General features: G+C 31.7%; 10 protein-coding genes, 1 long non-coding RNA gene and 1 other non-coding gene across 24 annotated transcripts; 5 read left to right on the forward strand and 7 right to left on the reverse strand.

Moving 5' to 3' along the window:
• The first annotated feature begins 11615 nt into the window (after window positions 1-11615).
• LOC7456265 (DNA-directed RNA polymerase II subunit 4) lies at window positions 11616-14269 on the forward strand. Its single transcript, XM_002310568.4, has 7 exons — window positions 11616-11832; window positions 12033-12082; window positions 12168-12276; window positions 12927-13004; window positions 13319-13352; window positions 13438-13506; window positions 13945-14269. Exons 2-7 carry the CDS (start codon window positions 12034-12036, stop codon window positions 14020-14022), a joined length of 417 nt encoding a protein of 138 aa, XP_002310604.1. The 5' UTR covers window positions 11616-11832; window position 12033; the 3' UTR covers window positions 14023-14269.
• A 553-nt stretch (window positions 14270-14822) lies between these two features.
• LOC7456264 (uncharacterized) lies at window positions 14823-19577 on the reverse strand. The gene is made up of 7 exons (XM_002309996.4): window positions 19304-19577; window positions 19110-19193; window positions 18922-19019; window positions 18527-18807; window positions 17944-18181; window positions 16958-17162; window positions 14823-15236 (listed from the first exon to the last, which is right to left on the reverse strand). Exons 1-7 carry the CDS (start codon window positions 19403-19405, stop codon window positions 15111-15113), a joined length of 1134 nt encoding a protein of 377 aa, XP_002310032.1. The 5' UTR covers window positions 19406-19577; the 3' UTR covers window positions 14823-15110.
• A 7786-nt stretch (window positions 19578-27363) lies between these two features.
• Window positions 27364-34046, reverse strand: LOC7457132 (ABC transporter F family member 5). The gene is made up of 9 exons (XM_002309995.4): window positions 33035-34046; window positions 32198-32539; window positions 31354-31494; window positions 31070-31249; window positions 30797-30952; window positions 28420-28521; window positions 28201-28329; window positions 27725-27829; window positions 27364-27639 (listed from the first exon to the last, which is right to left on the reverse strand). The coding sequence occupies exons 1-9, from the start codon at window positions 33884-33886 to the stop codon at window positions 27544-27546; spliced, it is 2103 nt and encodes a 700-aa protein (XP_002310031.2). The 5' UTR covers window positions 33887-34046; the 3' UTR covers window positions 27364-27543.
• A 3628-nt stretch (window positions 34047-37674) lies between these two features.
• Window positions 37675-40098, forward strand: LOC7456263 (uncharacterized). Its single transcript, XM_002310567.4, has 3 exons — window positions 37675-37919; window positions 38351-38599; window positions 39883-40098. Exons 1-3 carry the CDS (start codon window positions 37899-37901, stop codon window positions 39934-39936), a joined length of 324 nt encoding a protein of 107 aa, XP_002310603.1. The 5' UTR covers window positions 37675-37898; the 3' UTR covers window positions 39937-40098.
• Window positions 40099-44487: 4389 nt separating this feature from the next.
• On the reverse strand, window positions 44488-51497 carry LOC7457131 (developmentally-regulated G-protein 3). Of its 2 annotated transcripts, XR_002983002.2 has the most exons (11): window positions 51199-51475; window positions 51064-51117; window positions 50789-50962; window positions 49646-49717; window positions 49332-49391; window positions 47799-47908; window positions 46640-46939; window positions 45691-45882; window positions 45120-45171; window positions 44835-44975; window positions 44488-44734 (listed from the first exon to the last, which is right to left on the reverse strand). XR_002983002.2 is itself a non-coding variant. In XM_002309994.4 (10 exons), exons 1-10 carry the CDS (start codon window positions 51238-51240, stop codon window positions 44925-44927), a joined length of 1107 nt encoding a protein of 368 aa, XP_002310030.1. In that variant the 5' UTR covers window positions 51241-51497; the 3' UTR covers window positions 44488-44924. The 2 variants fall into 2 exon arrangements, 1 of the variants encoding a protein (XP_002310030.1); XM_002309994.4 differs by having other exon boundaries at window positions 44488-44975; window positions 51199-51497.
• Window positions 51498-62723: 11226 nt separating this feature from the next.
• LOC7474813 (shikimate kinase, chloroplastic) lies at window positions 62724-66868 on the forward strand. Of its 2 annotated transcripts, XR_002982869.2 has the most exons (12): window positions 62724-62905; window positions 63002-63266; window positions 63757-63818; window positions 64039-64093; window positions 64181-64253; window positions 64666-64753; window positions 65055-65137; window positions 65250-65379; window positions 65461-65539; window positions 65684-65748; window positions 65952-66235; window positions 66386-66868. XR_002982869.2 is itself a non-coding variant. In XM_002310566.3 (11 exons), the coding sequence occupies exons 2-11, from the start codon at window positions 63047-63049 to the stop codon at window positions 65979-65981; spliced, it is 885 nt and encodes a 294-aa protein (XP_002310602.1). In that variant the 5' UTR covers window positions 62724-62905; window positions 63002-63046; the 3' UTR covers window positions 65982-66868. The 2 variants fall into 2 exon arrangements, 1 of the variants encoding a protein (XP_002310602.1); XM_002310566.3 differs by having other exon boundaries at window positions 65952-66868.
• A 90-nt stretch (window positions 66869-66958) lies between these two features.
• LOC7457130 (F-box/kelch-repeat protein SKIP6) lies at window positions 66959-70173 on the reverse strand. 9 transcript variants are annotated; one of them, XR_008059676.1, is made up of 5 exons: window positions 68974-70173; window positions 68186-68305; window positions 68011-68100; window positions 67779-67905; window positions 66959-67682 (listed from the first exon to the last, which is right to left on the reverse strand). XR_008059676.1 is itself a non-coding variant. In XM_052454409.1 (2 exons), exon 1 carries the CDS (start codon window positions 70081-70083, stop codon window positions 68995-68997), a length of 1089 nt encoding a protein of 362 aa, XP_052310369.1. In that variant the 5' UTR covers window positions 70084-70173; the 3' UTR covers window positions 66959-67682; window positions 68974-68994. The 9 variants fall into 9 exon arrangements, 2 of the variants coding, with proteins under 2 accessions (XP_052310369.1, XP_052310370.1); XR_008059679.1 differs by lacking the exons at window positions 68011-68100; window positions 68186-68305 and having other exon boundaries at window positions 66959-67529; window positions 67618-67677; XR_008059678.1 differs by lacking the exons at window positions 68011-68100; window positions 68186-68305 and having other exon boundaries at window positions 66959-67529; window positions 67618-67682.
• A 16155-nt stretch (window positions 70174-86328) lies between these two features.
• Window positions 86329-88292, forward strand: LOC7456964 (cytochrome P450 78A7). The gene is made up of 2 exons (XM_002310565.4): window positions 86329-87372; window positions 87459-88292. Exons 1-2 carry the CDS (start codon window positions 86383-86385, stop codon window positions 88071-88073), a joined length of 1605 nt encoding a protein of 534 aa, XP_002310601.2. The 5' UTR covers window positions 86329-86382; the 3' UTR covers window positions 88074-88292.
• An 11012-nt stretch (window positions 88293-99304) lies between these two features.
• LOC18100983 (probable RNA-dependent RNA polymerase 5) lies at window positions 99305-110385 on the reverse strand. Of its 3 annotated transcripts, XM_024605912.2 has the most exons (20): window positions 109922-110381; window positions 109613-109775; window positions 109397-109532; window positions 109137-109211; window positions 108520-108712; window positions 107628-107823; window positions 107444-107531; window positions 107162-107305; window positions 106330-106389; window positions 106160-106231; window positions 104919-105025; window positions 104429-104577; window positions 103822-104044; window positions 103553-103599; window positions 103374-103450; window positions 102128-102273; window positions 101423-101588; window positions 100093-100237; window positions 99777-99937; window positions 99305-99680 (listed from the first exon to the last, which is right to left on the reverse strand). In XM_024605912.2, the coding sequence occupies exons 1-20, from the start codon at window positions 110265-110267 to the stop codon at window positions 99444-99446; spliced, it is 2931 nt and encodes a 976-aa protein (XP_024461680.1). In that variant the 5' UTR covers window positions 110268-110381; the 3' UTR covers window positions 99305-99443. The 3 variants fall into 3 exon arrangements, with proteins under 3 accessions (XP_024461680.1, XP_006380469.2, XP_024461681.1); XM_006380407.3 differs by having other exon boundaries at window positions 103374-103599; window positions 109922-110380; XM_024605913.2 differs by lacking the exons at window positions 99305-99680; window positions 99777-99937 and having other exon boundaries at window positions 101423-101511; window positions 103374-103599; window positions 109922-110385.
• A 13797-nt stretch (window positions 110386-124182) lies between these two features.
• On the forward strand, window positions 124183-124263 carry TRNAL-AAG (transfer RNA leucine (anticodon AAG)). The gene has a single exon. It is a non-coding gene; the product is annotated as a tRNA-Leu (tRNA).
• A 1448-nt stretch (window positions 124264-125711) lies between these two features.
• On the reverse strand, window positions 125712-132453 carry LOC7456959 (4-alpha-glucanotransferase, chloroplastic/amyloplastic). Its single transcript, XM_002309988.4, has 16 exons — window positions 132023-132453; window positions 131875-131937; window positions 131564-131652; window positions 131406-131466; window positions 130786-130864; window positions 129493-129629; window positions 129246-129404; window positions 129069-129145; window positions 128193-128332; window positions 128090-128121; window positions 127930-128004; window positions 127109-127181; window positions 126902-126990; window positions 126588-126632; window positions 126342-126494; window positions 125712-126079 (listed from the first exon to the last, which is right to left on the reverse strand). Exons 1-16 carry the CDS (start codon window positions 132368-132370, stop codon window positions 125975-125977), a joined length of 1725 nt encoding a protein of 574 aa, XP_002310024.1. The 5' UTR covers window positions 132371-132453; the 3' UTR covers window positions 125712-125974.
• Window positions 132454-143297: 10844 nt separating this feature from the next.
• LOC112328145 (uncharacterized) lies at window positions 143298-144007 on the reverse strand. Its single transcript, XR_002982783.2, has 3 exons — window positions 143874-144007; window positions 143732-143772; window positions 143298-143621 (listed from the first exon to the last, which is right to left on the reverse strand). It is a non-coding gene; the product is annotated as an uncharacterized LOC112328145 (long non-coding RNA).
• Window positions 144008-144179: the final 172 nt, after the last annotated feature.

The following is a 144179-nucleotide window of genomic DNA, read 5'->3' on the forward strand; positions in this document are numbered from 1 at the left end:
TCTTTGGCATCCATATGAGTATTCATTGTCGAATTATTATTCAATATTCAATAAAATAATAATATATATATAAATAATAAAATTATAAATATTAAACATATATATGTGTTTTATGTCAATGTTAAGATAATATATATCATATTATATTGAAACAAAATCTAAATGTTATGCAAATATATCTATTTAATATAAATTAATATTTATTTTGAGTCAAATTGGGACTGGTTTCACGTCGAGTTTCGGGTTGGGTATGACAATATTCATATCTTATCAATTATTCATCAATTAAGATAACTATCCAAAAAGTACCAACTCATTCAAAATAGTTAGGTATGGTTTCACGTCGAGTTTCGTGTAGGAATTTGCTTTTGTATTTATTCAAGAAAATTAGAGGTTTTTATTGATATAGTTAAGTGGAGTTTGAGCTCATAATTATATCCAATCTAATTTCTAATATTTTACAAATTCAAAACCCGAATCATTCAACTTTTTTTTATCTAAGCAGATTTGATCTATCAAGTTGCGTTAAAGTTTTTATGGAGATTACAGATATCCATGAGTGAACTTATATAGCTAATTTTCATGGGTTAAGCTTAATTAGAAGATTTTGACTCAATAAATCAACAATCAAATAAAGTCAAACACACACTAAACCAAAGATTTAACCATCATTAACATTAGCATTTGTTAATAAGAAATTGAATGTTGGATAATTTGATTTCTCACTAACAATGAAAGGGCTATGCTAGAGTAACATAAGATGAGTGTGTTGTTTTTTTAGGAGAGAAGAATGTATATTAAATATAATAAGTGTATCGACAGTTGAGATGTATTATGTTTTGCATTAATTCTCTATGAAAATATCATCTTTTTCGTTCGTTGTAGAAAGAGTGGAAAAAGAAAGAAACATTTTGCATTCAATAGAGTAGAAGCTATAGACAAACCTGATCGCAAAAGCTTAAATCCTCTGACTAAGCTACCTTGAATGTGTTGCCCTCCACCTTTGCACTCTCTCGTGCTTGTTTGTCTATAACCTGCAATCATACATTAAAGAAAGTTAAAAAAAAAAAATATAGCAACATTTAGATTTAAAAGAGAAACAAAAAAGGGATCAGGTGTTGTGTTAAAAAGGGATCATACATTAAAGATTGTCGCTTAGGTTTAGGATATATAGGCTGAGAGGCAGATGATAGAATGATGAGAGAGAGAGAGAGAGAGAGAGAGAGAAGATATGTATACAAAGTAGGCTGCGTGCATATGATATATAGGTTAGGTGAGTACAAGATTTCATAATTTTACCGACGGAAATATTCCATCGGTCTGTGATTTAGAGTTCGTCGGTAATTTTTTTACTGACAAAATCACTGACATAAAACGTCCGTCGGCTTTCCTTTTGTTGGTAATACCTAATTCCATCGCTAAGTCAATCGGTACAAAAAAAAATTTCCGATGGTTTTACAAACGAAAATTGTGCGCCAAAAAAAATTCTCGCTTAAAATATACCGACAGATATATTCCGTCGGTGATAGTGGCATATCTAGTAAATATTTTTCAGCTCCCGGTTAAATGTCGACGGACTATATACCTCTTTAAATTTGTCAGTGAGTGGTGAAATGCCGACAGAATTTATCCGTCTGGAAATCCGTCGGTGATTGTGAAAGCTATTGTGACATACCGATGGAAAAAGTCTGTCTGTAAATGCGTTGGTGATATTGGGTCAAATGCCAACGGGTACAGTTCGTCTATAAATCCCTCGATGATAATTTTTAAATATTTTTAAAAAAACTTATTTAGAATAAATAATATAAAATTATATAAATTAATAGTAAAAAAACCAATTATGCAAATAAAATTTTTATTAAACATAAAAAACAAAAAAAAGTTAAATAATATTCATTACAAATTGAATGTGTTTCAAAAAAAATATTAAGTTAACTTTGAAATTAAGCATGCCATTAAAGTAAGAATTTTTCATTCCTTATTCATTATTATTATTTTTTTGCATTATTTTTTCTTTTTTTCTCTATTTTTGTTCAATTATTTTTTCTTTATAATTTTATGAAGTAATAGTTGTGTTGAATTTTAGTTGTTATTGCAATAATTTTTCATTAATTTTTTGAATTTTAGTTTTTTTGTTTTTTTTATTTTTCTTGTTAATATTTAATTAAATGTGTAGGATTAGTTTTAATTATTATATTGTATGTATTCCATTTAAAATAAATTATTGTCAATTTAGGATTAAAAATATTATCACGTAGAAAATGAAAATTTTATACAAAGTTGAATTACTCAAAATTGTTGGTAGAAATATAATAAAATCAACTGGTTTGTAGCATATATGTTGTCTATTTACAGGATTAAAAATTTTGGGTAGGTTACCGTATAGGGGAGGTGTTGCCGAATTTTTATTTAAAAAATCAAAATTGTTTACTTTTTTTTGTAAATTTATATGGATACCTAGGAGAAAATCAATTACACGTCGTGAGCACAGGATGACTGCTAATTCTTCTAACAACAATAATGACAACCACGAGTTGTTAGGTGCCGACCAATAAGAGGCACCTGAAGCACATGCATCAACTCATGACGCTGCCTCTTCGAATGCGATGCCACAATGTAGAGGGGGTATCCATTCATCCGCAAATACAAGACACAATGGAAGGACAACCTTTCAATGTAAGTTTATTTTGCTTTGAGTGGGTTTATGTTTGACAATTTATGAACAAATAATATTTCATTAAATTTATCCAATTTCAGGTTCACAGACATTAAGGCTGCCCAAATAATAACATTGATATTTAAATCATTAATAGAAATTTCATTGTTTCAATAGAGCTAGGTTTCCAAACATCCTAAATAGAAATCGCAGGTCGATGGATGGTTTTCAAGATTTAAGGTTAGTATTAACTTAAAATTTTACTATTTATTATATTAATTCATTTACTTTATTGAGATTATTGAGATTTTTCTTTGTATAAATTTTCATTGCAAGGCTAAATTTGAGCGGGATATAGTAAATGATAATGTTAGAGGGTTTGGAAGAATCACGTTACAACTAGGTAACATCGAAATTAGGATAATTTTTTTTAATTTCATATATTAAAATTTCATTTGTTATTTACTCATAGATAATTTGTTTATACCATAGAGGTTACATGATTTTTTGTACGAGGAGCAAAAAAATCTAAAAAGTATACCAAACAAAGCGCTTTACTAGCCTGGAATGATGTGGCGGTTTGGAAGGATTTTAGGCTGCCATACATCTTGGAGACTATATAGGCATAATACATTCAGCCTGTGGTGTCCGAGCATTTCACAAGACAGTCACAGTCTAGTACGGGGAACTGGAACTAGCAAATTCACAGTTTTGTTACCACGCACACCAACAACTCTGTTTTATTCGTTTCCCATGCGAAGCGGATGATAAGATTTATTTTAATTACATCTATTTTTTTAATTTGTAATTATTTATAAATATATTTAACTAACAATATTTTTATGTTGCGAGCTACGGCTCTTGGACGTGAGCCAAGTCCAATGGAGCTTGTTGTGAAAATGCACGTGCGGAGTGACAACCACCAAAAAGGGATGTAACAGTTCGTTAACAGCCGAGCTCAACACTTTATGGTACATTGGTTTTCAACCATTTTTTTCTTAAGTTATTATTTACTTGAAATTGATGACTTTATTTTTTATTTCTAGGAGACATATAACAACCGGTTGAAGGAGAGATACAAGGATAATTTTTTGACCCACTCAGATTTCAATTCGGATTTGTGGTTGGAGGCAAAATCATTTGATGGACCCGATAGAAATCGGGTATATAGATTATCTAACACTACAGCCGAGAACTTGTGGATGACCCATAGTGTTTCAACTGTTGTGTGCTGACAATCGGTCTTGAGCACTCAGTCTCTAGAGTTCACAACCTTGTTAAATCAAGGAGTACAAGAATGTACAGCCCATCTCAATGAAAAATATGAACGACTCTCTGCAGATTATGAAGAATTTTGCTAAATGGTCATGGATATGAGATCACATATGGGTGGTACATGTGCATCCTTTTATTGTCTTTATGGTCCTATGATGACCAGCCTCCTCCTCCTCCTCCTCTAGCACCGCCTCTGTTCTAGTTTCATTGTATTTGAACGTATAAATTTGTAAAAAATATTTGATTTTTATATTAAGGTAATTAATTTTTAAATACTTGAATTTTATATAAATTTAATTATTTTCTATTTCTATTCAATAGATTTAAAAAATATATTTTTGTTTTTGAAATTATTACTGACGGGGTTACAGATAGAATAATTTTGTCGGTATATTCTAGAAAGTTGGAAAATATTTATAGCAAACGCCCCTACAACTGTTAAATCACCAACGGAATTATTTCGCCGGTATATTCCAGAAAGTTGAAAAAGAATTCATGTGAATGCCATTACAACTCACCGACTGAATTACCTACGGTTATCCTGTCAGTGATATGCTAAATATTACTGAGGGCATTACCAACGAATTGAGGTGGGTAATTATTATTATTATTTTGCGCGCATGGCCTGTTTGTAAAGCCATCGGTAAAATTATTAACAATGGACTTACCGACAAACCAAAAATTACCGATAAGTGTTTTTAGATGGACAGTTTCCATCCGTGATTCCATCTGTAAAATAATCAGAGACGAAATGTTTGTGTAAATCCGACAAAAATTTGTGTCGATAAAACTGTTAAATCTGGTAGTGTTTGTATTAAATACATGTATATTGAAAATTACAAATGAATACATTAAATTACATTTTCTAATTGTATTAAATATTTAAACATATACTAATATATCAATATTTACTCCTGTAAATAAATAAGAGAAAACATTTTCCCCCCAAATCTTAAAAAAAAATCTATTTCCTACCAAAAAATACCACCGAGAAAATCAGTTCCTTCCGAACCCAAAAATAATTACTCTTAAAAAAAATTGTCTTCTCCCAAATCTAAAAATAATTACCTTTTAAAAAATGGTTTCCTCCAAACCCAAAACTAATTGCCCTAAAAATGAGTTTGGGTTTTTTTCTATCATTTGGGAAGAAACAATATTTTCTCTTATTTATTTTTTTTAGAAATAAATACTAATATAATAATAAATACTTAAATATTTAATATATTTTATTGTAATCCATTTTTGGGTCCTCGCACAAAAAAGGAGAAAAGAAAAAAAAATCAATCAAAACATATATCGAAAAAATAATAGCAGTGAAAAGAGGATGCCAAAGCACACAGAAAATAGTAAAAAAATTTGGTTGAGGAGGTTCAAAAATACAAAGATTAAAATTTAACAGTATATCGTTGACTGGTGAAAGTCCTGTTGATGAAGAAAATTTGATTTGAGGAAGAAAAGTCCAAAATCAGATGTTTATGGACTCAATTAAATTTTATTGAAGGTTTAATTGAATTTATGAAGGGTTTGATTGCAAGAAAAATTGATTTTTAAGTCAATTTAAGCTTTAATTAGAAGAAATTGAAGTTCTGAGATCAAATTATAATTTTTTAGAGTTAATTTAGTCAAATCGGGGGCTTAATTGCATAAATATTGAAGTTTGATGGCCAATTAGAGACATGATTGAAGAAATCCAAAACCAAGGACCAAAATGAAAAGGCACGCAAATTGAAAGGCTGATTTGGAATCTGACGCGTTTTGGCGCCAGCTTCTGTTTAAATGAAACGGCGCGTTTTGGAAAAACGGCGTCGTTTCATGCATTTCACTAGAAAAAAAAGAGAGAGAAAGAAGCAAACGGTGTTGTTTTGAACGGCATCATAAGTCTTCTTCTTCCCCTGGACGCACAGAGGATAAGGGAAAAAGAAGCATTTGTTCCCTTGCTTTTCCCCCTCATTCTCTCTCCCAAACCCGAAAACAAACTCGATAGAGCCCCCCCCACTTACATGAAACCTGGCATAGCCCACGCCCCTCATGATGAAGGATGGATAGAGGAGCCCTGTGGGGGGCTGAGGCGACTGCACAGAGGAGCCTCAGCCACCCTACCTTGTCTCCAAGATGGGACAGAGGCAGGGTAGCTCCTCTCTATCCCCTGGCTTCCTATAAATAGGAGGGAAAAAGAAAGTATGAGGGGGGGACGAATAGAGGGAGGATTAAAAAAAACAAAAATAAGGGAAACAGATAAAAAGAAAGGAAAGACATAGTGATATTGTGAGAAGGAAAACAGAGAGGAACATATATATATATATATATATATATATATATATAAAGAAAAAGAAACCGAGAGACAGAAGAGAAAGCAGAGGGAAAAGGAGAAGAAAAAATGATAGAGACAGAGACAAAGAGGGGGGAAAACCAATAGAACACGGGGGAGTTGACGAGAGAATGAAGAAATAAAGAAACCGAAACAGAGGGGGATTAGGAAGAGAAATCAAAAGAAAAACAGAGAAAATAGAAGAGAAAGAGAGAAGGAAGAAGAGTAGAAACAAAGCAGGAAAAAAAAGGCACACTTTCAGGAGGAGAAGAACCATCGACCGGCACAACAGCTCCACACTGCACAACCACCATGTTTGGAAGAAGAATCATCGAGGTTCCCAGCAGCCTCCGCCGCAACCACAAGCCACCGAAGACAGTAACCAGGCTCCCTCATTCTAGGTAACCTTCCCCCCCTCCTCTGTTCATTTTTTGTTCGTCTTCATTTGCATGCAGAACGTGAGCAATTCATATTCTGCAGCAAATGAAATATAATTAGGTGGTTATTATGTAGAGCATAGTAACCATCTAATTATAATTCATTGGTTAATGTGTTCAACACAGTAACCAGCAACTAGTACATTGGTTGTTTCGGGCTGGAACATCAGCCCAGCCCACACCGCTGGGTTGAGTCCAACCACAAGTAGGTTCTCTTTCGGGTCAGTTCTTGCCCGATTTCATTTTGGGCAGATCTCAACCTAGTTTCCTTTTGGGCCGAGTCCGGCCTATCCCAAAAAAATTCAAAAAATCATTTGAAATTTGTGATGTTCTTGCGTAAATGTTTAACGATATTTTGATTAATATTGGTTTGTATTTTTATACTGTAAAGATACAAATTCAGTATTAAAATACCCGATTTTCATCAAAACATTAAAAAAATTAAAAATATATATTTTGTTTTCATGCATACAGCCAATCTCTTAAACAAAAAAAAAAATCACATTGTATTTCCATAAAAAGAAAATTTTGAAAAAAAAAATTATATACTTTAGCATGCATTTTGACTTTAATAACCAGTTTGTTAAAGTCATGAGGATTAGGCCAATATTTCAAAAAAATCTAAAAAATCATTTTGTTTTTTTCTTTTAATATTAAGGATTATGCGCTTATACGTAAGGCGTAGTCTTGATATTAAAAAAAATAGTTTTTTTTATTGATGTTAGAATGGTTAGGTTTTACCCAATGAGACAAAAATCTCCTTACCTATGAGAACTTTTCTTCAACCTTAAACTGACCAATAATTAGAAAGCACAAGACCTTAGTTTTTTATCAGACAATAAAACAATGCAGTTTACCCTAGGTAGAGCGTATTTAGGGTGCTAATACCTTTCTTTTACGCAATCAGTCTCCGTACCTGATTTCTGAGACTAGTTAGGGTTCCTAATGACCAAAATACTAGGTGGCGACTCTCATTCTATTTTTCCACTGATAAAAGATCAAAATTCATTGTCTCTCCACATTTGCTAAACAGATACACAATACATGAGAGGGTGAAATGATCACCGCAACACCACACACGTGCGACATATTTAAAAATTATAATCCAGAGTATTTATTTGAGTTTTCAACAAACCTCTATTGATACTCATCATTCATGTGTCATTAATATCGTCCTCCATGTTTTGATTACTTTATAGATGAGGTTAGAGGGACCACACATGACCAATTAATAAAAGTTTAACATCTATGATATCAAATTTCATAGTAGATGGGCATACTTGATTAAAAACCCAAACCAAAGAAACCAAATGATCAACGACTTGTTTTCTCTGCTCGAGAATATGTGTAAAGTTCACAATAAAGTAAAACGGTTTCAACCCCTTCAATACAAAATTGACATTAATTAATTATTACTAGCTATTGAACATACGCTCCTAATTCATGGGAGAAATGTTTGATATATAAGTTTTTATGATGTGTTTTTTTTTAAATAAATAAATTCTAAATGTAAATTAAAAAACGTATCCAAACATCTAATTAAATAAATCAAGAACCATTTATATAAATAAATAAATAAAAAGTTGTTAATGATAACTAAAAAGGAAACTGAAAAAATCGAGTGATAGATACAAATTAAAATATTTGATCGCACAATATGGGACATTTATCCGGTTGTGTTTACTGAATTTATTTATGAAAATAAATTTTATATTCAATATAATGATAATAGAAATAGACAAACACATGAAATTAATCGAATAAAATAAAAGAAAAAAAATATGCAAACCTGGACCTATTAGAAATATTATCTAAAAATAAAATTTTTCTATTTGAAATTAAATTTTATTTATATAATAAATAAATAAAAATTATAAATGAATCGGAACAATATCTTCAAAAATTAAATGCATAAAAATAATTTAGAAAAACTATATTAAAAAAAGGCTAAACATGCAAAATAAAAAAATCATAGAGGAGAGATATTAATTGAAATATAAATTATAAAATTATATATATAAAATACATGTTAAAAAAGGTATCAATATTAGAATAAGAAAATAAGAAAAAGTTAATGATAGTACAAGTGCTGGAAGCACCTTTCAAAGAAAAAAGAAAAACAAAAATGAGTTGGGTTATATCCTTAATCAGGTTTAATAAGTTGGTTTTATGTTAATTAAACGATAAAAAAAATAGACAATTATAGTAAACAAACAAAATTCTTTTAAGAAAAAAAAATCATGATAGCGTGGCAAAAAAAACCTTTGAAAGTACAAAACTAGATTAAAAAAAAAAGGCTCGAGGTCACTTAGTAGACAAGTAACTTGGGCAATATAGGGTGATCGAACCTAGATCAACCCGCAAAACCCCATGATCCAGGTCATGAGATTGGAATAACTTGATAGAAAAAAAAACCACAAAGTCATTCTTTTAAAAAACATAAAACTAATATCGAATGATGAAATCAAAAAACAAGTAAACCAAAAAAGGATGTCGACATATATTAACCCTTCAAATCGGTGTTTTCGGTCATTAGACCGGAAGCGATATATATGAAAAAATCATAAAGGCCAATCCCAAGAAATCAAACGCTAAGAGATGAAATCGAGAAAAATAAATTACGCAAAAGGATTTAAAATAAAAAAAATAGTAATTAAAAGAATGAGATCTAAATAAAAATAAATTAAAGGGAAACCCAAAATTTTCAATTGGAGGCTTAAATAAAAAGGAAAAACAAAGAAATTAACAAAAGAAAAAAAATCAAAAGAATGAGAACCATATCAGAAAAAATAATGCACCACACACTCGGATTGAAGGATGAAATTTAGAACCAATAAAAGTTTTATAAAAGGGCCAAGGAAAAAAATTAAAAATCAAAAGATTAAGAACCAAATTGAAAAAATAATATATAACAAAATGGAATTGAAGGACAAAATTAAAAATAAATAAAACTTTTATAAAAGGGTTAAGAACAAAAATTAAAAATCAAAAGAATAGGGACTAAAATTTGAATACCAAAAACAAAGAGGGTTTTAACTAGTAATTTGTAGTAGGGGTGATCATTTTCGGTTCGGTTCGGTTTTTACCCATAAAAAACAACCAAACCAAAGAAAAAAAAACAAACAAACCCGAACCAAAACCGGCCCAAACCGACCGATTTCGGTTCGGTTTCGGGTCGGTTTTTGATGCCCAAAACTGAAAAAACCTATATGCAAATTTTTGATGCCCCGTTTCCTCATCAGTTACTTGCATCACGGCTGCTAGTCTTTCGCTTCCTGTTAACTCAATTGCTGTGGTCCATGGATTGTTTAACCCTAACAGATCTCATAGAAGATGTAAAGCAGGATTCTGGCCCTAGAGATTGGAGATAAAACCAAATAATCAGATCTATTTATACCTCAACGAAATAAAGAAGAAGAAAAAGAAAGGTAAAAAGATAATATCAATCAAAAACTCACAACTCAGCTTTGTAATATAACCTAGAATTGCTTCATCAGTAACAAAAACCCATCACCTCATCAACTAAAGCCCATCACCCATAAACAAAAGGAGAGGAGAGGAAATTGATGCCTACCCATTGATGCTTCTGTGATGTACTCATATTGAACGAAAGAACTTGACTAAGTTCTCTCAAGAACTTGTCCAATAGGCTAAAATATTTTGGAGAGGCGAGAGGGAGAGCCTCTAGTACTGGGGCGGGTTAGGGACCCTTTTTTTTTAGCCTCTGGTAGTCTGTTAGGGTTAGGCGAGAGGGGGGAAAAAATTTCTATTTATACCAGTGGTGGTTAGGGATCTTTTTTTTTAACCGGTTCGGTTCAGTCCAGGTTAACCAGTTTCTACATTACAAAACCAAAAACTGAACCGAACCGTGATTTTTTCTAAATATTCTAATCAGTTTCATCGGTTTTTTTTCTCAGTTCGGTTTTTTTGGTTAATTTTTTGTCGGTTTTCTCAGTTTGCTCGGTTTATTAGTTTTTTTTTAACACCCCTAATTTGTAGGGAGGGGGGGAGAGAGAGAGAATAAAAGTATACCTATGACAAACCGTCCCGCCGCCACTAACAAACACTACACTATAAGGAAGAGGAAGCAATGACACTTTCAACGACATGGTAGAGGGGCAGTTTTGAACACCGTGAGGCGCCACATTTGCCACCTAAAGGGTGCGGGCACCTCACACGTGGTGTGTAAACAACATATATCGATAACTTTTTTACATTTAAATATTAATTAATCAGGAAAAAATAATCAAATTACCCTTCATAGTTTTGGAATTAACAAAAACAAAAACCTATGTGGAAAAAAAAAAAACCATGGAAGCATGGCTTATTTTTGTCTTGATTGCAATGGTAAATATGTCATTTTACTAAATTTATTTTTAAAAAAAAAAGTGAAAACACCATGAACCTTATATCTTTTAATAGCCAATGATTAAGATATCTTGTTTGTTTTTATCTTTGAAGGGAAAGAAAAAGTAATCTCACCTTTAATAAATAGTTTTTTTTTTTGTGTTTGGATGCGAGTTATTTTTACTACACGTGTTAGAATTATTATTTTTTGGGTTAATAATCATAGGATTAGTACTTTGGTAAATAAGTTGGCTCCAAATGTTATCATTTAAGGAAAACACATAGACAAGGGGAAATAGGAAAAAGAGTGGATCTGCAAGGTCTCAAATGAATTGATTTATTCAAAAAAAACACCTTGTTCTTTTGGAAGATCTAACGAATCCAAAAAAGACAAGAAAATAGGATTTTGTGTACTTAAAATTCAACCGGTAAGAGATTTGGTAGGTCTAAAAATATATTCATAATTTAAGGGGGGGAAAAGACATTAATCAACTTTGAGGCCTGTTTATGTAGTTGGGCTATATACCAATTTGAATTTGTGGGGTTTGAGCCCTTTTGATTTTAATCCCCATTTACGTCGGATTTGTAAACGACAGAATGTTTAAAATGCAACAGCACGAGAGAGGGGCAGGTTACTCTTGGAAGAGGCAAGAACGCGTTCGCACTTCAAAGGGACCAAGAAGCCATTGACGTGCTCCCCCCTGCCCACAAATACAGAAATATAGATTCACTTTTCAACCCCAAATCGATCATCCCAAACTCAGTCACACAGTCTCTCTAAAGGAAAAACCTGAAAAGAATAGTCTAAGGTAATCTTTGAAAACTATTTTAGTTCATCTAATCTGGATTCGATTCCTTGACATCATCATCAAACAGCTTTCTGTGTCTGAAATCTTAGAAAACCGGTTGTCTTTAGGGTTCTTGATGAAGTTCGAAAAATATTGAGCTTTGAAATAAGAAATCTGTTCCTTTTGTTTATTTGGCTGTGCTTGGTTTATTTGTGTCACAGTATGTCTGGAGAAGAGGAAGAGAATGCGGCCGAGCTCAAAATCGGAGATGGTCATAATCTATCTTTGTGTTTTGATATCAATTTTTTTATTTGCAATTTAACAATTTGTAATGATGGTTTTCTTTTTCTTTTTAGATTTTTTGAAGGCCAAGTGCTTAATGAATTGTGAGGTTGCTTTAATTCTTGAGCATAAGTATGAGCAGCTTCAACAGATGTCTGATGATCCTATGAATCAAGTATCCCAGTAAGTTATATTGCTACTTTCTTGGTATATTACCGCGCTATGCAACGCTTTCAAGTTTTCCTTGTGATAAGGGATTATATTTGCTTGAGTAGCTTTTAACTTGTATTGAGGTGAGCATAAATTTGCAAACTGACTTCCTAAGTTGAATGGCATGAGTTGATTTCAGAGGGAGATGATGCAAGAATCATGGAAAGTTTCTTCTTTCTTTTGTTTGATTAAGCTGAATGAGCAAATATCTTTCCAATCTCTTCCTTTTTTGTTGAGGTTATCTAATTCATCTTAATGACAGCGAGAAGCTTATGTTTATGTAGCTGCTAATCCCAGATTTCCTCTTTCCTCAATTATGATGAGTCGGTTGTTTATTTTGATATACAGGCTTAGTCTAAATTGTGAATGTAGGAACTAGGAGGTCAATGATGCAATGTTTTGTGGTAACCTCATTGTAAAAATTAAATACTACCAGTGCAGTTTGCCCCTGCTGGGAAAAAGAAAGATAAATAAATAAATCCAAGATCTGCCCCCAGTGGTTTCTCAAGCAAGGATGAAAACTGTCAAGATTTTGCATGCTCTAAAACTACCTTTTCTATTAGTAAATGTGTTTATGTATTGTTTGTATACAAGTTTACGTGATGTCTGTGTTTGCATTGCAGAGTATTTGAGAAATCACTGCAGTATGTGAAGCGCTTTAGCCGCTACAAAAATCCCGATGCTGTGAGACAAGTTCGAGAGTATCCTTGAACTTTAAAGAAATGATGATATTAGCATGTTGTATAAGACTTAAATAACATCCAATACTTATGTTTTTTATAAAGTTGAGGGTTTCCTTTTGCTTGTCCTGTTGTGTTTGGTTACCATGGATTTAAGTTTCTATGATTGAACTTGATTTTATTGAGTGGCTGGTCAAAGGAGCATGGCAATTGATTTTCATTAATAAAAGATGGGGTGGATTTGTTAGTTCGAGGATGGTGCCTGTAATTGGTTTATAGTTTGTTCAAATTTCCAGTATCTTGCAGCAGTGTGTGTAAACTTAACCAATTTTCAGAATTCTTAGCCGATACCAGTTGGCTGAATTCGAGGTAAATTGCACAATTACATGTGATTTGAAATTTTCAAGTTTCCTCTTGGTAAAAGAATCATTAGATATTATACTTTTTGGTGCAGCTTTGTGTTCTTGGCAACCTTTGTCCTGAAACAGTGGAGGAAGCTATTGCCATGGTACCTTCTATCAAGGTTAGTTGTCCTTCTATTTAAGAGTACTTCTATATAGATCAACATGCAGTTATAATGATATTAATAGTGGAGACAAACAAAATAAATTGATGCATGTTACCAATCCGGGCTCCCTCCGCCCTCCTCCCATTTACATAATGAACAAAAATCAAACCAAAAACTCATGTTATGTTTAATCATCTTGTCGGGTTTTTATTGGTTTTCAGCCTTTTCTTACAGTATCACAAGGCACTGCTCGAGAAATGAATTGACAAGTGTTGTGTTCATTATAATATGTGATTCTCATCATTCAAAGCATGTTTGTCCTCCAAATGCCTTTGTAATGTGCACAGAAAGGCCAGGCTCCAAATGATGACACGATTGAGAAAATGTTGAATGAACTGTAATTGATTAAGAAAATTGATTTTAATGTTAATTAACCAAATGTCTGTTATGTAGACCAAAGGCCGAGCTCATGATGATGAAGCAATCGAAAAAATGCTGAATGACCTGTCCTTGATCAAGAAATTTGAATAGTGGCCAGTATATCCTCATCCATTTCAAATTTGGATGTCTGTCATCTGAATGTTCAAGATTTTTAATTATTATTAGAAAGAGGATAATTTAAGCTATTGATGGCTATCAATATTGTTCAAAATATTATCGGCATCAAATCCTTATGGCTGCGTGGTGTTGCTCAGGATGTGATACTGCTCTAACATGACAGTACTTGTATTAGATATCAACTTCATGATGCTCAAATATTATAGTTTTGTTTTGATTCTGCCCGTTTATTAATGGTTATATGATGAAAGACGAACTGAACAGTGAACATATAATTCACAAACTGTTGCGTATTTTAAGTTAGCTATTTGGTTTTGATGGAAGAAATCGACATTTTTCCTGCAAAAAAAACAGAAGGGTGTTTAGAGCTTGGAGTTTTCCGGTCTCTTTCAATTTCCTAAACTAAGACTGGAGAAGTTTGGTGAGAGGTTATTCTCTCCGAATTTCGACTCCAGCTAAAAGGAAATTGATTGGAGGCAGCCATGATGCCCGCTACTAGTATGTATAGGAGTGTGTTTATAATTGTTTTTTACTCAGAAATATATTAAAAATATTTTTTTATTTTTTTAAATTATTTTTGATATCAGTGCGTCAAAATGATTTGAAAATATTAAAAAATATTAATTTAAAACAAAAAAAATCAAAAATATTTTTAATACGTAAAAACAAACAAGAAATTGTAATAATAATAGTGATTTAAAATGTTTTTCATTTAAAAATATATTAAAATAATTTTTTAAAAAAAAAATTATTTTTAATATCAACACCTCTAATCAAAATAATCTAAGAATATAAAATTTTTATTTATTTTAAGCAAAAAAAAAATTAAAATTTAAAAAAACACCTTCCAGTTTTCAATCTCTGCATCCAAGCTCTTTCCAGCCTTTCTTTACAAGCACTCCCCTCTTTCTACACATGAACCATTTAATTCTACAGAAACCGAGAACAAAATGCACCAGACAAGGATAAATCACTAATGCTAATCAATCGCACCCAGAAGAGGAAGAAAAAAGAGTGTATCTTGGATTTCTACTCTTTCATTCCAGCAGTATTGTCACACATCATGAGAAATAACCAGGGAGAATTGACTCGTGCAGGGCTTTCTCAAATTGTACCAAAACAGCTTCCTCTGCCACAGTCCAACCACTGGTTGTGGATTTTTCTCGATCAAATGAATTGGAACAGCTCTGAAAAAATAAAAATAGAACGTAAGGATTTAAAACTCAATCAGCCAAAAGACTGCACGGGAATCTCAATGGTATACGAGCAAGTGTTCTATATGACATGTAATTAACGCGTCAATAAGCATGGGTTAATAACCCTACATATTTACAAGTGCGTTATGATGTGTCAATAGACAAGCCCGTTATTACTTATTTCTTTCTAGTTTAAGATTTTTTGAGTTCTACTAGTTTCCAGATCTGCTCTGCGCCTCAAACAAATTTTTTTGCAAGTCAAAAAAAAAAAAATTCAAGATACATGAACTTATAAAACTCTATCATTAAATCAACCTTGAAATCTTCTAACTCAATTCTTTATTCTAACTCAATTCTTTATTAAGCAATTCTTTATTAATCAAATGTTTAAAATTAAACCGTGGAAGTGCATAGCCTAGTAGACTTAGAAAGTTTCAAGATAAACTCGGACGACCAGTAAAAAACATAATTTAGCTTTAAAAAAATATGATACTTTTTTTTAGTGAAATAATAATATATTGCATCAACTCAAACTTCACGGCTTAACACGTCAAATCCATAATCTGAGTTATAATATCCATTGGATTTAAAAACTTTTTTAAAAACAAAAAATAAACGATAACAAAAAAAAGATACTAGTAGAATCTAGCACAATCCAGACACAAATTAAATATCAAAAAGTTTGTTTGAGACTATAATAACTTTATAAAAAGTAAACTGAAATAATTTATAAAAATATTCAAAATAAAACAATTATTGAATGATGAAATTATGAGAAGAATGATGAAAAAAAACTCTTTCACTATTCATGGTGAATGAGGTGAGTTGACACCCAATTCTTTTAGATGCATCAAGTAATAATTACTTAACTATTTAGAATTTTATTATTGGTGTAAAGAATAATTTTATTAGGACTTCTATTTCCACCAACCCTAGTTTAGGTTACAAGTGTTTCTCGGTGATGTTATATGCTTTAAGGGTTGATGTTTAATGTCGAGTTAGGGTTGAGATTTTTCAATTGTTTGGTTCTATATTCCTTAAACCCTCCTCTATAGGATTTACTTTCACAATCCATCCCTCTTCTGTAAGAGTAGGCCTTACATGCGTCTCCTACCTCTCGACTAGCATGCTTACTAAGGCATTGCTTATGAACACATTATAGTATATTTGTTTATTCGTACTTGTCCTAAGACATGCTCATTGACACATGACAAACTTGATACCTGCATGGCTTCTCGCTCATATTGGCGCATATTTTTTTTTACACGCCACATATAGCACACTTACTTGTACAAAGGATGATTGATCATGATTGTTTCGAACTAAATCCTATCTTTACAAACAAGTCTTCCCCTCCTCAACTCTAGCGTACCCTGTTGAACCATATCCTCCAGGATATAGTTCGTCTAATGGCTTATACTTTGGACCATTACAAAGATAATGAAAGCTTTGTTTAGTAGTGCGGTCTATCGATACTTTAAAAAAAAATATTATTTTTTTTAGCTTTAAATTAAAAAATTTAGTATTTTTGTATCGTTTTGATATGCTAATGTCAAAAATAAATTTTAAAAAATAAAAAATATATATATTATTTTGATGCATTTTCAAACGAAAAGCATTTTAAAAAGTTTCTACCAATCTCTCAAACAAGACAAATTAATCTATCTGAGAAAAAAACTATAACCCAGAGTAAAGGAAAGTAAAAAACTCACCTTGGAGCAAGTATAGATGACAAGGGTCATCCAGTTCCAATTCTCTAGTACATTTTTTTGACAATCATCAGCCCCGTCTAGTAGAAAAGATATTAGTTGGGGCATAAGTTGCATCTCAAAGTGCCTGAAACCACCACACAACTTGCAGTTGCCAGGGTCTCCCAGCTCTGCTGTGGCGAGAAGTGGCTTTCCACCATACAAGTGCCTGAGTAAACAACCGAAGAATAATTACAAGGAGATAGGGGAAGATAAGAACTGAGATCTAAAATGTGCTGTGGGATCAAGAAATGGTAATTGATAACCCACAAGGAAAAGATTTATAGGAAAGAAAACAAATTTCTAATATCCATGTAAAACTGTAGAAGGCTTATTTGCTGCCTGTATTTCCAGCTCATTGTGGAAGACTCCAAATCATCAAGTAGAGGCCAAAAATAAGCATGACAAGCTAGAAATTTCTAATATTTTGACCAGATCATGGTGAAAAGGGGATGTCTCCGTCGGCATAACAGGTATAAAGGTGCGCCAAAAGACCCAAATTAATGAAAAATTCATGGGATCTCCATCGGATCAACTCCACCACAGTATTAAGAAATCTTTTAAAGATACAGACAATTGATGCCTCACATGAGAAGGAGCCTGATTCCAGGAGTGATGCTAAAATGGCGATGGCTATCCCTAATATAGGGTAGTGATGAAATAGGAGAAAAGAGAACCTAATATCTGTTCAACATTTTTTTCGATAAAGTAAGAAACCCCTTGTGTATATCTAAAGTGTCTAAACTTCATGTCACAACCTGTTAAAGGCAACATTGTTCGGATGTCTTCCCTGAGTTTTGCTTGTTCAAGAAGCCCAAAGCTCCTTAAGTGATAACAAGCTATAACTTGAGATTAAACAATTGACAATCGTGACAGTGGTACTCAAATATAACTAATGTGGCAAGTTATCACTGTCTGCTAATCAAAATATAACTTCCAAGAATCAATACCTGGAGCATTGATCCGGGTTTGCATCCAACTGTTTCTTGAACTTGAGGTATGTCCTGTCAGCACTTAAAGCTTTATCATATTCATACACTTCCTGTTCCCCTGCATCTCCCATTTCATCATCATTGTAATTGCAAATTTGTTCCTCCTTAACGGAAAGTTCAGAGTAAGTTGAACATATGGAAGAAACAATGTCCTTTGAGGATGGCTCTTGGGTATACATATAAAAGCAAGGAACCACTGCAATTACCAAACAAAAATGAACCAAGGAGAAAGTTAATAATCAAAGTGTCATTACTTAAGGGGGGAAGATAAAAGCAAAAGTTAGACAAGAAGTCGCCAAATATTGAAAAGAAGCAAATGCTTAACAGACTCTAGGCATGAGGAAGAAAGAAAAGATGTAAGTACCCTTAACAACCATGGCAATCACTCTCTTGTCAGACCCATTCCAAACAAAGTTACCTCGGTTAGAATGAATGAGGCTGATGCAAAGTTATGAATCTACAATTAACATATCATAATCACGCAACACGCCTACGGATTTTTGATGACATGTCAAGACTAATCCCGTAAAAAACACTTTACCAGGCGTTTCCATGTCTACTCCTGTCCTTGCCACCAAAGTGGAATTCTTTACAACAGACTCGGATCGTCGGTTCCCATCTTTTTTCTTGGAGTGAGAAGCCAATGTTCCAGCCTCAGAAAGCGCTTTACTCAAAGCTTCAAGATCAATGTCTTCATCACTATCATCACCCAGCCAGTTAGTTTTTGAAACTGACACAGGTGGAGTTGAAGGGACCACTTCTTCTGTACTCACAGATGACTCTCTCTCACTGTCCACTTTCTGAACACGAAGAGCTCGCCAGCTGCAAACAACAGGATTAAACAAATAATACTAATAACTACCACATCAAATCAGACAACATTGTAGATTGGGAAAAAAATTCAAATGATTGACAGAATACTGAAACTGAAAATACCTAAGAGGGGTGTTCCCACAATTTGGTATTATACAACCAAACACTAAAATAGTTCGATCTTCAATGTTTAAAGTTCCACTAGAAATTGGAGCGTAAACCTAGAGAGAAAGTACAAAACTTTTTTAACAAAAATAATTCTCCAGAAAAGACCCATCAATTCACTTTCAAAAAGATATACAAAGACAAACCTGGGCAACAAGACAGAGCTTACTTCCACAAGCACCACAAATAAGCAAATTGGGTGCTAAGTTCTCGGCAGGAAAAGGCCAATCCTGTTTAGTAAGAGAAAGAATGCTTACAATTCATTCAATAAATAAAAAAGTAAGTAGCAAAATAAGATTAAGTGAAGGGGATATTTTGAAGAAAAAGAAAAAAGACTTACAGGGAGTCCACCGATTTTGGAAGTGTATAAATCAGATGGTTCACGATTATCATCAGCCCATGGTCCAGGCATGCCTAGCAGTACTCCACCACCACCACCCATCACTCTCTTTTGCTTTTCTTTAACTCTTCCTCCGTTACTGAAGAAACGACCTAAATATGGCTGCAGAAAACCATGAAACTAGCGAAGTTTACTTCGAGGCTTCTGTCCTTTCTCAAAACGGCGGTTGCTGCTGGTTTTCCGTATCAGAATAACAACATAACACTGCTATGCTATCAACGCACCATTTTATTTTTATACACTGTTTTTTTTTCTTTATGTATTTATTTATTTTTGCTCTTTATTCAGTTCCTATTAAATTAAAAGATTTGATTTTCTTTATGAGTTTTTATGAGTTGTATACTAATTATTAATTAACAAAAACTAAAATAAATAAAATAGCAAGGATCTCCTCACAAATCATAGTTTATTAGAATAGTTTTTTAATTTTTTTAATTTTATTTTTATTATTAAATTTATTAAAGATTGAATTTTATAATTTATTTTTATTTACTTTTTATAAGAATATCTCAATTTTATAACCTGAGTCATAGGTTTAGTTGGTTAACTCGGGTTGACTTGAATCTTTTTTTTTTAGTTTTTTATTTTTTTTAATTTAATCATTTAATATTGGAATAATTAGGAATTGAGTTTCATATTTTCATTTTAATTTTTTTAATAAAAATATGTCGTTTTAAAATTTTATTTTTAATCAAATTATGTTTTTATAGCGTTTAAGTTGACTTTGAACCCACTAAACTGACATGTTCATGTTAGATTATTCTTTATACAGTTTATTTTTTTCACTATAAAAAATATTAACAATATTTAAATATTTTTTAAATTTAAAAATAAAAATTAATCAGCACGGCTCAATGATTCATTCTTTTCTATATTATCTAGAAAAAAAAAAGGAAACTATAATGATACATCTTATATTAATTTAAAAAAAAAATTGTTTTCTTTTTATTTTCAATGGGAAACTCAATATGCAGCTCAAATTTCATTTCATTCATTCTAGGATTCAGACATGAAAATTCGAAGTAAAAACCTTTGTATATACAAGAATTTAAAAAAAAAAACACGTGTCAAGGGGTGAGTGAACTTCTTTTTTTAATTGCAAATCTCACTAACATGCAAGAAAATTAATCTTTTTCATGTCCAATAATTTTTTTTACATTATAATTATAATTATAGATTATGTTATAATCATATTATAAATTATATATAAAAATAAAACATATGGATGTTTCACTGTTGATTTTTAACATTGTGCTCTTTATATATATATATATATATATATATATATATATATATATATAAAGTCTTGACATTTTGAATCCCATTCTTTCATGTTGTATTATCATTGTATTTTTTTTTAACATATTCCTTCCATCTTTCATTATCTCACATTTTACGGAATTTTAAACATCATGAAAGGACATAAATTTGGTAAAATCAATTAAAATAACAATTAAAAAGAATGATTAACTTTCAAAGAGAAAAAGGCTTCATTACTATTTTGTCAATAAAAACCTCAGTTTAATCTTTAAAGTTTTTGTTTTTCTATTATTTGATTCTTGTTATTTTGATAATTAATTTTTCAATCTCTAAATATTAAGAGAGGAGAGAAAAAGTCATTAAAAAATTAAAGAAAGAGAAAAGCTCTTAAATGACCATTTTCATTCCACTAAAAATATTGGTTTTTATTTCAAAAGATTTGTCTTCTCGAAAGGAGTTAAATGGAGGTTATGTTTTCCTATATACGAAAAAGGTAGATTGAGTTTCATTTATTTTTTTATTCAATTAATTTTTATTTTTTAGAGTGCTTTTAGTGTGTTTTGAGGTTGAAAATAAGTTTATCAATGTTATTAGAGTGTTTTAGATATAGTTTTGAAACCCGGCCCGGCAGGTCGACCCGGAACCCAGCTGACCCGGGGCTGGAACCGGAGTTGAAGAAAAAATAGAAAAAGTCATGACCCGGTGTGACTCGGCTGACCCGGTAAAACCCGGTCAAAAACCTAGTTGCGTTGACTTTTGTTTTTTTTTTTTTTACTAAAACGATGTCGTTTTAATTTCTTTTTTTAAATAGGGATTGACCCGGTGACCTAGTCAAAACCCGGAACCCAGGCTTTGGACCGGGCCGGGTTTAAAAACTATGGTTTTAGATGTGTTTTCAAGTGAAAAAACTTGGATCCTGATTTTCAAATCACCTCTTATTGACCAGGCGGTGACAAGTCACTTGCTACTACATGTGACCAGTTGCTTGATTTAAAAAAAAAAATGAACGACATGTCGTTCACTCCTAAAAAAATATCAGTCAGGAGCCTAGCCTGACAGGTCAACATGAATTGACCTCTCTCTCTTTATTTTTCATTGTGTTTACCTACTTATCAATACTATCTTTTTTTTAATTTTTAAACTATTTTGCTTAACTTTTTTAAATGGCGATTAATCTTTAATCTTATAATGCTTTTGAAGAGATTATTATAATATATCTATATTTTTTCCTTTTATATTTCATATAAAAGAGTTGTATTTAAACAAAAATTGTTTGTTATTAGTAATGAAAATTAACCTCTAGCATAAAATAAATGAAAATGGGTAAAATAAAATGGACAATCAGTATAAAACATTTGCATTTATCTTTTAATTTTATTAGGATGATTAGCTTCTCATTTTATTATTTAATTAATGTTACCACCTTTTTTTATTTCATTTTAGTTATGTTTTTAATTTATTTTATTAAATATAAATAATATCTTTTTGTTTCTCAATTAAAAAAAATCATGATACTTTTTTATGTTAAGAATTAACTTGAATCAACAACTCCAAATATATTTCATGGTTCTTACTTTAATATCTTTTTAACTAAGGGCATTTTAAGTAATTTTCACATTAATTTTTCTATACAGCCTTTTGGATGAAGGATATTTGAGGTAAATTACACTTGATTTGCCTATAAATAAACAACAAAGCCATAAAATCAAACACAAGGAGAAGAAGCAGAAGAGAAGGACAACATGCAAAGACTAAAGACCAATCATAAATATTTGGAAGTTCTCTCACAAAAATTCAAGTCCATCAAGGAAGCAAGGATCAAAGTCTTTTCCTTCACCAAATCAAATCAAATAAAAATAAATAAATGATCAAAGTCCTTTCCTTTGTCAAATCAAACCAAGTTAAGATCTCACTCGGTTAAAGCTATCAAGCTCGTGTGAATAATCTTCATCAAAACAAATGAAATCAAGTTAATCCTTTCCTTCATCAAATCAAATCAAAGAGAAAAAGGATCAAAGTCTGTTTCTTTGTCAAATCAAATCAAGTTAAAATCTCACACAATTAAATCTTTCGGGCTCATGTGAATAATTTTCATCAAGTCAAGTTAAATTCTTCATCGGGTTAAATTAAGTTAAGATCTCACACGGTAAAAGCTTTCAGACTCGTATGAATATCTTTCCATCCAAAACAAGATCCATATGTAACCTTTAACCAGAGGATTCATGCACGTGAAGAGCACTTCAAGAGAGTTTTCACCTTTTCTTGTACTCAAATTTAATATTGTAATTTTGACACTATTTTTAGTGTATTTTTAATTCGTGAAATTTTATGTTTACAAGGATGTTAATGTGACACCACCATTTTTAAATAATTAAGAAAAATCTAAGATTTAGGTAATTAAAAGAGACAGCACACGTTGTTAGAACAATGACCCGGAAAGCAAGCAAAACAAAACATCATAAAGTGAGCATCTCATGCTTATATTTAATCAATTAATTTAATCTATTAAAAAATAAAATCCCTTTTAAAAAAAGCTAAATTCAATAAAAACAAAAAAAAAAACATGAGGTAACTCGTGTTATTTTCAAAGCAACTAAAAAATCTCATAAAAAGCAAAAAAAAAAAAAAAAAGGGGGGGGCAAAAAATGTTGGCGGATAAAACAAAAAAAAAAAGCTTAAAAAAACAAAAAAAAAAACCAAGCAAACTTGAGTAAACCTCTTAAACCTAGATTAATCTCTCAAACCTGAAACCATTAAATTCTAGACCCGAGATTAACCAAAAAGCTCAACAGTTGATAAATTTAATGTTGAAGAATGAAATAAATTAAGTTGATTTAATTAAAAAAAGTTCAGTTTAAAAAAGCTAGATATTACAATGATCGGAAAAAAAAACCCCTGATATAATCTATGTTATTTTCAAAACTATTGAGAAATCTCATGGAAAGGGAAAAAATATTGGAGGATAAACTAAACAAAAGATTAAAAAAACAAGCAAACTCGGGCAAACCTCGTAAATCCAAATTAATCTCTCAAACTTGTAATCCATTAAGTTTCAAATCCAAGCTCAAGCAAGAAGCTCAACATCTAACCAATTAAATATTGAAGAATGAATTAATTTCTCAAACCCACAATCCGTTAAATGTTAAACCCGGGCTTAACCCAGAAGCTTAACACTTGACCAATTAAATGTTAGAGGATGCAGACAATTAATTTCATTTTAAAAAAAAATTCCTTTTAAAAAATATAAATTTAAAAAGTATTTTTTTTAAAAAAAAAACTTGAGGCAAACCATGTTGTTTTCAAAATGACTTAAAATATCTCCTAGAAAGAAAATAAAAAAATAAAATGTTGGAAGATGAAACAAAAAAAAAGAGCTTAAAGAAAGGAAAAAAAAAACAAGCATGCCCAGGTGAACCTCGTAAACCAAGGTTAATCTCTCAAACCTATAATCCTTTAAATTATAGACTCGGACTCAACCAAAAAGCTAAATACCCGACCAATTAAATATTGAAGGATGAAGTCATTAAAAAAATCAATTTAAAAAAAAACAAGGCAAAAAAATAGTAATAAAAAAAGAGGAAAATTTTTTATAGGAAAAAAATAAAAAATGATGAAATTGTAAAAAAAAAACAATTTCAAAAACTATCTTTTAAAAAAAAACATATAACAACCAAAATAAGGGGGATCAAATCTGACACATGAAAAAATTCATGGGGGATGAAATTGAAAATAATTTCTAATTTCATAAATTATTCCAATAAAACAAATGTAATCAAAAGAATAAAAATCAAATCTTAAGAAAAATAAAATTAAAAAGTTGCTTCAAAATTTTAGAAGATCACTGTAAAAATCAAGTAGGAGAGACAAATAAGATAAAACAAAAAGTCACACACACCAAACCAAAGACAATTAGACCACACAAGCCACCTAGTTGTGGAGAGGATGATGAGGCACTTCAATTGCCACCCCAAAAGCAGGATTTCAGCCACCGGACAATGCCATGCGCACCGTGAAATTTGTTTTTTAATTTTTTTATTTAGAAAATGACCAAATCACCCCTAATGAAACTCAATAATTACAAAATAATCAAATGTAAAAGATAAAAGCTGCAATATTTTTATATATAATTTTATGGGTAATAAAGTAATTTAATTGTGTTTAAATTAAGTCAAATACCATAAAGCCTCTGTATGTATGCTTTTCTTGATGTTTCCAAGGTTAAATTAGTAATTATATTATTTAAAAAACAAAAAAAAAAATCTCCTAGTTCAAGGCTTAGGAAATTTTGCTTTTAAAGTGATGAAGTAACTAAATAAAACTGTTAAAACCTTAGTGTCATCCAATTCTTAAATGATTTTTTGATAATTTAAAAAGATTATTCTATCCCTCAAAACAAGGTTTGATATTTTTGGAATGAATGACAAAATTAATATTCATTATTAAAATCCACAATAAAAACTTGAGTTCAATGACAAAATTAACATTCACTATTATATATATATATATATATATATATATATTACCTAAAGATTTAATATGATTTGGGGGTATATATATATATATATATATATATATATATATATATATATATATATATATATATATATATATATATATATATACCCCCAAATCATATTAAATCTTTAGGTAATTAAGAGGAAAAAAAAAGTGAGGGTGGTGGCTAAATTTTTTTTTAGTTTATTAGAAAAGTCATAATGTTATTATCGTAAAAGTTCTTTAGTGATTAAATGAAATATAATAATAAACTTGTTAATAATTTAATATTTTTTTTATGTTCGTATCAAATCTCGAGGATATAGAGTGTTATAAAGTTATTAAAATCTAAAATATAAACTATAATTTGTCAAAATAATCAAAAACTATAAGAGAATTGATATAATTTTTCCAATTCTTAATGGATATAACCAAGGGTTTCTTACTCCATTTCATCCATACCAAATTTTTCATTTGTGTTTTGCTTCGTCTGATTCAGCAGCAAATTTATTTTCCGGCAAGGCCCAAATTAATTTTTGAGATGTTATTTGGAAAGGAACAGCTAGGCATTGACATAAACTAAATGATGAGGAGAGTTCAATGTTTCCTCCTCACAAAGCACCGTTCTCTTGAACATTTTTTTTTTCAAGGTTTTTTTTTAAAATATTTTTTTTAATATTGGATTTTTTCATTCTGATTTCAAGACCCGGATTATATATTTGATGAATTAACTTGAGATTTTTTTAATTTTTTTTTCAATCTCATCTTTTAACATTTGGTTGATTTGAAATTAATTTATATAATTTTTATTCTTTCATGAGGTTATCTCGATTCTATTATTTCAGTTACGAGATTGGCAATTTAACCCGGGTTGACTCGTGTTGTTTTTTTCTCTTTTTTTATAAATGTTTTTTTTTCAATTTCATCATTTAACATTGAATTGATTGAGAATTGAGTTTCATAATTTGTTTTGATTTATTTTTTATAGAGTTATCTCAGTCACATAACCTCGGGTTGCAAGTTTGGCAGGTAAACACATGTTGACTTAAGTTGTTTGTTTTTGGGTTTTTTAATTTATTTTTCTTCCAATTTTATCTTTTAATGTTGGGTTAATTGGGAATTGGGTTTCATAATTTGTTTTGATTTGTTTTCTATAGGATTATATCGATTTTATGACCCGAGTCGCGGATTTCACAGGTTAACCCGAGTTGACCTAATTCAATCCAACATGTTTTCGTTTCAATATTTAAAAAGAAAGAAACTAAATTTGGGGAATTTATTGTTTACCTCCTCACAAAGCACTGTTCACTTGAACAATTTTTTTTCTTTTTTTTAGTTTTGCTTTTTTTTATTTTAATTTTATCCTTTAACATTGAATTTTTTTATCCTGATTGTATAACTCAGGTCGCAAACTTGGTAAATTAACTTTATTTTTTTGTTTTTCTACTAATTTGTTTTGCAATCTCATTCTTTAATATTTGATTGATTTGAAGTTAAGCTTCATAATATTTTTTTATTTACTTCCTAGGAGGTTATCCAGGTCTTGTTCCCCGAGTTACGTGTTTGGCGATTTAACTCGGGTTGATTTATGTTTTTTTTTTTTGGCGATTTAACTCGGGTTGATTTATGTTTTTTTTCTCCTATTTATTTTATTTTATTTTCAATTTCATCATTTAACATTGAATTGATTGGAAATTGAGCTTCATAATTATTATGATTTGCTTTCTATAAGTTGTCTCAATCACATAACCCGGGTTACAAGTTTGGCAAGTTAATCTAGATTGTCTCAAATTGTTTGTCTTTGGGTTTTTTTTATTGATTTTTCTTCCAATTTCATCTTTCAATGTTGGGTTAATTGGAAATTAAGTTTCATAATTTATTTTGATATGTTTTCTATGGGGTTATCCCGGTCTTATAATTCAGGTTGCAGATTTAACAAGTTAATTCGGGTTAAACCAAGTTAATCTAATATATTTTGGTTTCAATATTTTAAAAAAAGATATCTTGAAATTATTTTTTAGTCAAACTACATAAACTATGTTTTTAATAATTATTTAAGTTATTTTTAATCCTGTCAAGTCGATCAATTCATATTGAGTTAACCCTCACATGGTTTAAATTCTTTTCTTACTATAAAATACATTATCTAGATTTTTTTTTACATTAAAAAAATTTAATCAGACCGTCACATACATTTATAAAGATCTTGTCCTGCCGTAAACAATTTATAACATGGTCAAACCAGAAGCAGAAACTTGGATCACAAGATTTCCCATTTCAATTTTGAACCAAGACCTGCCTTTCTATTGATCTTATATACAAAGGTCGAGTTCCTGGCACAAAACAGGCCACCTCACTTCCTAGGATCTTTACAAGATAAAATTAGTTTAACGAAGTGTGATGTTCAATCTTTTAGTGTAAAGCTGTCAATTCCATCTCTTAGCATTCTTCGACCCTTTTGACTTTTGTTTGGCAGCTTGAAAGGCCTTCATTTTTTGTTTCTTTCGAGCTTCCTTCTCAGCCTGTAATAAAAGACGACAAAACTATGGCTCAAATCACCGCCATTGTTTACTTTGTAGTTGGAGTGGACAAGAGGATAGAACTCACCTTTGACATCTTGGATTTGGCCTTTACTTTGGGAGCCTTGTCCTCAAGCTCTGCCTCACGTTCAAGCTCTTTCTCCCTTGCGTCCAGATTTTTCTCTAGATAATACTGTGGATCACAAAAATTGAGCCCCAAAACCATTAGCATCCAAAGTTTAAGATTAAAATAAACCCCAGACTTCTACTTGCGCCTTAGTAAGAAACTTTGGTTTCTTAATCTTCAATATATCAAGATCCGAGTAAAAATAAATGAGGCCTGATCACCCAGTTCCATAATAAAAACTTTGAACTCGCTAATCAGACATTCATATGAATATTCATTGTGGTTAAATACAATTTCAACATGAAACAGGCTTGAAAATAAATCGACCCAGTTTTAGATGTCAGTCTTGCGACTTTGCTACCATTACTCTAGGTGAATAGCACGCCCAAAGATGTATAGTTGTGGATGAGGGAAGAGAGAGAGGTAAACGGACTTACATTGTAATCGCCTGCATAATCCTGTAACTTGTCGTCTTTGACTTCCACTACTCTATTAACTATTTGCTTTATGAAGTACCGGTCATGAGAAACTGTAATGACTGTGCCACTGTATTCTGATATGGCCTCCTGATGTCATAATCAGGCATAAATTGACTGCAATATCTAAAGCAAAATAAAATGCAGAAGGAATGGAAAGAAATAAGGAAAAGACCAAACCTCAAGCATCTCTTTTGAAGGTATATCCAAGTGATTAGTTGGTTCGTCCAAAACTAGTAAAGTTGAAGGTTTTACCATGAATTTGCAAAATGCTAAACGTGCCTGAATGAAACAGAAAAACAACACTCTCAAAACTTCAAGCTTCATTAAAAGAAAAAATATTAGAAAATGGACGACAGCAAAATTAAAAGAATTCGTATAGAAAATCATGGCTGGTATAATCCGTGTTCCAGTGATACAAAGTTGTAAAAATGAACCCACTCAACCAATAACAAGAAGCTAGTTGTCATGTCATGTACCAAAAGCCTATTCATCACAAAAAGCATATAATTAATTAAGGTGATGGGTTCCTTACTGAATTTGTCTATGCTATATATAGAAGTGCAAATATTTTTACACCTTAATGAGTTTTATTATTTTTATGTGGATAAAACATCCATGCAAACTATTACGATCAGTGAATATTTAGATGACTGACTTAAAGTACAAATGCTAATAGGAATCATATTCAGTTTAAAATATTTTCAATCTGGGGTATCAACAGCTTGTAATTTTTGTGATTTTATCAGTTGAGTACTCTACTTCTAATGAGTTTAACATTCATAAGTCCATGAGAGAATGAAAAGTTAAATTAAAAGCAAAAGGACCAACTAAATTCTAGGAAGACCAACAGAATTACAAGTTTTGATTACATTTAATCAAGACTAACCTCTAAAATGATATATTGAATGGTTTATTAGCATATCAAAAACTATGATGATTGTATTTGGTCATGAAATTAGACTGATTTCTTACTAATGATACCAACATACTAATAATTTCACTTCTTTTTCATGATAAATAACATTTTCAGGTTTAACACAAGGGCATGTTAGCTAGTTATTAAATAAATATTGAGGTGATGCAGTGCTGCATGCAAGTAATGCAATAATTAACATGAAATCCAAAAAAAATGTGCAAGAAATACTTTGAAAGATCAAACGTGGCTTTCAATACCTAAAGTTATTCATCAAAAGGAAAAGGAAGATCAAACATGACAGGTGAGGATTGGTGACGATGCATAGGGAGCCAGGAGATATCATATTAGGCAGATCCAGTGGATACAATAATATCCAAATTAGGAGTACAGTATTGTAGAAAATGATGTAATTAGGAAGTGTATTTATGTGTATAGAAGAGGTGGCCTTCACCCATAAGAAAGTTCTTGCAGGGAACCAATAGTGTGATAGAAACTAGAGTATGATTTATGTCACAGTGACATGTGATTGAGATTTGAGCATTCATGAGCATGGACAAGAAAAGGTGAACCTTCTTTAGCAAACCCTGATGTAAACCCACCAAGCCAAATCTCAACTCATTCATGAAACCATGATTAATTTAAAATTCTTCTGCAGATCCCTCAACAATCCTAATCATCATGTCCAACAAAAATAACCACTAATGATTGTGAAGAGGAGACCTCCTTGTTTCTCTCATGGTACACTCCTCTTCTCGCCGAGCTTCTTTCTCCTTGGTCCATAATTTTATATGTATCAAGAGCCTCATCCTATGTAGGAGTGGTGTGCAGCTTATGATATGCATTATGGCTAGATGAATATAGCCTAACTTCATCTTGTTATTATGTGAGGAAGGAAATTATATTGTGCTTGCACTGATTTGTTGAACTCAGCAGCGCATAATGATAAGCATCAGCAATGATACATATCATTGAAACAAAGCCAAGTATCCATCTCATTAAAAAGGAATAGAAAAATATATTGACCATGAGACATTGAAGGAAGTATTATTTGTTTTCTCATCCAAATTTTCAGTAGATAATGTATGTTAAACCTGTCTAGTATCATGAGCTCCATGCAAAATAATATGTACTAAAGAATGGAAGCAATTTTCAATAAATGCTTCAAAATGCAAAAGAAATTTCTTTACATGCTATTTAGAATCAATTATATTAATTGAATTCAATTGATAAATAAATTGAATTCACATGTTTGGAAGAAATAGAATTCAATTCATTTTGTTTCTTATATTACGCTCATCACCTTCATCTTATTTCTTCAAAGGTCTCTAAAACAAGAGATGGGCAGATAGGTAATTTGGAAAGCTAGTTTTAACATTAATTTCTTCTTTTTAATGTAGTAAATCAAAGAGGTTGACATCGGATTTACTTTTTTACCATTTTTAGAGATTGGATTCCATTTAGAATTCAATCTTGACACTCAAAAATTTAAAATGATTTCAAACATAAGATTTCATTAAAACCTCTAAAACAAAATTAAATTCAGCGGATTCCAAACACAAGGTAAAAGAAACAATAGTGCATAGAGAGTGCAAATATATGACATTTAAGGTTTAATAGGAGAATCCCAGTTTAGTTTACCTTCTCACCACCACTCAAAAGTGAAACTTTTCTATCAAGCATATCAGCTTTGAAGTTACAACGACCAAGGAGTCCCTTTATATCATCAAGTCTCCAGTCCTCCGCAACTTCTTCCACTGTTTGAATTACTGTTTTATCTAAATCAAGTGCCTCAGCCTACAAAGAGAACAGACTATACTCAGTTGATCTGTCTAACAATTAAAATTAGCAAGAAACCATGAAGGAGTCACTGGATTAAAGGGAAATGACATCTGATTGATTAGGAAAGCACACCTGGTTCTGCTCAAAATAGTTTGGTAGTACATTATGTTCCCCAACCATAATTTGGCCTCCTGTTGGCTTCTCTAAGCCCATGATCAGTTTCAGTAAAGTACTCTTACCACATCCATTTGGACCAATAATAGCAATTTTCTCGCCTCTTTCTATCATAAGATTTGTCTTATTAAAAAGCACCTGGTACAAAAGCAAGCTATAATTATCAATAATATATCTAGAAGATCAAGGTGAAATAGAGAACTCAATATTTCAAACATCAACTTCCCTGTAAAGTAGCTCACCTTATCCTCAAAACCAAATTCCAAATTATTGATGGCAACAACAGATCTTCCACTTCTCCCGCGCTCTGGGAACCTGATCTTCATCTGTTTATGTTGAAATGGCTTCTCTATTTGATCCTCTTCTTGAAGTCTCTCCAGTTTCTGTAATGATGAAAAGTAAATGTTTTGGAAAAGTTAAGTGAACACTAAAGCAACCAGGAAAAAATACAGGAGCCAGGTTGTAGAGGAGGACCTCACTTGGTGGGGGAAAAAACAAACTAGATATGAAGGCAGCAAAAAAGAACTAGGGCAGCATCAATTTTTCTTACTAGGTTACCAGTCAATCTACTACCATAAAATGATCTAATTACATAGAGATAATAGCAAGAAAATAATTAAAAACACAACGAAATTTCATGTTGTGAGTTTGGTAGCATAGAAACTGCCCACCACACATGTAGTGGGCTAACTTAAAAAGGGAAGAAGACATCTCAATCTAAGAAACTAAAGAATCCTGATTACATGTGATTTTCTGAACTCCATTTGTCTTTGATTTCAAACAGGATGCAGATATGAAAGGTTCACATTTTTAGTAAAATTAGAATGGGACCTATCTCTGAATATTTTTCTCCACAATTGCATTGTGATGTTAACAACGTAATTTCAACATTTAGATGAATGTAAGAAATGTATCAGAGTTGTTCTAATAGATGGGAAACATATTAATATACCAAAGCATAGACTGAATCTTTCTATACAGTAGCTCATTAGACAACAAGAAGATGCTTGAATAATAACCAAGAAAAAAATATTTCAAAGTGAAATTCGATCAAAACAAGATGGAGCTATTTAATTCTCACTGTACCTTCTCAGCAGAAGAAGCACGGCCAGAGTTTGCTCCTGCACCTAACCTACTTATTAATTCTCTTGTGTGCTCAATTTCCTTTTGTTGCTTCTCCCAAGCAGCAAGCTGAGCTTCAACCCATTCTGCTTTTGATATGATGTATTGAGAATAATTCCCCTCAAATGTCCTTGACACGCCCATATCAGTCTCCACAATTTTCGTACATAATTGATCAAGAAAGGCTCTGTCATGAGATATGATGACCATTGGCACATCTTGCTTCTGGAGATAGCCTTCAAGCCACTCAATCGTGTCAAGGTCAAGGTGGTTTGTGGGTTCATCCAAAAGCAACAAATCTGGGTCCTGCAAATGTACAATTAAAAATTTAAGTCGACTATAGACTATTTGTTCCAAAGATCGCAAAACATATTTAGATGTAAACGAGCAACCATTGTTTGTCGCTTCAAAACTCAATGTAAGTTACTTTACACCATAAAGTGATGGCAATAAAACAAAAAAAGTAGCCCGGTTTTCAGTTATGACCAAGCTGCATCCACTACTCATCACTTCTTCCAAAAGAATACGCACATATTAAACACTAACAATGATTGAGGTGAAGCAGGAAAAAAAAGCTCTGCAAATTCAGAAATTTTCAAATAAAAAAGAAACAGTTTCACCAACACTAATGCGAATCTATTTTCTGGAAGCAACAATACATCACCACACCATTTTCTTGGCAATAAATCAAATTCAAGCAAAGGTGCCGTACTTGAACCTTCTACACAAAATGAACTCAAACTTATCATTCAAAACTATACACCAACATATTATAAAAGAGAAAACAAAACAACATTATACCTGAAGCAAAATCTTCCCAAGCGACATCCTCATCTGCCACCCACCACTAAAAGAAGCCACCAACCTATCTGAGTCCTCAGGCGAAAACCCGAGCTCAGGCATCAACTTACTAATCTTTGCATCAACTTCATCCAAGTCCACAGCTTGTGCTCTTCTCTGCAACAAATCAAACTCATCCAATAACCTCCCCATTAAGTCCAAATCCTCCACAGCTCCCTCTATAGCCTTTTGCACCTTTTCCAGCCTCTCAGCAATCTCCATTTCCTCTTTAAAAGCACTCATAAACTCCTCCTTCACGGTCCTACTCATAGAAACCTCGAACTCTTGACTTAAAAACGCAATCTTCATATTCGCTTTGGCTTTAATCACATTCCCTGAATCGGGCTCCTCTTGTCCAGTTATAATTCTCAACTGGGTCGTTTTCCCCGCTCCATTTACACCAACTAATCCAACTTTCTCACCTTTTTTCACCTCCCAAGTCACGTCTTTCAAAACAGTAACTCCTTTATAACTCTTGCTTATGTTTTCTAGCTTAATACCTGAAGATATCCCTGAAGCCCCACCGTTTGACTGCTTGTTTGAGCGTTTCCTGTCGAACTCAACATCCGAATTGCTCGAAAACAATGATTCAATGTCAGTTTTGGAGTCAGCACCAGATGTTTCCACCGTGGCAGTTGATAAGCGTGCTTTGGTTTTATAATTCGATCTTCTGGTAGGGAATTTGAAGGGATTAGTGTTGTATTTAGTGGATAAGAGAGATGGGTTCGGTTTAAAAAGAGTGGATTTTTGTCGAGGATTGAAAAAGGTTGAGCCGGTGAAGAAGGTAGAGTGGAGTTTGGTGGACAAGTCCATGACTGGTTAGTGAGAACAGGGAGGGGAAATAATGATGGGTTCGGGCGGGAGAGTGTTTCTCAGGGCAGTGAGAATCTGTGGAGGGGAGGGGAGAGAAACACTCAGCCCATGAAGAAAGAGATACTGTTGTGTGTTGGAGAGGCTTTTCAACTTTTTATTCATTTTAATTGCAAAAGAGATAAATTTTAGAATGTAAGAATTTTCTTTTTTCTTTTTTCTTCTTCTTTTCTAATTCTCTTCGATTATTATTATTATTATTATTATTTAATTTGTGGCAGTGGAGTCTGGAGTTATTACCAGTCTTGTCATTCTGTAGCTTAATGAAACCACATCTTCAACTAGTTATTTGTATTTGAGGTGAAGGTTGAGATTGGGTGTGAACATACTAAAAAAATTAAATTAATTTTTATGGTTGAGTTTTCTGCATAAATAAATTGTACCCTATCACAACTTTAATTATAAAAGCTAAAACAAACACAAAGTTAGTTTGGAAGTGAAGCTATAGTTGTATTTTAAAGTATTTATTATTTAAAAAAATATTAAAATATATTTTTTTATTTTAAAAAATTATTTTTAACATCATCATATTAAAATGATATAAAAACACTAAAAAATATTAATTTCAAATAAAAAAATAAAATAAATTCAATTTTTTTAAAAAACATTTTTAAAACAAAAAAACATACATTAATATTTTTCCTTCAAATTTCACCATAAACTTGGAAAAAAATCAAGATTTACGCTTCTTTTGCACAAAATTAGAAAATAAATGAAAGTGAACAATAATTATTCATATATTATTATTATTATTATTATTATTCAATTTTGTCTCTGACAAATTTAAGCCTTAAAAATGCGTTTCTCTGATATTTTTTTTCTCCAAGGAAACTTTTGTGGCTGTGGAAACAGATAACAAACACTCTTAAGTTCTGTGGCGCTAATTCTCCTGACCCAATATTGAGCATTCTATTTTACCCAGTCAGCTACTGACACCTGTGTGTTTTTCTTATGATTAGGCGCCAACCACGTGCTCGAGTTGCAAACTGCCTGGACAGACAGAATCATTTTTCTTTTTTTTATTTGTCCCTTTTTAATTAAAAAAAAAGCTAGACAAATCTAGCTGGCTGCTTTATATCCTAGCCTTTCTTAGTTCTGGTGGGCTGAGTGTTACCTCCAATGTGGGCTTTTTTTGCTTAATTATATATTCGAGTTTGGAAAAACTTTTATTCGCTAGTTTATTTTAGATTTTTAATTTTGGGTTGTTTTTTTAATTTTAGGTTGTTTTAAGTTATATATAAGTTTCTCAAGATATTAAAAGTGTTTTGTTTTTTTTGATAAAAAATAGTAAATATGAATTTTTTTAGATGTAAAACACCTCTGATTTATTTTCTAATATCTAAAAGTTTCTAGAATTTGGATAGGCATGATCATTTTCGATTCGGTTCAGTTTTTATCAAAATAAAGTAACCAAACTGAAATTTTAAAAAAAAAAAACCGAAACCAGTTCAAACGATCGGTTTCAGTTCGGTGTTTTAGGACAAAAACCGGTTCAAACCGGTTTGGCTTAGTTTTTTTCCAGTTTAGCTCGGTTTTTTTGGTTTGGATTCGGTTCAATTCGGGTTTTTCGGTTTTAGACTTATAAAATAGAAACCGAACCGGTCGGTTTTTTCAAAATTTTAATCTGTTTAATCAGTTTTTTTTTACAGTTCAGTTTTTTCAGTTATTTTTTTTCTAGTTTTCTTGATTTTCTTGATTTTTTTGCTCAAATTTGGTAGCTATTTAATAATAAAAAAATATTCAAAGTGAAAGATAGGTACGTTCGTTCTAAATTTTGTTTTAAATAGGCCCAGGTGAAGGGACTACTCGAAACCCACACACCTGAGCCTTTTGTTTAGAAATCCAAGCACCGCCCACATGCCCAAGTCTTTTTGCCCCTTCTTTTTCGTTTTTTGTTTTTTTATTAGGTTTTTTTTTTATTTTAATCTTTTACAATTGAATTTTTATTGATTTTTCTTGTATATTGAAAATTATAACTTTTTCATCCTATTAAAAAACCTAACAAGGAAAACTTTTATCAAGCATGTGTTGGACCTCCTCGTTACTTTTTTCAAACAATTTGTTTTTTCCCCTCCATTCCCAGATTTGATCTGAATTTTTCAAAATACACAAGTGATAGCGAATAAAGATTTGGGCGCCAAGAAATGAAAATCTAGATGACATTAAATGATTGCAGCTTCTGTGGAACTTATTTGATATCAAGCATTCACAACAATGAAAGAATATGAGACATCAACAATTTCCAAACAAAAATTTACCTCTCCTACAAGAAGGCTTGTTTCTCCCCATTACCCGCGGTGGCCTTGCGGTGTTGCCTTGAACCAGATCCCCTATCTCTTCCACGCCTAGAATTTTTACCTGAGCTCCTCCCTGCTGAACTATCACGATCCAAAGGTGGGGGATGTCAAATAACAGGAACAACCGGAGGTGGCAAGTGGTCCAGTAGATCTTTGCTTGAAAATCTACTCTCTTCAAATCTAAACCCAAGGTAACTAACCAAGTGCCCTTGCACCACCTTGAAAAACCCCATCTATTATTTCTTCACCATTGATTATTCAACCCGTTCATGGCCCTCTCGTTAGGTTGGATACAATTGTTTTTTTCAACTACCATGGAGTAGCAACCACTGGACATGCCCAGTTGTTTGAAAATCAAATATACTATAGTTGTCATGATTTGGTTAGAGAAAGAGTAAATAATTGTGAAGAAGGTTTTAGTTTTTGAATGCATAATAATAACTTTTGTAATGATTGTGGTTTTTGAATCAAAGAACATCTGCTTATCAATGCCTTTTGATTTGGGGGTTTTTTCACTTTTATGGGGAGAATGTTGTGGAGAGAGAGAAACGAGATTGAGAGTGAGTGCTCTGTCGTTCCTTCAAGTTTACAATGTATTATATACACGAGAGTAGTAGCGTCATTTCATATTATTTGAAATTTTAGTTTTACAATGATGCAAAGTGAAATTTTTTAAAATATTAAGGTAAAAAAATATATTAAAATATAGGAGGTCTGATGTAATTTTATTTTATTTTATTTTTTAATATTTTATTAAGTAATATAATTGTTTTGATTTAATATTTATAAATGAATTGAGGCTCAAACAAATATCTTTATATTTAATTAATTTTTAATTTTAAAAATATTTATTTTAAATAAAAAAATCATTTAACGTCATTGAATTCATGAACCAAGTTATTGGTTTTAAGTGTTAATTTTGGTTGATTAAAAATCAAGATTTATAATTTATTTTAGTTGTATAAATAATTCTTTTTATTTAATTAAATATATATATATATGTATAAACTTTTTAACTTATAATTGATATTTTTTTATGTTAAAAAAATAGGTAAAAAATGTTGATATATATTTTTTAATAATCAACCCGCAACAATTATTAAATATTATTTTTCCAAGTGCCACGAGGTCACAGGCTATTACTAGAAACTTGGAAAATAGAATAGTGCTACACAACCCCGAAAAAATTAAAAATAAATAAATAAATAGAGAGAGAGAGAGAGAAATGAAAATGATACGCCATCGCAGGCAAACCTAACCACCAACCGCGTTAAGAAGGATGGGAACTTTTCCTTAGAAAACAGCTAGCAAATGCAGAAGTGCAAAAGCGTGTCCAAACCCAGTGGCGTATCCAGTAATAAAAACAAGAACAGAAACCCATTTTAGTCAAAAAAATAAAAAAAATACGTGTCCTATATATGGGATAAGATGACTAGCTAGCCATTGCATCAAAAAAAGAAAAGTTGCAAAAATCAGGCTGTCATTTTGCTGTCCATCTCCTTCTTTCTTTAGTTTCTTCACTGTTCTTTCTTTGATTCTCTATACAAACTAAGCCCCTCTTCTCTGCTCTAACTTTCAGCACTGAAACCAGCCCCTCTCTCTCTTGTGCTATCATATATCCATTCATTCTTATACTTCATTAATTCTTAGAAGCTTTCATGGAGGATCGTAAGGATCAGGTACTACTACTACAAGTCACTGTTTCTTTTCTTTTCATCAGTCTTATCGTTGGTTTAGTTTTTTTCTGCTGTCAATGAACTAAAAGAACCTTCAAGTTTCATTATTTAGTTTTTAATGTGTAGATATTAGATAGTTTCTCGCATGGTTTAGCAAGTGTAATTACCCCCTTTTTTCCGTTTTCAGATCTGTGTTTATGTCGTTTTTGGTCTCAAATTGAGTTCTTATTTTGTTACCTTTTTGAAACATTCAAACAAGTAATCATTCACTTTTTTCAAAGCTGGGAACCAAGAAACAGTCAAAGATCACTTTATGTTGCTTTTGTTTCCAACGGGTTTTTTTAACGTATTGGAATGCTGGAGTTGTTGTTGTTAACGATTCTTTTTATGTATAATCAAACATAACTCAAACGTGTTTCATATTTTCCATGAAGAAAAATGCTCCATGGTTATCAGTACCACAGTTTGGGGACTGGGACCAGAAGGGTGAATTGCCAGACTACTCCCTTGATTTCTCAAAAATAAGGGAAATGAGGAAGCAGAACAAGAAAGATGTGTCAAGAGCCAGTCTTGGCAATGAAGAAGAGCTAATCAATCCAACAGCAACCGCTGCAAAACCTGCTCAAACTCAAGATCATCACCGCCACCACCATTACCATGAGGGCCACCACCACTCCCCCACAGTAAGATTCTTTCTTTAGCTTTATTTGGAGCAACTTAATTTACTGAACATGATGTAGCAAGTACAGTTATATCGTGGTCGTTATGAAATAGAGAGAGTAACATGATAAATAATATTTGGATGATAGTGGCCTGCATGTGGTGGGATGGTGGAGAAAATTGTTTGGAATTGTTGGTTGTGCTCTTAAACATGGTGGGTCAATATAGCAACTTGGTAATATATAGTCCATTAATAAAAAGCTTACTCCACTTGGCGATGGCATCATCCTCCCATTAGTCCATCTAACATAACAAAAAAAGAAAAGAGAGAGTTAGAGGGAGAAGGATAATCTTGCCTGGTTGGCAACAGTACATGGGACGGCTGACTAGGTTGATTAACTGGATATGAATGTTATATGATTAGAATGTAGAGTGGTTCAAACACATCTTCCTTTGTGGTTTTCAAAGCTATAGTGGGATCGATATACGGATTTTTCAACATAATTTATTTCGAAGTGAATAGGCATGTTGTGTTACCTCTTGATCATCAAAAGAATAATTAACACATTGATTTTCTCACATCTTCTTAGAACTTCGAACAGATCGGTACCTTTCTCGATAAAAACTTAGATCATAAGAAGAGGGAAGAACTCGAAAGAAATCATGTACGTAAAATCAGTCGGCTATTGAGCAGCTGGATTGTTAAATAATTGTTTCATGTGATTCTAGATGCTTAATGTCTGATCGGATGCAGGTTTTAGAATTAAAAGCAAGCATTTAAATAAATTATATTACTTTAAAAAATCTGTGAGGTACTTTTCATCTGTTGCAATTATAGAGATGTGTGCCCACAGACAGAAGTGAGGATAGTCCTGTACATGCCTAGACGGCACGCAATTGCGAGTGGTGCACATGTATTGATAGTTTTGGTTCCGTTCACCTTGTTTTTTTTATAAAAATTGATTTTTTTTTATAATAGATTAATTATTTTTTTATTGTTTTTAGATTGTTTAAAATAAATTTTTAAAAAATAAAAAAAATTATTTTAATACATTTCCAAATAATAATAATTTTCAAAAACATTAAACAAAATTTAATTTTCAAAACAATCGGGAAACATAATGTTTCTGCTTGTTTATCTCTTGCAACATGACAGATGTTGTTATCCAGGAAGTGTTCAGTTGATACATCAATAGAAATACAGTTCTTGGGATGGTTGAAACTGCAACCACTTGAATTAATACTTTGGATTTCCTTATCTTTAATTCGGATTAGGACATATTTTCACTATTGGTTTCCCTTGCAGACAAGGAGGAGCATTTTTAGCTACTTCAACTGTTGTGTGAAGGCCAGAGGCTAGAGGACAAATTATCTGTGCCGAGTCGCATGTGACGATGATGTATTTGGGGGACCATTTCGTGTTTAGCCTTTTTTGTGGTTTTAGTTTTTCTTTTGGTATCGTTTTTGTTCTTCATCCCGTTACCTCCATATTATATAAAAAAACATATGATGCCTTTGTAAATTGGTGGTGATTGATATTTCTTTGCTCCCATGCATCTTCTCTTCTCTCTGATCAATGATTGATTACTAGATTAGCTAGAAAAATACTTCTATTTCCCAGAAAAAGGAAGAACTTGAAGTCTTGCACTGAATGAAATCATGGGGCTTACCCGGTGATTATGGTGCTGATGCATGGACACTTGTGGCCTTGTGGGTTATGGGAGGTGTTCTATCAGGATGGCCTCTGGAAAATGAGAGCCGTGGATGTTTGTGGCAGATCATCAGCTTTATTAAGCCAGCACTGCCTGGAAGTGAACTGCACTGGAGTTCCAGCTCCGGCAGGTTTCGGCTGTGGGGTAAGCTTTAACTCCTTTAGTGATCCGATCTTTGGACATAGCAGGGGTTTTTTTTAGCTCGAAAGCCATACATTTGTGCTATGAAGTGGGTTTGTGGGGAAGCAATTGACAGGCATCATGGACCATGATTCCACAGTGGAGACTGGAGCAATCTTCGCTGTCAGCAATAAAGAAAAGAACTCTTGGATCGAAACCTCTCTTCTTTCTTTTTAACGTGTCCATTTCAAGGAAAATTTAATGGAGTGAACTAACTTGCCCGTCTCTTGACGTGATTAAGACCTCCTAAACGGAAGTTTTATGGACTATATTAATCTACTGGGCGGGTAATTTTAATTTAGACTCGCCTTTTTCTACTCACTGGGTCGATGCCCGTTTTCACGCCTGCTATCATTATTACCAATTACAGAAAAAAAAGATTCACGATGGATTTCCTCAGTATAGTGATTTGTGTTTTTTATTCCTTTAGTCTTTTAGCTTCTTTTTTTTATCAATTGGGTCCTTGTAAATTGAGTTCAATGGGATTTTGAGCTCGTAATTTATTTTGAATAGGTTCCTATCGAGTTCTCTAGGAATCAAAAAGATGTTTCAGTATTGGATTAATGTTTGATTTGTCAAGATAGGATTTGGTTTTGTTGGTTAACAAAAATATAGTTTTTAGGGACCAATTTTGACAATTAAACAAACATGTATCCACTTTTTTTATTATTGCTTTGCCGGCGCCTTTTCTGAAAAAATACCTTCAAGATTTTTTACAATTTATTTTGTGGTCTTTCGAGTTTTTTCATTAAACGTTTTAGTCCAAAACTTTTATATATATATATATATCTGTAGATTTGAGAGAGGAGAGAGAGTTGCTTAAAAAACAGTGAAGGAGAAAAAAAAAGTTTAGTTTGCAACATTATAGCAATAAAAAATCTTTATTGGTATCAATAGGTTTACCTTCTCGAAACGAGTTCAATGACGGTGGTGTTTTTCTATAAACATGCTGGGAAAAAAATTGATCAAGTTCATTTAGTATTTTCAATTCGATTGATTTCCATTTATTAGGGTGATTTTAGGATATTTTGGGATTGTTAATAGGTTTATCAAGGTTCTTAAAGTGTTTTTAAGATGTTTTTAAGGTGAAAACGAGTTGAAATATGGGTTTTAGGATTCAAAAACTTGGACCCTGATTTCCAACCACCTTTACAGTAGTAAAAAACTAGAGTTCAAGACGACGCATCCTTTATTTTTTTTGTATGAAAGGAAGGATCACACAAAAAATAAAATCAAACCAAGCACATAGACCTTAGTTCTTAGGCCGAGGTGTGCCTGGGCTTTGGGTTGCTTGCTAGGCATACGGCTTGGCCTACTAGGCCCAATATCTCTTGGGTTTTTTTAAAAAAAAGTAATAAATATAAAATTTAATTAATATTCTCCCTTATTTTTAAAATAAAAATATTTATCGTTCAATTTCAAAATAGATTTAATATTCTTCCTCATCAAGTAAAAAAAAAAAAAAATTTAAAGACATGTAAGGGTTATGACCCAGGTTATGGATTGAATATGTTAATTACCCGGGTCTATTCAAAATGTTATTGTCGTGATATTTTTTTTATAAAAAATTGTTAGGTCAATGTCATTTTTAATTATTATTTTTTTTGGCAAACAAGGTTTTGGCTATGTCGAATGAGTTAGTTGTGCTACACAAGAGAACTCAAGCTGACCTAGAATGTTATTGTGTAAATATTTGTAAAAAAATTAAAACAACATCTAGAATTCATTTTAATTAGACCAGGTTTTGCCATGGTTTACTAGGTCGCGATTGGACCTATAAAATCAACTAGATTGTATTAAGTGAATTCTCATATAATTTAATTTGAAACATGAACGAAGTAAAAATCCAGGTCGAGAGGCCTCCGGGTAAACCCCACTGGGCCAAGCAAGGTTCAATAACGTTGCCAAAAAATTTCCCAGGACAAAGCGTGAATGGTATATTATTTTTAGATTTTTTAACACATTCACGTCAAAGTTATCAAAATGTTTTTGTTTTAATCAAAACTTGCTTTTATGCTTATGTTAAGATATTGTCCAGAAACAAATATTCTTTAAAAAAAAAGCTGAAAACAAATCATGTTAATAAGATAAAGAGGTTTTAGTATGTCTTTGGGAGTGTAGTAATGGTTACTTTCAAAGTACTTTTTGTATAAAAATACATCAAAATAATATATTTTTTATTTTTTAAAAATTATTTTTAACATCAGTACATCAAAACGATTTGAAAACATAATTTTTTTTTAAATTTAAGCCAATTTTTTTTCAAAATTTCATGGACGCGGTTCATTATTCTTATTTTAAAGTGACCAAGATTTTTTTATGTTTGTTTTTATTACTTTTTTATTTTTATTGAATAAATGATATAAAAAGTCAGAATTTTTTTTTAAGAGATAAAAGATATTAATAAAAAAAATAAGTTATACTATCAATTTAATTTGTTTGAAGTTAGTACTCTTCTTATCTATAAAAAATTGTCGTCATATAAACAAATAAAAAAAAATTATGTACTATCTTTTTTAAACTTTTATTAATATTAAATATATAATAATTATTTTTTTGTGTTATTTTTTTTTATCCAACCCACTTTAAGGCATGGATCAACTAGTTTTACTTTATAAATTGTTTTTTACTTAAAAAATATCAAGTTAATATATTTGTAGATGTTTTTAGATGATTTTAATATAATAATAATAATAATAATAATAATTTTAAAAAACATCATGCATTAAAATTTCAAACACAAACTAAGTTGTCCAGGTTGAAATACCAGTGTAGCTATAATAGAAGATGAAATATTGTCATTTACAGGCTTCGATGGGGATAGGGGCTCGCAGACATAGTTATCAAACCCGGGCTAGGGGTTGACCTGGCCAAGAAATCGGATCCCTGGTTTCATGGATCAACCCGAAAAAATTAAAAAAATATATTTAAAATTTTAATATTTCATATGAAAAAATCCATGTGAATATAAGCTATACATGTTGTAAATAATGAAGTTTAAAATAATATTTTAAAAAAAATTTTATCCCACATTGAAAAAACATAACTTTTTTCTTGTGAACATAAAATATATATACTAAAGGGTTTCAAATCCCACATTGAAAAAATATAACTTTTTTCAAATCTCACATTGAAAAAATAACTTATTTATTGGGAACATGATATATATACTAAAAAGCTTCAAATCTCATATTGAAAAAACATAACTTTTTTCTTGTGAACATAGAATATATATATACAAAAAGACTTCAAATTTTACATTGAAAAAATAACTTTTTTCTTGGAAACATAGAGTATATATACTAAAGGGTTTCAAATTCCACATTGAAAAAACATAACTTTTTCTTATGAACATAGAGCATATATACAAAAAAGTTTCAAATTCCGCATTGAAAAAATAATTTTTTTCTTAGGAATATAGAGTATATATATTAAAGAGCTTCAAATCTCACATTGAAAAGGTATTTATTATCCTTTTAAGTTAAAGTATTTAAACCAAAAAGTTTTTTATCCCACATTGAAAAAACAACATAGTTTTTTTCTTGTAAACATAGAGTATATATACTAAAGGGTTTCAAATCTCACATTAAAAAAACATAACTTTTTCTTGTGAATATAGAGTACATATATGAAAGGATTTCAAATCCAACATTAAAAAAATAAAATATTTTTCTAATATTTATATAATAAACTTTAAAAAGTATTAATAACCAACTAAAAAGATCTGAAAAAAAAAGGGTATAGGAGAAAAACCACATTTAAAAAAAAAAAAAGGTCTCGTCCGAGTTTGCCCGGGTCATGAGTCAACCCGCCGGGTCGATCGGGTTGTTGCTCCAACCAGTCTTTTAACAAACCCGGACCGGTCCAGCCACCGGGCCGGGTTTAATAACAGTTCTTGCAGGTACATAGATCAGAAGATTGCATAGGCAACAAAGCTCAAACCGCGGTGACTGTTTGATTAGTAGGAAGTCTTAAATACATATGCTGCCATGACATTCAACAAGTTTATGCGACCAAGGTTTCCAGAAGGTCCATGAATTCGTCTGATTAGTTCTCTAAAGAAAGTTCACAAGAGAGATAATTCTTTCCCTCAAGATTTCTCCAAATTATCTCAACTAGTTTTCTTTGCTATGTTCAATCTCATTAGAGGTAGCATACAACACCATTATAGACTAAGTCACGAGAAACAACACGAAACCCTCGTCAAAACGGATTAATTACACACATCATGCTGTCTGCAAGCTTTTTTAAACCCAATTACCTTACGTAAAGTATGGAAAAAACCGTCAGCTCAAGTCCTAAGAGATACCCAACTGGGAGCGGAGAAGACCAGAGATGCCAAAAAAGAAAGGAAAGCAAAGCGGAGTAATGCAGAGAATTCGATGCTCTTTCACACAACTGCTTTCATATTGCAGAAAATTCGATGGAGCACTATTGCAAATCTTGGTGTTGATGGTCACACCTTTTTGATAATCTGCACGACATCTTCATCCTCCAGTTCATGTTCCTGAAATGCAAAAAATCATGACGAAATATTAAACAGCACATAAACATTAAGTGAAAAAATCTAACAGAATGGAGATGAATGAGAGGGGAACAAAAGTAAAAATAAGATAAAACCAAGTATGCTTAATCAGGTTTCAGAATAAACCTTGCCAACCCTTTGCGGTTTGTGTTTCGCGCTTGACCCCCATACCAGAGCACTATATCATTCACCAAAAGTAAATTTTCATGAACTGGGGTTAATTGGAAAAAAAATAACAAAAAAAATTAAAGAGAAGATAAGATGGATTCATCGGATATGTGAACCAGTCCTTTTCTGTTATGCATGCAAATGAAAGGTATAAACTAATCAAACCCCATTTATAAATCGATTTTTACCAATAATATCTGCAAAGGATGTAATCGAATGAGGAAAGGGCCACCAGCAACTGACTTTTCTAACGTGTAACTAAACTGGGGGGGGTGTTGACTGGGATAAATGACACTGTGAAGAGCACTATCCATGACACTCAAATGCTTCGATGTAGACATGCCAGCTAGCAGTTTTATTTTTATTTCATGCATGTCCAATACGACTATCATGATTTGATACACAGTAATAAGCCCCAACCATAACAAGGCCATATGAATGAAACTGCTTCTTGTATGCAAAAAGCTGGAACTTTGAATTTTTCACAAACTACAACTTTTGAGATAACAGAAATTCAAGAGACACTCACTACTTGAATTGTTTCAACATGTCCTTGTGAATTCGTTCACAGAAGTCCTCAACTGTCCGCTTCTTCGATGACAATATCACAGGGTCCTCATAGTCTGGATTCATCCCTTTTGGCTTTGTATATATGCGAGTTAAATTTAGATACTCCCACACTTTATCCAGCAAACCATCAAGGTTCCATTCCAGGTGAGCACTATAGTGTATAAAAAAAAACATAAATTATACAAAATTACCAACAAAAGTAACAAACAATATGGACAGGAATTGTTTGACATGCAAAATGTGCAAATGAATAAAATAAGCATAAGGTCACCTAATGTTACCAACATAAATCAGAGATAATGCACACGCAGGATATGAAGTCAAAGACCAGTGTGTAAGCTACATTGCATGCTATACATAATAGTTCAGACCTTGCAGCAATCGCATTCAAGATAACAAGTCATAGGAAAGAAAGAAAATCTTTATCTTCATGAATTTTAGAGCTTACCAGTTTTGAAAATTTTCAATCAAAACAAACTGTATGATGACCAGTTAAAACTAAATGGATTGTAGCCAGATATCCAATAAATTACAAGAACAAAAAAGACACCAGCAGTTTAGATCAGCCTCTATGTACACAAAAAGCGAGAGAGGGAGGGGGGACGAAGTTGCTCAATGAACACATGTAGATGAAGCAATGGCAACAGACTCGACCAATCAACCAAGCCAAGCAACAATGGCTGGAGAAAGTTCATTCTCAGATTACACTTCCCAACACATCTATATTGATGTGCTTGGGATCTCAATAGAAAAATCATGCCAGGGTTGCAAAATCCAGATAATTGAAAACAGATTCATGAGACAGATTTTCTTCACATGTGAAATTAAACAAAAATTGGTACGGTAAGAGTTGGACCATATTTTTAACCATAATTCTAATAAGAAAATTCAAGCCAATAAAAAGTCACCTGACAGGGCAGTAGTGAGGAAGTTTGTCCAAAATCTCCAGCTCTTCAAGTGTAATCTGATCGATTTTGTTCACCACATAGATGCAAGGCATGTATATTCTACTCCCCTCAATGACATCTATGAGGTCATCAGCAGTTGCATCATACCTCAGAGTAATATCAGCATTGTGCATCCTGTATTCACTGCATATTGCCTTCACAGTATCAAGATCAAGGTGTGTGTTGGCAACTGTTGATGTAAAATTAATTCCACCTTTATCTTTCTTTCTGAATGTCAGATTAGGCGGTTCCTTATTTAACCTGTTTCCAGAAAACATAGTGAATGATATATAGAATAACTAAACACTAAGAGTAGAATAAAAGGAGAACGTGTAAGCCATGCCTACAAATATTGTATGTTTGCAATGTTGAAAGATTGAATTTTGTGGAATAAATATGTAAAAAGACAAGTCAAGTCATGAGGTATAAGCATCAAAATAAACACATGGAACAACACAACAAAAGCTTCGAAATATTATATCAAGAAATGTGAGACCCTTCCTCAACACACACACACACACAGAATAAAGTAGAAACTCAAAGAAAGTGTCTATCAAGGAGGTACCACGCATCTCAAAATGCTTTTAGGGCAAACATGCTAGGATATGGAAATATCAAAACATTCTGTTAGTAGGCTGAATGATACAGAGCATATGGAACCTTCTTTTTTTTTTGCTATAAAGCTGCAGTTGTAATCAGATAAAAAATAAAATTTCATCCAGAAACACTTGAGCAATTGTGTCCATGAGGCTTAAAATGCAACAAAGGCCAAACAGAACAGCTACAATTAGATGAACTTAATCAATTTTTATATGCTTCCAATCCATAAGGCTAAAATATTATTCTAATGGTTCTGGGAACATTGTTAGCATTCAAAAAGAAGTTTCGAAAAATTGGTGCTTGATCAATGGTTATTCCTGATACTAAATTAGATCTCCTTGTTCTTTCTTTCCAAATGGTAAATGATTTAAGAGGCATGCACAAGCTCTCCAAATGTTTTCAGGAGAAATATACAAAGAAAAATAAAGAGATCCAAGTAACATTTCATACAGTTGCACCAACAAAACATTGGCAGACAAATTAAATAAGGACCATAAAATTTAAACTACCTAGTCATTACCTTATGCCAAATCCTTCAAGCTCTTTCTCTATCAGACGCTTGTGAGTTATTGGCTTTATTGCATCGAGGACAATTAAGATACAGTTGCATGTCCTAGCAGTACTGATCACCTGAATCAAATTGACAGCACTATTGAATATAAAGATATAAATGGGCAAACATATAAATAATGCATATTGCATCGAGGACAATTAAGATACAGTTGCATGTCCTAGCAGTACTGATCACCTGAATCAAATTGACAGCACTATTGAATATAAAGATATAAATGGGCAAACATATAAATAATGCATGTGAGCCAAATGTGATCGCAATGCTAAAGGAATAATTCACAGAAGGTAACCAAAGAATGACATACTGTGAGCATTCATATCTAACTTCTATATCATCAGTATTTTGATAGCCCTGATTAAGTAAATGTTCACTAAAATGTCACAAGAAGACTTCTATATCATCAGCATTTCAGCACAAAAAAGAAATACCAACATAATTTTCCATGGTGTTTGGGCCAAAGGAAAGTGTTCCAGTACAAGATTCATGAAAATGCACAATGGTCCAAAGAAATGTTTCCCATCTAGGAGAAATTTTTGAAACTTAAACTACTGGCTACCGAGACTGGCCAACCAAATGTAAAAAGCCAATTTGCTGAAAGAATATCAACCACTTAAGAACATCTGTGAGGATCTTGATGCCTTCAGTGGATAAATTTGGTGCCCAAGTCTCTAGATCTCACTTTCCAGGTGAGATTACAGTTGCCAGTGCTTCAACAAATATCCTACAACCATATCCTTTTTTCCAGCATCCAACACATACCACACACTTCTGGTGTCCATTTGAGATATAGCCTAAACCTTCAAAAATAAATTTAATGTCATCTTGGTAGTCTCCAGAATCATGTCACTGAGCACATCCATGCCCATAATGAGTATCGCACAATGGTCTTGTTGCCTAATCCTTCCAAGGAATTTCATTAAAAAACCAAACAGAATTCTCTCCATTCATGAAGCAAGAACTCTCTAAGGTAGAGGTTGTTAGCCCTTCTATGTCCAGGTACACATAACCCCAAAAACTTTAGTATTCATTACTCTGACATTCAAGCATTTACTGGCTACCAAATCCACACCATCAATTCGATAATGAACCATAAATGCACTCCAAGCAAGACAATTTTACAGAAAACCAATAGAAACAATTAGGCAGCGCATGGCCTGAAATTCACCAAACTAACTAGCTGAAGATGTCCTAGTTCCCTCACAGCCTCACTCCATTACAGTTTGGAATCATAGCACTAAAGGATGCATTGAGCTTGTCAAAAATGGTTCCACCTAAAAGAGGCAGTTGGCCAAAAGATAAAGAGTAAAAGCAATAAATGATATCTTAACTTCATATAAATAACAACTGTCATGTATTAACTATATTTTATAGACAAAGATCATTACTCGTTAATGAAGACCCGGACCTTAGACTACTATATCAATATTCAAAAACAGGAAAAAAAATGAAAGCTATGCTAAACAACATGTCATGATCTACCTGCCTTCCTCGACCTTTTCCATCCTTAGCACCCTCGATGATACCAGGGAGATCCAACAACTGCAAATCATAAGAGAAGAAGCATTAAGAGCTAATATATATTTAGAAAAAAAAAAAAAGGAGCTAGTACATCGAAGGCAATTTTAAATTATCATTTCATGCACAAATTGGGACAATGACGTGGTATGTAAAACCATTCTGAAACCTGATGACAAGCATTCAAATCCGGATCATTTAAAAAAAAAACGAAAGAAAAACCATCAATATCTCATAAAGGTAGTGAAAACCTAAAAAGATTTTGCAGCTAATATTACCTGAATTTTAGCTCCTTTATAAACGATCACTCCAGGGATGCAAGTCAGGGTGGTAAACTCATAGGAAGCAACCTATAATCCATAAAGTTTGAAAAAAATCAGCCTTCTGAGCATGTTGTATATGAACTTAATATAAGCTCGCTTTACCAAAAAAGAAGACAGAGAAAGGAACATATTAATGATTCAAGTTATTCAGTTAATTGACAAAGACTGAAACAGTGAAAAATCACCATGTAAATTAGGCAATTAGCAGCTGCAGTGCCTCTAACAAACCCAGACCCTGCCTACACGCCCCCTCTCTAAAACCCTCTAATGCTCTCTTCCATGGAATGCAAATCTATAATGAGTTTTACAGAGATCATAAGTCTTCATACAATATAAAGATTTAACATTCAACTGAAAAGATAAGGAAACCAAAAATCCTCGAAAAGAAATTCTTGAAATCCCAAGTCAGATAAGAACCAAATGGGAGTTTAAATTCAAGACATATCTATGCAAAAACAGAAGGTTTTACTATAAATAAGCAGTGAATCCTCCCCTATTGAATCCCATCCCCAACAAATCAAAAACAAGGGGGGGGGGGGGGCAAAATATGAGAGACGTGTAAAACTGTTAAGCCAATCCTTCATCAAAGAGATATGAATAGCAGATATCCTGCACTGCAGGTCCAATCAACATACATTCATGTCTGCATTTTAAACAAAACAAACACACTGCTTCATCATTGTTGTTACAAGGAGAAAGCACTTGAGGCAACAAGGCTTGATAGTGCTCACTCGAGTTGGTAAAGTGACGATTTAATAGCTAATTGTATATGCATAAAAAATTATATATATAAAAAAACAAGTGTGCTTATATAATACTTAACAGAAAGGAAGCCCATAAACAAATACTCAAGAAAAGTCCCAAGGTGCTATAATCAGTATAAATTATCCATTACCGCCTTACTGAACTGCCTTTTCTGTAGGCAATTAAGGCACTGAAGTGGTACCTTCGTTAGCCTTGATGCCTCAAGGTAACACTACGCTTGACAATGGATAATAGCCATGCTCTAATAAGCATATATCAGGTATTATTTGCACGCTTGCATTTCAAACAAGATGCGAAAGAGCCAGCGTGAACAAAAGAAAAAACAGGGCATACCTCCGAAAATGTCCCTGTTAATTTATTTAGAAGAGTGGATTTCCCAACCGAAGGAAAACCCACAAGACCAACTCTAGCATCTCCACTTTTAGTAACGTCAAAACCTTGACCAGCACCACCACCTCCTTTCGCCGATGGCTCAAGAAGTTCCCTTCGTAGCTTTGCAAGTTTTGCCTATAATTACCATATAGCGAACGCCGCTGAATGAGTTATTTCATACAAGATAATTCATTTAATTATTAGTTAACAATCGTTAAATAAATAAAAGCAGATACCTTGAGCAGGCCGAGATGGTGAGCTGTAGCCTTGTTTTTTTGAGTCCTTGCCATCTGCAGAAGAGAATAAAATTCACGTCAGAAGAAATTGAGAAATGGAGGGGGAAAAAATTATTTTTCCAAATAAAAAACTACCTCATCTTCGATGTCTTTGATTTTCTGCATTACAGTCGACATTTCTTTGAAGCTTAGAGAGAAACGAAAAGCGTTGGCGTCCTTTTCAAATCAGGATGTTCTGACGATTAAGATTTTGGCAGGTGAGTGAGTGTGGTGAATCGGAGAGAGCAGCGGCTTATGCGATAGCGTTTAGTGGAGGAGGAGAAGGTACTCGAGAGAACGGAGGGGTTTTGTTTTGTGGTTTTGCAATGGCTGCTGCGGCCCTTTTTCTTCCTCCGATGCTGGGCTGCTGAAGCCTTGGAGTCCGTTTCTTTAACCGACCCGTTATGCTATGTACCAAATTTGATGGGTTAGCATTTTTACAAAAAATTGCAAATTACCCGGAAAATAGTTTTTCATAAATTACTTTTTAAATTTTTTTTGTATTTGTTTGCTATTAGAAAATTTGGCCAATAAAAAATACTTTTCAATTAAAGGAAAATTTAGCTTGATTTTCAGGAAAGTATTTTCTTTTTATTTTGGGCGGAAAACACTTTCTAGAAGTTATGAAAAATTTAAAAATATCATATTATTTGCTGATTATATCAAATTTAGTCCTCAAAATTTTGATTGAGATATATATTTTATTTGAATCCTTTTTTTTTAATTTCATCCCTTAAAATTTGATTTAATTTAATTTTTATATTAACTTTGATCCTCATTTTTATGATTATTATTTGTTTTTCTCTTATCATTTTTTTAATTAAAATTTTTTATCTATCAAATTTGGTCCTCATTTTTTTGATTGTTATTTATTTTATTTGATATAATTTATGAAATTATATTTTTTTTTCAATTTCACTCTCGTTCAACTTTTTAATTTGTAAGATTTGTTCCTTATTATTTTAATAAACTTGAAAAAAAAATAAAACATTAATAAGCTATTTTCCAGCTCATTTTCCATAACATAACCAAACACTGAAAAATGTTTTCCAACTTATTTTTCATGACACTACCAAACATCAAAAAATAATTCACTTTTCAGGAATTCACTTTTCAGAAAATCACTTTAAAAAAAAAAACTACTTTCCAGCAAACAAACGGGGCCTACAATTACAAATACAGGTGAAATCACCTGCACTATTCATGTCAACATTGCAAGCCGGTCTATTTTTTTCTTTGTTTTGATTTTTTATTAGTTTTTTAAAATTTTATCATTTAACAATTTATTACTAAAATAAATTAAAACAATATCCACTAATATATCAATTACAATGATATCTTGCAATACAATAATATATATATATATATATATATATATATATATATATATATATTAAAACTGAAGTTACTGATTTGACGGGCTAAACCACAAAATCCTAGTCAATCCAATAAATCGTTGTCTCAATATAAGAAAAAAGATATCTTTAATTTTTTTAAAGTCGAACCATATTTTTACTAGTTATTCAGGTTGTCTTTGAATCCATCAAGTTATCTGGGTTATGTCGAAGCAAAAAAATAATTTTAAAAAACATAGTCATTAAACACAAAAGAATCTATGACCCGGATTGCAAGTTTGACAAGTTAAGTCGTGAAGCTCAGATCAATTCAATATGTCATCGTCTTAATATTTTTTTAAAAAAATATATCATCTTGAAATTCTTTTTAAAATCAAATTATAAATTTTACCGATCATTCGAGTTGGACCAATCAAATAGATTAGATCATATTAAAATAATTATCGTATGATTTAATTTAATATGTCATCGTCTTAATATTTTTTTTAAAAAATATATCATCTTGAAATTCTTTTTAAAATCAAATTATAAATTTTACCGATCATTCGAGTTGGACCAATCAAATAGATTAGATCATATTAAAATAATTATCGTATGATTTAATTTAAAACATGTGTTAGATAAAAAAATCATGTCATGAGGTTTTAAGAATAACTTTATGAGCATGATTTAATAATATTATCAAAAAAACATTGTCTCATTTGCTTGTGACACTACTAAGTAAACTAGTGTTTTTTTAAGGAAATTGTTTTTTTCCAAAATGGAGTTGAAACAAATAAAAGTACTCATACTCAATTATTAAAAAAATAATCAAATCTGAGACATTGATTTTATAATTAACTCTTTAATTTATCAATGACTATTTTTGTGTTTAATATAAAGCATGACTCATGTTTTATCTCAATATCAAAACTATCATTGAATTTTCTATAAAAAAAAAGGAAACAAGAAGGAGCATTGTTATAAAATTCAAAAAATATTGTGTAGAGTAATTCATATTATCTACAATGGAAGTCAATTTTTATCGACACCAATATTACTTCGATGTATTTTCAAGTAAAAAATATTTTAAAAAAAAACAGGTTTTATGATACTAAACAAATTTTTAGTAGAATTTTTTTTTTGTTTTTTCTTGTTGAAGTCAAAGGATTTTTCAAACTATGTTTTATTGTGAATAATGCTAACCTTATTAAGTAGCTAAACTAACATTTTTCACCAAAATCACTTGCCCCGCAAAACTAATCTCCTTACGAACACAATAACACCCTCAAATGTATGTCCTGTGAACATACTATAAGATCAAGATCTGACAGGGTGCATGGTTATGGTAGCGTTATGTGCTTTCAATGATAGTATTTGGATAATTTTGAGGGGTGTAGCTTAGTTAGTCAGCCTTGAGTTTGCTCCCCAAAAATCATCGGTCCGAGTGTCACAAATCTCAGAGCTACTGGAGATTTACATAATCGTTAACTTCAGGGCCTCGAAAAATTAGTCGAGAAGCGTGTAAATTGACCCGGACACCCACAATTAACAAATCAAAAGGATTAAGACAGAATTAGAGATGGGGTTGGAATTATAATAGGTCGGTTGGTAGTAATGTACAAGATATAGTAATTATCTTTTTATATTATGTGTGGTTGATGGTGGCAAAAAAAAAATACAAAATGGAAAGACAATATTTTTTATCCTTGTATTATTTTATCTTTATATAAAATATTTTAAACATTAAATAATTTTTTTATTTCACTATTTTATTTATTCTAGGGCTCTTTAATTATTATTTTAAATTCCTCTTGCTAATCTCTCTTCTCATTATCTTTCTTTTTAACATTTTTTCTATTTTTTCTATTTTTATGATTTTTATAAATTTTATTTTTCAAATCCAATGATGAAGATTCACTTGTTTGAAATTAATGGTTAAAATCTAATAAAAAACTAGAGTTGGGAATTATGAGATTTTCAAAAGAGTATTATTGAAATAAACAAATACATGTACTCTTTTTCACCTCTTTTAGTGAAGGTACAAAAATCTGCTTATTTTCTATCTCAAGGTGGGACAAAAATAAATATCTCCATTGTCAAACAAGTTTGTATCTAAACTGTTTGTACAATTTGTACTAGAATAAGAACAACACATTATCTAGTACAAAAAACATTATATTCAATCTCTTGGAAAATTAAACCATTTACATCAATAATGTCATAGTGGAATGTGTTTTTTTTTTCTTATAGGATGTTCAATATCAAGATTTACAAAATTGATGATGTTTAATTTAAAAGATGATAATGTTAATCCACATCATGGAATTACCAAATAAAGTTGACATAAATTATGATATAATTATCTTATTTCACGTGCATATATATGAAAAAAAATGTGCAAGACAAACTCACTTGAAATTAGATATATAATCATTTCATGGGCTTATTTGGTATTCTAGGAATAAAAGCATTTTTCATAACCACTATACTTCTAACTTTGTTTAGGTTTCTAATTAAGCTTCACTCTTTGTTAGAGGATTGCAAGATTACCTTTGATGTTGATATAAAGACTTTTTTATGTCATATGTTGGCCTTGTGTTGTGGAGCATGGTTTCTTTAATTTACTTGAGCTTATTGTCCGAACCATTTGTGAGTGTATTTATATTCTCACTAACATTAGGGTTGGTTGTCTAACATAATTATTATTGTAACATTCTCCCGGTAATAGTAAAATCACTTCAACTCTATGGATATTTGCTAAATGTTAAACTATATAAATTTTTATGTTGTGTGCGCTTGATTTACCTTCCTTCTAATTCTTTTTTTATTTTATCATCATAGCCAAACAACCAGAAATTCTGGTTGGGTTTAAGTGAGAGTGATGGCCAAATAAAAAGTAAATTTGTTTGGAATTGAGAATTTTATGATACATATTTTGGATATTGAAGGATGTGGGTTAATGATTATACTTATGGGAATTCATCTTCCTCTATTAAATAAGAAGCCATATAAGATGGAAGAAACAAAATGGAAACTTCTTGACAGAGAATTTTAAGGTGTTATTTGATTAATCCTATCAAGATCAGTTGCACATATTGTTATCAAAGAAAAGATCATTATAGAGTTGATGGCATCCTTGTTTTGCATGTAATGAGAAGTTGCCAATGAATAACAAGGTATATCTGATGAAAAAGTTGTTTAATGTGAAAATGGTAAAAAAAGATGTTTATTATCCAACACTTTAATAATTTCAATGCTATCATAAACCAATCATAATTTATTAAAATTAAGTTTGTTGATGAGATTAGAGCATTGATTTTGTTGGATTTGTGACCAAATAGTTAGGAGGCTATGAGAATAGGTATTTTGTCAAATAAAAAAAACTAAGTTAAAATATGATAATATTTATGAGCTGATTTTGACTAAAAAAATGCACAAAAAAGAATCTAGTGAGACATTGAGTTTTAATTTTGTCCTTAATGTCGATACTTAAGACAAAGGATAAAATAGAAACTCAAATAAGAACAGATTAAAATATAGAAATAGGAGTAAAAGTAGGTTAAATCCAAGAAGCATGGTGATTATTGAAATTATAGAAAATCTGATCACTTCATAAGGGATTACACAAACCTTAAAAAAAAAACGAAGGGTGGCTATATAAATGTTGATATGAGGAAGTACATGATGCTTTAATTCTTAATGTTTATAATCTAGTTGATGATTCAGTTTTAGATTCAAATGCTTCATTTCATACCACTTTACACCAAGAAATCATCCAAAATTTTATTTCCAATTATTATAGTACAATATAGTGAACTAATAGAGAAGCATTTAATATAGTAGTTTTAAAAGATGTGTAAATCAAGTTGTTGAATGGTTCCATATGAAAATTATAGAAAGTGAGACATATTTTCGAACTAAAAAAGATTTTGATTTTTACATGACAAATTGATGATAATGGTCATTCAAATATAGAAACTTACAAAATAAAATATAATATTAGCTCATGGTAAGAAAATCAATACTTTATTTATGATCTCAAGATCAAATGATAAAATTTCAACTACAAAAGTTGAATGACATATCAGTTGAAGTAGATTTTCTTTTTAGAAATGGTCATATTAGTCAAAAAGGATGAAATTACTTTTTTCTTCAAAGAGAAGCTACTAGAACTAAAATTAGTTGATCTAGATATGTGTGAGTTATATTGTAGGAAAGTATAAAAAAAAACTTGATTTCTTAAAAGGTGGCAAAACTTTAAGATCAAGAAATATAAAACCGATACATACTAATTTATAAAGGCCTTTTCTAGTTACATGTCTAAGATATTCTCAGTATTACCTTCATTGATGAGTAAAATGGGATTGGTTTATTTAAAAAAAAAATATATAAGTTTGATGTGTTTGAGATATTAAAAAAAATGAAAAGGTTATGGTTAATATAGAAATAGACATCAAGATAAAATCTTTCAGGTCTAATAATGGAGAAAAATATATTGACAGGGATGTTAAAAAATATTGTGATGCAAATGGCATTAATATGGAGAAGATCATTCCAATTACACCATAATAGAATAATGTTGTTGAGTGTATACACATGACCACTAATAAACGGGCTAAAAGTATGAGGTTGTATTCTAGGTTACCTTATTTATTTTAGGTTGATGTAGTATCACTTGATCAACTGCAAGCCATGTGTTCCTTTAAAATACAAACTACATGAGGAAGTGTGGAAAGAAAAAAAGGTAAAACTTTCTCATTTAATTTGTTTTTTATTATGTCTCTTATATTCATATTAACTTTGATGCTCACAATAAACTTATTTCTATATTGGTTACAAAGATGAAAAATTTGAATTTCATTTTTAGAATGATCATAATAAAAAAAATAGTCAGAAGTAGAAATATTGATGTATGTTGTTTTGATATGTTCTATTCATATATTTTGTGCATCATTTAATGTGTGATATTTCCAAATTTCATTATTATTTTTATTCATTTTGGTATGAATTTATTTATTGAATGTAGGAAACAATTAAATGATGAGAATTGAAACTTTGGAGATAAAAAGACATGAGACTAATAAGTTAAAGACATTGTGGAGCAATGTGGTAGAAAAGCTTGAATTGGAAAGTCCTAAGCATAAGCTTAAGTGTATTTACTTTTTATTAAAGTAGTTCAAGTTATGCTGGAAAGCTGACTCAATAGGTAATAATTGTTCCTGAAACAAAAAAAAATTGTAATTCACACATTTTCCATTTGAAAATTGTCTTGCAATTTAGAGCTAAAAATTTACAATTGTACATTTTTTTCTTGCCAAGAATTTGACATTATATTTCAAGACTAAGCATATTCAAATCAGATATCACATCATTTGAGATTTGTTTAATGATGGACATTTAATGCTTAAAAATATTTATGGAGGCAAGAATCCAACGTACATGTCGATATAGGTTGTTACACTTAAGAAATTGAAGTTATATGAACTTTAGTTGGTCTTCTAACTTAAAGATTTTACACCATGAGTTACAGAGATGAAGGTTGTTTAAGGCATATGGTATGTTGTCAGTGGTTGCACTAGTATCTAAGTAGGAGAATTGTTAGACTTATTTTAGGAGTTAGGTTTATTTGATTTATTTAGGCGCATTGTCTGTCGTATTTGTAGGTGTATTAATATTCTCACTAGTATTAGAATCGGTGTATGTGTGTGTGGGCATTGTTTGATGGAATTATTCTTGCAATAGTCTCCCAGTAATGGTATAATCTTTGCAACCATATGAACTTATATTAAATTACCAAACCATGTACATTCTTTTATTATATGACATGATTTATCTTCCTTCTCATTCTCTTTTATCTCATCGAACTACAGTAACATCATATCCCTCATTTTGTCTCTTGGTATGCTCCATAACATAATTGCATTAAATACTCATTTGTCATTGTGGTAACTTATGCTTTTTAAAATGCTTTTTTTGTTTGGAAAGACATCAAATTGATGATTTTAAGTGTTTTTTTATGGTTTTGATGTGCTGATGTCAAAAATTATAAAAATATAAAAAAATATTATTTTGATATATTTTCTATTGAAAAGCACGTTGCACCATATTACCAAACACACACTAAGATTGACATTGATGGGAGCTTAGTGGGTAATCAGGAAAGAGCTGAGATAACTTCAGGATCATACATGGAGGTGACCACTTTGTTGTTTCTTTGGTTTTATTAGTTTTGCCAAAATAATGGTTGCATAATTGCAAATTATTAAGCTTGATTTGGAGACTTCTTGATCTCTAGAATACACTTATATCATTCTTGAGTTTGATTTCAAGAAAATTCTATATGTTAGTTGTACATCCTATGTTGAATAGCAAAACTTTCAATTAACAAATAATAAATCAAGAGGAAAATCTTTATGAATAAAGATAAAAATCTCTAGCAAATCAGTTAGAATCCCAAGAAAAAAAATAAATATGAATTTATATAAAGTATACCAATGATTGGAGATTTGATGAAAATATTATGTGGGATATTAAAAGAATAACATTATCATAATTATAAAGAAAAATCCTTCTCCGTCTCCTTTAAAAACCCATCGGGCATACATGGAGAGAAAGCTTGGAATTTTTGTTTTTCCTACTCTATTTTTCTATAAATTCTTAAATTTTTATTAATAGCAATGTCATTCTAAGATTTCTATTTACATATAAAATAAGTCTTCAAATGGAATATAGAGAATCATCTTTTAAAAGAAATAAGTTGGCTATAAAAGCAGGGACTATTGGTTTATGGAAATAATTAAGTCGTCCGTATAAGCAGAGGCTATTGACTTGTAGAAATAATTAATTTACCCGCATATAATTTAAAAAAATAATTAAACCAACAACATGAGCAGGGGCTAATAATTTTAAAAAAAAATACTAAGTTAGTTAATCGCATGTAGACTAGTTGCGTAAATTTAGGAGGCTGTCCAGGCAAAAACTAGATGAGTGGTAATGAACGAGCTGTAATGACGGTTGCTGGCTTTCTTGCTAAGCTGGGACCTCTCATAGGTGAGTTTATTATAATTTAGTCTTATAGTTTTTAAAGAATAATTAATTATTTAGGTAAATATTCCGTCAACTAAAATTAATTATCTTATTTTGTAATATTTTTATTCCAAAATGTCTTCTTTTTTAACAAGATTCTTTCATCCATAGTTTTTAGACCTGGCCCGGTCTAAGATCCGGGTTCCGGGTTTTGACTGGGTCACCGGGTTGTTCAGGTCAGTTTTTTTTTAAAATCTAAACGACGTCGTTTTAATTAAAAAAAACAAAAGTCAACGGGTTGCAACCAGGTTTTTAACCGAATCAACTGGGTCACACCGAGTTTTTTCTTTCTCTATCAACTTCTCTCTCTTTTTTTTTTCTTTTTTTTTCAAAAAGTAAAAAACAAGAATAAATTGAATAAAATATGAAATTATGAGAGAACTAAGTCATAAGAGATTAAAAATACAGTTTTTGAAAATACGAGGCTAGTCAATTATATTATTTTTTTAAAGTACAATGAATAAATAATTAGATGAGTTGGTGAGGAAAAAATAATGGGGCCAGGAGTAGGCAGAACAGTAATTTGATGCTGCTCTTGTCTAATCTTCAAGCATAAAAACCACGTCAGCTCGCCCTGGCAGGTGGACTTTGACCAGTTGCATGCATCAGGTCTTATGGTTAGGAAGCGCAAGTCACGTGCGCTAAACTGCTGGTAATAAATAAACGGACAAATCCCAAACATGGAGCCCCCAAAGAATATTAAAAAAATCGCAATACAGTCTTCTATTGCTGTTCTCGTAAAATACGTGGGTATTATTCTATAAATTATGATAATGTTTATTTTTTAAAATTTATTTTTAACTTTGTTATAAAAAAAATTCAAAAATTTTCAAAAATATTTTTTGAATAAAAAAAAACACACTTTTACGATAAAGCAAACTTTGAATGAAATTCATGTGAACAAATAATTTAATTGAGAATTTTAAAACTTAAAAAAATGGATTGAGACAATTTTTTTTCAAAAATTATTTCCATTTAAAAAAAAAATAACTTTTATATCTTGTTTTCAAAGATTTAAGAACGAGAAATAAAATGAAAAACAAAATGCTACCAAACAACCCTTTAGCTTTACATGCAAAATGTCACAGCATTGACAAAAGCCAACCCTAAATCAAAGGGTACGTTTTGATGGCACGAGAGAGACTTAATTACAATGAACAATAGGGGAATAGGATATTTAAGTATTCTGTCCATTGTTTGGTGAACAATCACTAAATTATATATATATATATATATATATATATATATATATATATATATATATATATATATATGTGTGTGTGTGTGTGTGTGTGTGTGTGTGTGTGTGTGTGGGAGAAAACTGGATAATAAACTTAAAAATAATAATTAAATTCTTTGTAAATTATGGATATAATCAATTTGTACATTAAGTCAGAAACAAAGTTTTTATTGATATTTTATTAAGTTAATTTATTACTATAATTTCTTAAATAAACTAATTAATTTTTCTATGTTTATCAAATTATTTGATTTGTATGAAACTTTTATAAATAAATATAATCAAGTATTTCCCATAAATAAATAACTAATTCTTTAATACGTTATTTTATTTATTAATGCATTTGATTAGTTACATGAATAAAAAATAAATAACTATTTTATTCAGTTTCAAAAAAATGTTTAAAATAGAAATTTTATTTACTTATTTTCTTAATGCTTAGATCTATCTTTTTCCATGGCACGGAATAAACTTATCCCCTTGAGAGTAAGAAAGAGATTTTGACATGAGATGGAACAAAAATCATTTAAGAGTTGTTCAAAAACATAAATATATTTTATTTATTTATTTGGAAAAATGGAGTTAGAAAAAGGAAAAATAAAACTTCATGTTTAAATGAAATATTTTTTCATCTAGAAAACTAGTTTTTTAGTTTTTCAAATTTATACTTAGTTTGGAAAATATATTTTAGAGGTTCTTCACAGTTTTTCATACAATTTTTTAAAATGAATAGACAATTGTATGATTTACATTTTATAATATACTAATTTAATAATCTAGCCTCTTTTTTTTTCCCCCAAAGGGATCACCGAAATTGACCTCCTTACTAGCCACCCACCACGCAATCCCCACCTTACCAACCCAAAAAATTGATTATTTGTTTTTTGTTTTTTTTTTGAAAGGACCCAAGTGGTTGGTGAGATGACGGTGTCACCGTGCCACAGTGCTATAACACAGGGAAACCCTCCTCCAAATACTCAGTTTTTCATTCACTCCACACCTAACATATGTTCGGTATCTAGCACATCCTAAGTCCTAACTCTTCTTTTGACCTTGCCCCGAGCCATCTCCATCGTCCAAAAATGTTATGGTGTACTTGAAGTTGAAGATGTGGTGTAAATTATATTTTTAAAAATTTTAGATTTTTTTTTAAAATATATTTTTTTTGTTTTCAATTGTTTTAATGTGTTGTTATCAAAATTAATTTTTTAAAAATAAAAAACTTTATTTTAATGTATTTATGAATGAAAAACATTTTGAACCGTTATTATTACCACAATTCCAAACATACTTAAAGTTCATTCCTCTTTTGTTTTTGATTATCTTTCCATATCCAGCATTTTTATTATACGCAGTTTGAAAAAAATATGGAATTAGTTGTTTTTTAAAATGTTTTTTATTTAAAAAATATATTGAAATAATTTATATTTTATATTTTTTAAAATTTATTTTTAACATTATCGTATCAAAATGAACTGAAAACATAAAAAAAATTTATTTATTTATTTTTTAAAATTTATTTTTAACATTGTCGTATCGAAACGAATTAAAAACATTAAAAAATTAATTTAAAAAAATTTAAAATTTTAAAAATATTTTTAAAATACAAAAACAATATCAAAATATACACCAAACGTGGCATCCTAACTTTTCTTTTGACCTTGCCCGAAACCACCTCTATCATCCCAAAACTCATTCCTGTTCTGATTCTGATTTTCTTTTCATATCCAAAGAAAAATGGTTTTGGTTTCATAATTATTTTCTTGATATTAAAAATTGGGAATTCTTAAAACAATTTTCACAATCTAAGACAAAATCTTTAAAACTTTATTAGAAAGTGCTCCCAAGGAATTTCTTTTTCCATAAAAAAAATAAAAATAAAAATAAAAATACAATTACACGTGTGTATATATATATATATGTGTGTGTGTGTGTGTGTGTGTGTGACTATGTGTGTGTTTCACATTCTGTTTATTATGTTGGGCTGTACAACCATTTGTTTTTTTGTTTATGAGATTTCTACCCAACCACCGTTGAAGCACAATATAAATCACAAAAAGATAAGGCCAATCCAACCACATCAACTAAACGAAACTTCAAACTGCTGTTCCTCTCTGCTTTGGTCTCTTTCTCGTAACTGGTAAGTTAAATTCTCTAATTTTGCCACTTAATTTTTCCTTTTGCATTTGCAATGTTTTAGTTTTTCACTTTTTTTTTTTTTGGTAATCAAATACAGAGTAGATAGATTCGGCGAAGTTTTTGATTGGCAAACCAGTAAAAAATGGAGGCAAATCTTGCACAAAGAATGCAAATTTCGACAACATGGATTGATTCATACAAGTTTCCAAGAAAACCAACTAGTTCCCTGCGGTTTTCGGGGAGATTTAAGGAACAGAAGAGACTCCAAGTGTTTGTTTCTGCTCAGTTTCGGCCTGTAAGAGATGAAAATCGACATAGACAGGCTTCTTTTGAGGTTTCTTGTTCTTGTAACAATTCTCAAGGTACAATATCTAAGTCCTTGTCATTGCATCTTTTGAATTTGTGAAATTAGTCTTGGTTGGAGATTTTTAGATGATGAGCTATTGTTAGATAATTTATTTTTTTATTTTTTTTTGGATTTATAACATCTGGGTTTTGGTTTTAGTTTAGTTTGTTAATAGCCTATTTGAAGGTGCAGTTGGAGCTGCTTTTTTTTTTTTTTTTTGCGTCTTTGCTGTAGTGTTATTGGGTGATTTGTAATATATGTTATTTTTTTAGCTGGTAAGTGAAAATGGTTTTGAAAATCTTTAGACTTTGTATGGGTAATCTATTGAATTTTTTTTAAGTCTGTACTTCCAATTTATAATATATTGATGGTGTAACCGTGCTTAATTTGAGAATACATCTTGCTTACATAATGTAAAAGAATCACGAGGTTATTGTTTCAGCATGAGTTTTGACTTCCTTTCCATTTTCCTTTTGGATTTTGAAAGATTCTTTTAACTTTTGTAGTTTCAACGTTGGAATCTGAAAGTCTCCAGGATTTGTTTGGCGAGGAAGCTTTGATTTTGAAGGTATGAAATGCTTCTGTTCTCACCAGTTTGAATGAGATATCTAATAACATGTTGCATTTTATTTGCTCTGCAATCTTTGCATCTACTTTGCTTTAAAAACTGTGAACTTTGCCTTAATTTTTCCTTTCCTCTCCCTTTAACTATCTAAAACTTCACACTGTTTTCTGCTCATCAAATTTCTTTGGGCCTGTATCTTACTAGACGTGAACAAAATTTGCAGAATAAGTCACAAGAGATTGAGCCATATTTAAATGGACGCTGTATATATCTTGTTGGTCAGTTTCTTTGTCTAGTCTTATGTATTCTGTTAGAAATTGATTTGATTACTCTGATAGTAAACTAAATGAATGTGAAACATGTAGGGATGATGGGCTCTGGAAAAACTACAGTGGGAAAGATTCTCTCACGATCAATTCGTTATTCATTCTGTGACTGGTTAGTACATGTGATTGTCTTTCATTTGGGGTTCTAGGAAAGATTTTAGTATACCTCTCCAATCTTAAAAAGAATGAGGGAGAGGAAAGAAAAGGTATGCTTCATAATGCAACAAAAACTTCTATACCATTTGAAGTACATCCTCAACTGACAGCAATACAACATGGTCGTCGAGTGGGGGCACTCATAGATGATGATCCAAATTATTAAATATGGCTCGTGGCAATGTTACCCCTATCTTGTGGGATCTGATTTTGCAATGGTATAGAAGTTCTTGTTGAAATGTTGAGCACTGGATGTGCTATTACGTTGTCTACATCTGTCTGTTAAATGCAGGTTATCCACATAACCAAAAATCTTTTTTTATGTTAAATAATAATTGTATTTTTCTACATTTTCATGGATTTTCCAGTGACAAACTGGTGGAGCAGGATGTTGGTGTGCCTTCTGTAGCTGAAATATTTGAAATATATGGAGAGGATTTCTTCAGAGATAAAGAGGTGTTTTAAGTAGATTGCATTTTGAATCTCCATTGCAAAACTTACTCATGCACATTTAATCAGATTATATTTAGTTACCAGCATTGCAAAATATGTCATTTTGAAAAGAGAACTGATGATAAGTTGAAGCAGTGACTGCTAATTCAGTTGTTGTGCTCGTTGGTTTATCCATTGGGTTTTATCTATTTGCTAATCTAAATATGTAGCCACACTAAAAACACTTGACCACATTCATATGCTCTTATATTTATCTTTTTTGGTTGTGGCTTCAAACTTTAAAGATTGTAATCGTACCTTTCAGACTGAGGCATTAGAAAAGCTATCAATAGAACACCGGTTTGTTGTTTCCACTGGTGGCGGTGCTGTGATACGGGATGAAAACTGGTATGATATGGACATAACAATTGAAACTTAAATTCTTTACCTTCTGATTATTTGGTTAGTTTTTTATGTATGTTGGTTTTGAAAGTGTTCTACTTTCTATTTTGTTTATCAGGATATACATGAGGAAGGGGATTAGTGTCTGGTTAGATGTGCCTTTGGAAGAATTGGCACAGAGGATCGCGGCTGTAGGAACCAAGTCTCGCCCCCTTTTGGATAATGAATCAGGAGATGCATACAACACTGTAGGTTATTTGTCATCTAAACATTTTTCTTGTTAACGTGTCATATCTTATGCTTTGTCTTGAAACTTATTCTCACTACAGGCATTCAGACGCCTTTCTACTCTGTTTGAGAAGAGACATAAAGCTTATGAAAATGCCAAGGCGAGGGTTTCTCTGGAAAGTACGTGTGCTTGAAACCACAACTTGCAGCTATCATGTGTTTTCATATTGCTTTGTAGTTCTTGGGATCTGCTAGTCTTTGTAATTGCTAAGATTTCACATGTTAGTTAAGTGAATATACTGAAGATAAGTGTTTACACTGCAGATATTGCAGCCAAACTAGGATATAAAGATGTATCCAGTATCACACCTGCTATGATTGCGATTGAGGTCTTTTACTGTCTCATTCATGTTTTTTCATGCATTCTTTATTTCTGCAAAACTAGGACATTCTTTGTCATTTTTATAATTTCACTGACAACAGTTCTGCGTTGGTGAGCTGTGATTTTTTTTTTCTTTTTTGTTACATGCCACATAATTATCATGCTGTCTAGTGGATTGACTAGTTGGAACTTGGAACTGAAATTTTGTAGGCACTTGAACAAATTGGAAATGTCCTATAGGACATCAGTGGCATGGCTGCAATGGGATTCTATTTTAACAAGCTCTGATTATGGCGCTTGGTTGGATGGCATCCCATGCCATGTTTCTATTTTCTAGTAGCAGAACATGGCTTGTGTGATGCATGATGTGGAAGGTTTCCATTTATTACCAGCAGGATTTGGGATGCGAAAGATGTGTTAGATCTATGTTGTAATGTTGACTTGTGCATATGGCGAGGTGCCACTTCGCCGGATGCCATGTGATCAAAATAAAGGTTAGAGATTAATGTCATGCTGTTGATTCTTTCGTGGATTCCTGCTCAGCCAATGTATGCAAGGATTTTCTATGAATATGCTTCTTTGTTGGACATTTCATATGGATGCCCTAGATTTAGGCTAATCTTCTCATTTTTACACTGCTGAAGGGTTTAGTTCGTATTGTTACTGTTTCTGCGTACTATGGAGACATGGAGTGGTAGATACAAGTGAGTCAGAAAGTAATTGATAATGCAGCTATGATCTTTGCATGCAACCCCAGCAGATGTTATAATATACTCGTCACTGTAAGCTTTGGTATGGCCAACTGGTCGGTACATTGCAGCTGACTTGAAAGGAGCCGTGATGGGAGTTAGCTTTGAAGATGTAATTTATTAGCGATGGTGGACTTGTTTGTTTCATTCGATTGGATTTTTCTGCAAAAAAGAACATTTCCAGTTATTGTGCATGTATAAACACAAACCTTTCTGTAAGGATGATGCTGATCAAGCTCATGTAGTTCTCAGCAAAGAGTGAACAACACTTGGTGAATGTAATGAGTAGCAGGATACGCATAATTCTGCAAGAGATACAGCACTTCAGCAGCACTTGTGTTCCAAAACAAAAAATGAGAACCTTACTGATGTTGTACAGATATTGTTTCAACACACCAGGGAATAACTATCTTATTACTGCTCTTTAAAAGTGCATGTTAAATGTATTTCATGTAAGAAATAGCTTACTCGATCAGTACGGATTAGGGTCTTAGCACTTGCAAGAAGAGAGCACTTCCAAAGAAACTTGCATGCAGAATAAGCTAGCGACAAGCTTGGCCTCCATTTCCAAATTGCTGCCCCCAGTTTGATCTGGTAGTCGATATTGACGAAAACAGTAATATCTTCTTAGTCGATGTTTTAAGGAAGATCTTTCTTTCAAAAACCAGCCAGAAACTCGCCTTTTCCATGAAAGAAAATACCATATCCGGCAGTTCCGCTGTCTCCATCCCACGTCCCACCATCATTCATCTTCATAAACCCAAGAATAGGAGCGGATGGTAGGTTCTCGAAAAGCACAAGCTTCAAGGAAACCCTTCAGATATGCTAAAGCTTTTGAATCAATTTCTTGTGCTGACAGAACTCGTTTGCCAAAAGCTACACTATTTCTATTCCATCAAAGAAGCGAGACAGGAACCCCATCAGATCTACAACCTCCATACCCATTACTGTCCATAACAAATCCTCGAAGTTAACCCTGACATCCATTCAATCTTTCCATATGGCTAGCTGTCCAAATCTCTGGTAAAAAGTTTTAAGCCTGATAGCAAATACTCTTTGAGATGATTTTATACAAGGCTTAATAAACTAACAGGTCTAAATTCTGTAATTTTCTCCAGGCTTCTAACCTCAGGGATCAGTACTCTGAGTATGATTAATAAACAATCATAATTTGTGTGCTCGATGCGCTGCACTTCAATATGAAAGAAGAAAATATCTCAAAAAATGAACGCTTGGAACAGAAACAAGAAAATCACGGGAACAATTGAAAAGGACAGAAGAATATTACAGATCATTATTCGCTGTTCTTAAAACACTGTCCAGAAGAGCCATTGAGATATCGCGCTCACCCCATGAATATTGGCCATTCTGAGAACCTGTCATATGTGCTCCAAAGTCTTGATGGGATTGTGGATCTGACAAGTATGAAGCACAATGGTACGATATAGTAACTATACCTTCACTTGATGATCTACATGAAAAATGAAGATAGAGGTACTTCTCACCACAATGTGTCATACCTGGTCGGATCCACAATCCCGTCAAAATTTAGGAACATATACGACTAATTTTCAAATGGTGTCTTTCCTCTAGTCTTCTTTGCCACAAAACTCAAGTGACAAAAGAGCCAAATATCAATTCCTTGTCCATGTAAATATAAAAAAATGGTAAGAATGGATATGGCCTAATGCATACATCCTTGATCCTCTCCTGAAGTGCTTCCTCCTATCCACGAAAGAAACATCTCCTAGCTGATTTTAGAATAGTGAATCTCCTAAGCAATTTTTCATGTCGTGATCCCCTGTTCTTCTTATGCTTTCCCATTGCCAGTGACCAAAAAGTTGTTACTCAAGTTGAACAAGTGGAATAAGGCAAGAGAGCCACTAGAGCAAGTGTTTTGATAAGATGTTTCAATAAATTGTCATACATATCATTATGACATGAAAGCTGCATTATAATTTGCGCTCTACCATCATATTAGGTGAATTGATTGCCATTCCTCGAGAAACAAGAAATATTTACAATTGTCTGTATAGATCGTAAATTAACTAACCATTTCTCCATTTATCTCCTTCTCAACACAAATTTGATAATTTGCAGAAGCCAAAATAATTTGTGCCCTGCCAACACTTTGGGTGAAATGACTGGCATACATAGAGAAACATAACAATTGAGGACATAGTTAAAGTATGTTTTCCCTGATTGTTTGTATAGGTTGTAAATTAACTAACCATTTCCCAACACCTCTCCCTCTCAAAACTAATTTCATAATTTGCAGAAGCAAAAATAACTGTAAAATTTAGCTGAAATGTACATGTATTTATTTCATGTGCATGGAAGCTTACTTTACAGACCCGACAAATCAAGCATCACATCAAGTTAACAAATTAACATATGTGTTCATGAGAACATTTGAATTGCAAAGAGCACACACAAAAGACCAAATGAACAGCTAAAAACAACAGCAATAACAATAAACATACTTGGTGCGCTGCGATAGATCCTCACATCGAAACAGCCAAACAATGAACAATAGACGACCCAATGGGAACCTTATGAACAACATCACACCACTCAACCCTCCCCCGCAACTCCCCCTCTCCATTCTCCTCCACCTCAATTTCCGCACACCATACCTCCATTTCCTTCACATTCCCTTTTCTTTCCCAAACCACCACCAACTTCCCACCTACATTCGCCATTGTGGCACCACACAAAAACCTCGGCAACTCCTTTTCAACCCCCCTCAGCTCCTTCCAAGCCCCATTCCTCACATCAAAACCCCTAATATTTCCCACATAATCATAACAATACAAGATCCCATTAACCACACATGCTCTCCCTCTCCACCCTAAATCCAATTCACTCTCCACACTCTCCCATCTCTTCGTTTTCGGCTCATAAACAACCCCATTCCTATCCGCCATCACATAAATTCTCTCGTTCACTACAGCACTTCCGTGCATCCATTTTTCGCGTAACAAATCATCCTTTCCACTATCAACAGAATCCCACCTCTCCGTTTTCGGATCAAAAACCTCCGCCCAATTCCTCGACTTCGCCCACGTGTCCACCACGCAACCGCCAATCACATAAATTCTCCCATCCACAACCCCAGCAGCAGCAAACTCACGCGAAATTCTCATGCTAGGGACAGCCTCCCACGTGTGGGACCGGCAGTCCAGTGCCCACACGTGGGGGGACGGGATGTCATTGATCGAGCCACCGATGACATAAATCTTGGGTCCCACAGCGGCGAAAGCGGAGCCCACGAGAGGGGAAGGTGCGGGAGTGAGTGGAATTAAGGAATTCTTTGTCTGGTCTGGATAGAGCGTGAACCACTGCAGGGAAGTTGTGGTGGGGATGCGGAGGGAAAGGTAGAGAAAGTGTTGAGAGGTATTGAGGAGGGAGCGAGTTGTGTAGAGTAGAGGGGAGGAAAGGATGGAACGGAAAGGTTTGGAGACGAGGGTAAGTCGTGGGTGATAGGACCTTGGGATGCGGGCTAAGATGTTTAAGGCGATGTCGTTTGGGAGGGAGGGTATTAGGATTTGCGGTGGTGTTGATGGTGATTCGGTGGTGGTGGTCGTTGACATGGCGGTGGGTTTGGCTTGGGAGTTGTGCGCGCGTGCTGTTGTTGAGACCTAGGATTTAAAATGGAGCACCGGTAGTTAAGATTCCATCAGAGTGAGATATTAGTATTATATAATATTATAAAGAAACGGGCATTGAACTTGGAAGACATTGTTGGATTGGGAAACAATTTCACTGTTAATTGCTATATTGCTATTGTTTTGTTTCTTTATTCTTTAAAATTTATTTAAAAAATGAATATTAATTTTTTTTTTTTAGTTTAACGTGGGTGTCTGGGCCAGCTTGTGCGCACCTCGACTAATCCCACGGGCCCTGAAGTTAACGACCATGTAAGTCTCCAGTGGCCATCATATGAGCAACCACATGGCTTGAACCTGAGACCACAGAGGGAGCAAAAACATTAATTTTTTTAATTCCGTATGTTGATATGATTATAAATTTTATAATTTATTTGGATTTTATTATCTAAATTGTATTTGAAGTGTTTTAAAACATTCTAATATAAAATTATAACAAAAACTAAGTAGTGTGGGAAAATTATGTGGATCAATAGATCTTTTACTGTGGATTATAATATTAATTTCAATTTAATTTCTCATCTTATAGTAAGCGGAAAAATGTTTATTTGACTTTTCTTTTCTTCTTATTCATTGTTTCTTCTTTTTCTTTTTCTTTTAATTTGTTACAACTCAGATCATGAAGAAACTGAAAGTGAATCGAACGATAGGAAACTGCAAAGAAAGGATGAAAATAGTGCTTCCTATGTTCAGTCATTCTCTTTCTTCTCAACCAAATCGACAGAAGAAATAGAAGAGAACAAGGCACCAAATTAACAGAGAAGAGGACATAGTCATGACGGAGAGAAGAAAACAACAAAAAGAGTGTGGAATTTTATGGTATGATTAATGGTGAGAAAATTATGTGGTTTGTTTTTGTCTGAGACTTTGATGTAATTAATTATTCTTCCATTAACAAAATAGATGTATCTAATGAGAACATTTTTGATCTCACCATCAAACCCATAAATTTTTAATGAAAAGTAGTGGATTTTATGAGTTCTAACATCAAAGGTGGTATCTTTTTCAAAGATCTAACATGTTTTTATTGTTTTTTTAATAATATTAGGAGGATTAGAGATGGGTAACTGAAAGTTCGGACAACAAATTAATGGGCAGAACAAGAGAACTTTGAGTATGTTGAATTAACATTTTTATTGGAGGACAATAAGTATATCCTTGCGTTGTTAATAAGAGAACTTGCAAGAGTAATTTTTCTTTATTTTTAATTAGAGTTTTTTAAAGTTACAAAAGTGCGAGCATGTATCTAATAATTGGTATCAACATAGCAGAGTTTAACTTAAATTTTGCATCTATTTATTGAAATACAGTAGTGTTTAGCATAGGTATTTGTTATTTTTTTTCTTAATAATACATTAGAAGTTTACAAGGAATTATTAGTTAAATATTTTGAGACCATTCAACACATTTGCATGAGTATTTTAGTCCTCAACAAAACCATTACCTTTGTCTGGCTCATGAAAATTATGCAAATCCTGGACGTCAGACCCAAGCTATTTAGGTCTGACAACCATTTCAGACCCAAACGTCTTGGGTCTAGCAACCATTCCAGGCTCAAATGCCCATGCTAGACCCAAGCGTCATGGGTCTAGCAACCAAGCCAGACCCAAGCTACATGAGTCCAACATCTTGGGTCTGACAAACATGTTGAACTCATGTTATGTGGACTTGGCAAAAATTGCAATGGACAAGCTTTGATTTTTATTTGGATTTCACTCTTGTTGTCTTGGTTGTGTATTAACTCCTCTACATCTTAAAACCTTTCTATCTATGTTACTACTTATGGTTTGTGTTAATTTCTCTTTACATTATTAGCTGTTGAAGTTTATGTTATCTTACATATTTAGCACAAACATGAACTAAGTTCAGCGCAATGACATAAAACAAAATATCGCGGCGGAGCGAAGGCAATAACAACAACAACAACAACAATAATTGTGGTTGTAACAGTAATAATAATAATTATTATGATAGTAATAAGAATAAAAATAATGATAATATTAGTTATAGTGACGGTGATAATAATTATAACAATAATATAAACAACAATAATAATAACAATGATAATAATGATAATGATAGTGATCACAATAATAATACTAATAACAATTATGATATTATTTATTGATGATAGTAGTAATGGTGGTAGCTATAAAAATAGTGATAATATTAGTAATGATAATAATAACGATAAGAATAGTAATTGTTATAGTAATAATGGTGATAATTCATCATTTGATGTTATATTCATCCTTAGATACTAGATTAATTGGAAATTCAGTTTTATAATTGGTTTCATTTTGCCTTTTATGAGATTATCGTGATCTAAAAAAATAAATCGGTATTGAGTTGATGTTTGATTTTGCAATCATCTATTTTTGTTATCATGTAGTTAAAGAAAAAGTAGATTAAAAAAAAATTATAATCATAGTGGAGTCTATAATCCAATTCACAGGTTCGACGTACTAGCCCGGCTTACCTGATTCACGCAAGGCAACTAGCTCGAAATGGATTTTGACCCTCACTTTTGGAAAGGAATTTTTAGTTTGTTATTTGCCTCAACACTGCTTTATTTTTACCATGATCTAGAAACTCTTTTCTTGGCGTTCATTAGCTTATTATGGTTAAATCATTACCTTATTTTTGTGATATTTTGCAAGATTAATGTTGAATTTGCAAAGAACAATTGGTATCGACATAACATAGTTTAGCTTAAATTTTGCATCTATTTATTGAAATTTAGCAGTGTTTGACAGAGGTATTTATTGTTTTTTTCTTAACAATTCATCAGAAGTTCACAAGAAATTATTAGTTAGATGTCCAGAGACCATTCAACATATTTGCACGAGTATTTTGATCTTTGACAAAACCATTACCTTTGCTTGGCTCACAAAAATTATGCAAATTCTAAGCGTCAGACCTAAGGTACTTGGGTCTGGCAACCATTCCAAACCCAATAGCCTTGGGTCTGGCAACCACGTTAAGCTCAAGCGCCCATACCACACCCAAGCACCATGGGTCTGGCAACCACACTAACCCAAGATGCTGACCCAAGCTGCCTAAGTCTAGCATCTTAGGTCTGACAAGCATGTTAGACCTATGTTATGTGGAATTGGCAAAAATTATGTCATAAAGCCCAAAACCATATTTATCTTATACAAGAATACATAATTTCTTATTTACAAATGAGTTAAGAGTCCATGATTTTCTAATAGATATGCCTTGAAAATAATTAGATTGGTGAATTTGAAGGAATGAATATTGAATGAATGAAAAGTCATGATTGTTATATGTTTATGCAAAAGCTCATTTCATTGCTTATAGGGATTTATTGTTAAAAAAGATATAAGATGCATTCAAGGATACTAGTCATTTTTCAGAGATATTTGCTCAAATAAGTTGCATATCAAACACATAGAGCAACTTGAAATCAACATTAGTGAGATAATCTCGATGATCTTTCCTTTCTTTTTGTCGACTCAATAGAGCATTAGCCCATATATTTAGCATATGAGAAAAAAGTTAGAGGTCCTATGCAATATAAATGAATGTATCCATTCAAGAGGTTAGAGATTATATGCATCCTAAATAATCATCTATATTTTAAAAAAAACATTTGGTTATTCAATCTCTATTTACTTCTATGCAGATACTTATTCAACTTAAAAAATAGGGTAAAAAATAAGATGCATGTTGAGGCTTCGATATGTGAAGCTTATATTATTGAAGAGATTTCAACATATATCTTATATTATTCTAAGTCTCACTTGAGAACAAGAATCAACCGCATCCCAAGATACGATATTGATGGTGAAATGTCTTCGAGTGAGAATTTATCAATATTTTTCTATCTTGGATGATGATTGTCAAAGAATGCAATAACAAGAAGATATTTGTCAAACATTGAATTCAGATAAGCTGAAATTTTACTAGGAGTTTCTAGATATATTTATATATATTAGGTTAAAATTGTAATTCAATTGAAGTTCAAAATGTCTTGTAATATAAGACAATAGATGCAATATGGATTTTGTTATTTGTTTTCTTTTGACTTGTAAACTTTCTATTTGGAGAGGATTTTTTTTCTTATAATGCAAGGATATTAAACAACTTATTTTTTTGGAGTTTCATAGTTCTGCAAGGATCTTTAATGGGCAACAATATAATTTTTAAGAGTGGCAAGGATTCCTTTAATGTTCCAAAATCCCTTTCTTATTAAAAGGATTATTTATTTATCCTAACTACACAAAGAAAGGATACAAACCCTATGGAAATTTTTGTAATAATTGTTACCCTTTAGATTCCTTATAGGATATGGAAACTCCTAAAATATTTTGTCATTAAATATTATCAACCCTTCTTTTCTTATGTAACTGGGATGAATAAGAAATCCTTATAAATTTTTTTTTTAAATACCACCAACCCTTTTTTTTTTCTTGTGTAGATAGGATAGATAAGGAATCCTTATAAGAAAAGGATTTTAGAACATTAAAGGAATCATTGTCACACTTGGAAACTATGTTATTGCCTATTAAAGATCTTTTAGAACTAGGAAACTCCTAAAAATAAGTTATTGAATATCCTTGTAGTACGAGAAAAAGAATTTTTTTCAAATAAAAAGTTGAATATATATATATATATGTATTGCTTCTACTAACCTGTATCACAAGACATTTCTGAACTCCAATTGATCTAAAATTTTAACCCAATATATAATTTTCAATCCAACCATTGGATCGAGCTGAAAGTTAAACCTAATGTAGAACAATATGTCTGGTAGTTTAATTTTAGCCCAACTTAATGGTTGAATTGAGAGTTGTATTTGATAGCATAAAACTAGACAATATGCACAATTATACTAGAATCCAAATTTTCTTGTTTAACCTTTACTTTGATCATATCAGAAAGAAAGATATATGTTATAACAAATATTTTATTAATGGATATGCCTTTCATACTGAAGAGTATGGTGAGGGTAAAAATACTTATATTAGCGGGGTTTGTATTAAAGAATCAACTTCCAATGAGTTTGATGTTAATTATTATTGTAAATTAGAAGAGGTGATTGAGTTGCAATATAATAAGGCATAAAATACAATCTTTTTATTAAAATGATATTGATATGATACCAATAGAGGAATTATAGTAGATTCTTACCATGGTTTGGTCAAAATTAATAAAAAAATATAGACTTGACAACATAAATAATGTTTTTGTTTTTACCAAACAGTACCAACAAGTGTATTACACATATACTCATTCCTTTACAAATTATAGTAATAGAGTTTATTGGTTATTCGTTGTGAAAACTAAACCTAAAAGTCATTTCAAAGTTGTTAAAGATGGTAATGATAAAGTAACAATGAGAGACGATGTATTTCAATTAGATGAGTTAATTGATCCATATCGAGTTGCTCTATCTATTGAGTTAGGAGAAAATTCAAATTTTCATATTGCTAAGCATACTTATATTGATGTTGGTATGATATATTGAGTACCAATAGACATAATAAAGTTGATGAGATTAACCAGCTTTAATTAAATGAAGAATATGATAATAGACATGACGATGATGAAGATGAAGACGAGGAGGATTCTGAAGAAAAAGATTTTGAACTGATTTTATATGTAAAACATCATTGTGTATTAAAATTAATATTGTGTAATTAAGATATTTGTTGTTCCTTTATAATGCATCATATATTTTTTTAATTAAGTATTTATTGTTGTGGTTGTGGTTTTAATAAGTTATGTTGTTATTGTATAATTAGGTTGGATAAGGGATTATAACAAGTAGATGAAAAACAATTTATAGAAAATCATAATGAGATTTTCAATGGACTATATAATACTTGCAATTGATGTAAAATTAAAGTCTTAGCATGCATGCTAATAATAAAAATAACTATGCTTAAATTAAAAAAAAAAAGAGTGTTTACTTGTTGAAGCATCTTAAAGTAATAAAAATTTTGTTGTTGTCAAATATGAGTTCTTTGTCCTTAAGGTTTAATTATTACTTTTCATTTGTGCAACTAGAATGTTTGTAATATGACTCTTAAGATTCCAACACCACCATCTTGGTTTAGATGCACTTCCAATCAAGGTCTTTGAACTAAATATTATGTAACTCAAATATCCCTCAATAACATGGCTTTAAATTTGAAATAAATATCAAAGCATAAAAAAAAACACAAAAATATAAGGTGACCCTTTTTATAGTAAATTTTGGAAGCTTTCTTCACCTCTTTTTTTTTTTATATAGTGAATTTTGAAAGCTAAAATATTAAACAATTAATTCATATTATTTAACTTTTGATTAGCCACCATAAAATACTTCTGGAATAGACTGTTAACATTCATGGGTTGAAAGAAATAATTATTCTTAAACCATGCCTAAGTCCAAATTTTAGTTTTACAATTAATTCAAACTCAATCTTAAGTTAGCGCGTGTGAGTTTAAGCCTAAAGCCCACTTCACTTAAGACATATCTCCTCTAAAAGTTTAGGTAATCTTTGAGTATAATTTTAACTTTCCAAATTTTCACTTTATAAACAACAAGAAAATTTTATTTCTTTTCTATATGGGATAGAAGTTTTAAGAGAATTTTTAATTTTACCAAAACATATCAATTAAGAGTTCTTTATGATCAATTTTTTATTTACTTATAACTTGTTTAAATCATGTTAATATTTTATATTAAAGAGCATATGTTGAGATTAAATTCCAATAAAATTTTGATCTAAAAAATAAATAAATCACATTTTTAATTTGATAACAAATATGCTCATTAACCATTATGACATTGTAATTTCAAAAGCATGGCAACATGGGATAAGGCATAAAGGCTGAACGTACATGATGCAACTGGTTTAGCTGAGAAGGTTTATAGAAATGCTTTCTTCCGAATTGAACCGGGACTTTGAGAGGGTATGTAATGATCATCAACTTTTTCATTGAAGATCAAAAGAAGATTCTTATCTAGGAAGATGCAATCCAAAAGAAAATCACTCAAAACTCCTAAGAAAATCTGCAGATGGGAATGACACCTATGCTTCCAGCAACTGTACCCAAGTATTGATTTTGCATAATTTCGTCTACATTTTCATCATTTGAGTTAAACAGAAGATTAAAACAACATTTGCAATAGCTTTAGTTTTCTATCATTTTTTTTCTTGTGATGGTATCAGAGCTGTGATCTCTCTTCATTGCGTAATTCTCTCCTCTGTTTTGTTATCATGGCTGAATATGAAAGTCATGATATAGCTGGAGGAACAAAGGAGATAGTTACCTCCTTATCCAACGCCTCTGATGTTGATATCAGCACTGCTCATAAATTGAGCTCCATGTTGTTGAATGAATTTAATTACCTTTCTTGGTCAAGGGCAATCACAATTGCTCTAGGTGGAAGATCAAAATTAGGATTTATCAATGGCACGATTAAATCTCCTGAAGTTGGTTCACTGGAGCATGAGGCTTGGTTATCAAAGGATCAATTAGTTATATCTTGGATCCTAAATTCAATGGAGCGCAATCTTGCCGAAATTTTCAGTTACTCTGAATCATCTTTGGATCTTTGGAATGCTATTCGTGATATGTATGGAAACCAAAACAACGCTGCCTGAATCTTTCAAATTCATCAAGACATTTCCAAAATTAATCAAAATGGAAAACCTTTTGTTAGTTTATTGGGAAACTTAAAAAGGCTGTGGAGTGAATTGGAGATTTTGAGACCACACACTGTAGACGCTGCTATCCTAAGAAAACAAACTGAAGAAGACCGTATCTTCCAATTATTAGCCAGCCTCAATCCTGATTTTGAGGACCTAAAAAGCCACATTCTGATGAACTCTGATCTTCCTTCCTTTCAAAATGTGTGTGCCACAATCCAACATGAAGAAGTTCGTCGAAAAGTCATGTCTTGTACCACTGGTCCAAGTCATCCTGATGTTCGTGCATATCTTGCACGTCCATTCTCTGAAGGAAAAACCTATAAAGGCAAACAACCAAATCTCAAATGTCAACATTGCCACAACATTGGACATACAATTGATCGGTGTTGGAGTCTGCACCCAGAGATTAAACCGAAATTTATGAAAGATCACAAAGGGAAGCAAGCTACTCTACATAAAGCAAATTTGACGACTCAGTGAATCATTTACTTCTAGCCCTGTTGCATTATTGAATGAATTCACAAGTTACCTGCAAGACAAGCACGGTCAGGGAACAACCCAAAGTGGAGGACAGAATCAACCTGCAACTATTCTCAGTCAATTTGCAGGATTCCTAGCTGATGCAAAGTCTGAAACTAGTTAGGGTATTTTTCTTGCTTTTATGACTGCATTAGAGATTGGTAGTTGTCATAATCTACGGGTTATTGATTCTGGTGCCACTGATCATATGTCTAATAAATTGACCAATTTCTCTGATTTCTCTATTCTTTCCACTCCTGCGTTTGTCTCTGTAGCAAATGGGAAAGGTGCTCCTGTAAAGGGTAAGGGAAAAATGAAATTGTTGTCGTATATTGTCGAGTCTGATGTTCTTTATGTTCCTTTATTTCCTTTCCAGCTACTTTCTGTAAAAAGGTTAACCTCCTCACTTAATTGTGAAGTTATATTCTCTCCTTACAAGGTTATCTTTCAGGACCTCGTCACCAAGAAGATGATTGGTGAAGGATTCCATTTACATGGACTTTATTACTTCACTCATGATTCTCAAATTTCTAAAGGTTTCCAAGCTATGTCTACTCCTGTCAATGAGCATCTACTTTGGCATCGCCGTCTAGCCCATCCTTCAGCCGCTGTCTTTAATAATATATCTCCAGTTTTACCTAAAGGAACTCTTGATTGTGAAATTTGTCATTTTTCTAAGTCATCTAGGCTTCCTTTCAAATCATCAGTGACTCAAACTACTCAGATATTTGAAATTGTACATTCAGATGTTTGGGGACCTTTCTCCTCTTCCCTTGATGATTTTAAATACTTTGTAACCTTTATTGATGATTTCTCCAGAGTTACTTGGGTTTATCTATTAAAATCTAAATGTGAAGTATTTGAATATTTCAAATATTTCCATAAATTGGTCACTACTCAATTTTCTGCCAAAATTAAAATTGTACGTACTGATAATGGCTTAGAATATATGTCTCATAATATGACAAACTACCTAAACTCTAATGGCATATTGCATCAGACTAGTTGTGTCAGCACGCCACAACAAAATGGAATTGCTGAACGGAAAAATCATGATCTGATAGATAAAACTCGCGCCATAATGCTCCAAATGAATGTTCCTAAATCATTTTGGTCTTATGGAGTGCTTACTGCCACTCATCTTATAAATCGCTTACCCAGCCGAGTGCTGGATTTCAAATGTCCTCTTGAGGTTTTGTAGGATAAAGTACAAGATGTGTTATACCTTAAAGTATTTGGTTGTACTTGCTACGTACATTTACCAGCTACTCAACGTGATAAACTTGATCCTAGAGCTGTTAAATGCATATTCTTGGGTTACTCTCAAACTAAGAAGGGGTACAAGTGTTATGAGCCTAAATCCAAGAAGCTATACATCTCTAGAGATGTTCGATTTGTTGAAACTAGTCCTTATTTTGAAGGCACTAGTCAAGAAGAGATCCTCCAGGAGTTTTTTCCCTTACTCCGTGCTGACCCTAACAGTGAGAATTCTACTGAGTTGCTCAAACCAGCTACGGATCTGACTACAAACTCAATATCCCATATGGCTGCTTCTGATAACAACGAGGAGTCTTCTGATAATGTTTTCCCAACAGGTATTATCGACTCCATGAAAAGTCAATTATCCAATATTCAAAATAGAGCAATACCTTTGCGATGTAATCCACCACGGACTCGTCATCCTCCTTCCAAACTGCAAGATTATGCTGCTTATACAGTCAGGTACCCAATTAATAAATTCCTGACTTATCGAAGACTATCACCTCTGCACACAGCTTTCCTTACAGCGATCTCCAGTGTTCATGAACCAAAAAACTTTCAAGAAGCTCAATCTCAAGGTATATGGAAAAAGGCTATGGCAGAAGAACTAGCAGCACTCGAGGAAAACAAAACTTGGAGTATAACTCCTCTTCCTCATGGAAAACATGCTGTTGGGAGCCGCTGGATATTCAAAACGAAATTCAATTCAGATGGTTCGATTGATCGACACAAAGCTCGTCTTGTTGCTCAAGGATTTACTCAAAAATTTGGCATTGATTACAAGGAGACATTCGCTCCAGTTGCCAAAATGACCACTGTCAGAGTTTTTTTATTTGTAGCTATCAACAATGGGTGGGAGATGTCACAGATGGACATTAAAAACACATTCCTGCACGGAGATCTTGAAAAAAAAGTCTTTATGAACCTTCCACCAGGACACCCTCAAGGTGGAGATTCCATAATTGTTTGTCACCTATATAAATCTATTTATGGGTTGAAACAAATTCCTCATGCGTGGCATGTTAAACTAAGTACTGCACTTGAAGCTCTCGGTTTTAAAAAGAGTTCAGCTGATTTTTCCCTGTATGTTCAACTCAACACAAATGACAATCTCATGGTTCTTATATACGTGGATGATCTCATCATCACGGGTAATAACAATGATTCTATTGCTCTGTTGAAAAAGAATCTTCAGCTCCAATTTCCAATCAAAGATCTTGGGCATTTGAAGTATTTCCTTGGAATTGAAATGGCAACCTCTAGCAAAGGGTTATTTCTAAATCAACGAAAATACATTGTGGACTTGCATCAAGATGCTAATTTGCTACATTTTAAGTCTGCGGCCACTCCACTAGATAGCAAATTAAAATTGGAATCTGATGGGAAAGCTCTTGATTCTCCTAGCAACTATCAGAAACTTGTCGGAAAGCTTATATATTTAACCATCACGCGACCCGACATTGCGTTTGCTGTTAGCCTTGTCAGTCAACACATGCATGCCCCAACCATTCAACACCTAGGAATGGTGAAACGCATTCTTCGATATTTGAAAGGATCTATTGGTCGTGGTATCGTTATGAATAATAACGGACATACGAATATTATGGGATACTCTAATTCTGATTGGGCGGGCAATGCTCTTGATCGTAGCTCAACTACAAAATATTGTATGTTCGTTGGTGGTAACCTAGTTTCATGGAAAAGTAAAAAACAGAATGTGGTGGCTCGTTCTAGCGCTGAGGTTGAATATCGCGCTATGGCATCAGCGGCATGTGAGCTTGTATGGCTTAAACACCTTCTAACCGATCTAGGCTATCCATGCAGTATTCCCATGACTCTTTATTGTGATAATCAAGCAGCCATGCATATTGCGTCTAAGGTAAAGTTTACAATTCAAAGCCATGAAAAATATTTTTTTTACAGGCTTTGTCTAATAAGCTTGTAAACAAAAATGGTATTTATGAAAAAAAAATCGAAAAGCATTAGAGTTGAAAGGTAATCCCACTAGAAAAGTTTGATTTTTTTTTTATCAAATCAAGAAGCGACCTACCTCGTAATTGTTTTTAGAAATTTTGCAATTTGGTTATTTCAAGAGGTGACTTACCTAGTAATTTTTAAATTTGGTCATTTCAAGAGGTAACCTATCCAATTAAAAGTAATGAATTACTTGACCATCATGATTGTTGAATTGAAAACTTCTGATAATAGGATAAGATTTATCCTATTATAGGTGGAATTATATAGCAGAATGAATTTCTTAGAACTAGGTTGAATTCTAGTGACACGAGACTTAACTTCTGAAATAGTAAGATTCTTGAAATGGGCTAAAGTCTAACGTGAGATTACATCTCCTGAAATTTGTTGAATTATTCCACAAGATTATTTCTTGGTATTAGGTTAAATTCTAGTGACACAAGGATACTTTCTAATGCTAGTTTGAATTCCAGCTATACACGATAATCTCATTATACTAGTTTGCACTCCAATTATGTAACATTATATTTTTTGTACTAGGTTGAATTCCAGTGACCCAGGCTTAAACTTCTTGGTACTAGTTTGAGCTCCAGTGATGCAAGATCACACTTCTGGTACTGGTTTGAATTCCAATGACTCGAGTTTAAACTTCTTGGTATCGATTTGAATTTGAGTGATGCAAGATCACATTTTTTGTATTTTTTTTTAATTCCAATAACTCAAGTTTAAACTTCTTGATACTAGTTTGGATTTCAGTGATGCAAGATCACATTTTCAATACTAGATTGAATTCTAATGCTTTGAGCTTAAAATTCTTGATACTGGTTTGAATTCTAGTGATGTAAGTTGATACTGGTTTAAACTTCAGTGACTCAAACTAAGATTTCTTGAAGAATCAAATTCCTTGACTATAAGGTTGAGCCCTTTTGATGCAAGAATGAGCTAAAAGAAACCTTGTCAGAACTTTGTTAGCTTGGACTTGTTAAAGACTTGTTGGACTTTATAATGAATTTGCTTAATTTAAAAACTAATTGTTTTTAATAAAAATTCATAACATGAGGAGTGTTTTTGCATTTCTAACTTTTCTTTTCTTATGCAAATTTAAAAAATTATACATATAAGTATTGTCAAGGTTGTCAAAAAAATTTTTTTGACACGACATGAAAAATAAAATATGAAATTGGATTGTAAAACAGATTGTAAAATCATTAGGAAATTTTTTTTCATACATAGTTCAAGTACCTTAAAATACACGGGTCAAATAAAAATTTATACATAGTTCAAGTACCTTAAAATACACGGGTCAAATAAAAATACAATACAATTATTTATGTCTATAGATTTTCATTAATTAACAATTAACAAGCTTAAAACAAACAATTTGTTAGTGTGTCATGTAAATTAAAACTAGCTTCATTGCTTTTATTTTCCTCATTGTTCCTCAAACATTCATCAATAACATTACCATCTAGAGGATTATTAGTGTCACTACTAGTAACAACACCAATATTGTAAGCATTAGTGTACTACTAGTACCAACACTAATATTGCCAATGTTTTTTTAACTCAAAACTCTTTGAATTCTCTGGATTGACATCAATTTGAATCTCGAAATCATCTCTAGTACCATGACTCTCTATATAAGCATCATAAGAATTTTTTTCTTCGTCACTTTCATCTTCTTTAACATTTTTTCTTTATGTTGCATTATCAATAACACCAAGCAAATCAAAGTTTGATGAACCATCATGTTTTTCTACCTTAATTATCCAATCATCATGAGATAAGAGATCATCTAAAACTACACCAAAATCACCAACTTGGTTTTTGACTTGGTTTGCATTCAATTTCAGATTGCACATTACAAATACCGAGTCATTCATTTTTTTTTCTGGTGCAAATGATTTTTTTGTTTTGTATGAACCTAAATAAGAAATTCAAATTTATAACTTATAAGATTCTTATCAAATATTTAAACATTAAAAAAAATATGATAAAAAAAAAACTCACCATCTCAAATGCACTCCAGATACGTTTACATCCAAATGAAGTGCAAGTCAAGCTTAGAACTCGTATTGCAAACCTTTGAAATTCTAGACATTCATCACCATAAAAATCCCACCACTGAGCTGGAGTTTTTTTTATCCCTTGCTGTCTTGGTAACCTCAATGCCAAGTAACCCTTTGTTTAAGTTGTAAGTCAATTTTGCACATTTCAATTGCACTAGGCACCATCCTTTCTAAGCATTGATATAATCCAATTTTAATGTTGACATTAACCTTAAAATTAAAATTATAATAATAATGAGGATTCAAATAATAAGTTGTTGCATATAAAGATTTGTGGAGTTGAAGTTCCTATCTCGCGCCAACAATATTCAATATAGGTATATAACTACAAAAAAATTAATAAGAATATCATTACAATGTAGGCAAAGCTCCATTGGAAGTATCTCTTTAAAGACATTCATATTAGCAGACGATAACATGTGAAATAAACAATTAGCAAGATAAATACCTTGTTTTTACAAAACTAAAATTTACTTGTGTCTTCTCTTTTACTTGATCATTTGCTTCATATATAAAACTTATAGTTGATTTCTCTTTTGAATCAACTAATCAAAGAACTTTAATTAGAGGATATATTATCTTACATATAATGATATCATGCCAAAACGTGTCATCCAAAACACAACTTTGGATTCGTTTCCCCTCTTCTATTCTTGAAAACCTACATGACCTCCACTATTTAGAAGTAAACATAGTCATCAGCTGTATTTTATAATCATTCAGACATTCTAAAGTCAAATATGTAGTTGTAAATCGAGTGGGTGCGAGTCTAATCAAATCCTTTCCTTTTGTAAAGTACCTTGGCATGGAAATAAGAATAGTTCTTGAATAAATATACGAGATGATTCTTTTCCCTTATAAATAGTTACTTGATGGACATCTAGCTTCTTCTAAAAATATTCCAATTTCGAGTCGATACAATGGCCAGCATATGGTGTCCAAAACATCATTTTTCTCTTTTCCATCAACAATTGTCTTGTTGCCTTATAATTTGCAGCATTATTTGTGATTATTTGCACAAAAATTTCCTCCTCAATCCTCTTCAGGATAGGCATCCAGCATCTCAAAAACTTTATCAACAATCTTGGACATATTAAAAGTATCCATTGATGATATATATATATATATATATATATATATATATATATATATATATATTTACCTTCAGGACTATTAACCAAAACGTTACAAATAAAATGTTTTTTCTTATATGTTCATCCATTAGGCATTATCGAACAACTTGTTTTTTTTTTCTATTCTAACTTGTATTGCTCAAGAAAATTCATTGTTTTATCTACCTTTTAATTCAAATATTTCTCTAATATCATGGTAAGATGGAGGCTAACTCAAGTGCCTAGAGAAACTTGGGTTTTTTACACAGTTAAATGGAATTACACTAGTGTAGAAAATCCTTGCAATTTGTCAACATGCTTATTCTCTAAGATCCTCTTGGGGCTCCTTGTGATAATGAAATATGAAAATTTCTTGAGTTTGATTATTGTAGTATTTTGCAAGTCTTGTTAAGCGGGACAAAATGTTAGGTATAATTTTTATATAGGAAAAACTCTGCCTAAGTTTTGTTAAAATTCATTTTATTTTTTACTTTTTAAAATCATTAACTAAATTAAATGCCAGATTAACAAATTAAATAATAAATTCCAATAGAACCATTTTTTGTTAGATTTAGATGCAAAAAAAATTATTGTTAGATTTTTTGTGGAATGGTTGTGATGACTACTTGGATTTAATTGATGTTATAGTTCAGAATCGCGACATTTAACAATTATCGCGGTTGAGAACCACAACTTTTAATTAATATCATGGTTGATAAATGTTGTGATAAAATACAATAAAGAACATAAACAAAATATAACTTAAGGCATGTACAAACACTGTCCTTAAGGATAGTTTCTCAACACAAGGCTATCCTTCAAGATTCAACAAGTTCCTCCTCTAGAACGAGAGTTACAAAAACAACTAGACCAAGATTGAAAGGAAACACCAGTAAGCCTTGCAAACACAGAAAAATAATACTATGGTTTTTTTAGTACACTTTGACTATGAGATTGTATGGTATATACAAACTGCTAACATGTAACAGCTTGACAGAAAATAAATTAGAAATTTAAAGAGCTATTAGAGAATTAAAAAGTTGTAGCCGTTAAAATTTTTTTTAAATAAAAGAGTTGTTAGGATTTTATAATTGTTAGAAAATTAATTCTAAATATTAAAAAAATTGTAGTTTTAGCAAACAAGATTTAGAGAGTATAGGTGTTGCCTCGCGTACGGGAAGGTGGGGGAAATCAAAAGTTTCCTCTTACTTGGCTTAACTTTATATGCACGAGTACACTATCATTTCTTTGTTGGTTGCTATCCCATATTAAATTTCATTATATAAACATTAAATAAAATTTTTATTTTTTCAATTTTATTTTTTAAATAATCTTTATTATCTATAACAAGAAATGCAATATTTAATTAATATTATTATCAATTATATATCATGTTCTGACTGATCTATGATAGCAATTAAATATCATGATTGTTGACCGTGAAAATAAAAAATATGCAATTAAATATCATGATCGTTATTTTTATTTTATGTTAATTTCCTAATTTGTCCAAAGTACCACCACATCCTTCTCCAACACTCGTATAAATACCCCCTAGCTTCCTGCTTAGTGTCTAACTCATTTCATCGATCCTTCAGTTCTTAAACTTTTGCTCGCAAAATGGAACTGGATTTGGTAACAAAAGACACAAGCTGGTGGGTATTCACTCTTCCAGCATTTCTAGGCTCCAAAAGTCTTTTAGATGGCTTTATTTTGTTCTCTCTCTCTATGGCCTTCGTGTCTCTTGCTTTTCTTACATGGGCTTTTGCTGTGGGTGGTATTGCATGGAAAAATGGAAGAAACCGAAAAGGTCACCGCTCCATTCCTGGACCTCGAGGCTTACCAATCTTTGGTAGCCTTTTCACTTTGAGCCGTGGCTTGGCTCACCGCACTCTTGCTTCCATGGCTTGGAGACGAGCCAACACTCAGCTCATGGCATTCAGCCTCGGCTCCACTCCTGTTGTTGTGGCTTCTGACCCTCATATTGCCCGAGAAATCTTGACCTCTCCCTACTTTGCTGACCGCCCTATTAAACAGTCGGCTAAAAGTCTCATGTTTAGCCGAGCCATAGGCTTTGCGCCTAGTGGCGCTTACTGGAGGCTTCTAAGGAGAATAGCTTCCACTCACTTGTTTTCTCCACGGCGCATTTTAGCCCATGAATCTCTTCGCCAGCTAGAAAGTACGACCATGCTGCGTAACATTACGAACGAACAAAGACGCAACGGTTTTGTCACTCTAAGAAAACACCTGCAGTTTGCCTCGTTGAACAACATCATGGGAAGTGTTTTTGGAAAGACATACGACATGTCGCAAGATAGGCAAGAGCTTGAGGAGCTTAGAGACATGGTCAGCGAAGGGTTTGAGCTATTAGGTGCTTTCAACTGGTGTGACTATTTGACATGGCTCAACTACTTTTACGACCCATTTCGTATACAAAAGCGTTGCTCGAAACTCGTTCCTCGAGTTAGGAAGCTCGTCAAGGACATAATCGAAGAGCATAGAATCGGTGAGCCAGGAAAAGTTGGTGATGATGGTGATTTTGTTGATGTTCTTCTGTCTTTGGAAGGTGAAGAGAAACTTCAAGATGATGATATGGTTGCTGTCTTATGGGTGCGTGTCCTTTACTATGCATCAAGAGCCATTACTAACCGATATTTTTTAAAAAGCTTTCTGACTCACGGAGTTTTGTCTTGCAGGAAATGATATTTAGAGGGACAGATACAACTGCTCTGTTAACAGAGTGGGTCATGGCCGAGTTGGTCTTGCACACTGAGGTTCAAGAAAAGCTCCGTAGGGAACTGGACATGGCTGTGAAAGACAGGAGCTTGTCTGAGTTGACCGACTCCGAAGTGTCAAAACTACCTTATTTGCAGGCCGTCGTGAAAGAGGCTCTCAGGGTCCACCCACCGGGCCCCCTGTTATCCTGGGCCAGGTTGTGCAGCTCGGACGTCCAGCTCAGCAATGGAATGGTCATCCCCGCCGACACCACTGCCATGGTCAACATGTGGGCCATCACACATGACCCGCATGTATGGGAAGACCCGCTAGAGTTCAAGCCAGAGAGGTTCATAGAAGCTGATGTGGATGTCAGAGGTGGTGATCTGAGGCTTGCACCGTTCGGGGCTGGGCGTAGGGTGTGTCCTGGCAAGAACTTAGGGCTAGTCACCGTGACCCTTTGGGTGGCCAAGTTAGTGCACCATTTCAAGTGGGTTCACGATGGTGAGCACCCAGTGGATCTCAGTGAGGTGTTGAAGCTGTCTTGTGAGATGAAGTATCCTCTTCATGCTGTGGCTTTGCAGATGAACAACTAAGTATCTAGGGCATTTCCCGTGTAGGGTTTGCGGACTTCTATTATAATTAGTCGTATACTGACTATTCTCCTCTACTATATGTTATGATTATATCTACCATTATCCCGGCTATGTTTTCTGATCGGTATTCTGTAACTTTTTAAATGGCGCCAATTTTGTAATATTCTACTAGGAGTCTGAAGTTGTCGCCGTAATCAATGAAATTGGAAGATTGATGTTTGTAGTGTCTCTCCTCTATCTTTCTTCATTCAAATTTCTATATTTTCTTATCTTTTTTTTTAGTTTTATTTTTTAAAAAAATTTGAATTGTTTTGAAGTGTTAATATATAAATGAATTTTTAAAGATAATAAAATTTATTTTGATATATTTTTAAATATATTATACTTTTAAAAGGAAGTTTTATCGAACTAAACTAGATGTCATGTTCGCGCGCTGTCGTGGGCTTGTAGCATGTCTATACGTTGTTGTAGATTTATATAAAAAAATTATACGAGAAAAGACTGTTTCAATTAATAAATTACAAAGATAATTTAAAAAAAAACGTAAAAAAATAGAAAGGTAAAAAAAAAATCATATAAGAAAACACTGTAGCAATATATAGTATTAAATATACATTTGTAATTCCCAATCACTTCAATATTAAAAAAATAAAATTAACAAAGATAATTAAAAAAAATCATATGAGGAATGATTATAGTAATTCATAGTTTTAAAGAAAAGAAAAGTATATAAAGTTAAATTATTAATCAGTTTAATATAAAAGAAATAGAAGCAACAAAAATAATTTTAAAAAAATCATATAAAGAAACAAAAATCATAAAAAAAAACTATGTAGGGAAACACTATAGCAACCCACAATATTTTATGAGGAAAGCTAGAGTTGTAATTCTCAACCGGCTCAATATTAAAAAAATAAAATAAATAAAGATAATTTTGGAAGCAATCATAAAAAAAAACATAAAAACCATGTGGGGAAATACTGTAGCAATTTACAATGTTTTTTTTAAAAAAACTTCAAAACTAAATTCTTAACCATTTCAATATTAAAAAAATAAATTCAACAAAAATAATTTAAAAAAAAAACATATGGAAAAATATTGTAACAAAACAAAAATCATGTGGGGAAACACTATAGCAATCGATAATATTTCAAAGAAAAAAATTATAAAGCTAAATTCTCAACCAGTTCAATAGTAAAAAAATAAAATAAATTAAAATAATTTTGAAAAATAACAAAAAAAAAATTGAGAAAAAAATAATAAAAAAAGGAAAATAAAAATATGCGAGAGAACAAAAAAAAAACTAAAAAATAAAACATGTAGAGAAAATTACAGTAATTTCCCTACGTGATTTAGAGTATGTTAATAGACATTAAGACAAAAATACACAAACTATTTGATTCGAAGTCCCGAAATGTAACGTGCTAAATTGAAACGTTAAGGCATATTAAATAGTTTTGGTTGTTTGGTTTCGGACCAAAAGGCAATCCAAAAGACACCAACTTATATATATATATATATATATATGCTTATTAAATAGAATTTTATACCATTTTTGTTTTCTTCTATTAAAGAATTCCAGTACCTTTAATTTTTATTTATATTTTTTCTGTATATATTTAATTATTTGATGTTGTCTTTTATAAGATTTCTTTTTATAAAGAATTTTAATACCTTTATTTTTATTCTGATATAGTTTATTATTTTAACTTGTATTTTATTCTTTATAATTAGCCTTGCGTGTTTGGTGTAGTTGTGGTTACTTTTCAAAATGTTTTTCATTCAGAAAAGTATGTCAATAATGTTTTTTTAATTTTTAAAAATTATTTTTGAAATCAGCATATCAAAATGATTTGAAAACATCAAAAATATATTAATTTAAAGCAAAAAAAAAATTCAAATTTTTTCGAAAATGTTTTTCAAACGCAATGTCAAACGCCTAATGTTTTCAGGATTTTAATGCCCTCTTGTTTTATTGTTTTCTATTGGATTTTAATAACTCCTTTTAGACTCTTTTCAATATTTTTATTTCTTTTTTTCTTTTTTTTCCTAAGGTAATTATTAATAGTTGTGTTTCCCCCCTTATAATTAGCTAAAATTCAAAGAATACTTTTTTTATTCCTTAAGGATTTTAATTATTAATAATTGGTTAGTTTGAATTTGTTCAACTCTTTTTTATTATTCTAATTTTTTGTATTTTAAATTATATTTTTTAGTGTTTTGTTTAGATATGCTATAAATTTTAAAATTCAAAAATAATATTATTTTAACATATTTATAAATAAAAAGTATTTTAAAAAACAGCATTATTCTAATACAAAACGAATCTAAATATGGTCACCTGAAACTTGCTTGAATTATAATAATCATCAATAATTGTTCACCTGTATTTCGAATCTGTTCATCTTTGGCATTATAATTTATTATTTAAATAGTGAACACATACACAATTCATAATTTATTATGAGATTATACAATTGTTTTGGATTTTCTAGCACCTGCATTAATATGCTTCTTTTTCTTTGTTGCTTGCCTTATCTATCAAGGTTTTGATTGCTTTATGTTTTTTTAAAGATGTGTCAATTGCCAATATTCATGGATTTGAAAGTCAGCTAAATTCACATGACGTGGATCTAACATGTTTACCAAACCTAAAACCCCTGAACTTAGTGGAATGTCAAGTCCAAAGTGCATAGACTTGGCAGAAAAGCTAAGGCCACATTAATGCGAGTTGACATGTTTGCAAAATTCAAGTAATGTAGGTCTAACATGTTTGTCAGATCCAAAACACCAGCCAAATCCAAAGTGCATAGGCTTGGTTTCAAGGTTTATTAGTCATATTTCAAGTGGTTGATCAATTGTTTCTTATTTTAAATACAACAATCTTAACAAGATCCAAGTTGTGCACTTCTGTTGGCGAAAAAAACACACATGTCTGACTCCTTAAATTTAAAGGTGTTATCACTCTCCTTTACCATGTTGTTTTATTACTTAATCAATGCAGCTCAACATCTCCTTTACCATGTTGTTTTATTACTTAATCAATGCAGCTCAACATCTTAATTTCTCACTGCTGTCAATATGTGTTTCACTTACTTCCTAAACATTGCTTAAACAAATCATGTTATTATATTTAGTCTCTTATTTATTTATTTGACTTTTGCATCGTAAGAAAAGAATTTTCTTTAGTCTTGTTCATAATTAGTTATTTTCTGTGCAAAATCTAACAAAAAAAAATGCAAGATCGTTGGCTTTCTAAACTTCGATGCGGGACGTGTCTAAATGCGTTGATCATTTCTCATACTAACACGCATTATTTTTATTTAGTACTTTATCATAGTCTTAAAAGATATTTGGAGTTCAATTTTATTTTGTTGGAAATGACTTTATTTTTGTCATTTGCATTATATTTGAAATTTAAATACACTGCAAACTTGCATATGGGTTAATGCTATTGTTGCAAACTTGCATATAGGTCAATGCTATTGTTGCAAACTTGCATTATATTTGTAATGATGGGTCTGACATGCTTGTCAGATCCAAGAAACGTGGGTGTGGCATGGTTGGCATACCCAAGGTGCCTGGACTTGGTGCCAGCCAAGTTCACAGAGCGTGGACGTGGCAATTAACTAAGTCCAAAGTAACGTAGATCTGACATGTTTATCAGACTCAAGTAAACATAGATCAAGAAGTGGCGATCATGCTTAGAAATCACTTTTTTTTCTTCTTTCAATTGTCTTACAATTAAAAGCAGCGCACGTTTCTAGAAATAGCTCGCGACAACGCACGGGCAACCTATCTAGTATAAACATATAAGATGAGAGTAATTTTGTAATTTATCCAAGACAAAAAGGTCACTTTCTTCAAAATTTCGGATGTGTTTGGTAATGTTGTAGCGATTTTTTTACGAAGTACTTTTTGCTAGGAAATGCATTAAAATATAATTTAAAAAATATTATTTTAATATATTTTTAAATAAAATATTATTTAAAAAATTAACCGATATCACGTCATGTGAATTAAAAAAAAGCATGGAAATTCATTTTGAGGTAAAAGTAAACGGATTTCATTAATTAATATAACACAACTCCGATTAAAAAAACAAAAACAAATCCTTTACATTCAAGTGCTCGAGGGGAGCTTGTTAAGACAATTGTATTTAATTCATTTGAAATGTGATTGTTGCGTGTAAAATACTTTTTAGATTTTTCTTCATTGATTGGTGTAAATATTCTTAATCAAGGAATAGACTTAATTGGACGGATACATGTGATGGTGTCATCTCACTCTCCTTGTAATTTTTTTAAGAGTTTTTTCAAGAATCTTTCGTTACATCTTAGATAAACCTAAACACCTTACTTTATAATATGATTAATTTGGTCAGAAAGTAGGTCGGCTGTGCAAGGGGGAATCATCTATAGATAGCCTAATTTACTATTCGCAGAGTTTCTTTGTTTTTTCATTTTAACAGTATTTTAAAAAAAATTAATTTTTTTTATTTTTTTACTTTAAATTAATATATTTTTTTAATAATTTTAGATAATAATTCTTAAAAACTAAAAAATATATTATTTTAATAAATTTTAAAATAAAAATACTTTAAAAAATGTTCATTATGATTATTATTATTATTATAGTCTCTCATCGTCTCAAACACTCGTGCGGCTTAATATTCTGTATTAGATATAAGACAAGGCATTTAAGACGCGACTGGGATAGTTGAAATCGAACCAGGTTGCTGGCTGGCTCGCTCTCCGAGTAAAAAAGATCTTTTAGCTGACGTACACATGTTTGTCAGAGCGTAGAAGAACCAAAGATTCGTCAACAATGGCCGTACGATCTCATCAGTAGACTCCACATGAAATTATCACTGGTGCTGCTGCCATTATCTGTGCTGCAAACAAACCTAGGTTTAATGCCTAGAAAGCATGCAAATGCACGGTAGCTGCTAGTATACGACGTCGGTTTACGTCACGGTTAACAGAAGACCAGCTGAGCTCAGGGACCGAGAAGGAACAAAACCACGTGAAAATAGCAATTATTTGCTGTCTGGTCATGAATGATATATCTCTCTCTCATGCATGCTTTCGTTGAAACTTGAAATCAAACAAAAAATTTGCATGCAATATCTGTCGGATTTTGCACAGGTTCAGATTGAGAGAAGGAGTCATTGTCGCCCTTCGTAGTTATAGCGACGTTGACATACGTTGTGATTTCGAATCCTGATTATTGTAAACCAGCTAGACAGTGAGTTTGATACACTTGTATAATTCATCAATTATTTTATATAAAATTATAATTTTATGTTTTTAGATATATTTTATAAACAAAAATATATATTTTAATCAATTTTAATTAAAATATATATAAAAAATATTACTCATCCTCACAGGTGATTCTAAAATATATATTTTAAACAATAAGATGTGACTTTACCATAACTAGATGAGAATCTTCTTCAAATAAATTATATGAATATCCTAACTGGAGATGAATATAGATATAGAAGAACGTTTGGTTGTGTTAGACCACAATAATAATTAAAAAAATCCATAATTCTTGATTTGAATCATGCTCAAATTTTTATAAAAATTTTCAAATACTATTTTTCTTAAAATAATTTGAAATTGATAATCCAACAGCGAATCTTTAGATTTCAAGACTCTATAATAAATACATATATAGAACAATATAACTAGCCAGATTTAACATGAAAGATAAACTATCAGATAAATATTTTATTAACTTTCTTTACTTTCTCTTATTTTTTTTTTTTAAAAAAATGAAAAATTTTCAAATGCCTATTTAGCTGGGTATTATAGGAAAAGAGAAAAACACGAATAAATGGTCAGTTTATTTCACTTTTTGGCTTACTTTCGTTCTAGGTGAAATATCTATTTTTCTATGAAGTTAAGATAGTTTATTGGTCAATATATATATATATATATAAAAAACGTGCTTGAATATTCGGGCTAGCCTGTGCATACTTCGACTAATCTTATAAGTTTTAAAGTTAATAATTATATAAGCCTCTAGTAATTATCATATTAGCGACTAAAACAAATACTTTAAACACAAGTTAATATAGTTTATTAGTAAATTTATAGTTTTATTTCCAGGAGCCATGGTGGTAGTTAGATTTTTCTTTTTATTATTTTGTAGTTATTTTACATACGCCTCTTTGAATTAAATAGATTTGTTGTATCTATAAGTGGTGTCCCACAAAACTTGGTAGAAATGTCAGTAGCAGGTTGATGCTACTTTCTACTTTTAAGCTATTTTATTGGTTGTATGTTAGAAGACAGCTTTTAAGGAGCATATTCTCTAGCCAAAATCATCTTGTCACATTGTAAGCAAGTAGGATGACATAATGCACCATGCCATTTATTTGAAAATAAATTAATAGTTTTATTATTTTCTTTTAAGTCTTTACATGAATTGTTTGATTAAATGTGGCACCTTGATATTCTTCCCTTTTCTTCAATGTTTGTTGTTCAGGTGGGGGGACAAATAATGATCATACTGGAGAAGATATGAAATGGTTGAGGATTCCTTTTTAGCAAATTTTACACTACAGAGTTCAAAATGATATAATAGTAGAGGTGATTATATTTTGTTCCGTTTCATTTTTACCTATAAAAATAATCAAATTAAAATTTTATAAAATATAAAAAAATCAAACCGAAACCGGTTCCAATCGACCGGTTTTGGTCTGGTTCAGTTATTTTATATTAAAAATTGAAACCCAACCGACCAGTTTCGATTATGTTCGGTTTGTTCGGTTATTTTATATTAAAAACCAAAAACTATATTGTTTTTTGAGTTTTTTTTTTACTTTCTGATGGACTTGGTTTCGGTTTGGTTCGGTTTAGTTTTAACTAAACCTATTCGGTTGAGGTTTTTTTATTTTAGGCTTATGAAATCAAAACAGAACCGAGCCAAATATTTTTTTAAAATATTCTAATCAATTTTTTATGGTTCAGTTTTTTTTAAATTTTTTTGTTTTTTCAATTTAATCAATTTATTAATATTTTTTTCTCACCCGTAATTCAAATGATACACCTAGCTTTAAGCTAACAATTTAGAATGAGATGGATGATAAATTATTATAAGCTATTGGGCAAAAATATAGAATAAATAGGTTGCAAGGAAAGTACAACTGCCTAAGATTGAAACATTGTTAATTTTCTAGTTGTTAAGTCTTACCAGAGTTGCATATTGTTCAGCTCAAATCAAGTGTTGATAATATAAAGGGTGTAACTTGACTAGTCTGGTTTTAAATTTATATTTTAGATATCACTAATTCTAAGTGTTATATATAAAGTATTAGTATTAAGGTTTGCTAGATGTTATATATACCATATGAAAAATCAAGTGTTTGCTGCAAAGGATGTCTAGCAAATGTTTAAGATGATAGGTTTAAAGATGTTGATTGGAGAAGAATGTTTATGAAAACATCGTGTGCTAGGAGGAGGTCTTGGCTTAGGAGCTTATAATAAACTTATTAATTGTTAATGTTTAAGTTACTTGTTTGGAATGTTAATTATATTAAGTTTGTTTTTGAAATATTTTATTTTTTCGTTTAATTATGTGTTCGAAAGGTAAGTGTGGAATTTAACTTATCATGTGTTAATTTACTTGTTTAGACTATTTACATTTAAGTTTATATTTGAAATATCTTAGTTTTATGTTTAATCTTGTGCTTGTTATATAAGTTTGATATTTAAGTTTTAGTTAATTTATATGTGCGGTATTTTTTGGGTCCCATAAGCAATTCAGATTTGTTGAATTCCTTTACTTTTTTTCTATATTGCAATTATTTTTTTATTTTAATTTTATTTTGTAACCGTAGGTGTTCGGGCTAATTTACACTCGCATCGAGTAATCTCCCGGAGCTTTAAAGTTAATGACCAGGTAAGCCTCCAGTGACCCTGAAGTTTGTGGCACTTGAACTGGTGATCTCTGGGAAGCAAATTCAAGATCTGACCAATTAAGTTACACCCTTTGCTTCTACCTAAAGATGTATAAAAATGGAACAACTTATTGAAGACATGACTGGGACTGTTTCATCATTTGTTTTTGTATTTGGAATTGTATTTACATCTTTTTAAAAGTATGTTTGACTTGAAAAGGTATTAAATTATTTTTTATAGTATTTTTAATTATTTTGATGTGTTGATATAAAAAAATAAAAAAATTATTTTAAAGTATTTTCAAGTGAAAAACACTTTTAAAAAACTCTTTGACAATATCAAACACTTAATCAATTAAACTTATGTAGATGAAACTTTTAATTGCTTTCGAACCTAAGATTGGATTTCTAAATTCAATTTTTTAACGAAATTAAAAAGGTTGATATCCTCCCAATATTTGATAACGAAACAAAAATTAAATAAGAACGCGATAATCTCATAGAAAGTAAAATAAAAAAAAATATAACTACCAATTCCCAACAAATCAAATGTGAAAGGGTGAAATTGAAAAAAAATCAAATTAAAAAAAAACTTGAGTCCACTTAGTCATCTTACTAAATATATGACCTAGTTGTGAGAAAAGAATAACCACACAGAAAAAAAATATGAATAAAACAACGAAACTCAAATATCAGACAACCTAATATTAAAGAGCGAAAATAAAAAAAAAAATCAATTTAAAAAAAATAACCAAAAAACTCTTGTTATCTTATTAAGCAGATGAACTAGTTATATGAGGTCAAGTTAATCTATTGAAAAGAAAAGGAAATAAAATCATACATCTAATTTCTAAATATTTTAATATTAAAAATTAAAATTAAAAAAATATATTTTTTTAAAAACAGATAGGAGGTTAATATATTAATTGGCCATCACGACTAGTAAGTTATCATTTTAACAAGAATATTGAGGACACATGCTGACATTGACGACGACGGCAACATGTGTTAACTCTGGTTCGTAAGGCTCGACGACGAGGGATTGGTAGCCAGCCTCTTTGGTTAAAGTGATTTTTTTTTAATATATATTAAAATAATATATTAATTATTGTCGTCAAATAACTAAATAACATGGCTAAAGACAGGGATGATGGCAACAAATAAAATGGCTAAAATTTAGACTCATTGTCGTCAACCTTTTGTTTTTTTTTTTTTAGATTAATGTGGGTGTCCGGGTCAGCTTGTGCGTATCTCGACTAATCCCACGGGCCCTGAAATTACCGATCATATAAGCCTCTAGTGACCCCGAGATTTATGAAACTCGAACTGGTGACCTCTAAAAAGCAAACTCAGGACCTAATCAATTAAACTACACTCCTCATAATTAACTTTCTGTTTTCTTATTCGTTGGTTCCTTGCCTTATTCACTGATTACATTATATTTACAATTACAAAAACAAAAAAGTTATGAATTTACTGTACAAACACTATGTAACCAGACACAAAACATTGCAGATTCAATTATTGTTTTGAAATTATTTTATTCCTTTTAAATCTTTCTGCTCCGGTCACTTAACTTTTGAAATGTGCTCCTATTTTTTAAAAAATAAATAATAGAGAACAAAAAATTAGATTTTTTTTTATAAAAATAAAGAAAAAATATCATTAAGAAAAGGGGGAATTACACAAGAAAAATATTTTGTTTCAATTACATTTAAATTATTACTCTTCTTATAAAAAAACTATTGCTATATAATTAAATAAAAAAAAATTGAAGAGTACCTTGATGTATTTATTCTCACTTCTTAACTTAGTTTTTGGTTAATGTTAATAACTCTTTGTAATATATATTGGTGCATTTACCCTTGATGTATTTTATTAAATACTAATGTATTAGCCCGCGCTCCGTAGCGGGTCAATAACAATTTTTTTTTAAAATGAAAAAAATACTTTACATTTAAAAAAATATTTTTACAAGAGACTTAGATCTGGCGGCCATGCCAGACTCAAGAGACTTGGGTCAGGCCGCCTGACCCAAGGATATTATTATTAATAATTTTACCCTTAAATCAAATCTATAATTTTTTTCAATAGTAATAATTTTATTTTTTAAATTTATTAATAATTATATTGATAATATTCATAATAATGACAATAATAATATTTATAATATTAATAATAATATTAAACTTACCTGACCCAAGTTCTTATAGTTTTTAATCACTTCAAATCAAATTTATGGTTTTACTTCAATAGTAATACTATTTTTTAAAAAAATTTAATAATAATAATATTAACAATAATATTAATAATTTTAAATTTTACCCTTCAAATCAAATCTATGTTTTTTTCTTCAATAGTAATAATATTATTCTTCAAATTTAATAATAATAATAATAATAATAATTATTATTATTAATTTTGCCCTTCAAATCAAATCTATGGTTTTTTTTTCAAATTTAATAATAATAATAATAATAACAATAACAATAATAATAATTTTTAATTTTAGCCTTCAAATCAAATATATGGTTTTTCTTCAACAATAATAATATTTTTTAAAAAAATTTAATACTAATAAGAATAATAATAATAAGATTCACGTTCATTGGGTATGACATCATTTTCAAAATCTAAGTAACCTGGATCTGGTGCCCCTACCAGACCCTAGTTCTCGGGATTTGGACGTGCCACACCCAAATTCCTAGGGTCTGCCAGACCAAGAGAAGTCTACATCATACAAAAATCTAAAAAATAAAAACATATATTAAACAAATTATCAACATAAAAAAAACATCAACATGTCAATTATAGAAGAAAATGCTTGTTCACAACAAAATAAAGGGAAGAAAAAGCTGAAATCAATGGAGTTTAGTGACATCAACATGTCAATTATAAAAGAAAATGCTTGTTCACAACCAAATAAAGGGAAGAAAAAGCTGAAATCAGTCGAGTTTAGTGGAATTAGTTACTTTAAAAGAATTTTGATAGATTATGAGTCATAATCAATCAAGAAAAAAACAATCCATAAAGAAGAGTTTGAATGCATAAAGAACTATAAAACTTAATTCTATTTGGAACGAGTCCTCAATATTTAAATAATATTTGTGTAAATTCTAAATAACCTTGAGATCCATGCAACAAAGTCCTGGTATTCCAAAAATAAAAATTAAATTTATTATTTTTATTGTGTATATATATATTAAAAAAAAACCCAACATTAACAGCATTTGCATACTCGTGATTGGTACTGGGAAATAAAATATGATGATGATCTTGATTAACTCATCAAAATGGGGTGATGAAACCCGAGACAAAATTTCACATAATTTACTGATAAGATAAATGATTGAGCACGTGTTAGGCTGTAACATATCGCATTCCTGTACAATACATTAATCCATTCTATTGCCATGAATCTTTATGCTATTTTACGACAACATTTTTTCTAGTCTTAACTACAAAATCCCTTTCAGAGCAGATGGTGAACATATCATAGGTCTTTCACCCTGATTCTTCAAAACGTAGAGCGTGCAAAGAGCTAAACCTGCGACTCTCCAGGCAAAGCTGCAATTTCCGACAACTCCTTGGCTCTTGGCATGGTTGTAAGAAACCTGATATAGAGCCATGGCCTCCTCAAAGATTTCCTCATCTCTTCGTTTGCTCAAATTAAATTCCGCAGCTTCATATAAGAACTATATAAGATGATGATAAGTCAGCGAAGCTGGAAGCAAGAGGCAGCACCGGGACTATTTCAACAGGAAAGGATTAACAAGAAATAATATGCTGACCTCCTTGTATTTTCTTATGACTTCATTAGCCTTGTCGTTGCTCTCTTCACCAGCCTTTAGAGCATTGCGCATCTCCTTCCTGTATTGACCGTAGAGTTCCTTCCACTTCACAAGGTACAGCTCGTGAACTTCATCGTCAAAGCAAGGGAGTTTCCAAACATCTAACAGATTGAAAAAGCATCAGTAAAACTCAATTTAATGATAATATTTGTAAATGCTAAAAAAGAAAAAATCTTCAAATATTTTTCATGTCCTGAGAAATTTAACCACCACATGAGGTTCATAGCTTCAATCTTTAGATTCATAAAACCCTCACCATTTGATGACAGATCCATGTCTTCATATGCTTTCACTTTATCATAAATTTTTCCCAATATGGAAGTAGATCGATAGGTTTTCTTTTCGTTTTTTCCCATAAAATGTGGGAACAGCTCTGCCTTCAAGCCTTCTGGAACTTCAATCTGTTTAAAAGTAGGAAAGAGTCTTATTGATTTCAAAATATTAATAAATTACTTCAAATTGAATATCATCAAAGAAACCACCCCAAACTAGATTCCTCAAGAATAATGCAAATTAGAACATCTTTATCCATACACATAATCACCAAGAACATAAACTTTGTGACTTCTACACATCAAATCCCTTCAAATGGCTGAGTATTTGGTAATCTTCATTTTATTTGCTCATTTGAAGAATAGCCATTCTGCATATATTCAGTGCTTTTTATTCCTCAACTACCGAAAAAAATTTATAGTAATTTTTCTGATTTACATCAAAGGAAAAGAAACAATCAAATGTGCTAAAATGTGCAGCGTTAAGATTTGTCCATCTCCTTTGAGTACTGCCAAGTGCCAGCCAGTAAGGAAAACCACATCTAGCGATTAGTTTCATTCCAGCAAGGTAGCCCCCCCTGGTCATGATAACTAAACAGTAGACGAGAAGAGCTTGATATACAGAGGCTAAAAGATCCCTAAAAATTGCAGAAAGCAGATCTCAAACATTATTCTCAAGTGCAGGCAGGGACTTTGATTTGTCAACCTATTCCATGAACTTCAAGTGTCCTCAAAGTGTGGAAATATATTCAGAAGGATATAAATAATAGCTACCTAGTGCGGAACTAGAATGAAACACATAAATTTGGCACTGGTTAAAAAAGAAACTAAGTTTAGCTAATTATAAGAAATTGAGCTGTAATTTTATTTGTTTACAAGTCACTCACTTTCAAATGTAAATTTCCGTACGTACGTTTCCACTGCATTAACTATCACAAGTATACTTAATTTAACCAAATATCAATGTTTGGTCCAATATTTGTAGAGCTCAAGTGTTCAGATGAAAAAACAAAAGTCTTCAAAAACTCATCAACCATCTTTAATGCCACAACCCTCAATGCCATGTGCAGATTCCAGAGAATGACTATGCAATTGGAACTAAATAATATTTTAAAGCACATGAAATTGGTAAAGCTGATCTTCATATTATATCAAGAAGCAGAAACTTAGAAGTTCAAAATGCTTGCAGATAAGGCATCAGGGAATTCAATCTTCTTTGCCATGTTCACAAAAATACTGGGACAAGTGATCATCTTAAAGTAAATATAACCCATAATTCATTTCATCCAGTTCCGAAGAAATAAGAAAACTAACCCTTCTTCCACCTTTCTTTGGAGCATCTAGAGCATCATAGTATATATCAATCAACAGATTGATATTTTCTTTCATACAAACTATCTCTTCTGCACAATCATTTCCCAATGTTAGAAGCCGGTCCATCATTGCCAGCCAGCTATCCGCTGCCACCCCTACAGTGGAACTGAAAGTAGCCAAAAGCTTTGAAGCATTGAACTTAGTGATGAAGCTACATAACTAAAACAGATTAAATGCCTTCATATTTCATACAAGTTTAGATCAAAAGGATCGATGCCATAGAAATGACAGTTTTACGCTGGCTGTAAACCTACCCCAACCCTACTCTTTTATCCAGGCTTAGGACCGGGTACTCTAACCTAAGCTAGCATAGTAGATTTTCATCTTTCATACAAGTATGAAAACAAATTTTCAAACCCCAGAGCAAGAAATGTTTGAGACTTGGACCTCTTCAAAAGGGTAAACAACCCATATAACTCAAGAAATAAGGTACAATTTCAACATTACATCACTAATGTGATTTTCTATCAATAAATAAATTCATATATTGAGATTAGCGGGCACAAGTGTAGCATCCTAGTTCAATAAAAAAAATTGTTTTTTCCAATCAACACTAAAAACGAGAGAGACATGTGATGGACAAAAATGAAGCATTGTGGCTGGCTGGTTGCAAAAGATTATCATATTATGCAATCAATTGTTTACCTTGGCTGAAACCTGTTCCTCAAAAATAGTTTGAAAAGCTCAACCTCCAACTCCTCATCAGAGAATTCACTTGGTTTTCTGTTAGGCACATTAGGGGTTGAAGTAGAAGGTGTCCAAGGTTCCGTTTGTTTAAAGGTTTCCAGAAGCTGTAGAGATAACAGAGTGCAAATGATTAATTTTGGAAACTATACATATTCCACTCAATTAGGAACAGAACTTAAAAATTTATTTACACAAGACTGAACTTTCAAAGACATACAAACAGTTCTCAGTTGATCACTGGTATGAAATAAAACTCAAGCACATGAAATGACATACACATGAAGGAGTCTCAAAGAGATGCACCTTAAGGAGTGAAGGAAAATATACGTAAAGAGGTTCCATCATCAGTAAACACGGTAGCATTAACAAATTAAAAGCAACAGTTTCTAGAGGTTTTATTTGCCAGGTGCCAGTAGGTTATCACTATAAAAGCAGTGATTGTTTGTCACTTTAACAGACACTAGCTATAATTATTCCTCAGAGACACTAGAAAAAAGTTAAAATGAAGTGGAAACAAAATTTTCATTTAAAAAAGCTGTCTATGTCATAGTTGTTTCAATAGAAAATTGAGAGAATAGTCAAGAAAAAATGCTCTAAATCTTTTTTTCTGTTTGCATATCATTTTAACTTTATACTTAAATAATATTCTCAAAAATTCTTCTACTCATTAACTAATTGAAAAAAAGAAATTTTATTATATTTATATAATAAAAAAACAACATTAATCAAATATGAAAGGGCCTAACAACAAAATAATCCTAGCATATCACATCTTTGTTCTTCATTTGTGAGACAATTGAAACTGAGAAAGCATCTTAGATGAGTTTTCCAAATTTGGTAACATGAAAAAGAGATCCTATCAATAGCCTCAGTTTCAGATACTGAATAGGTCCTGAAGGTTTGACGTCACTTGAAAGAGATGAGAGAATAAACTACCAACTCGTTTTTTGAAAGCACTACCTGAATATGAGATGAATACCCAAATGGGGGTAATAAGATGTTCCAGAATAAAGGAATAACTAAACTTACACAAATAAATGGAAATGAGAGAATGGCTGAAGAACCTGACTCCTAAAAACATCTCCCAAACACACAAAGCAATTTTTTTTTTGTTTTCCTCCTAAATGGAATAAAATAAATAAGCAAAAGGGATATTCTTCCAATACGCTTAGTTTCATCTAGAGACCAAAAAAATAGCACTAACCTGAGGATTTCTTGACACAAAAAACATGTCACCATCAAAATCACCACCTGACATCTCATCTGCCAAAGACCGTGGTCCTTTGCATGGGAAAAATATAGCATACTTAGCATTTCCAACAAAATCTTCCAACTCCCTTACATATGTAGCCTTTAAAATATGTATATCTCCAAAATGTAAACCTGGATTCCGATAGATTAATACCTCCCCTGAAATCTGTCCACAATCTCTGCATGTTTTCCATCAAGAAAGAAAGCATCCCATAATTACATTGATAACTTCAATCCAAAATTGCAACTATGGGGGTGTGTGTAGGGGTAAACTATGCACATACATAATAGTCAGGCATAGAACAAATCTTGCGACTTTCAAATCCGGTTTGTTAAATGCTAATGAGTATGTATATATTTGTCACATTAATAGTAAAGAAACATGCCAATAACAAACATACAGTATTATGCAAACTTCATCACTCTCCAAGAGTCCAGTTGGATCGGCTGTCCCCATCAAATAATATGATTCAGGCACAGGTATTTTTCCTCCTTTCAGACTCTTCTTTTCTTCCTTCATCAGTATTGACAAACGACATTGCAAATATGGTTCTTCTAGCGGAATCCCACAGCCAATCATTGTTGCCACAATGTTATCATCCATATCCCCATAATTAAGTGCAACTGATCAGTGCAAAGAAAAACTTTTGTTACAGTTACTTAATAGGAGTTGGAAACATTGAGAATAAAAAATAAATTAACACACAAATATAGATAAATAAATCAATGAATGACCAACTCAATGGAGGAACACCAGAATTGTCATTATAAACCACCTCCTGGGAAGATTAAAATAAGTCGTAAGAGAGTAAAATCCATGAAAATAAAATAAAGATAATAAAGCATAAAAATCCTTCCTGAAATGGTCAGGCAAGGATCCACAAAGAAATAGCAAAATAGAAGAAGTTGATGTATAATCAATGGCATTGCTGACCAGCTTAATCTTCAAAGAAGAAACCAGAATCAGAATGAAGACCTAAAACAAACACTTCTTATCAAGGAAACTACCTCGTAGAGCTGCATTTTTGTTTGAGAGAATGCCATGGGCATCTTCCAGAGCATTATTCACTATTCCCATAAAAAACTCTTCTGGAACACCACCATAGCTAAGAAGTGCAATTAAATTCTTTGAAAGGAACGTTTTCTTTGGTCGAGAGCTGCAAGATGGAAAGTAAGAATGTCACCACATTTTTCTTTCATTGGATAAATCATAGTTACTGGCAAAAAAGGCAGAGCATTGAGTTCTCTATATCAGTAAGTTTATTTATCAAGATACATCACAATGCTTCCAAGCCAGTCCAACTTGCTGGCAGCTTCTTTCAAACATAACTGCAAAAACTCATGCCCAACTACTGAACAGAATATCAAGTTTTGTAACTTACAATAAAAAAATTTGTATTATTATGGGTACTTCTGTTGTTCAGTTAGAAACCAAAACATAACATCAACTGAGAGAACATACAAGCAGGAAATAAAAAAGAACAAAAATCATAACTACCTGGTTCCAACTATCTCCAATGAATTTTTTGAAAAAGTACTTGATAGTTTTGGATCCGTCTCAACCTTAATCATAGAAGGCCTTATGTGCAGAGTTTGATGAGTAAGCTATAAAATACATGGAAATAATAATCAGATATCAAAAACACAAACAAGATCAAGAAAGAAATTAGCTAGATAGGAACCAGGTTATCCACAAACTCTGGCCGGGACCATCAATAACCACCAGTTATTGGATTTCAAAACTTTCTTCTTGAAGTAATGTGAATGATTTATTAATATGTCATGTCATAACAGAAAAATCTGGCATAAAGGTCCACCAATCTCAATTCAAAGGTCATATCAACCCAAACTACATTGCTGATGCAGATATTGTTGTATGCAATTTAGATCAGAAATGGAGGCAATAGTGGTGAGAGAGGATAATTTTGAGGCAGAAAATTGAAGTAGATCAAAGCATTCAAAAGGGGAGTGTGAATATAAATTGCATAATATTCAACTTTGCAATCATCATGTTCACAAGGTCATCAGTTTAGCTTCGTACCCCTCCAGCCTCAAAGAAAATTGTTCCATTCTGACAGTGACGGAACCATAATTGTTAGTTATTCAACCAAACATTTATTGTCCCAAAGTAGATAAATAGATAGGATGTGATTTCATATGATGTACTTTTCTTTTAGAAACTTCTAGTCATTTGGACAGCTTCAGTTCACCTGCATATAGATTGTTTGGTTCAATTCCCTCTCCAACCCTAATAATCTTACATCAAAAGCCCTTACTTCACTGAAACAAGAGAAATTACAATCACTCCTATGCATCAAACTAAAGATCCAATAATCTTCAAAGTTTTAGAAACCTCATATGATTCAGAGATAGTACATCAACAGTATCAACATGTGAAAATTCTCTAAAATTTTAAAATCATCATTGTACCAGACTGGCTTCAATGAACCTTAAATATGGACAAAAAAAGTAATGTTCGGATCCTCTCGCGTTCCTAAGGGAATATAACCAATCATGTTCCAAATGTCACCATTAATTTTGAATTTAATGACTAGATTTGGTGAAGCAAAAAATATAATAATCATTTTAACATGCATTAAAATAATGCCCATTCATTTTGAATTTAATAGTTTAGATCTCTCGAACATCAAAACATGATGCAAAAGAACGCGAGAGGACATCAATCCAAAAAATCAACTCATTATTATTTCAATGGAATACAAAATTCCAAAACTATACCTTCTTATTCACAAGGAAAGTTCCCTTGACAGCTCTACCATTATTGAAGAGACGAAACTGGATCAGCAAAGGCTTGAAAAAAGAAATGAAAAGATAATTGATTCCAAGTCCTCAAATAAACAATAGAATTTTAAAACCACAGAAACTAGCAATGACTGAGATGCACATACTGGATCCCCATTGCGACATTCTGGATATTGCTCCATGACTTCATTATGAACATTTAATCTCTAGCAGTGAAGGGGAAAAAACAAATGAGCCAAAACATGAAAAGTTCTGTTTATCCAAAAACAAAAAAAAAAACATCAACATATGGATGGAAGAAAGCAGCAAAGAGGTAAAACATTGCCTCCATAAATTATATACTCATAAAAGAATCAGTATCAGTTCTAGGGAAAGGAAAGAAAAACATATGGGATAAATCATAAGTAAACATAATGCTATAAATCTGAGGAATGAGATCGAGCATACACATCATAAAAGGAAAATAGTGAACAAACATGTTAACATCTAAATTATTTAACCAACCCCCCTCTAGGGAGCTCCTACATGGTAGAAGCAATGAGATAGTTTTTATTCTCGATTATTCAGCGATTACTAATAATAATGTGAAAGTTCCACTGGTTACCCTTGTGTTGGAAGAAGTGTTCTTCGACAATGCCATGGATACCAGTGCGTGCATGCAACAAAAGGGTCAGGAAAAGGAAATTTTCAATGACTGGAAACATGCTTCAATGAAAAATAGTTTGTGGAAAACATAAAGAGAAGATATTCATTTATTTTGACTCACCCATTTTCTTTCTATTTCTTTTCCTAGAGTTAGAATTTTGATTATCAATGGATCATTGTCAAACTTAAAGTGGGTGGTTACCATACACAAAACAAAACATTAAATTAAAAAAGCTAAAGTATGATCATCAAACATCTATGTTCATATACCTGTCCTTTAAATAGAATTTACTTAACATATTGCACAATGAAATCAAGCTCTTAACCACAAACCTCAATATTGGAAGCTCGGAGGCAAGTTCCTTTGAATTGATTCTTTGGGCATTTCAAAGCCAAATCATGCGATATAAACCCAGTTCCATCTGTATGTATAAGAGGTTTCCCATCTGTACCGTAAACAACATTACCATCTTTATCCTGCAACAACAGAAACATAAAAAAGAACAGCAAATTGATTAGACAAACAGGCAATAATCTGTGTATGTCCACACATACCTAGCAAATAACAAGCCATGTTTTGAAAAAAAAGAAAAAAAATCAACATATAAATCGCACCCGGCATGGTTCATCAGCTATTGTCTTGATATCTACACAGGATAAATCAACTTCCAGATTCATGGTCTTTGACAAAATCAGCGAAAACCTGAGTCTCTTCAAAGAATGTTAATCTCAAATTGCTAACAGGGCATGTTTAAATATGGTTCTCAAATATGGGAGGGCAGATCATAGTGTCACCAACCTAGCCATATAGTTCGACAAACTAGACAAATTGTCCACATGCATAAAAACAGATCTAGCTTGACGGATTGTTTTCCCGCTCAAAATATTATCTTGATTATCAATCGATGCAACAGACTCCATGCGGACAAAAAAACACTTGACAGGAGAAGTGGTTGGGTCTTTCTTTTTTTCTTCTTTGCCTCCATCTTTAAACACTGGTCAACAACGGTCAACAACCAATGTCAGTTAAACAAAATGATTATCCTAGAAGGATTCAAAAACTAACAAAAGATGTTCAGAAGACCATGTACGACACAATATCACCTGCCACAGTACCGTGACACATATAAGTGACAGCTTTTGCCCAAATATCCACTTTTAGCAACTATGATACAAATGGTTGTAATACTTAATTTCATTACAAAACAAGTGAAACTAACCAATTTTGCAATGGATCTGAGAGCATGGATCGAAAACAATCTTTTTTTCTTAAAGATGAGTTTGTATAAGACTCCATTAGCTATCTATTAAAGAGGCCCAATGACAAACAGTTCTTGAAATGCACGGTACAGATCATACTGAGATGATGAGCTAATGCCTTATCATTGAAGGAAAGAAACACGAAAGGAAAAATATTTGACTTGCACTGGTATCTCGTTACACCGAAAGGACTTGGAGTATAACAACATAGGAAAGTAAAAGTTTGTTTATAGTGATTTTGACAATTATCTATTTAAATGCATTGTACAAAGTTAATTCTCCCACACAAGGAACAAATATCCTATGGTAGTTATCTTAAACTTACGCTAATAAGTGTATAATGTATGTTATTAATATAGAATGCACATCGTCTCAAAAAGGGTCATCCAAAAGTCAATATTCATCAAACAAGAAGCAATCTATAGACTAACCAAAAAAGCGGTAACAACGCAAACCAACATGAATCCCTTCTCCAAGAACCTTGTTGTACTTGGAAAAATAATCATCCAGAGACCTGCTCCCTGAATCTCTATCATCTTTTACCTCCCCAAACTTTACCATCAAGATATTGTCATCTCCCAAGGTCCTTTGCAGGACATTTCTCAGCTTGGAGAGGTAAGGTCCCTGAAATAAATTTAATGAATATGACAATGCTAACCCAAAAATTGTGTCTTCTTTCAGTAAAAACACATCAGTAGTTTCTCTCAGTAATCAATAAGCAACAGTAGGATATCACAATAAATAACATAATTGTTTTCGAACCCTTGGAAAGGAGCATTTCATGTTATCAACATCTGGAATAAAAGAATTGATACAGGTCTAACTACGAGCGAATTTCATAGAATTGATAACACAAATTAACCATGATAATACAAGCATAAAGTTGAAAGGAAAAAAAGCATCCAAAATCAAAATTTCCAGCATAGAAAAGATTTGGTCATGAATCACCAGCAGTTTTTTTTTTTTTCTTTTTTTTCAGGAGAGTAAAACAATTGATGGTTCTCTTTATCATGTATGCATAAGCATGTGATTAAGGAGAAATTCAAACCTTGAACCTATAACTTCCATCCGGATCCACATGACAGTGATAGATGTGTGTTTTCCCAGAATCCCAATCAAGATACTGCAGTATAGCAACAAATAATAAAAAAAAAAAAACAGTGGATTATAATCAGTTACAATTCTAGATAAGCAATTTACACGTACACATTCACTACATACCCGCGACTCCAGCACGCAAATCATTCAAATTTCAAAATTAAACAAATTAAAGAGCATAAAACCCAGATAGTTTTATAACATATTTACCTTGACACGATCTTCTTCCTTTATATAATCTCTCCTACATCCAAAAGCTTCCCAAATTTTTGACTCAAATGTTCTCATTGGCAAATCCTTATACCCCCTAATTTGATCAACGGATACCACCTCTTCCAAATTTTTTCTGTAGATATTTTGAGAATATATTAAGCCTTATCAACCAAGCAGCTAGCAAAACACAAGAAACCACAAAGCAAAGCTTACCCTCCAAGGTAACTTAGGATAAGGAAGGCTTTTCTAAACTCAAGCTCTCCCAAAGCCACCAAATGTTGACTGGTTGTAGACTCATTTCCTCTCTGTCTCTGTGAATCCATGGTTGATGAACCTTCAAGCTTCAATGAAATGGGAGATTGAGCACCAGAATCACCTATATTATTGCCCCCACGGAAGGAAAAACAAAAAAAAAAATCAACCCAGAACCTGAATTGCATCTTTGACCTTCACAGACAAAAAAGTTTTCTAAACAGTGATGATTAGAATTTCGAAATGAAAAAAAAAAAAAAAGTAGATTACTTTGAGAATTCATCAGTAAACGGGTGGTTGTAATGGGGCTCCGATTCTGGGGTTGTTGAGGAGATGGGGAGAGGGAGGAGTGTATGTTGGGGGAAGAAGAAGAAGCATTGATATTAGGAGAGAACTGTTTGGCCAAGTGCAGAACGAAACCGTCAAAACTTTTTCTAATCTCTTGACCAGAAATTCTCCAGAGAATATTTAAAGCAACTTCTTCCCCTAACGAAGCCAGTGTCAACCTCGTATTGGTTTCTAGCGGCCTTCGATTCTGCTCCCTACAGATTTTGGCTATCAGTTCCTCCACTACACAAGGCAGTGGCACTATTTTATCATTATTTATCTCTGCCATGGGATTCTTCTCTACTGATCTACTGAAGAAGGGCAGTGGCAGTGCGAAATGCTATTTGAAACTTTGAGCGAGAGTTGCTGGATTTGGTAAGTGAGTTTCTTAGATTTTTGTTTTTTATGGTTGGAAATGATATTCGTGTTATTTATGTGGGCCATCACACATGACCCGCCTGTGTGGGAAGACCCACTGGAGTTCAAGCCAGAGAGCTTCATAGAAGCTGATGTGGATGTCAGAGGTGGTGATCTGAAATGTAACGTGCTAAATTGAAACGTTAAGGCATATACCAAACGTTACCTAAAATAGTTTTGGTTTCGGATCAAAAGGCAATCCAAAAAGACACCAACTTTGATGCTTAGGCTTTATTTGTTTATTTGTTTTTTGAAAATTGATTTTTGAAAAAATATTTTTTAAACTTTTTTATATTTGTTTATTATTATAAAAATTGATCAATAAAAAATACTTTATAGTCAAAGAAAAATTTAGCTGGAAAGTGTTTTCCTTTTATTTTAAGCGGAAAACACTTTTTAGAAATTGTGAAAAATTTAAAAATGTCATATTATTTGCTGATTATATCAAATTTGATCCTCAAACTTTTAATTGCTATATATATTTTGTTTTAAATATTTGTTTTTTAATTTCATCCTTTAAAATTTAATTTTTATATTAATTTTGGTCCTTATTTTTATAATTGTTATTTGCTTTTTCCCTTATCATTTTTTAATTGAAATTTTTTATTTATCAAATTTGGTCCTTATTTTTTTTATTGTTACTTATTTTATTTGAAATAATTTATAAAATGTTAATTATTATTATTTTAATTTCTTCTTCTTTTAATTTTTTTATTTTTTAGATTTGATTTTTATTATTTTGATTATTATTTATTTTATTTGAGATAATTTATGAAATTATATTTTTTTTTCCAATTTCATTCTCATTCAACTTTTTAATTTGTAAGATTTGTTTCTCATTATTTTAATAAACTTGAAAAAAATAAAACATTAATAAGTTATTTTCCAACTCATTTTCCATGACATAACCAAATACTGGAAAGTGTTTTCCAACTTAATTTTTATTACACTACCAAACATCAAAAAATAATTTACTTTCTCGGAATTCACTTTTCAAAAAAAATTATTTTCCAGCAAACAAACAGAAGCTTAATTAAATAAAATTTTATACCATTTTTGCTTTATTCTTTTAAAGAATTCCAGTACCTTTAATTTTTATTAATATTTTTTCTGTATATAGTTAATTGTTTGATGTTGTCTTTTATAAGATTTCTTTTTATAAAGAATTTTAATACCTTTATTTTTATTCTGATATAGTTAATTATTTTAACTTGTATTTTATTTTTTATAATTAGCCTGGGTTTTAATGTTTTCAGGATTTTAATGCCCTTCTTGTTTTATTTTTTTCTATTGGATTTTAATTACTCTTTTTATACCCTTTTCAATAATTTTATTTTATTTTTGCTTTTTGCTTTTTGCTTTTTTTTCCTAAGGTAATTATTAATAGTTGTGTTTTCCCCCCTATAATTAGCTAAAATTCAAAGAATACTTTTTTTATTCCTTAAGGATTTTAACTTTCTTTTTTATACATAACAGTTGCATTTTATTTTATTTTATAAATAACCCATTCTATTCGTCTTCTTAAAAATTTTTAGTGTTTTGTTTAGATATGCTATAAATTTTAAAATAAAAAATAATATTATTTTAATATATTTATAAATAACAAATATTTAAAAAAACAGCGCTATTCTAATACAAAACGAATCTTAATATGGTCACCTGAAACTTGCTAGAATTATAATAATCATCAATAATTGTTTACCTGTATTTCGAATCTGTTCATCTTTCTGTTTTTGGCATTATAATTCATTATTTAAATGGCGAACAAATCATTATTTTTGAGATCATCTTAACCCCGTTTGTTTGCAGGAAAGTAGTTTCTTTTTGGAAAGTGAATTCCGGGAAAGTGAATTCCGGAAAAGTATTTTCCGATGTTTGGTAGTATAATGGAAAATGAACTGGAAAACACTTTCCAGTGTTTGGTTATGTTATAGAAAATGAACTGGAAAATAATTTATTAATGAATTAATTTTTTTTTAAATTTATCTAATATATAAAAAATATTTAATATAAATATTTAATCACTTACAATAAAAGAATAAAATCTAAAAAGTATAATGATGAATTTTTTTATTATATCTTATATTTATATATAGCTTATTTTATAAAATATAACTATATATGTTATATAATATTATAGAGATATAACCTTATGAAATTTTTCATAAATAAAACGTATTAATTTTTTTTTTCAATTTTAAAAACTTAAAATATTTTTTTTTTCATATTAAGAAAGCTAAATTAGTTTATGGTTTTAAGATTTTTTTTTAACTAAGTAAGAGTTAGATATTTGGGTTTTTTGGTATGAAGATTTTTTAAAAAGATAAATAAATACAAAAATATTTTGATAGATTTTTTTGGATAAAGATTGCTTTTTTTTTTATGGGTATAGATAATTAATTAAAAATTAAATTTTATAATTTTTTTAAATAAAATATTTTTATTTAATATCATAAATTTAAAAAATTAACTCGTCACGGATAGTATATCACTACTACTCTTTCTTAATTACAGCAACAAAATTAAGACCTTATTCTGTAATTTCATTACATTCCAAAAATCAAGATTCCAGCCAAGACCCACCATTACAAGCTACTTCTTCTTCAAGCCAGGAACTCAAGAAAGAAAAGCAAGGAACAATCAGAGAATCCAAGAGGAGAAAAAGCTGCCCTACAGCACTCGACAGGATTGAGGAATTCACTCCACCGAACTTTTCCTTCACTTTTGACACCCAATTCAGCACCCATTCTCAAGAATTCACACCCAAATTCGGATCTTTCAACTTGGTGCCATCAACCAAAGAAAGATTGGATGATATTGTTCTCTGTTTTCATCAGAGCTCAGAAAACAAAAAAGGCCATCAAGAAGATAAGCAGCAGGTAGGGGTTAGTAAAGAAAGAGTGGTCGGTGTTAGCACATTGAGGAGGTCCATTGATGGGATTAGAGAGAAGAAATGAGAGAGTAGAGAATAATTTGGGATTTATATTTTAGGACAGTGCACGTTTTGTTAATAAAGAGAAAGGAAAGTGTTTTCCTTAGAATAAGGAAAGGAAAACACTTTCCTGTCTTACAGCCTTTTGTTTTTCTTTGATCAGAATTAAGTTTTTTTTGATCAATTTTCTTTATGTTTACCAAACATAGAAAAGTAGGGAAAATGGTTTCCAGGAATTCATTTTCCTGGAAACAAACAAGGCATTAAGTGATACACAATTCATGTCAAGAACATATAAAATATGAGATCACAATAGAGAAAATCATTAAAATAATTAAGGTTATAAAATAATATATATATATATATATATATATATATATATATTGATTGTTTTTAATTTAAATATTGTAGATTTAACTATTGTTATTACATCATGAAATAAATAATATTTTATATAAAATATTTTTTATTATTCAATTAAACTATCTACAATTTCATCACGTATGAAATACATCCGACAATACTACAGTTTTCTTGGTTTTTTAAGAGCGCAACAACTTCAGGTTAAATATAATCAGGAAAAAAATTGGGATTGCGATCAAATTCTGCAAATACTACGTCATCAAGCGATCTCCGTCTAATTTATGTAGTGTCGTTGAATAATGTTAAACACTAGTTTTTCGAATAAAATAAAATTAAAAAATAAAAAATAATTTTTTTATTTCACTGGGTCGGGCCCGGTTTAATGCATTTTGCGCTTTGAACCAGACCCGGTCCGGTCAGAAAAGTGGAGGCATGCTCCACTGTTAACTGAACAGTGTAGCATGGTTGAACTTCTCATCCGCACAAGAAGCAACACCTTGCTGCTTTCCTTCTCCCTGCGTTTCGCACGCAATTTACCGTGGGATCTATGAACAGTAAACTGCTTTTTTTCCTTAACCAAGCATGTTGCATCTGCGTTTTAAGTAAAACGCAGACGCAACCGCCTAAACAAACGCTTTCTAAGATTTCAGCAAAAAGGAAAAGGGAGACTATGGGTGTAGTGTCGGGGACCCGGGGTGTAGAGGGGGGGGGGGAGTCAGCAAATTTTGTAATTTTTGTCGAACTCGTGAAATCGATCCGATTTTAACAACCATAATACCACCTATAAAATATAAATTCTAAAATATAAGCAAATGAGAGCAATTTTGTAATTTACCCAAGAAAATGTCACTTTCTTTAAAATTACAAAAAGATTGTTTAAGAATGTGGTAAATGTTGTTTTTTAAAGTGTTTTTTTGTTTGGAAATACATTAAAATAATATATTTTTTTTATTTTTTAAAAATCATTTTTAATATCAGCACATCAAAATGATCTGAAATCATAAAAAATATATTAATTTAAAACAAAAAATAAAAAAAAATTATTTCTTTTCAAAAACACTTTTAAAACATAAAATAAACATATTCTAAATTTGAGAGTGTTGTTTATTAAAATGTTTTTTGCTTTGAAATGTATTAAAATAATATATTTTTAGTTTTTAAGAATTATTTTTAATATTAGTACATCCAAATTATCTGAAAACACCATAAAATATTAATTTAAAAAAAATTAAAATTTTTCAAAAATATTTTTAGAACAAAAAAAGAAACATACTCTATTTTATCTATAGATATGGCCCCTTGCACAGTTGATCTATTTTTTAGGGTCTATTTATGAGTGTGGTTGCGGTTGCTTTTATTCAGAAATGCATCAAAATAATGTTTTTTTATTTTTTAAAAATTATTTTTAATATTAGCACATTGAAATGATCTGAAAATATTAAAAAAAATTAATTTAAAATAAAATATATATATATATATATTTTTTTAAAATTATTTTTGAAACGCAAGAATGAATATAATCTGCTGAGTTTGGTTGCTGACCAAATTAATCAAAAAATAAATATAAGATGTAACGAAAGATTCTTGAAAAAAATAAATAAAAAATTACAAGGAGCGTGAGACGACACTTTCACATGTATCCGTACAATTAAGTCTCCACGTTGATGTTACAATATAAAGAATATTTACACCAATCAATGAAGAAAAATCTAAAAAGTATTTTATACGCAACAATCACATTTTGAAATGAATTAAGTACGATTGTCTTAACAAGCTCCCCTCAAGCACTTGATGGAAACCTTTGGCTGGATTCTGTACGGCGAATGTAAAGGATTTGTTTTTGTTTTTTTTTTAATGGAAGTTGTGTTATATTATTAATTAATGATAACGGTGGAGATTATATCTGTAGGTTGGGGTTAGTAAAAGAATCGAATAATTGATTAAATTAAAAAAATTGAACTAAAAGAAACTAAATTAAATGATTTAAAAAATAATAATAAAATTCTGGTTTGGTTTGGTTTCGGTTTCCAAAGTTTGAAACCAATTGAACTGAACCAAACCAAACCGATTCAACTAGACCAACACTTAAAAAAAATATAAATAGGATGTTTTTTCTAACCCTAACCTAAATTGGCATTCCCTAAAAACAAAACCAGCCACCCCCTCCCTTAGCTCTCTCTGTATCTCTCTTCTCCATTTACTCTCTGCATCTCTCCTAATTGATTTTCCTTTATGCTCCACAATTGTTAAGCTCATGCTCCATGCTCATTCTATCAAAGGTGCGCAACACCCCTCTTCACTTTTGCTTTTAATTGTTTTATTCCTCGTATCAAAGACACACCTCTCTTTACTTTTGCTTTTAATTTTTTTATCCATCTTCTTTCTATTTCTCATATAATCCTGTAATTATTGTATAATTTTCCATGCATATGTAACCAAAGAAGATTATTATGTTGAACCAGTAAAATCATAAAATTATAAGGAACTTTTTTCATAACTTTAATCCACGTGTTCATTAATTTGTTCAACAACTCTGAAATATAATGTAGAGGAGCACCAAAGGCTATCAAATATAAATAAAGAGTTGCAACATCAAAGTTCATCACAACAATGATTTCCTTTTGATAACTTTAATCCACGTGTTCATTAATTGATTAAGCAAAATACAAAAATAGAAATGGAGGATAAAAGCATCTTTTGAATTGAAAAAATAAAATTCTAATATAAAAGTATAAAATTCTAATATAAAAGTGTTATCCCATCCTATTGAATATCATTCAAATGTATCCCTAGAAAATCTCCAATGCAAACCATAGGTTTTGGATCTTAAACCTAGCAAACTCTACAACATCCAAGAAAGTTTTGTAGGCATCAACAGGGCATCATACACAGATTGAATCTTTATGTCATTGAAAAGTAAATGGATAAAATTTCCAAGTTGCTTAACCCCATGCCTCATAAAGATTTAGAATAAACTTACTATTAGTACGTTTCATGTTCCTGTAGAACTTACTACCACATCGGCATGGGAATACCTCCAAAGGTTGATCAGTATCATCAAAATCAATACCACTTACAGCCACATCTGCCATCAATTCTTAAGAGTACAAAATGCTTGCACATGTGATATAAATTTTAAAATTGAAGAGCAAAGGGTAAGTAATTTCATGATTGAGGTTTCAAAACTTGGTACATTGATATACATTTCAAAAAAATTCATCACACAAGGTATTAAGAGCAATACATAGTAAGTCTGTGTAGATACTTCTTAAAAAGAAAATGGTGCAAACATGAAAAACACAAACAATGAGAACAGCTCAGCCAAAACAAAAGGAATCAATTTGAATAAAACTACCTCCGCCCTTTTTTCTCATCACCAAGTTGAGAGCAAAGTTATGCAACAAGCTTTTCATCTGTGTTGCTGCATGCATAAACATTGATGAGAATCAATCATATATCAAGCAACAGATGGCAAAAGAAAAATCAATTACTTACCTTCGAAACCTCAAAATATAAGATACCAATGGATCCCAGTAAACAAAAACAAATAACAGGTGTTGCGTAATAGAATCAAAATGGTTTTGCACTTTTTGGTATTATGGGCATGAAGTGCATGATTCAGAAATATACCCATAAAGGAAAGATAAAGTTCTCACTGGAAACTGAGGAAAAGTAACAAAATTGGTATAATGGGCATGAATCGCATGACTCCCCGGCTCCCCCCTAATTAGTTTCCCAACTAAGAAAACTAATTCAGAAGCTCCATATACAAAAAAAAAAAAAACCTTAAGGCTACAGATCACTTACCAGTAAGTAGATTGTACAAAAATGGAATCTGGAAATTGGTAAATGGTAAGTTACGGAGAGATGGAAATTGGAGAGATAGAACACTGGATCTGGATGGTAAGTTACTTAAATGTTGCAAAGATGGTTTGTTTTGAATTTGGAAATTGAAAGTTTGGATTTTAGAACACTAGAACTGGAAGTTGAGAAAGAGAAGCGGCTGGCGCTAGGAAGCAATGGTGGCTACGGTAGTAGAGATGAAGACAGTAGAAAGGGAGTGATGTCCATGGAATGAAGGGAGTTCTTGTGCAAAAATTCATGGGTAAGTAGGTGGCTGTGAAGATTAGAATACGATAACGGTTCTGTCTTGGTTATAAGACTCGTTACCAAGTCTTTGAACTCACCACGAAGGCCACGAAACACACATAGATTGAAGTCTTCAAGGGATATGGGGCGACCAACAACAACCAATTCGTCAAATAATGATTTGGCTTGCTGCATGTTTATATTAACCAATGAGACACCTTATCCAAGATCTTGAAAGGAACCATGAAGTTGCATGATGCGAGAATTAGACGGAGATGCAAAAGTTTTCTCAAGAGTGTGCCAAACACATTGCGGGGTATGATAATCTACCATGAGATGCAACACATCCATAGAGAAAGAGGAGAGTAATGCACTCAAAATAAGTTTATCATGTTGTTTTCAACGAAGAAAAGAAAAGCTGATTGTAAAGGAAGAACCAGCAGAACTGTCAAAAATATGAGATGGAGGACACAACACTGAGTTGTCAACGAAGTGAAAAACACCTTGACCAAGGAGATAGGTTTTCATATGCATTTGCCAACAAAGATAATTTATGTTTGTAAGTTTCAACGAAACAACTTAGTGGGTGTTTGATAGAGCAACGATAGTTAGAGTTTGTGTTCCCATAATATGCAGAGGAATGACAGAAACTTGCGAGGAGGAGTCATTGATGTGTTCTGCAAGTGAAGGTTGCTATTGTGGAGGAAGGACACCATCGGCAGCAGCTTGTAGATGGCTAGCTGAGCTGCACCACCGGCAGTGAGGGAGAATTCTGCGACAGTAACAGCAGAGTCCATTTAGGAGAGGAAGAGAAAAGGTCAGCTGCAAGGGGGAGAGGGAGAGAAGAGTTTTGATGACAGAAGGTTCTGATACCAAGTTGAGAATAATTAGGAGATTTAAACTATTAGTTAGCCAACCTTTTCCACACACACACACACACACACACACACACACACACACAAGGACGGAGGGGTATACAAGGCTAAGGTGGGCTGTAGCCCAGGTAAGAAAATAAATCATGGTGATAGGCTGGGTTACTGAGCCACCTCTACCTCTGATATGTTTTGAGTAGCTCGGCAGCATATTGTTCCATCTTAACAGACTCATGGCAATAGGTTGGGTTGCTAAGCCAACTCCACCTCTAATATGTTTTGAGTAGCCCAGCAGCACAGTGTAACAACCCTTCCTTTTTTTCAACAACATCATCTAATTTCTCTTCTTTCACCCTTCCCTTCTAGTGAGACTTCTATTTTTGCAGCACCATCCTTTCGTGCACGTTCCAGGTCTTAATATTTTTTTCTGCAACTTCTCTAGTCATTTGGCCCTTGCTTGTACTGGTACGATGGAGGTTTTGGATGTCGGGGGGGGTTAGGTGCTGGAAGTTGAGGTGAAATTTGGAAAGAAACTGATAGAGAATTTTTTTCATCGCCGATTTCAAGTGAAAAATTCTCTATAAAACTGTTATTAATTATTTTTACTTAAATTGATTAAGTGTTTATGATATATATGTTAATTGGTTTTTGATATATTGCATATTTTTTCTTAAATTATTAGACAAGAAATTATTGAAAAATAAACTTTAACATCCCTTAAATTATTTCAGAGTTTATTGTAGTATAATTATTTTTATTATATGTTATTTTTATTGTCTTTCAACTAAGCCATTTCTTAATGAAGGTAAGAACATTTTTATCAATCAACCTTTTAATTGCTCGCTAATGATGACTGTTTTTGTTTTTAATTATCAATACAATGTCCAAATATCTTTGTAGATATGAATAGTCTAGATAAAAAAAAATATTGTCTTCTTGAAAAAGATAGAGAACTCCTACTTGTGAACTTGAAAATTGATTTAATTATATCTTATTTTTTACCAACTAATAAAGCATTGCTTCGAACTTTGAGAGATTTTGGATTTAATTTTCTCCTTGCATATGTGCAATCTGTTTGCACACAATATGAGATTGACATACCATAGATGAATGCTTCATATAAAAAGACTACAGGTCATTTGTGTCAATAAAAAAAATCAGTGACAGTTTACCAACATTATTATTATGATATATTTAATTCAACAATAGATTTTTAGTTGGAATAATTAAATTCTAGATTAAGTGATGAGACAGTGAAACTCCTTGTACTTAGCTCTGCTTTAGAACCTAAGGATAACTTTAAATCATTTAAAGTTGATGCTATTTGCTAGCTTGCTAAGAAATTTTATCTTGAAGATTTCAATGAACAGGAGATTTATTATTTGAGATCTCAGATAGAGTATTATTAGATTGTTGTGATTCATCATAAGAGCTTTTAGAATATGTCTACCATTTCTGAATTATGTCGAGAATTAGTTGAAATAAATAAGTCGCGGCACTATCATTTAATTGACAAGTTGATTCATCTTATTTTGACTTTGTCTATTTTCGTTGCCACTACAAAGCGAGCATTTTCAGTAATAAAACATGTTAAAACTGTGTTTCGCAATTAAATGGAAGATGAATTTTTAGCATATTTTATGATGATTTACATTGAATGAGAGCTTGCTGAAGATATGGATTCGGATTTGATTATAAATGAATTTTATTCCACAAAAAATGGAAGGGTGCAACTTCGATAATGAATTTATTTTTATTTTTATTTTCAATTTTATATACTTTAAATTCAAATTCAAATTTTATTGTTAACTTGACAAATTTATATATATAAATTAATAATTGATCTTGAAAAATAATTTATGTATATTTGCTTGATAGCCCAGGGCAGAAAAAATTCCTGACTAAGTAGAGCAATATACAATAATAATAATAATAATAATAATAATAATACAATATAATAATATATCTATAATATTTCTTATATAGTTACATTTTTAAATACTCCTAAATACCCGTGGTATTCTGTAATGGATGTAAGACAACGCATTTAAGACTCAACTGGGATAGTTGAAAACGAACCAGGTCTCCGAGTAAAAAACGACTTTCGCTGGACGTACACATGTTTGTCAGAGCGTAGAAGAACCAAAGATTCGTCAACAATGGCCGTACGATCTCATCAGAACACTCCACATGAAATTATCACTGGTGCTGCTGCCATTATCTGTGCTGAAAACAACCTAGGTTTAAGGCCTAGAAAGCATGCAAACGCCCGGTAGCATACGACGTCGGTTTACGTCAGGGTTAAGAGGGTGACAGAGACCAGCTGAGCTCAGGGACCAAGAAGGAACAATACCACGTGAAAATAGCAATTATTTGCTGTCTGGTCATGAATGATATATCTCTCTCTCATGCATGCTTTCGTGTTGAAATCAAACAAAAAATTTGCATGCAATATCTGTCGGATTTTGCACAGGTTCAGATTGAGAAGAGGAGTAATTGTCGCCCTTCGTAGTTATAGCGACGTTGACACACGTTGTGATTTCGAATCCTGATAATTGTAAACCAGCTAGACAGTGAGTTTGATACAGTTATATAATTTGTCAATTATTTTATATAAAACTATAATTTTATGTTTTTTTAGATATGTTTTATAAATAAAAAAATACATTTTTGTTTAATTTATAAATTAAAAAAATTATTATTAATCTTAATAATTTATCAATCATACTCACAAATGATTCTGGCTCTCTTATAACTAGATAAAAATCTTCTCCAAACAAATTACATGAATGTCCTAATAAATACATTTGTGGTGAGGGGTATAAGTCTAGACCGAGATTTATTTTATTTTATTCAGTGAAACTTAATACTAATACTTACTTTCTGAATATATAACACATCTAATTTAAAAGGCAGAAACATAAGAACTTAATCACATAAGAACTTAATACTAATGCTTGGTCAAATATTTAACAATTCTATGAAAACTGGACTCCATCGTCATTCATCAACTCAGTTACCCCTTGACTCTAGTGAAGAGTTAACGTCAAAATGAGGAAGAATTTCTTAGTCTAGGGCTTCATGTCACTGAAGGGGAAAAAAGTCTTGCGCTGGGAGTTCAAAAGGCAAACATCCAAAATATGACTTTCTTCCTAGCTACAAACGTGTTAAGAAGGAAAATAAACTTGAAAAGTTCGACTCTTGTTTGGAAATGTTGGCATCTTCTTGAAGTGCTCGAGCTGAAAGAGATTTAGCTAGAGCAAAGAAATGCTCAATCAAACTACAAGCCCTTTGTCCGATCCATATTAAATTGATAAGTTTAAAGATGCTGATCGGAGAAGAATTTTATGAAAACATCGTGTACTACTAGGAGGAGGTCTTGGCTTAAGAGCTTAGAATAAACTTATTAATTTTTAATGTTTAAGTTACTTGTTTGGAATGTTAATTATATTAAGTTTGTTTTTGAAATATTTTATTTTTGTGTTTGATATGTAAGTATGGAATTTAACTTATCATGTGTTAATTTTCTTGTTTAGACTATTTACATTAAGTTTATATTTGAAATATCTTACTTTTCTTGTTAATTTATTTGGGATTTAATTGACCTGTTGAGTTATATCCCTTGCTTCTATCTAAAGATGTATAAAAATGGAACAACTTACTGAAGACATGACTAGGCCTTTTGCATCATTTGTTTTTGTATTTAGAATTGTATTTATGTATTTTTAAAAGTATGTTTGACTTGAAAATATATTAAATTATTTTTTATAGTATTTTTAATGATTTTGATGTGTTGATATAAAAAATAAAAAAAACATAAAAAAATTATTTTGAAGTATTATCAAGTAAAAAACACTTTAATAATACCAAACACTTAATTGATTAAACTTACGTAGATGATACTTTTAAGTGCTTTCAAACCTAAGATTGGATTTCTAAATTTAAATTTTCAACAAAATTAGAAAGGTTGATATCCTCGTCATATTTGATAACGAAATAAAAATTAAATATGAATGCGATAATCCCATGAAAGTTAAAAAAATAATCTAAATACCAATTCCCAACAAATGAAATATGGAAGAGCGAAATTGAAAAAAAAATCAAATTACAAAAAATGACTTGAGTTCACCTAAGTTATCTTGCTAAATATATGACCTAGTTGTGAGACAAGGATAACTATGTAGAAATAAAATTGAATAAAACAACAAAACTCAAATCTCAAACAACCTAATATTGAAAGGCGAAAATAAAAAAAAATCAATTTAAAAAAAAACAACAAAAAAAACCCTAGTAAACCCGGGTTACCCTTCTAAGCCCATGAACTAGGATTCGAGATCAAGTTAACCCCATTGACAGGAAAGGAAATAAAATCATGAGGCCCAACCCCCAACTAACTCAATATTAAAGGATAAAATTGATTTTGTTTTTAAAAAAAACCTAAAAAAACTGAAGTTATCTCGGGTAATCTTCGAAACTTGTAATCCAAGTCACGAGGTCAAGACTAGCTCATAGAAGGCAAGCCTAAAAATATCATGAAGCCAAACCTCCTATAAACAAAATGTTAAGGGGTGAAATTAAAAATAAAATTAATAAAAAATAATAAAAAAAACTAAGAATAAGGATCAAATTCGATAAAGAAATAAATAGAAAAAAATATTAAGGGATGAAATAAAAAAATAAATTAAACAAAATAATAAAAAAATAAATAGCAATTAAAAGAATGAGCACCGAATTTAAAATAAAATTTAAAAGAAATCAAATGTTAAGGGATAAAATTAAAAAAAACACTCAAAAGAATGAAAACCAAAATTAATATAAAAATAAAAGAAACAAATGCTAAGGGATAAAATTGAAAAAAAAATCAATTAAAAAATAACAATTAACAGAATAATAATTAAATTTAATATAAAAATTTAAAATGATCAAATTTTAAGGAAAAAAAAACCTCAAAGAAATTTTTTTTAAAAAAATAAATAATAATTAAAAAAAAGTAAAAACTACACGTGATATAAAAATAAATAACAGGATATCTTTTAAACTTTTGAGGATAACACGATTCCGGAAAATATATAAAAAAAAAACGAGAAAAAAAAAGAAGGTATCAGAGCCCCGCCACCGTACACCCACCCCATTACTTGGAAAAGTGCAACATGACGCTTCCAAAGTTTTATTATTATTATTATTATTATTATTATTATTGTTATAAGGATGCATATGTTATTTTACTGTGCAATTTTATATGAAAATACAAAAAACCCTCTACAGCAGCCTTATAATTTCTTGCTTATACATTAAGGTCATTTTAGTTTGCAACAGAGACAATTTCACCTTCAATCATTAGTTTTTTGAAGGCCAAGATAGTAAAAACACTATTTCCACCCCCTAGTGCAATCTCCAGGGAATAGTTTTTTAACCACCCCTTTCTTCGTTTTTTAATTCAAAAGAAGAAGAAGAAGTAGTGAGGGGGTTCTTGTCCGAAAGGGCGTGGGATAGAAATGTTGTCAAACCTCATATCTAAGAAACAACAACGAGTTGAGATGGCCGAGTTGGTCTAAGGCGCCAGATTAAGGTTCTGGTCCGAAAGGGCGTGGGTTCAAATCCCACTCTCAACAAATCCAATTTTTTTAATATTATACTTGCAAGTCTTAGCCCTTATGTTCAGTTTCCTAATTTATGATAACCAACACCTAACAACGGCTTCTTTTTTTAATTTCTGAAACTTTAATAATATAATAAAATGGTCACTGCAATTGCTTCTCTGTCATCAAATACTACTGCATCAACATACACTGCCTTTCATTAATCTCGCCATCGCCACAGGCTGCTGCAAATAAGAGCTTCTGCTGCACCTGGTGTTGGCCTCAAGTCCATTGAATCTGCACTTGCTAAGGTCCTCATATATAGATTTTCTATTTTTTTTCTTGAGAAATATTCAACAATGGACTGTATTGAATTATACGTTTTACAGCAAGATTATGTCACTAATTTTAATAATCATGACCAATTATTGGTATATGCAAATTAAGAATGAAAACTGGTTGAGAAACTTAATATATAGCGTGACTTCCTTTAAACAACTTATGCCATTGAACATCCTTGCCTTCAACCTAGACAGCCGATCTTTCCTCGGCTAGTTTTATATATTGACTGGAATTTGATCTATTTTATTTTATTTTAGTTTTGTTGCAAGTCTCAACTTTTTCCCCACGTAAAAATGAGGTTTAGACCACCACTCACATAGTTAATACCTTTCAGCAATACAAGCAGGTTCTCTTTTCACGGTGGTGGGGACAACAGGGTTTTTGGCAGTCCTTGCTGGCCAGCTTGATGGGGTAACTTCTAAGCATTTCCTGGTGTCATTTTGTGTGTGTTAGGGCGTGCACGCGAGTGTGTCTGTAGGCTTATGAACGATCTTCTGGGCGTGTAGCATATACAAGAAGATTTTGAGTAATTCTGGCTTCTGATGATATCTATAGCTCAGTATTTTCTATAGGATTGTGGCTTCTTGGTGCCGTACTTGGCTGGGAGCTTTTCTCTAAGGGCCCTGGCTGTGGGGAGTATTTCTTCGAGGTAAGATCTTGCTAGACATACAGATTCAACAGAGACCTCATTGATGCATATGTTATAATTAATTTCACCATGCATGGATAAAGCTGAAACATGTCATCTCAGTTTGGCGGTTGTAGCCATGGCTGGACTTGCTGCCAGAGGGTCTGCAACATGACGAAGTGGTTGGCCAATCTGCTGGCCTTTTCACTTTTCAGATTTGCAACCACCCGAACCAGAAGTGAATGTTTTGTAGAAATTGATTTATGCAGACTGGGATCCAAATAGAAGCAAACCGCAGCTTAGCAGCAAAGACCAGCAGCAGAATCTTACTAGATGGACTGTAAGTAACTACTATGAATACATCTATGCATATACACATTTGGTATATACTGATGCTGGGAGAAAGTAATGCAGGTTTTATTTGCCGGATCTCTCATTAAAAATAAATGAATGCAGCGCTGGTTCTGTGATGCCGAATCCTTTTTTAAAATACATTTCAATTAAAAATATATTAAAATAATATTTTTTTATTTTATTTTTTATATCAACATATTAAAACCATCCAAAAACATATTAAACAAGCTAATGCAAAAACACACACCAATGCCAGCAATGTCTAAGAAGGCAAAAACACACACCTTTAACATGGACTGCTGATCTATGATCCAAGTGTAGCTTCTATGTCATTCGGGATTAGAATAACTCGTACAGCTAACTGAATCTCTCGTCTACGGCTTATGTGTAGCCTCTAAGAGAGATCTTAGCTTTCTTCATCTACAACCGCCCATATGTTGAGAGTATATCCTTGAGTCGTGTTGCTTCATCCTCCAAGTGATCAAAGCTCATGGAACTAGGTATCCTCCACCTCCAGTTTCCAAACTGTACACAGCAATCGAAAAGCTACTATCAGAAAGAGCCATTTCATTTTATTTCTAGCTATGTCATAGCTAGAAAGTAGTGAAATTCTTAAAGAAGTACTTTCAAAATACTGATTAAGAAGAAGGTTATAAGTTTGTCATCTCAAGTCAAAACTCTTTTGTTTAAAGAAAATGGATATTTGGGAAAACAAATATCCAGGCATATATAACTAGAGCCCCGTAGCAGCTAGCCAGTTGTGCAACAATGCATGGCGATCCTATACCTGAGTAGCCGGAATATTCATTCTGGCAGAATTCCCCAATCCAAGAATATCTTGCATAGGTATGACTGCAGTTTGGGCCACTGATGAAAGGGCAGCTTGAATGAGTTCCCATGGGATATCATTTTCTTCATGAATCAAAAGATACTTCTGGACCTGAATTAGCAGGGAAACATAAGTCCTCATTAAATGCATGGGCATGGGAATTCACGTGTTAAAAGGGGGATCAAGACTACCAAAAACGCTTACATTTGATTTCTCTTCTTGTTTCAAAACATCCCACCAACCTCGAATCTGTTGTAAATACACAAACAAAAACCGTTATCAGGCCACACCTTCTAACTTACTAAAGAAATTGTTAAGATTAAGGAATTAGAATAAACCATATTCTCAGGTTTTTTAGGACTAAAACTAGGATCCCATTTGCAAACCATAAACTATGTCCAGCAGGATATCATAACTAGTATTCTAGAAAAGCAGAACCTGCTGCTCCATTCACATGGTCATAAGATGGGGAATGGGGCAGCAGATAAAAATGGCCAAGGGTATAGATGATTTTCTACCGTGTCATTATCATGAGTTCCAGTGTACACAACTTGATTGGGCTCGTGATTATGAGGCAAATGAGGGTTAGCTGCATCACTTCCAAAACCTGGAACCAGGAAAAAGAATAGTGGAAGAACAGCACTACCCATGTAAACTTCAAGGAAATCACTTTGAAACAGCAATTTATTTGGACATATACACTAAAATCAGAAACAGCTCATTACCAAACTGAAGGACAGCCATTCCAGGAGCACCGATGGATTTCCTAAGGTGCACTACATCTTCAGTGATGATTCCCTGTAAAACAACAGTGTAGGAGGTGCAGACAAGTGGATACGTGAACATTATAACTCCTTGCATTTTTAATGCCCAAAATCATAAAAAGTTGATGACAGTAGCAAAGACCAATCCATCTAAACCTACAATCTTGCTTCAGCAAGAAATGCAGTGTCCTAATGGTATAGAACTGTGAATTAAAAGAACACACCTTAAAAAACAACAATATCATAAAAACCCTTGATAAATGGGGGACATTTTAGCCAGAACAAAATGAATATCCTATGTATGACTTCATTGTTGAACCATGTACAGTGATTGACCATACATGGGCATTCGTTTTTTACTCTTGCAATTATCTTTTATATTACATGCATGTATGAGTAGTATAGGATTTATAGTAACCACCCAAACATCAACGACAATGAAAAACAGAAAAAAAAAGATTGGATTAAATCATTGAATCTATGATCAACAGGATATACATCTTGTGCATCCATCACGATGATGAGATGATCAGTAAGGAATCAGTGACATTTCTCTGAAAGTCAGTTGTTTATTGATACCACCTTATTGAAAATCAAATAAGGGATCATGTAAATGACCAGTAAAATGCAAAGATTAAACTTCTTTCCAATATTACTGTTAGAAAGTAAAGTGATTCCACTCGATGTTAAAGAGAAACAAAAGTAGGATGATTCCACCGTAGCTATCACCTCCTATAACATGATGAAAAGGGAAATGAAAAGTTTCTTAAAATCCTACATACCAGATCTTCTGCTATTATATTGATCTTCCCAACAGCTCTAGAGATTGCATCAAATAGGGATTTTCCAGGTCCTGCCTACTGTCATCAAAATGAAATCTCGGGTTAATAGCAGGAAGCTTCTCGAAATATCACAATTCATTTGAAAATACCGAAAGCTGACCTTCCAGTTTCCGACCATTGCAACTTTTGCTTCTGCAAATGAATGCAATTTAATAGCATGAAAAATGCATCACATCAATTTGTCTAACTGGAGATTGTCTTACCTGAAGGAACAGCCCAAAAGCCTGCAAAACCTCTAAAATGATCTATTCTGAATTCTTCAAACAGATCTTGAGCCCGCCTCATGCGACGTATCCACCATGAATATCCATCTTTCTCCATGGCTTTCCAGTCATATAAAGGACTGCAGGTCAGGCATAAAAATAATCATTAATGTGGCCATTATATTCCATAATATTTTTTGAACAGTTTATGTTTTAGGAATATCATGAAAGCAAGAGAAGAAAGATGCCAAGAAGCATAGAATGTCCTAAATATCTTATTTGCCCAACACTTGAACAGCAAACCACTTCCAGGTAACACTCAACTCCATCAGCTGGAGCAGCAATTCAAATTAGTTTCAGATACAAAAGCATAGTTTGTAAGCCAGTAGACATTTTGAAGCTGTACCTATCATTACAAGTACTCATAGCAAATCCCATGTTGCTGAAGGGAACAATTTGTGGAAACTATCAAATTGCATCCACAGAAACATCATCATTGTCTTGGTTTTATGAGAGAAGAGGAAGTGTAAAGAGTGAAAAATGAGCACAAAAGAGTTCTATTTCGGGCAGCAGGCAGCTATTTTGTAATGATGGGAGATGTGATTGGACTAGAAGAGAGCAATAGCTGATCTTCCATACGAGTGCAAAGATTCTTTCTTTCTTTTTTTTCTTTTTTGGTTTACAAGAGTCTTGAACTCGAGAACTTTTTGGATTGGGGTACATGCACTACCAACTAAACCATGCAGTTGGTGTGAGTCAAAAGGTTCTTTAAACTAAATAAAAACAAGGCTTTTCTGAGTTTATAAAAAGTAATGAAACCAAACATTATTTCTTCAAAATATCAGATGTGCTCATCTTGGTGATATCAGTACATACCTGTCCCACAACTGTCCAGTTTCACTGAAGGCATCAGGGGGGACACCACTAACTAGAAGAGGAAAACCATTCCTGTTCTGGGAGACCAATACAGAAGTTAGTAACTGGAATGACAAGGGTTACCAACCTGAACAGGATGGTTCAGCATAGTCCTAAATCTGTGGAGAAACTTATTACCAGTAAAAAATGTTTCTTATTTGCCCAAACATCAGCGCTGTGATACCCTACATATATAGGCATGTCACCCATTATACTAATTCCCTTCTCCCGTGCATAGCTGCGAACTTTCTTCCATTGCCTTTGGAACAAGAACTGTTGTGCAATGAATATGTCTATCTGTACAAGTAGAAGCTTCCAGCATCAACTGTGAACAATGTGCCAAATGGATTATAAAAGGTTGGGGGAAAAACTATTTGTATCTTACAAAATCCTTTTTACTCTGGTATACTTCCTCCAAGGCTGCAAGATGGCGATTTTTTAAAGGTTCAGGCCACTCATACCAATTAAGTGTATTTAAGGAATCGTCAATAGCAGCAAAATAAGCTGCATCTTCAAGCCAACCTAGAAAACAGAAAGAGATAAAAATATTTACTTAAAGAAGGGAAGGAAAAAAAATAGCAATGTTGTTCTAAAAATGAACTGTCCAGGAAAGAGTCGCTGCAAAATGTAAATGGCAAAACAAGAGAGATAGTCAATGAAATCAAATTTGCAGTCAGTGCACAGGCCCAAACACAACCTACAGAACAGAAATAGAACTTAGAGCGTTATTCAAAGAAGGAAAGGGAAAGGCATAGCAATATTGTTGTAAGAAAACATTCAGGAAAGAGTAGCTGCAACATGTAAATGGTAAAAAAAGAGATATGGCCACAGAAATTAAATTTTCTGTCAGTGCACAGGCATGGACACACCCTTGTATGTATCACTAACCTTCACATGACTGTAAGATATAATTGAACATAAAGGTTTTTCAAGAAAGAAATGATGCAAAATGACTTTGAGCAAAGAAACCCCCCCAACATTATATCCTGCTGTCCCACCAAAAGTCTGTGATTCCAGTATAGTATGCTAAATTTTGTCATTGCAAAATAGCCAGAGCATATAATTTCTTCCTCTCTCACATTGATACTTGAGGTAGTTCTTTTTTTTTCCCCTCTAAATGTTAGTCTTCCTAAGTTGAATCCTAGCTTGAAGAAATTAGAAAATGTAAAAATTGAAAGCAGTAACTAGCAACAAAAACACGGGCACATAGGATTTTGTATCCTGGGTTATTAACCATTTTCTTAGTCGACAATCAGTAAGCTAAGGGAGTAACATTTTCGGAGCTTAAAAAACAAATTTCGTAAGTATCTAATTGAGTAGTAACTAAGTTATTTTCCAAACATTAGTGAAGGTAGCTTTGTTGAGTTGTATTGATAAGCTATTTGCAATAACAAGAATATAAGATTAAGATCCAGCATCACACTAATAACTGAAATTCTGATAGCAGCACAAAGTGACATGTTCTGAATAGAAAATATTTCTCCATTTCATTTAAGTCATTGTGCAATTTATTACCTAATTCTTGCTCCTTTTCCATCAAATTTAAAACTAGAACTTCCTATAAGAAAAAACTAACAAATATATATACATATATGGAAGCGCTTCTATTTAATCAGCAATGAGATTCCATGAGCAGTGAGCACAAATGAATGGTGCTCCGAGACAATGTGATTCTTACTTGAAATGTCCGGGTTTCTCTGAAAATCTTCAAGCTGACTTTTAAGTTCACCGTCGCTTAAAATAAGCCTCTCTGCAGCCTAAGAAAGAACTGATGTAAGATAATCTTGGGCCTAAAAACAACAAATAAAGGCTAAAATTAATAGCACCTACTGCTGTATTTAGAACAGAACTATTATGATGAAACTTCTTAAAAAATTACTTGTCCCTTTTTGTTCAGAACTATCAATGTTTTAATCCTAGTAGAGATCTTTGGAATGGGGAATCGCAACCTTTGCGCTTCTTGCTATACTTGCATGTCAATTCAATTTCCAGTTATTACAACCTATTTCAATCAGCAATACAATGTTCTATATCTAAAACATATGCATTAAATAATACCTTCAATTTCAACTCAGACCACAGTATCATTATCATTTAATTATGTTTTCAACCTCACTCAACCAAGTTTTTTTGCTGCCCCTGATACTTTGGCCAATATCTAACACATCTTGAGGAGTAATGGAGACAGCTAGAAAGTCATTGCTTTTGATATATGCATTTTTTATTTATTTAACTGAATACATCCAGAAGACAATGTGAAACAAAAAACCATCAACAGCAATGTACCGGATAATTTACCTTAGTTATCAACGGATCCTTTAAGTCAGCAACAACAGAGAAGTCCACATGATCAGCATCTCTACACGAATAATGAGAGAGCAATAAATCAGGGAAATATATATAAAATCATAATTAGCTCAGTTTATGACAGACTAGTAAGAAGAAAGATTTATCACGTTGGTCTAGGAAGCTCATCTTCTGTCAATAATCCATCTTTCACAAGATCTTCAAGTGAAATCAAAAGCGTGTTACCACAATTTGCATCCTGAAAAACCAATTTTGCAATAGAGATTCATTCACTTAATTAAGCATAATAATCCATTTAGTTTTTCCATTCCACTATATAAAAATCATAAGTAAAATGTCGTATAAAAATTCGTTAAGCTCAATGCATGCAATCAAGTTTAAAAATGATCACGGACTGGTCAATTTCTATTGAATTGAACAGATGACTAATTAAAAATAAATAACAAAGAAAAACTATAACCTGGCCGGAGTAAGGTGATCCTTCTTCATTCGCCTTCCTTCCCGGTGGAACAAGAGGTAAAACCTGTATATTTATTCACACTTTTTTTTTAAGCAAGCAAATAATAATAATAAAATATTATTTTTATTTAACTCGATGAAGGAAGGACCTGCCAAACAGAGCAACCAGCATCATGAAGCCAATCGATAAACCGAAAGGCCTCGTCACCAAGGTCTCCAATACCGTAGGGTCCTCTAAACGAGGTCGGGTGAAGCAAAATGCCAGCTCTCCTGCGATCACCAGGATCACGTTTAGGAAACCACTCGCCGTAATCTACAGGCAAGTCCTCGCCAACCGCGACTGAAAAGTGAGAAGGAGTGGCGGATAGGGCGACGGATTTGGAAGTGAGATTGAAAGATAGAGGGTTGGATTGGGAGGTCAAGAGAGGGAAAGGAATTGAAGAAGAGTGAGTGAGTTTTGGAGAGAAAAGAAGTGAGAGTGAGTTGAGGACTGCCATTGTTGAAGATATTGGTTTGTACTGTAGTTGAGAGAGGATGATATAACGGTGTGTAGAGTTACTGTAAATGAGAGACAGCAGAAGGCAACTTGTCTATCACTGTTTGTTTCCCGTGATTCATTCATAAAAAAAAAAAATGTGGTTTTTTAATAAAAAAAAAGATAAATCTCTTTTTAATTATATCACACTGTGAAAACTTTTTTCTTTTCCTATATTTTTTAATGTATCTATAAACAAATGTTTTTTTAATAAAAAATTAGATTTAAAACTTTTTTTTAGATTATTTTGTTTGAAAAAATATTAAATTAATATTTTCTAAAATATTTATTTATGATTTTAATATATTAATATTAAAAATATAAAAATATTTTTAAAAAGAATGAGACTCTATGCTACCAAATATGTACTTATTTCACTTTGATTAGAGAAAAAGACAAACAGAAACCGAGAACTTCACCGCCAATTCTTTTGTCGGCAGAGTCCAAATGAAACGACAAATAGAGTTATACATATACATAAATCTTTGAAGAAAGAACGGCTTCAGTAAAATTTCTCTGTAGATCCTTTGATGTTTGCTACTTTTACACACAATTTAAACATGTAATATATTGTTTATAATTGTATCTTTAAATTAAAATAATTTTGTTTAGCATATTTAATTAGTTTATTAGCTTTAAATTTCAGGTGATGTGGGAGTAGGAACTATGAATATAATCCCACACATTTTTTTTGTTTTTTGATAGTGGGCTGGATTGATAACATTATTATCATTTATGTTCATTAGTAGTTCATAATTAAAATTATCAATTTAATTATTTATATATAAAAAATATATATAGTTGATTGCATTATTTAATGGAGCTATAAGTTATTTGGAATTCTTATTTAAAAGAAGACTTGGTAGTTGCTTCTCCTATATACACACTAAACAAGGACATATAAACAAGAATAATTTCGCTAATTTGTTTTTAGCTTGTCGAGTTGTGTTGCCCGAGTTACATGATCTCATAGTTTGATTGATAGGCAAAATGATTATAATTAGATCACTCACCATCTCTATTATATAACTATATAACGTAGTGAGATATATATAGAGAGATGAGATCTTTAACGGAAATACAACCTATTATTTCAAAGGATTAATATATAAAGTGGTATTAGGGTATAACCACAGTTATTAAACCTGGCCTGCTGGGTCGATCTGGGATCCAGTTAATCTGGTAAATAGACCGGTCCGAGTTTGTTAAAAGACTGGCCGGTGCAACAACCCGGAAAAACCCAATTAACCTGGCTGGTCAACACATGACCAAGGCGACCCGGGCGAACCCAGACGAGACCCTTTTTTTTTTAAATGTGGTTTTTCTCTTATACTCCTTTTTTTTCATGTTTTTTTAGTTGGTTATTAACACTTTTTAAAGTTCACTATATAAATATTAGAAAAATATTTTATTTTTGCAATGTGAGATTTGAAGCCTTTTAGTATATATATTCTATGTTCCCAATAACAAAGTTATTTTTTCAATATGGGATTTGAAGCCCTTACGTATATATACTCTATGTTCACAAGAAAAAAAATTATGTTTTTTCAATGTAGGATTTGAAACCCTTAGTATATATACTCTATGTTCACAAGAAAAAAAATTATGTTTTTTCAATGTGAGATAAAAAAAAATTTTGGTTTAAATGCTTCAACTTAAAAAGATAACATAATATATTTTCAATGTGGGATTTGAAGCCCTTTAATATATATACTCTATGTTCACAAGAAAGAAGTTATTTTTTCAATGTGGAATTTGAAGCCCTTTAATATATATATACATACTCTATGTTCACAAAAAAGAAATTATTTTTTCAATGTGAAGTTATGTTTTTTCATTGTGGGATAAATTTTTTTTTAAAATATTCTTTTAAATTTCATTATTTACAACATGTATAGCCTATATTCACATGGATTTTTTTTTAATTTTTTCGTATGAAATATTAAAGCTTTAAATATATATATATTTTTTTTCTAGGTTGACCCATGAAACCCGAAACCCGGTCTCTTGGCTGGATCAACCCCTAAGTCGGGTTTGATAAATATGGGTATAACACGTTGTCTCATCACACCAAACACATCACAAGTTCCTCCACGCAAGAACATGCAGTATGAACCAAATACACAATGGATTCAAAACGTTGTAAGTATTTGATATCTTGTAGTTAATATGTGACATTAAATGTGTTTTATTTATGAATTAATAACTGTATTTATTGAATATTGGTTTGACAATTTATCATGGGATGGTCGAAAGGCTATTATTGATCTTTGTGATTTTAAAGATGAAGAATTTGCTCATTATTATATATATATTTTTTATTAAATGTTTGGGCCAGCTTGTACGTATCTCGATTAATTTCATAAATTCTAAAATTAACGATCATGTAAGCTTTTAGTAACCCTGAAAGATTTGCTTGTTGGAGTCGTGTCACTACACTTAAAATGCTTGGCAAGATATCACATCTAGATGATGTTGTCATTGTTATGTACAAATTCATTAGGTAAATGAACGCGGCGCATTGTGAATTAAGGGTTTGGAATAAAAACAGTAATGAGATTCACGTCGTTTAGTTAGAGATGCAAATCCCATTCGTGTTTTTAAGTCAAAGACATAAAACTCAGTCTTGTCTCCGACAAAACTGTATTATTTCCCTAAAATTTTCTTCCCTGTACTATTTTGCCAAAACATTTGGTCAACTATGTTAGAAAGAAAAAAAAAAAGAGTTTAACCACGCTGACAAGATCCACTTCCACATGTATGGAGCCAATTTATCCGCCGCAGCAACACAATGTGTGGCCTTGTTGTTTTCTCAAGGAAAGTTTCTTGTCCTTCATCTGGATATCCAATGCCAATGGTGAGGGCAAGTCCTCGAGCCAGAGAAGACTTCAAACTCTTTACCTCCATTTTCAGTGAAAAATCCTGTAGGCATGTTTTCCCTTTATTTTTCGGTTTTTTTATTCACGTGGGGTGTCCGAACTAGCTTGCGTGTATCTCGATTAATCCCTACGGGTCCTGAAATTAACAACTAGGTAAGCCTCTAGTGACCATCAATATTGGCAATCACAAGATTCGAATATGAGATCATAAAAAGAATAAACCTCTTAGTTTCAAGTTCTTACCACTAGACCACTTACTAAATGGTTTTATTTTTTGGTTTTGCAATGATATGATGTTAGGATATGTTTGTAAGTTTATATTAACAAATCTAAGGAGTTTTTTTTCTTTTTTTTTTCTCAAATTAAGATATTTTTAAATCTTTCTTCATAAATTTTTTATTTAATTAAACAATATAAGAAAGTATAGTCATCTTCTTTAAATTGAAAAATTTTATGATAACTAGTATTATCTTATTAATTATTTCCTCAGCCAACTTAAAAAAAAAATAACAAACACAAAAGGAAAAGAAAAAATAATTTTATTTTATTTTCTAAATGTCTTGATAACTTAAAAAAAGAGAAGTAAATGGGACTCCAAAAATGTACACGAGTTTGGCACCACGTGCACTGCTATAAGTTAAATCGAAGCTTCGGATGTGACTTTTCCATTACACTGTAAAAGTGTAGTGTGGCTCAGTCGTGATCAAGTGCTACTTCTTTGTAGATTTGTATAGAATAGTCTGTTTATTTTTAAGTTTTAATTTTTTTAATTTTAGTTTTAATTGTTTTGATGTTTTAATGTTAAAATTAATTTTTTTAAAAATAAAAAATATTATTTTAATATATTTCTAAACAAAAATTAATTTAAAAAGTAATTATTAGATGTAGTAGTAATTGGAGTTGTTTGTATAATTAAATAATACTTTTAGATAAACTTTTATCATGGCTGCTACTTAAATACATTCTATAATACTTGTAATTAATTCAATATGTGTGTTTTCTTTTATTATTATTAATGTGGGTGTTCGGGCCAGTTTACGCGCACCTCGACTAATCTCACGGGCCCTGAAGTTAACGATCATGTAAACTTCTAGTGGTCATCATATTAGTAACCACAGGACTCGAACCTGAAACCACAGGGAAAACAAACCCCTTAGTCCCAAGCTTTTACCATTAGATCATCTATTAGATGGTTCAATATACGCGATCTTGCTACTAGTAGAAGAAACCAAAACTAACGCAGTATTTTCTACCTCTTCTTATTTATTTATTTGTTCTTTTTGTCTCATTCCTTATTTATCAAGGTTTAAATTAAAATTATATTATACTAAAAAAAACTTTACAATTATTTGCCACTAGCAGCGACGTGTTCTACACACTTTATCTCACGAGGAGCTTAGCAGATGCAGGGAACATTATCAAAATACAAGAAAACGTGAGATCAGTTCTCTGCCCATGGCAAGGAACCTCGAGATCAGTTTCCTTCCCGTCGCTCCACGCCACACAAATCAATAATCAATTGAAAGATATTATTATTTCTTTGAATGGTTTGTCAAGAAATGCCATATTTTTCTGGGAATTTGACTTTCCCGGCGGATATCATCATATCCATTATTTGTGACCGGAACCCGTTTATACCATCATCCAAGAACATGGCAGGCAAACCCATAAGAATAACATGATTTTTCTGACAGTTGCTGCGACAATGGGCAAGAAGGGCTCAGTTTATGGTCGTCGATGCAGTGCTCAGACGCTTGCTCCATGTTGATTTTAAATTTTATCAGTGTTTGATATTATGGTTGAAAAATATTTTTTAAAATTTTTATTTTATTTATTTTAAATTAATATATTTTTGATATTTTCAAATCATTTTAATATACTAATGTTAAAAATAATTTTAAAAAAATAAAAATTATTTGAAAAAGTAATTTTTATCACATTTTTTAATACTTTTTCTAGAGACTTTACCCATATATTTACATAGAGATATACACTGAAAGTTACTATAGGTTTCACACTAATAGTGGATAACCCTACAACTAACCGTTTAAAAAAACAAAAATAAACAGTATCTTAGTATAGAATGATCTGCCGATTTTACATTAGAAAATTTTGAATTATTAAAAAAGACAAAAATAAAATAGCTTTTTTCCATGTTTACTGTTGCAAGAGGTATGCTTTAATCCTTCAATTTTATTTTTTTAAGTTTGATCCCTTATGTTTTTGGAATATCTGTTTTTAGGTCCCAAAGTCATCAAAAAATTTCAAGGAGAGAAACCTTTCGAAAGGTCGGATTTCGGTTACATTAACCCATGCGCACCTAGTCCTTCAATTTTTTTCTCATTGTATTTTCTTTTTTCTCATTTTTTTAAATTTAAATGATGTTTAAATAATTATCCAATATGCCATTATTTTTAAATAATATTAATGTCTTTTATTGTAATATTAATAATTGATTTTTGAATAGGTATATACTAGATAGGTAGCTCACGCTACGCAGTAGGCTGGTCAAAATTCTTTTTCAACATAAAAAAAGATGCAAAGACAATGTAAACGTTTTTATAAAGCAAAAAAACAAATCTAAGACTCTGTTTTTTGACTTGGTTGATTTTAACAAGCTGGACTAATTTAATAATATAATTAGAAAAGAAGATATTGACAATAAATAAAGCAAAAAAAAAAATCAACAACGATTCAATGCAAAAGATGAACATTTGTCAATATTTTATAAATTTATCTTTACAATATTCTTAAAAGGTCTTCATGATCTTATTTGTTAACAAAGTAAAAATTAAATGCGAATGAAATAATCGCATAAAAAAAATTGAATCTCAATTCACGATAAATAAAATACCAAATGATGAAATTAAAAAAAAAAAAATTAAAATAAAAAAATTAACCTGAATCTATCTGAGTTAGCACGCCAAGTTCATAACCTAGTTGTGATACCGAGATAAACCGTGAAAAGAAAATTGAATAAAAATACAAAGTTCAATTCTAAAACCAATCTAATATTGAAGGGTAAAATTAAAAAAAAAAGACCAGAATCAACCACGACAAACCCATCAAATCCATGACCTAGGATATGAGATCGAGATAACTCCATGAAAAGAAAAGTTAAGAAAATAATGAATGTCAATCTCCAACCAACCTAATGTTGAATGATAAAATAAAAAAAAAACCTAAAAAAGCTCGAAGCCAACTCGATATAATCTCTCAAACCTATGACATGGGGATATTGAAGTCAATTTTGAAAAAATATTGAAGTGAAGTTCTAAACCAACCAAAATAATGAGGGATAAAATTGAAATAACAAATTCAACAATTAAAAAAGATCCAAAACCAAAAAATAGAATAAAAAAGAATGAGAAGCAAATTTGACATAAAAACAAAACTAAATAAAATGTTGATGGATGAAATTAAAAAACAATTTCAATCAAGATAAGGATAAGAAAATAACAAATCAAAATCAAAAGAATAACGACCAAATTTGATATAAAATTAAATGTTGACAAATAAAATTCAAAACAAAAATAAATTCAAAACCAAATACATTATAATAAAAATAATTAGAACTAAATTTAATTCAATCAATCAATGACTAGACTTCTTTAAATTTATGCAAGCCTAATGTCTTCAATCAACCAATATATGTTTTTGTAAACTTTATGAAGAATAATTAATGAGAAATTTGAATGAGGAATTTATATGGCAAATACAACCAAATCGGTTAGAAAACAAAGTAAAACATTGATAAAAATTGATAAGTGCAAGTTAAATATAACAGTGAATTTTTATTTTGAGATCGTTAAAGGTAATACAAATCAATGAGAGAATTGATTTGCAAGGGATACTTTGACAGAAGTGCCACTAACCCGAGCTAGAAGAGGAGATTTTAAACACAATAGGTAGGTGTTTCGCACTTTTAACCCGAGAGAATTGATTTACAAGGGATACTTTCGCATTTATAATTTTGTTACATTAAGTTAATATTAATATTGTTAATGTAGAAATTAAATCATTTTCTTATATTATCATGAAAATAAGCAAATAAGTGAATTATGGAAGAAAAGAGAGTAAACGACTGAATTTGATTAGCTACTCTCCAAATGAGGCTAATAATGTAAAGGAACGCTTAACATCGGTAATTAAAAAAAGATATAAGTAAGATATTAAAGTGAAACTTGATTAGTTATTCTGGATTTTTGGTTAGCTAATAATATCTCTGAGTTACATTGATATCAACATTTTTATTTAGAATTTGATTAGCTATTCCTGAAACGAGGCTAAGATATTAAGAGTTTTCTTAATATCGATATTTTCATTCAGAAATTAATTAGTTATTTCTGAAAAAGAGATTAATGATAACTATATTGACATATCTAAACAATGGGCTTAAAATACTTGGAAAAAGGTTGATTAGTTACTAGGACTAGAATAACTAATGATAGTAGATATCGACAATTTGCAGCCGATCGTAAAGATACGGTCTACGACCTATTGCGAGCGCTAGAGAACCAAGAAAAAATCGCAGCACAAGTAATAGCACCCAGGCACACTCGTACTGCTTCAGCAATTCCTTGTAAATCCATCTTTCTAACCACAGAATTCCCAGTAACCAAGTCTGTTGTCACTGTTGCTGCAACACAATCTGCAGGAAACATTCCATGAACAAAGAAATTCTTAACGACGAGGCTTACAAATTTGCATCTATGGCTTTTGACACCTAATGAATCTTTTTTTTTCTTTTTCTATCAGCAAGGATAAAAGAAAAACAATAATTAAAGAATGTATGAACAGGGGAAACAGACTCATGCAAGATCCTCCAAGAGGATTTGATGGCAACCAACTGGTGGCTGCGGGAAGAGTGTAATGATACCTAAAGAATCTAAAAGAAAACAAAAGGAATATCAATTGTTTTCAGATTACTTGCTTATGCCATTGTGTCGTTATGGCACTAAGATGACAAGGATCAAACGGAGAGACAGATTGAATTTCTGTCCTACAAGTTTCTCCGTGTCTCTGGTGGACCAGGGGGAGAGAGAGAGAAAGAGAGAGAGAGACTCTTCAATCTCAAAATGGCAATGTCTTCGACAATTAAGAAGAAAAGGTGCTAATTATATATAGTTTCACTAGTCAGGTTAGAATTTATTTTCTAGAGAGTAGATATCACTAGTTTAAATTCTATAAATTAAAGAGTTACTGGAAACTTACATAGTCGTTAATTTCAGGGCTCGTGGGATTAGTCGAGGTGCACGCAAACTGCCCGGACACCCACATTAATAAAAAAAATAGTACTTAGTAACGTAGTTTTTAAACCGGTGATCGGTCTGGTACAATGATTGGGTTATGAGTCAGCTAGGTTGACCCGAGTTAATTAAAAAAATCCAACAAAAATATCTAACTAATTCCAATGCAACACTTATATAGATCAAATTTAAATTTTAAACCAACAACATAAACTTAATTTAATATCCAAAATACAAACCAAATATAAATTCTAAAATATTTAAAATAAAAATATAAATTATAAACCAACAACACATGTACTTTTGTTGAATGATCGCATTAAGTTATTCGGTATCCATATAAGTAGAATTTGAATCAAATATCAATGGAATTAATTCAATCTTGTCAATGCATAATAAAATATCATCATGCTTCTTTGTAACTTCGTCATTATCATCTTCAACCTCATTAATATTTTATAAAACCTACATTTAAAACACAATTAATGAATAATATTACATGTTAAATAATATTTTGTTTTAAATAATATTTTTACTAAAAAATCAATCATTAATTACTATCATCGAAAAATATCTTGTATGATTATTGTTGATAGAGTATCGTAAAACTCTCTATTTTTTTTAATTGTCAAAATTGACAAATCATTTTTTAATCTTTAATTTTCAATATCACAAATTATTTTAAAATTAATTGAATCATGATTTTATCATTTTCAATAATTCTTACATATTCAAAGCGACCGTAAATACAATACAAGTATTAGTGATGCTAAATAACATTCATTTCTTATATTGTTGATTATTACTCCTATTAAATTTATCGTAATCACTCATTAAAAAAAATAAAAAAGAAATGATGGTAATTGCTGCGTTAACAAAGGAAGAGCAGTAGAGATGATCTGCCATTGCAAGTCGACCAGAAATGATCTCCAACTCCTGACTTTTCTTAGAACTTTCAATAATACTCCGATAAAGTTTTGAAAAAACGGAGACACCATCTCATCATGATCTCCGCCGTCCCTTCTTGTGCTTGTCTTCACCACCCCAAATCCATCCTGACCGTACGTAAGACCTCAGTGTGCACAACCTTGGTTGCAACACTATCTTACCATTCTCAGCTTCCCTAGCCTTTATTTCTGGAACCGGAACCACCGCACCAGCTTCTCTACTGAAAACATCTGGTTCTCGCATGAAATCTTCACCCAACTTTAAATGAATTCTTGCTTTCATTAGGAATGGTTTGGTGCTATCTGCAGTTTCCATTTTTGTTTTGAAGTAGAATTAGTATCACAATTTTTAAAAACAAAAATAAAAACCACAAATTGCCCGTTAAAACATTGTTGCGTTACAACAAAGAATATCTTCGCCGCTACCACAACGAAAAACACTACCGAAATTCATGCCTTTAACTCACCGCACGGTGACTCTGATAGTGTTTTATACAATGGCATGTCATGGGGTTTAAGCTTTTGTAAAGTAGAATTAGTGTGTTTGGTATTGCGGTAGCTGTTGTAGTTGTGGTTTGAAAATAATTGTTTTATAAAAAGTACTTTTAATTGAGATTGTTTTGAAAAAATAGGTGTTTGGTTAAAACTGTGGTTGAAATTGAGGTTGAATAAAAAGTAGTTTAATGTGTTTGGTTAAGAATGCTTTTGAAATTAAACTTATAAAATAATTTTAAAATATATATATTAAAATTGATGGTTTTTAATTTAAATGTTGTAGATTTAACTATTGCTATTACTTTATGAAATAAATAATACTTTATACAAAATATTTTTTATTATGTCATTAAATAAACCATCTACAATTCCATTACGTACAAAATTCATTCGACAAGAACTACAGTTTCTATAATTTTTTGAGCGTGTAATAAAATTAGATAAAATATTATCAGGAATAAAATTGATTTGATATTACAGTGCGAGTGAATTTAATTCACTCTACACTAGTTTTTTGGGAAAAAAAATATTATTTACATGACAATGCGAGTAAATTTAATTCACTCTAAACTAGTTTTTTTTTAAAAAAATATACAAAAACTAAACACACTGAAAAAAAAAACTGTTCACTCGAACAGTGCAAGTGAATTGCACTGTTCACGTGAACGCAGAATTTTAAAAAGCAGGCAGGAGCTGCTTTGCCAAATTTGCGTGCAAAACGTGAATTTGCATGGGCCCACCAAAATTAAATTGTGTTTTTAAAGTAATCAAACATCATGTTTGCTGTGGTTACTTCAAACGTAGAAGCAACCACGCAAACAAACGGACTCTTAGTATCACAATTTCTTTCATTCTGTTTGGTTTTTAAAAACACAGAGTAAAAACTACAAATTGCCCGTTAAAACATTGTTGCGTTACAACAAAACATATCTTCGCCGCTACCACAATAACAAACGCTACCGAAATTCATGCCTTTAACTCACCGCACGGTGACTCTGATAGTGTTTTATACAATGGCATGTCATGGGGTTTAAGCTTTTGTAAAGTAGCCAGCAATCATAATTGTACTCATAATCTTACGGAGTCAGTTTGCACATTCTTTAAAAAGGCTACAAGAAAGAGGAACATGTATTCTGGATTTTGATTATTCGAAAAGAAAAAGAAGTTTCGGTTTCTTATGTAATTAATTAATGAAACATATTCTCAAGCCATTATTATCATCAGAAAGCATTAGCTTTATCTTATTATGAGTTTGCTGTCAACTTTAGCTTTTTGGAAAAGCAAATCCAGGGAAGAAAACCAGAAAGAAACTCAAAATCAAAACAAAATCCAACCATAATACTTTATTTACTTGAATGAATTTAGGAAATAAAGTATCCAAAATCAAACTTGTCGATGAAACCCAATGAAACAAATAGAAGTGGACATGGATGGTTGATTACAACACAGGTAACCCCATAGAAATGACTTTTTAGAGAGAGAGGAAAGAAAAAACAGAGCAGAAATCAAGATTGAGTACAAGACTTGTGTGTTTTAGTATATCAGAATCTTCAAGCATTCTTAGGGGGTGGACCTTTGGGCACATCTGGGAGTTTTGGACCCCTGGCTGTGACTTTGATGCCCTCTTCTTGTACGGTTACTCCCTGCAGATGAACAACAACAGACGTATACTTCAGCACCCGCTGACAGTATTCTACTCCTAATCACTGATCAGATGATCTAAAGTGAAAACGAATATGAAGGAAGAATAAACCTCGACGGATTCTGACTTGGCCTCCTCCCCATTTTCATTTCCTGTAAACAGAAAATAAGTGGGGCTGACTGAATCAATGACATTCTCCATGACACTACAGCAGCATCTTTTTTTATTCATTAATATTAGATGATGGGTTTACCTTGAGAGTTTCTGCTACCTCTGATAGCTTCAAATAGATTGAGGAATCCTTTCTTCAGATCTTGTGCAAGTTTCTCCATTCCACGCACTCTCTTGGTTTCAGCAGTCAGTAAAGATGTTTGTTTATCTTTACATGTCCCATGCATGTTAGTTAACTAGTTTAAAAATGAAAGGGAGGCAAAATTCAATTACTCAGTTGTCCTCCAACTCAAAAATACATTTATTTATTTATTTATTTCGCGATAGCAAATTAAAGAATATTAATTCTTCCATCAAGAGAATCACGTGTAAAATGTTCTTCAATCTT

The sequence above is a fragment of the Populus trichocarpa genome, chromosome 7 (assembly GCF_000002775.5).
Source record: "Populus trichocarpa isolate Nisqually-1 chromosome 7, P.trichocarpa_v4.1, whole genome shotgun sequence".
In the NCBI taxonomy this organism is placed as follows: domain Eukaryota; kingdom Viridiplantae; phylum Streptophyta; class Magnoliopsida; order Malpighiales; family Salicaceae; genus Populus; species Populus trichocarpa.

Excerpts from the sequence above, each read along its gene's own strand:
- LOC7456265 (XM_002310568.4), top strand. The coding sequence starts at position 12,034 with ATGTCTGGAGAAGAGGAAGAGAATGCGGCCGAGCTCAAAATCGGAGAT. Across the intron at positions 13,005-13,318 it reads GCTGTGAGACAAGTTCGAGA|AATTCTTAGCCGATACCAGT; the intron begins GTATCCTTGAAC and ends ACCAATTTTCAG. Across the intron at positions 13,353-13,437 it reads ACCAGTTGGCTGAATTCGAG|CTTTGTGTTCTTGGCAACCT; the intron begins GTAAATTGCACA and ends TTTTTGGTGCAG.
- LOC7456264 (XM_002309996.4), bottom strand. The coding sequence starts at position 19,405 with ATGGGTGGTGGTGGTGGAGTACTGCTAGGCATGCCTGGACCATGGGCT. Across the intron at positions 19,194-19,303 it reads CCAAAATCGGTGGACTCCCT|GATTGGCCTTTTCCTGCCGA; the intron begins GTAAGTCTTTTT and ends CTTACTAAACAG. Across the intron at positions 18,808-18,921 it reads TGTGGGAACACCCCTCTTAG|CTGGCGAGCTCTTCGTGTTC; the intron begins GTATTTTCAGTT and ends TGTTGTTTGCAG.
- LOC7457132 (XM_002309995.4), bottom strand. The coding sequence starts at position 33,886 with ATGGACTTGTCCACCAAACTCCACTCTACCTTCTTCACCGGCTCAACC. Across the intron at positions 31,495-32,197 it reads GTGCTTCTTCTGCTGAGAAG|AAACTGGAGAGACTTCAAGA; the intron begins GTACAGTGAGAA and ends TCATCATTACAG. Across the intron at positions 30,953-31,069 it reads ACTATTTTGAGCAGAACCAG|GCTGAGGCACTTGATTTAGA; the intron begins GTGTGCTTTCCT and ends TTCTCTTTGTAG.
- LOC7456263 (XM_002310567.4), top strand. The coding sequence starts at position 37,899 with ATGGAGGATCGTAAGGATCAG. Across the intron at positions 37,920-38,350 it reads TGGAGGATCGTAAGGATCAG|AAAAATGCTCCATGGTTATC; the intron begins GTACTACTACTA and ends TTTTCCATGAAG. Across the intron at positions 38,600-39,882 it reads GCCACCACCACTCCCCCACA|ACAAGGAGGAGCATTTTTAG; the intron begins GTAAGATTCTTT and ends TTTCCCTTGCAG.
- LOC7457131 (XM_002309994.4), bottom strand. The coding sequence starts at position 51,240 with ATGTCGACTGTAATGCAGAAAATCAAAGACATCGAAGATGAG. Across the intron at positions 51,118-51,198 it reads TCAAAGACATCGAAGATGAG|ATGGCAAGGACTCAAAAAAA; the intron begins GTAGTTTTTTAT and ends TCTCTTCTGCAG. Across the intron at positions 49,392-49,645 it reads ATAAAGGAGCTAAAATTCAG|TTGTTGGATCTCCCTGGTAT; the intron begins GTAATATTAGCT and ends TATGATTTGCAG.
- LOC7474813 (XM_002310566.3), top strand. The coding sequence starts at position 63,047 with ATGGAGGCAAATCTTGCACAAAGAATGCAAATTTCGACAACATGGATT. Across the intron at positions 63,267-63,756 it reads TTCTTGTAACAATTCTCAAG|TTTCAACGTTGGAATCTGAA; the intron begins GTACAATATCTA and ends TAACTTTTGTAG. Across the intron at positions 65,540-65,683 it reads GGCGAGGGTTTCTCTGGAAA|ATATTGCAGCCAAACTAGGA; the intron begins GTACGTGTGCTT and ends TTTACACTGCAG.
- LOC7457130 (XM_052454409.1), bottom strand. The coding sequence starts at position 70,083 with ATGTCAACGACCACCACCACCGAATCACCATCAACACCACCGCAAATC.
- LOC7456964 (XM_002310565.4), top strand. The coding sequence starts at position 86,383 with ATGGAACTGGATTTGGTAACAAAAGACACAAGCTGGTGGGTATTCACT. Across the intron at positions 87,373-87,458 it reads ATATGGTTGCTGTCTTATGG|GAAATGATATTTAGAGGGAC; the intron begins GTGCGTGTCCTT and ends TTTGTCTTGCAG.
- LOC18100983 (XM_006380407.3), bottom strand. The coding sequence starts at position 110,267 with ATGGCAGAGATAAATAATGATAAAATAGTGCCACTGCCTTGTGTAGTG. Across the intron at positions 103,600-103,821 it reads GATGAAGTTTGCATAATACT|AGATTGTGGACAGATTTCAG; the intron begins GTATGTTTGTTA and ends GAAAACATGCAG. Across the intron at positions 99,938-100,092 it reads CATGGATCTGTCATCAAATG|ATGTTTGGAAACTCCCTTGC; the intron begins GTGAGGGTTTTA and ends TCAATCTGTTAG.
- LOC7456959 (XM_002309988.4), bottom strand. The coding sequence starts at position 132,370 with ATGGCAGTCCTCAACTCACTCTCACTTCTTTTCTCTCCAAAACTCACT. Across the intron at positions 128,005-128,089 it reads CAATGGTCGGAAACTGGAAG|GCAGGACCTGGAAAATCCCT; the intron begins GTCAGCTTTCGG and ends TGATGACAGTAG. Across the intron at positions 126,991-127,108 it reads AATGGCTGTCCTTCAGTTTG|GTTTTGGAAGTGATGCAGCT; the intron begins GTAATGAGCTGT and ends TCCTGGTTCCAG.